Source organism: Haliotis rubra, unplaced genomic scaffold, assembly GCF_003918875.1.
Source record: "Haliotis rubra isolate DU_JTF1 unplaced genomic scaffold, ASM391887v1 Scf944, whole genome shotgun sequence".
NCBI classification, from domain to species: domain Eukaryota; kingdom Metazoa; phylum Mollusca; class Gastropoda; order Lepetellida; family Haliotidae; genus Haliotis; species Haliotis rubra.
Genome location: NW_025767684.1, coordinates 101,204 through 245,382, shown reverse-complemented (window position 1 = coordinate 245,382; position 144,179 = coordinate 101,204). Strand labels below are relative to the sequence as shown.

The following is a 144,179-nucleotide window of genomic DNA, read 5'->3' as shown; positions in this document are numbered from 1 at the left end:
GCGATGTTTGTAGACAGGGATGGCGTTAAATGGATGATGAGGATCAAGGTTCTGTGATCAAAGAAGACACTAACTCAAGCAGAATGCTTTCTGTTTCATACGCAGTGGGATCCTCATCAAGATAGAGGGGTCTTCAGTCTGAAGGTGGCGCTTCATGTGTAGAGCATCTTCAGAGGAGGAGTGGCCGCATAGCAGGATTAAATTAACTGTGGTAGTGACGATAACGCACACATGGTTAAAACACTTCCTAACAGTTGAAATTGACATCGCATTAGTTCCCAGGCCATTTGATTGAGATCTGGTCCATCCTACAGCTGACTGACCACGTGTTGTGGCCGTTGTGCATCCTACAGCAGCCTACAGAAGACTGACCACGTGTTGTGGCCATGGTCCAGCTTACAGCAGACTGACAACGTGTTGTACCCATGGTCCAGCTTACAGCAGACTGACAACGTGTTGGACCCATTGTCCAGCTTACAGCAGACTGAACACGTGTTGGACCCATTGTCCAGCTAACAGCAGACTGACAACGTGTTTGACCCATGGTCCAGCTTACAGCAGACTGACAACGTGTTGTACCCATGGTCCAGCTTACAGCAGACTGACAACGTGTTGTGGCAGTTGTCCAGTCTACAGGTTACTGGCCACGTGTTGTGGCCCTCGTTCAGCCTACAGCAGACTGACCACGTGTTGTGGCTGTTGTGCAGCCTACAGCAGCCTACAGAAGACTGACCACGTGTTGTGGCCATGGTCCAGCTTAGAGCAGACTGACAACGTGTTGGACCCATGGTCCAGCCTACAGGTTACTGACCACGTGTTGTGGCCGTGGTGCAGCTTACAGCAGACTGACCACGTGCTGTGGCCGTTGTGCAGCCTACAGCAGCCTTAAAGTGACTGACCACGTGTTGTGGCCGTGGACAATGTCAGTCGGTTTCAGTAATGCTGAACACTTAGGCTGTCTATAGTAATGTACCGTAAACAAAGTTAAAATACAGAATCGCCTCCATTTACCTAACCTTAGGTATCCATGTATCTTGGGTAAACATCTGTAGTAACCGTGCCGATAATGACCCCTTCAGTGACTATGCAACGTGCAACCTACAATACGATGCGTGCAACCTACAATATACAACTTGCAACCTACAATATACAACTTGCAACCTACAATATACAGCGTGCAACATACAATCTACAACGTGCAACATACAATATACAACATGCAATATACAATATACAACGTGCAACATACAAAATACAACATGCAATATACATGCATGCGCAATATACAGCGTGTAATATGCAATGAAAACAAGGACAGACAATGTACAACATGACGATATACTGCGTGCATCATACAATATACAGTGTACAACCTACAATATACAGCTTACAACCTACAATATACAGTGTACAACCTACAATACACAGTGTGCAGCCTACAATATACAGCATGCAACCTACAATATACAGCATGCAACCTACAATATACAGCATGCAACCTACAATATTCACAGTGTGCAACCAACAAAACCCACAGTGTGAACCTACAATATACACCATGCAATCTATAATATACACAGTGTGCAACCTACAATATACAGTATTCAACCTACAATATACAGCGTACAACCTATAATATACAACATACAACCTACGGTATGCAGTGTGCAACCTACAATATACAAGGTACAACCAACAATACACACTATGCAACCTACAATATACACAGTGTGCAACCTACAACATACAGCATGCAACCTACAATATCCACAGTGTGCAACCTACAATATATAACATGCAACCTACAATATCCACAGTGTGCAACCTACAATATATAACATGCAACCAACAATATCCACAGTGTGCAACCTACAATATACAGGATGCAGTCTACAATATCCACAGTGTGCAACCTACAATATCCACAGTGTGCGACCTACAATATACAGCATGCAACCTACAATATCCACAGTGTGCAACCTACAATATACAGCATGCAACCTACAATATCCACAGTGTGCAACCTACAATATCCACAGTGTGCAAACTACAATATACAGCATGCAACCTTTAATATAGATCGTGCAACCTACAATATACAACATGCAACCTACAACATGCATGCAACCTCCAAAATCCACAGTGTGCAACCTACAATACACACTATGCAACCTACAATATCCACAGTGTGCAACTTACAACATACAGCATGGAACCTACAATATCCACAATGTGCAACCTACAATATATAACATGCAACCTACAATATCCACAGTGTGCAACCTACAATATACATTATGCAACCTACAATATACAACATGCAACCTACAATATACAGCATGCAACCTACAATATACAGCATGCAACCTACAATATTCAGCATGGAACATACAATTTACATAGTGTGCAACCAACAAAACCCACAGTGTGAACCTACAATATACACCATGCAATCTATAATATACACAGTGTGCAACCTACAATATACAGTATTCAACCTACAATATACAACGCGTACAACCAACAATATACAACATACAACCTACGGTATGCAGTATGAAACCTACAATATACAAGGTACAACCTACAATACACACTATGCAACCTACAATATACAGTATGCAACCTGCAATATCCACAGTGTGCAACCTACAATATATAACATGCAACCTACAATATCCACAGTGTGCAACCTACAATATATAACATGCAACCAACAATATCCACAGTGTGCAACCTACAATATACAGTATGCAACCTACAATATCCACAGTGTGCAACCTACAATATCCACAGTGTGCGACCTACAATATACAGCATGCAACCTACAAATATCCACGGTGTGCGGCCTACAATATACAGCATGCAACCTACAATATCCACAGTGTGCAACCTACAACTTACAGCATGCAACCTACAATATCCACAGTGTGCAAACTACAATATACAGCATGCAACCTTTAATATAGATCGTGCAACCTACAATATACAACATGCAACCTACAACATGCATACGGCCTACAATATCCACAGATGTTGCAACCTACAATACACACTATGCATACCTACAATATCCACGGTGTGCAACTTACAACATACAGCATGGAACCTACAATATCCACAATGTGCAACCTACAATATATAACATGCAACCTACAATATCCACGGTGTGCAACCTACAATATACATTATGCAACCTACAATATACAACATGCAACCTACAATATACAGCATGCAACCTACAATATACGGCATACGGCCTACAATATACGGCATGGAACATACAATTTACATGGTGTGCAACCAACAAAACCCACGGTGTGAACCTACAATATACACCATGCAATCTATAATATATCCACGGTGTGCGGCCTACAATAACATACAGTATTCAACCTACAATATACAGCGTACAACCAACGAATATACAACATACAACCTCCACGGTATGCGGTGTGGTAACCTACAATATACAAGGTTACAATACAATATATAACATGCAACCTACAATATCCACAGTGTGCAACCTACAACATACAGTATGCAACCTGCAATATCCACAGTGTGCAACCTACAATATATAACATGCAACCTACAATATCCACAGTGTGCAACCTACAATATATAACATGCAACCTACAATATCCACAGTGTGCAACCTACAATATAAAACATGCAACCTACAATATCCACTGCATGCAACCTACAATATACAGCATGCAACCTACAATATACAGCATGCAACCTACAATATACAGCATGCAACCTACAATATACAGCATGCAAGCTACAATTTACACAGTGTCCAACCAACAAACCCCACAGTGTGAACCTACAATATACACCATGCAATCTATAATATACACAGTGTGCAACCTACAATATACAGCATTCAACCTACAATATACAGCGTACAACCAACAATATACAACATACAACCTACGGTTATGCGGTTTGCAACCTACAATGTACAAGGTTGCAATACAATACACACTATGCAACCTACAATTAATATGCAGTGTGCAACCTACAACATACAGCGTGCAACCAGCAATATCCACGGTGTGCGACCTACAATATATAACATGCGGCCTACAATATCCACGGTGTGCGGCCTACAATACATAACATGCAACCTACAATATCCACGATTATGCAGCCCTACAATATATAACATGTAACTGATAATATCCACAGTGTACGGACCTACCATACGGTGCATGCAACCTACAATATCCACAGTGTGCAACCTACCATATACAGCATGCAACCTACAATATCCACAGTGTGCAGCCTACAATATATAACATGCAACGTATAATATCCACAGTGTGCAACCTACAATATACAGCATGCAACCTACAATATCCACAGTGTGCAACTTACAATATACAGCATGCAACCTACAATATACACAGTGTGCAACCTACAACATACAGCATGCAACCAGCAATATCCAAAGTGTGCAACCTATAATATATAACATGCAACCTACAATATCCACAGTGTGCAACCTACAATATATAACATGTAACCTACAATATCCACAGTGTGCAACCTACAATATACAGTATGCAACCTACAATATCCACAGTGTGCAACCTACCATATACAGCATGCAACCTACAATATCCACAGTGTGCAGCCTACAATATATAACATGCAAACCTACAATATCCACTGTGTGCAACCTATAATATATAACATGCAACCTATAATATCCACACTGTGCAACCTACAACATACAGCATGCAACCTACAATACCCACAGTGTGCAACCTACAATATACACTATGCAACCTACAATATCCATTGTGTGCAAATTACAACATACAGCATGCAACATACAATATCCACAGTGTGCAACCTACCATATACAGCATGCAACCTACAATATCCACAGTGTGCAACCTACAATATATAACATGAAACCTACAATATCCACAGTGTGCAACCTACAATATACAGTATGAAATCTACAATATCCACAGTGTGCAACCTACAATATACATCATGCCACCTGGCAATATCCACGGTGGTGTGCAACCTACAATATACAGCATGCAACCTACAATATCCACGGTTGTGCAGTACCTACATGCAACGTACAACGTACACGTCCACAGTATGCAACCTGCAATATACAGTATGCAACCTACAATATCCACTGTGTGAAGCGCTAACTTATGACAGCATGCAACCTACAATTTCACGATTGTGTGCAACCTGGCTGCCGGCATGCAACCTACAATATCCACAGTGTGCAACCTACAATATACAGTATGTAACCTTTAATATGGATCGTGTAACCTACAAATATACAGCATGCAACCCACAACATGCATGCAGCCTACAATATCCACGGTGTTACGTACCTACAATATACGGCATGCAACCTGATATATACGGTATTTCGACCTACAACATGCTGTGCGTGATGACCACAATGTCCTGATGTTACGTACCACCACAGTATACAGCATACTGAAGGCTTAATGTCCATAGGTGTGCAGACTGAGTACGGTGTGCATGCAACTCCATGCATATACAGTATGCGACCTGCAAGATCACGCGATTGATGCGACCACCGGCGACGTGACCTCGATGACATACCGCAGTGCACCTACAATGCGTCCACAGTGTGCGGCCTACAATATGCTGATACAATACAACGTACAGCGTGCAGCCCTACGATATCACGATGTATGACCTACAGTATACTGATTGCAACCTACAATGTCCACAGTGTGCAACCTACAATATGCATGAATGAGCCTATAATATATGCAGCGTGCAACCACAATATACACAACATATTCGGCCACATCAGTATACGGTGCGACAACCTACATGATGGGTTTTCAACCTGATATACATGCAACCCATAATATACAGTGACCTGACATGCATACATGTGTCCCTACAATGTCCACAGTATGCAACCTGATATACAATGCAACATACCAATATAACGTGTGTTGACCTACGATATCAACATGCAACCTACATATACAGTCTGAACAGTACAACATACGGTATGCACCCATGATATGCAACTGTGCAACCTACAATATACAGCATGCAACCTACAATGTACAGTTTGACTACAATATACAGTGTTGACCTACATGATCCGCGTGCGACATGATACCTACAATGTCCATGGTGTTGACCCTGCAATGAACACGAGTCACACATGCAACTAGATATCCTACAATGTGAAACCTACAATATACAGCATGCAACCTTGACAATATACAGCATGCAACCTACAACATACAGCATGCAACCTACAATGTCCACAGTGTGCAACCTACAATATACAGCATGCAACCTACAATATACACAGTGTGCAGCCTACGATATACAACATGCAACCTACAATATACACAACATGCAACCTACAATATACGTAGTATTCAACCTACAATATACAGCATGCAACCTACAATATACTATATTCAACCTCCAATATACAGCGTACAACCTACAATATGCAGTTTTCAACCTGCAATATACAGTATGCAACCTACAATATACAGCATGCAACCTACAACATACAGTGTGCAACCTACAATGTCCACAGTGTGCAGCCTACAATATACAACATGCAACATACAATATATACAGTGTGCAGCCTACGATATACAACATGCAACCTACAATATACAGTATGCAACCTACAATATACAGTGTATGCAACCTACAATATACAGCATGCAACCTACAAATATACTATATATGAAATCTACAGCGTATCCACAGTGCACAGCCTACAATATATAACATGCAATGTACAAGTGTCCACGGTGTGCAACCTGCAATATACAGTATGCAACCTACAATATCCGGTGTGCAACCCACTACAATATACGGCCTACGGCAGCCTACAATTTCCACGGTGTGCGGCCAGTTTCCACAATATACAGCATGCAACCTACAATATCCACAGTTACACGTGCAACCTACAATATACAGTGTGTGACCTTTTAATATGGATCGATGTGACCTACAATATACAGCGTACGGCCACCTACAACATGCATGGAATATCCATGATAATTTTGGCTACAATATCCACGGTGTGCAACCCACAATATATAGCATGCGTACGACCTGCAGTATACGGCATGCAACCTACAACATACAATGCGTACGGCCTACAATGTCCACGGTTGTAAGAGACCTACAATGTACGGCATGCGACCTACAATGTCAACAGTGTGCGGCCACCTACAATATACAGCATGCAGCCTACAATATCCACGGTGTTGCAGCCTACGAAATACAACATGCGGCCTACAATATGCATTATGCAACCTACAAGAGACGGTGTGCGACCTACAACATACAGAATGCAACCTACAACATACGGCATGCAACCTACAATGTCCACGGTGTGCGGCCTACAATATACAGCATGCACCTACAATATACGGGATTACGGCCACCACAGTATACGGCGTGCAACCTACAATATACAGAATGCGACCTTCAATATACAGTGTGCAACCTACAATATACAGTGTGCAACCTACAATGTACAACATGCAACCTACAACATACTGCATGTAACCTACAATGTCCACAGCATGCAACCTACAATATACAAAGTATGAAATCTACAATATCCACGATATGCAACCTACAATATATAACATGCAACGTACAATGTCCACAGTGTGCAACCTGCAATACACAGTATGCAACCTACAATATCCACAGCATGCAACCTACAATATACAGTATGCAACCTACAATATCCACTGTAAGAAACCTACAATATACAGCATGCAACCTACAATTTCCACGGTGTTCAACCTACAATATACAGCATGCAACCTACAATATCCACAGTGTGCAACCTACAATATACAGTATGTAACCTTTAATATAGATCGTGTAACCTACAATATACAGCATGCAACCTACAACATGCATGGAGCCTACAATATCCACAGTGTGCAACCTACAATATACAGCATGCAACCTACAATATACAGCATGCAACCTACAACATACAGCATGCAACCTACAATGTCCACAGTGTGCAACCTACAATATACAGCATGCAACCTACAATGTCAACAGTGTGCAACCTACAATATACAGCATGCAACCTACAATATCCACAGTGTGCAGCCTACGAAATACAACATGCAACCTACAATATGCAGTATGCAACCTACAAGATACAGTGTGCAACCTACAATATACAGAATGCAACCTACAACATACAGCATGCAACCTACAATGTCCACAGTGTGCAACCTACAATATACAGCATACAACCTACAATATACACAGTGTGCAACCTACGATATGCAACATGCAACCTACAATATATACAACATGCAACCTACAATATCCACAGTGTGCAACCTACAATATACATAGTATTCAACCTACAATATACAGCATGCAACCTACAATATACTATATTCAACCTCCAATATACAGCGTACAACCTACAATATGCAGTTTTCAACCTACAATATACATTATGCAACCTACAATATACACCATGCAACCTACAACATACAGTGTGCAACCTACAATGTCCACAGTGTGGAGCCTACGATATACAACATGCAACCTACAATATACGGCATGCAACCTACAATATACAGTATGCAACCTACAATATACAGTGTGCAACCTACAATATACAGCATGCAACCTACAATATACAGCATGCAACCTACAACATACAGTGTGCAACCTACAATATACACAGTGTGGAGCCTACGATATACAACATGCAACCTACAATATACGGCATGCAACCTACAATATACAGTATGCAACCTACAATATACAGTGTGCAACCTACAATATACAGCATGCAACCTACAATATACAGCATGCAACCTACAATATACAGAATGCGACCTTCAATATACAGTGTGCAACCTACAATATACAGTGTGCAACCTACAATGTACAACATGCAACCTACAACATACTGCATGTAACCTACAATGTCCACAGTGTGCAACCTACAAAATGCAGCATGCAACCTACAATATCCACAGTGTGCAGCCTACGATATACAACATGCAACCTACAATATACAGTGTGCAACCTACAATATACAGTATGCAACCTACAATATACGGCATGCAATCTACAATATACAGTGTGCAATCTACAATATGCAACATACAACCTACAATATACAGCTTACAACCTACAATATACACAGTGTGCAGCCTACGATATACAACATGCAACCTACAATAAACACAGTGTGCAACCTACAATATACATAGTATTCAACCTACAATATACAGCATGCAACCTACAATATACTCTATTCAACCTCCAATATACAGCGTACAACCTACAATATGCAGTATTCAACCTACAATATACAGTATTCAACCTACAATATACAGCTTACAACCTACAATATGAAGTATTCAACCTACAATATACAGTACTCAACCTACAATATACAGTATTCAATCTACAATATACAGTATTCAATCTACAATATACAGCGTACAACCTACAATATACAGTATTCAACCTACAATATACAGCGTATACCCTACAATGTACAGTATTCAACCTACAATATACAGTATTCAACCTACAATATAAAGCGTATACCCTACAATGTACAGTTTTCAACCTACAATATACAGTATTCAACCTACAATATACAGCGTATACCCTACAATGTACAGTATTCAACCTACAATGTACAGTATTCAACCTACAACATACAACCTACTGTATGCAGTGTGGAACCTACAATATACAAGGTACAACCTACAATATACAGTGTGCAACCTACAATATACAGCGTACAAACTACAACATACAGCATGCAACCTACAATATACAGAGTGTGCAACCTACACTATGCAGCGTGCAACCTACAATATACAGAGTGTGCAACCTACAATATACAGCTTACAACCTACAGTATACAGCGTAAAACCTACAATATACAGAGTGTGCAACCTACAATATCCAGCTTACAACCTACTATATACAGCTTACAACATATACAGCGTAAAACCTCCAATATACAGCTTACAATATATACGAATTTTGAGAATGACTCTTTCTCTCTCTCTCTCTCTCTCTCTCTCTCTCTCTCTCTCTCTCTCTCTCTCTCTCTCTCTCTCTCTCTCTCTCACACACACACACGAAAACACATACACATATATATATGTATGTACTTCAGAATTAGATTGAGCTGCAAAACAACTGTTCAAGTAGACAGATTGTCTGGGGCTGTTCTTTGTCTGGAAATGACTCATTGTCTTAGGCTGTACATAAGGCACTGTAAACATTGTTTTCAGTCTTCCCCAGCACATGGAAATCTACGGTGTTCACGCGAAGTATCTCCCGTACAATCAGCGTAATCCTAGACGGCATGTCTCAACTTCCCAAGACCTTGACCGGAACACTTGAGAGCAGGTATTGAAAACTCGCGCATCCGACTACACTTCGGTACTGGTACCGACCCGGTACTCGAACTCCAGATGTGTGGCAGCGTGCCTGACGTTAGCGAAACATGTGCACATCGAGAAAGCAGTACTAATGTTTCTCATTTAGGAGTCATAGGTAGGCTCTAGGTCACAAGATGACACCTGATCCGGAACTAAGGTGTTCTAACATCTGGTAGTGATGTTCCTCGCTGTACCCGCTAACATTGTTGCCTATCCTGCAATGTAAACGAACACATGGCTTCACACATGAATTTCAAAAGCAGACGCAATATCATATACCTATACAGCCATATATCAAGGTGTTACCTGTATGTATACCACACAAGGCCATATATCAAGGTGTTACCTGTATGCATACCACACATGGCCGTATATCAAGGTGTTGCCTGTATGTATACCACACATGACCGTATATCAGGGTCTTAACTTTATCTATACCACACGGCTATATATCAAGGTGTTACATGTATGTATACCACACACGTCCATATATCAAGGTGTTACATGTATGTATACCACACACGTCCATATATCAAGGTGTTACATGTATGTATAGCACACATGCCCATATCAGGGTGTTACATATATGTATACCACACATGGTCATATATCAGGGTGTTACATGCATGTATACCACACATGGATATATATCAAGGTGTTACCTGTATGTATAGCACACATGAACATATATCAGGGTGTTACATGTATGTATACCACACATGGCCATACATCAAGGTGTTCCCTGTATGTATACCACACACGTCCATATATCAGGATGTTACCTGTATGTATACCATACATGACCATATATCTAGGTGTTACCTGTATGTATACCACATACGGCCATATATTAGTGTGTTACCTGTATGCATACCACACATGACCATATATCAGGCTGTTACCTGTATGCATACCACACATGGCCATATATCAAGGTGTTACATGTATGTATACCTCACATTACCATATATCAAGGTGTTACATGTATTTATACCATACACGGCTATATCTCAGGGTGCTACCTGTATGTATGCCACACATGGCCTATATCAGGGTCTTACCAGTATGTATACCACACATGACAATATATTGCAAAGTATTACCAAATATGTATACCACAAACGACCATATATCTGGGTGTTACCAGTATGTATACCACACACGATCATATATCAAAGTGTTACCTGTATGTATACCACATATGGCCATATATCAAGATGTTACCTGTAAGTATACAGCACATGACCATAAATCACGGTGTCACATATATGCATACCATACACGGCCATATATCAGGATGTTTCCTGTATGTATATCTCACATAACCATATATCAGGGTGTTACCTGTATGTATACAACACATGAACATATATTAGTGTGTTACCTGTGTGTATACCACACTTCATATATCAGGGTGTTACCTGTATGTATATCACACACGGCCATATATCAAGGTTTTACATGTATGTATATCATACACGGCAATATATCAGTCTGTTACCCTTATGTATACCACACTGTCATATATCAGAGTGTTACCTGTATGTATACCACATACGGCAATATATCAAGGTGTTACCTGTATGTATACCACAAATGACCAAATATAGAGGTGTTACCTGTATGTACACCACACATGACCATATATCAAGGTGTTACCTGTATGTATACCACACATGACCAAATATCAATGTGTAACCTGTATGCATACCACACATGCCCGTATATCAGGGTGTTACCTGTATGTATACCATACACGGCAATATATAAGGCTGTTACCTGTATGTATACCTCACATGACCATATATCAGGTTAGGGTATGTTACCTGTATGTATACCACATGTATACCACACACGACCATATATCAGGTTGTTACCTGTATGTATACCACACACGGCCATATATAAGGCTGTTACCTGTATGATGTATACCACACACGGGTGTGTTACCTGTATGTATACCACACATGACCATATATCAGGGTGTTACCTGTATGTATACCACACACGGACCATATATCAGGGTGTTACCTGTATGTATACCACACATGGCCATATATCAGTGTGTTACCTGTATGTATACCACACATGACCATATATCAGGGTGTTACCTGTATGTATACCACACATGACCATATATCAGGGTGTTACCTGTATGTATACCACACATGACCATATATCAGGGTGTTACCTGTATGTATACCACACACGGCCATATATCAAGGTGTTACCTGTATGTATACCACACATGACCATATATCAAGGTGTTACCTGTATGTATACCACACATGACCATATATCAGGTTGTTACCTGTATGTATACCACACATGACCATATATCAGGGTGTTACCTGTATGTATACCACACACGGCCATATATATCAGGGTGTTACCTGTATGTATACCACACATGACCATATATCAAGGTGTTACCTGTATGTATACCACACATGACCATATATCAGGGTGTTACCTGTATGTATACCACACATGGCCATACCACACATATATCAAGGTGGCCATATATCATATATCAGGTGTTACCTGAATGTATACACACACATATATCAAAGTGATACCTGTATATACCAAAACATCACCATACATAGTAGGGTGTGTACCTGTATGTATACCACACGGCCATATATCAGGGTGTTACCTGTATGTATATCACACACGACCATATATCAAGGTGTTACCTGTATGTATACCACACATGACCATATATCAGTGTGTTACCTGTATGTATACCATACACGGCAATATATCAAGGTGTTACCCGTATGCATACCACATACAACCATTCATTCATTCATTCATGAACATATATCATGGTGGTATCTGTATGTGTACCATACACGGCCATGTATCAGGATGTAACCTGTATGTATACCACACACGGCCATATATCAAGGTGTTACCTTTATGTATACCACACATGACCATATATCAGGATGTTACCTTTATGTATACCACACATGACCATACATCAAAGTGTTACCTGTATGTATACCATAAACGGCAATATATCAGGGTGTTACCTGGATGTATACCACACATGACCATATATCAAGGTGTTACCTGTATGTATACAACACATGACCATATATCAGGGTGTCACCTGGATGTATACAACACACGGCCATATATCAGGATGTTACCTGTATGTATACCACACACGACCATATATCAGGGTGTTCCCTGTATGTATACCACACATGACCATATATCAAGGTGTTACCTGTATGTATATCACACACGGCCATATATCAAAGTGTTACCTGTATGTATACCACAAACGGCCATATATCAGGGTGTTACCTTTATGTATACCACACATGGCCACATATCAGGTGTTACCTGTATGTATACCACACATGGCCATATATCAGGTGTTACCTGTATGTATACCACACACGGCCATATATCAGGGTGTTACCTGGATGTATACCACACACGGCCATATATCAGGGTGTTACCTGTATGTATACCACACATGGCCATATATCAGGTGTTACCTGTATGTATACCACACACGGCAATATATCAAGGTGTTACCTGGATGTATACCACACATGACCATATATCAGGGTGTTACCTGTATGTATACCACACACGGCCATATATCAGGGTGTTACCTGTATGTATACCACACATGACCATATATCAAGGTGTTACCTGTATGTATACCACACGCGGACATATATCAGGGTGTTACCTGTATGTATACCACACACGGCCATATATCAGGGTGTTACCTGTATGTATACCACACACGGCCATATATCAGGGTGTTACCTGTATGTATACCACACACGGTCATATATCAGGGTGTTACCTGTATGTATACCACACATGACCATATATCAGGGTGTTACCTGTATGTATACCACACGGCCATATATCAAAGTGTTACCTGTATGTATACCACACATGACCATATATCAAGGTGTTACCTGTATGTATACCACACACGGCCATATATCAGGGTGTTACCTGTATGTATACCACACACGGCCATATATCAAGGTGTTACCTGTATGTATACCACACAGCCATATATCAGGATGTTACCTGTATGTATACCACACACGACAATATATCAGGGTGTTACCTGTATGTATACCACACACGACCATATATCAGGGTGTTACCTGTATGTATACCACACACGCCATATATCAGGGTGTTACCTGTATGTATACCACACATGACCATATATCAGGGTGTTACCTGTATGTATACCACACATGACCATATATCATGGTGTTACCTGTATGTATACCACACACGGCCATATATCAGGGTGTTACCTGTATGTATACCACACACGACCATATATCATGGTGTTACCTGTATGTATACCATACACGGCCATATATCAGGGTGTTACCTGTATGTATACCACACACGGCCATATATCAGGGTGTTACCTGTATGTATACCACACACAAGGCCATATATCAGGGTGTTACCTGTATGTATACCACACATGACCATATATCAGGGTGTTACCTGTATGTATACCACACACGGCCATATATCAGGGTGTTACCTGTATGTATACCACACACGGACCATATATCAGGGTGTTACCTGTATGTATACCACACACGACCATATATCAGGGTGTTACCTGTATGTATACCATACACGGCCATATATCAGGGTGTTACCTGTATGTATACCACACATGACCATATATCAGGGTGTTACCTGTATGTATACCACACATGACCATATATCAGGGTGTTACCTGTATGTATACCATACACGGCCATATATCAGGATGTAACCTGTATGTATACCATGTATACCATACACGGCCATATATCATGGTGTTACCTGTATGTATACCACACACGGCCATATATCAGGGTGTTACCTGTATGTATACCACACACGGCCATATATCAGGGTGTTACCTGTATGTATACCACACATGACCATATATCAGGGTGTTACCTGTATGTATACCACACATGACCATATATCAGGGTGTTACCTGTATGTATACCACACATGACCATATCAAGGTGTTACCTGTATGTATATCCACACACGGCCATATATCAAGGTGTTACCTGTATGTATACCACATATGACCATATATCAGGGTGTTACCTGTATGTATACAGGGTGTTACACATGACCATATATCAAGGTGTTACCTGTATGTATACCACACACGGCCATACATCAGGGTGTTACCTTTATGTATACCACACATGGCCATATATCAGGGTGTTACCTGTATGTATACCACACATGACCATATATCAGGGTGTTACCTGTATGTATACCACACACGGCTATATATCAAGGTGTTACCAGTGTGTACCTGTATGTATGTATACCACACACGGCCATATATCAAGGGTGTTAGGATGTTACCTGTATGTATACCACACATGACAATATATCAGGGTGTTACCTGTATGTATACCACACATGACCATATATCAGGATGTTACCTGTATGTATACCACACACGGCTATATATCAAGGTGTTACCTGTATGTATACCACACATGACCATATATCAGGGTGTTACCTGTATGTATACCACACACGGCCATATATCATGGTGTTACCTGTATGTATACCATACACGGCCATATATCAGGATGTAACCTGTATGTATACCACACGGCCATATGTCATGTTTTAAGAAGAATGTATACCATACACGGCCATATATCAGGATGTTACCGGTATGTATACCACACATGACCATATATCAGGGTGTTACAAGGATGTATACCACACATGACGATATGTCAGGGTGTTACCTGTATGTATACCATACATGACCTTATATCAGGCTGTTACCTGTATATATACCACACACGGCCATATATCAGGGTGATACCTTTATGTATACCACACATGATCATACATCAGGGTGTTAGCTGTATGTATACCTCACATGACCATATATCAAGGTGTTACCTGTATGTATATCATAAACGGCAATATATCAGGTTGTTACCTGGATGTATACCACACATGCCCATATATCAGGGTGTTACCTGGATGTATACCACAAACGGCCATATATCAGGTTATTACCTGTATGTATACCATACACGGCCAGACATCAGGGTGGTACCTGTATGTATACCACACACGGCCAGACATCAAGGTGTTACCATTATGTATACCACAGACTGCCATATATCAGGATGTTTCCTGTACGAACACCACACACGGCCATATATCACGATGTTATCTGTATGTATACCACGCTGGGCCATATATTAGGATGTTACCTGTAAGTATACCACACATGACCATATATCAGGGTGTTACCTGTATGGATACCACACATGACCATGTATCAAGGTGTCACCTGTATGTATATCCCACACGGCCATATATCAAGGTTTTACATGTATGTATACCACATATGACCATATATCAGGGTGTTACCTGTATGTATATCACACATGTCCATATATCAAGGTGTTGCCTGTATGTATACCGCACATCACTGTATATCAGGGTCTTAACTTTATCTATACCACACGGCTATATATCAAGGTGTTACATGTATGTATACCACACATGACCATATACCAGGGTCTTATCTTTATCTATACCACACGGCTATATATCAAGGTATTACCTGTATGTATATCACACACGGCCATATATCAAAGTTTTACCTGTATGTATACCACACATGACCATATATCAAGGTGTTGCCTGTATGTATACCACACTTGACCGTATATCAGGGTCTTAACTTTATCTATACCACACGGCTATATATCAAGGTGTTACATGTATGTATACCACACATGATCATATATCAGGTTGTTACCTGTATGTAGACCACAAACGGCCATACATCATGGTGTTAGCTGTATGTATACCATACACGACCATATAACACGTTGTTATCTGTATGTATACCACATACGGCCATATGTTAGGACGTTACCTGTAAGTATACCACACATGACCATATATCAGAGTGTTCCCTGTAAGTATACCACACATGACCATATATCAAGGAGTGACCTGTATGTATATCCCACTTGGCCATATATCAAAGTGGTACCAGTATGTATACCTCAAACGGCCATATATCAGGGTGTTACCTTTATGTATACCACACATGGCTACATATCAGGTGTTAGCTGTATGTATTCCACACAAGGCCACATACCAAGGTGTTAACTGCATGTATACCACACATGGCTATATATCAGGGTGTTTGCTGTATGTATACCACACAAGGCCATATATCAGGGTGTTACCTGAATATATACCACACATGACCATATATCCAAGTGTTTCCTGTATGTATACCATAAACGGCAATATATCAGGGTGTTACCTGGATGTATACCACACATGACCATATATCAAGGTGTTAGCTGTATGTATTCCACACTGTCATATATGAGGATGTTACCTGTATGTATTCCACACATGACAATATGACAGGGTGTTACCTGGATGTATACCACACACGGACATATATCAGGGTGTTACCTGGATGTATACCACACATGACTATATATCAGGGTGTTACCTGTATGTATACCACACATGACCATATATCAAGGTGCTACCTGTATGTATACCATAAACGGCAATATATCAGGGTCTTACCTGGATGTATACCACACATGGCTATATATCAGGGTGTTACCTGTATGTATACCACACATGACCATATATCAAGGTGTTACCTGTATGTATACCATACACGGCCATATATCAGGGTGTTATCTATATGTGTAGCACAAACGGCCATATATCAGGATGTTACCTGTATGTATACCACACATGACCATATATCAGGGTGTTACCTGTATGTATAACATACACGGCCATTTATCAGGATGTAACCTGTATGTATACCACACACGGCCATATGTCATGTTGTAAGCTGTATGTATACCATGCACGGCCATATATCAAGGTGTTATCTATATGTATAGCACACACAAGGTCATATATCAGGATCTTACTGGTATGTATACCATACACGGCCATATATCAAGGTTTTAGCTGTATGTATACCACATTGTCATATATGAGGATGTTACCTGTATGTATTCCACACCTGACAATATGACAGGGTGTTACCTGGATGTATACCACACACGGACATATATCAGGGTGTTACCTTGATGTATACCACACATGACTATACATCAGGGTGTTACCTGGATGTATAGCACACATGACCATATATCAAGGTGTTACCTGTATGTATACCATAAACGGCAATATATCAGGGTCTTAGCTGGATGTATACCACACATGGCTATATATCAAGGTGTTACCTGTATGTATACCACACTGCCATATATGAGGATGTTACCTGTATGTGTTCCACACATGACAATATGTCAGGGTGTTACCTGGATGTATACCACACACGGACATATATCAGGGTGTTACATGGATGTATACCACACATGACTATATATCAGGGTGTTACCTGTATGTATACCACACGTGACCATATATCAAGGTGTCACCTGTATGTATACCATACACGACCATATATCAGTATGTAAAATGTATGTATACCACACACGGCCATATGTCATGTTGTAAGCTGTATGTATACCATACACGGCCATATATCAGGGTGTTATCTATATGTGTAGCACACACGGCCATATATCAGGATGTTACCTGTATGTATAGCATACACGGCCAGACATCAGGGTGTTACCTGTATGTATAACGCACACGGCCATATGTCAAGGTGTTACCTCTATGTATACCACACATGACCTTATATCAGGGTGTTACCTGGATGTATACCACACACGGCCATATATCAGGTTGTTACCTGTATGTATACCATACACGGCCAGACATCAGGGTGTTACCTGTATGTATACCACACACGGCAATATATCAAGGTGTTACCATTATGTATACCACAGACAGCCATATATCAGGATGTTTCCTGTATGGACATCACACACGGCCATATATCACGATGTTATCTGTATGTATACCACACTCGGCCATATATTAGGATGTTACCTGTAAGTATACCACACATGACCATATATCAGGGTGTTACCTGTATGGATACCACACATGACCATATATCAAGCTGTCACCTGTATGTATATCCCACACGGCCATATATCAAGGTTTTACATGTATGTATCCCACACATGGCCATATATCAGGGTGTTACCTGCATGTATACCACACACGGACAGACATCAGGGTGTTACCTGTATGTATATCACACACGGCCATATATCAAAGTTTTACCTTTATGTATACCACACATGACCATATATCAGGGTGTTACCTGTATGTATATCACACATGTCCATATATCAAGGTGTTGCCTGTATGTATACCACACATGACCAAAAACCAGGGTCTTATCTTTATCTATACCACACGGCTATATATCAAGGTGTTACATGTATGTATACCACACATGACCATATATGAGGGTGTTACAAGTATGTATACCACACATGACCATATATCAAGGTGTTACCCGTATGTATACCATGCACAGCAATATATCAGGGTGTTACCTGTATGTATATCACACACGGCTATATCTCCAAGTTTTACGTGTATGTATACCACACATGACCATATATCAGGGTGTTACTTGTATTTATACCACACACGGCCATGTGTCAGGGTGTTACCCGTATGTACTCCACAAACGGCCATATATCATGGTGTTAGCTGTATGTATACCATGTACGGCAATATATCAGGGTATTACCTGTATGTATACCACACATGACCATATATCAGGGTGTTACCTGTATGTATACCACATACGGCCATATGTTAGGACGTTACCTGTAAGTATACCACACATGACCATATATCAGAGTGTTCCCTGTAAGTATACCACACATGACCATATATCAAGGAGTGACCTGTATGTATATCCCACTTGGCCATATATCAAAGTGGTACCAGTATGTATACCTCAAACGGCCATATATCAGGGTGTTACCTTTATGTATACCACACATGGCTACATATCAGGTGTTAGCTGTATGTATTCCACACAAGGCCACATACCAAGGTGTTAACTGCATGTATACCACACATGGCTATATATCAGAGTGTTTGCTGTATGTATATCACACAAGGCCATATATCAGGGTGTTACCTGAATATCTACCACACATGACCATATATCCAAGTGTTTCCTGTATGTATACCATAAACGGCAATATATCAGGGTGTTACCTGGATGTATACCACACATGGTTATATATCAAGGTGTTAGCTGTATGTATTCCACACTGTCATATATGAGGATGTTACCTGTATGTATTCCACACATGACAATATGACAGGGTGTTACCTGGATGTATACCACACACGGACATATATCAGGGTGTTACCTGGATGTATACCACACATGACTATATATCAGGGTGTTACCTGTATGTATACCACACATGACCATATATCAAGGTGCTACCTGTATGTATACCATAAACGGCAATATATCAGGGTGTTACCTGGATGTATACCACACATGGTTATATATCAAGGTGTTAGCTGTATGTATTCCACACTGTCATATATGAGGATGTTACCTGTATGTATTCCACACATGACAATATGTCAGGGTGTTACCTGGATGTATACCACACACGGACATATATCAGGGTGTTACATGGATGTATACCACACATGACTATATATCAGGGTGTTACCTGTATGTATACCACACATGACCATATATCAGGGTGTTACTTGTATGTATACCACACACGGCCATGTATCAGGGTGTTACCTGTATGTACTCCACAAACGGCCATATATCATGGTGTTAGCTGTATGTATACCATGTACGGCAATATATCAGGGTATTACCTGTATGTATACCACACACGGCCATATATCAAAGTTTTACCTGTATGTATACCACACATGACCATATATCAGGGTGTTACCTGTATGTATATCACACATGTCCATATATCAAGGTGTTGCCTGTATGTATACCACACATGACCGTATATCAGGGTCTTAACTTTATCTATACCACACGGCTATATATCAAGGTGTTACATGTATGGATACCACACATGATCATATATCAGGTTGTTATCTGTATGTATACCACACACGGCCATGTATCAGGGTGTTACCTGTATGTACACCACAAACGGCCATACATCATGGTGTTAGCTGTATGTATACCATACACGACCATATAACACGTTGTTATCTGTATGTATACCACATACGGCCATATGTTAGGACGTTACCTGTAAGTATACCACACATGACCATATATCAGAGTGTTCCCTGTAAGTATACCACACATGACCATATATCAAGGAGTGACCTGTATGTATATCCCACTTGGCCATATATCAAAGTGGTACCAGTATGTATACCTCAAACGGCCATATATCAGGGTGTTACCTTTATGTATACCACACATGGCTACATATCAGGTGTTAGCTGTATGTATTCCACACAAGGCCACATACCAAGGTGTTAACTGCATGTATACCACACATGGCTATATATCAGAGTGTTTGGCTGTATGTGTATACCACACAAGGCCATATATCAGGGTGTTACCTGAATATCTACCACACATGACCATATATCCAAGTGTTTCCTGTATGTATACCATAAACGGCAATATATCAGGGTGTTACCTGGATGTATACCACACATGGTTATATATCAAGGTGTAAGCTGTATGTATTCCACACTGTCATATATGAGGATGTTACCTGTATGTATTCCACACATGACAATATGTCAGGGTGTTACCTGGATGTATACCACACACGGACATATATCAGGGTGTTACATGGATGTATACCACACATGACTATATATCAGGGTGTTACCTGTATGTATACCACACATGACCATATATCAAGGTGTCACCTGTATGTATACCATACACGACCATATATCAGGATGTAAAATGTATGTATACCACACACGGCCATATGTCATGTTGTAAGCTGTATGTATACCATACACGGCCATATATCAGGGTGTTATCTATATGTGTAGCACACACGGCCATATATCAGGATGTTACCTGTATGTATACCATACACGGCCAGACATCAGGGTGTTACCTGTATGTATAACGCACACGGCCATATGTCAAGGTGTTACCTCTATGTATACCACACATGACCTTATATCAGGGTGTTACCTGGATGTATACCACACACGGCCATATATCAGGTTGTTACCTGTATGTATACCATACACGGCCAGACATCAGGGTGTTACCTGTATGTATACCACACACGGCAATATATCAAGGTGTTACCATTATGTATACCACAGACAGCCATATATCAGGATGTTTCCTGTATGGACATCACACACGGCCATATATCACGATGTTATCTGTATGTATACCACACTCGGCCATATATTAGGATGTTACCTGTAAGTATACCACACATGACCATATATCAGGGTGTTACCTGGATGTATACCACACATGACTATACATCAGGGTGTTACCTGGATGTATAGCACACATGACCATATATCAAGGTGTTACCTGTATGTATACCATAAACGGCAATATATCAGGGTCTTAGCTGGATGTATACCACACATGGCTATATATCAAGGTGTTAGCTGTATGTATACCACACTGCCATATATTAGGATGTTACCTGTATGTATTCCACACATGACAATATGTCAGGGTGTTACCTGGATGTATACCACACATTACTATATATCAGGGTGTTACCTGTATGTATACCACACATGACCATATATCAGGGTGTTACTTGTATGTATACCACACACGGCCATGTATCAGGGTGTTACCTGTATGTACTCCACAAACGGCCATATATCATGGTGTTAGCTGTATGTATACCATGTACGGCAATATATCAGGGTATTACCTGTATGTATATCACACACGGCCATATATCAAAGTTTTACCTGTATGTATACCACACATGACCATATATCAGGGTGTTACCTGTATGTATATCACACATGTCCATATATCAAGGTGTTGCCTGTATGTATACCACACATGACCGTATATCAGGGTCTTAACTTTATCTATACCACACGGCTATATATCAAGGTGTTACATGTATGGATACCACACATGATCATATATGAGGGTGTTATCTGTATGTATACCACACACGGCCATGTATCAGTGTGTTACCTGTATGTACACCACAAACGGCCATACATCATGGTGTTAGCTGTATGTATACCATACACGACCATATAACACGTTGTTATCTGTATGTATACCACATACGGCCATATGTTAGGACGTTACCTGTAAGTATACCACACATGACCATATATCAGAGTGTTCCCTGTAAGTATACCACACATGACCATATATCAAGGAGTGACCTGTATGTATATCCCATTTGGCCATATATCAAAGTGGTACCAGTATGTATACCTCAAACGGCCATATATCAGGGTGTTACCTTTATGTATACCACACATGGCTACATATCAGGTGTTAGCTGTATGTATTCCACACAAGGCCACATACCAAGGTGTTAACTGCATGTATACCACACATGGCTATATATCAGAGTGTTTGCTGTATGTATACCACACAAGGCCATATATCAGGGTGTTACCTGAATATCTACCACACATGACCATATATCCAAGTGTTTCCTGTATGTATACCATAAACGGCAATATATCAGGGTGTTACCTGGATGTATACCACACATGGTTATATATCAAGGTGTAAGCTGTATGTATTCCACACTGTCATATATGAGGATGTTACCTGTATGTATTCCACACATGACAATATGTCAGGGTCTTACCTGGATGTATACCACACACGGACATATATCAGGGTGTTACCTGGATGTATACCACACATGACTATATATCAGGGTGTTACCTGTATGTATACCACACATGACCATATATCAAGGTGTCACCTGTATGTATACCATACACGACCATATATCAGGATGTAAAATGTATGTATACCACACACGGCCATATGTCATGTTGTAAGCTGTATGTATACCATACACGGCCATATATCAGGGTGTTATCTATATGTGTAGCACACACGGCCATATATAAGGATGTTACCGGTATGTATACCACACATGACGATATATCAGGGTGTTACCTGTATGTATAACATACACGGCCATATATCAGGATGTAACCTGTATGTATACCACACACGGCCATATGTCATGTTGTAAGCTGTATGTATACCATGCACGGCCATATATCAAGGTGTTATCTATATGTATAGCACACACAAGGTCATATATCAGGATGTTACCGGTATGTATACCATACACGGCCATATATCAAGGTGTTAGCTGTATGTATACCACATTGTCATATATGAGGATGTTACCTGTATGTATTCCACACCTGACAATATGACAGGGTGTTACCTGGATGTATACCACACACGGACATATATCAGGGTGTTACCTGGATGTATACCACACATGACTATACATCAGGGTGTTACCTGGATGTATAGCACACATGACCATATATCAAGGTGTTACCTGTATGTATACCATAAACGGCAATATATCAGGGTCTTAGCTGGATGTATACCACACATGACTATATATCAGGGTGTTACCTGTATGTATACCACACATGACCATATATCAAGGTGTCACCTGTATGTATACCATACACGACCATATATCAGGATGTAAAATGTATGTATACCACACACGGCCATATGTCATGTTGTAAGCTGTATGTATACCATACACGGCCATATATCAGGGTGTTATCTATATGTGTAGCACACACGGCCATATATCAGGATGTTACCTGGATGTATACCACACACGGCCATATATCAGGTTGTTACCTGTATGTATACCATACACGGCCAGACATCAGGGTGTTACCTGTATGTATACCACACACGGCAATATATCAAGGTGTTACCATTATGTATACCACAGACAGCCATATATCAGGATGTTTCATGTATGGACATCACACACGGCCATATATCACGATGTTATCTGTATGTATACCACACTCGGCCATATATTAGGATGCTACCTGTAAGTATACCACACATGACCATATATCAGGGTCTTACCTGGATGTATACCACACATGACTATACATCAGGGTGTTACCTGGATGTATAGCACACATGACCATATATCAAGGTGTTACCTGTATGTATACCATAAACGGCAATATATCAGGGTCTTAGCTGGATGTATACCACACATGGCTATATATCAAGGTGTTAGCTGTATGTATACCACACTGCCATATATGAGGATGTTACCTGTATGTATTCCACACATGACAATATGTCAGGGTGTTACCTGGATGTATACCACACACGGACATATATCAGGGTGTTACATGGATGTATACCACACATGACTATATATCAGGGTGTTACCTGTATGTATACCACACATGACCATATATCAAGGTGTCACCTGTATGTATACCATACACGACCATATATCAGGATGTAAAATGTATGTATACCACACACGGCCATATGTCATGTTGTAAGCTGTATGTATACCATACACGGCCATATATCAGGGTGTTATCTATATGTGTAGCACACACGGCCATATATCAGGATGTTACCTGTATGTATACCATACACGGCCAGACATCAGGGTGTTACCTGTATTTATCATCCAAAACTGTGTTCCACAGGAGATATCGCTTGTTTGAGATCAAACGATATCTCCTAGGAGATATCGTTTTGACAGTAGATTTTGTACAATGCCCTGACAATGCTATGACGTCATGTACTTGATGACGTCACAATGCTATGACATCGCTGCACTGCAAGTCTAATGGCAGTACCATGTTCAGAGATGTACATTTTTCATTGAAAATTAATGAAGAGTGATTTTGGATGATAAATAGAATCTCACCCTCGTGTCTTCTGATATCAAATATATCAACACTCGTTGATAAAAGTAAAAATATCCTCGGCAAGCCTCGGATATTTGTAACTTTATCAACTCGTGTTGATATAACTGATATCAGAAGACACTTGGGTGAGATTCTCTATGTATAACGCACACGGCCATATGTCAAGGTGTTACCTCTATGTATACCACACATGACCTTATATCAGGGTGTTACCTGGATGTATACCACACACGGCCATATATCAGGTTGTTACCTGTATGTATACCATACACGGCCAGACATCAGGGTGTTACCTGTATGTATACCACACACGGCAATATATCAAGGTGTTACCATTATGTATACCACAGACAGCCATATATCAGGATGTTTCCTGTATGGACATCACACACGGCCATATATCACGATGTTATCTGTATGTATACCACACTCGGCCATATATTAGGATGTTACCTGTAAGTATACCACACATGACCATATATCAGGGTGTTACCTGGATGTATACCACACATGACTATACATCAGGGTGTTACCTGGATGTATAGCACACATGACCATATATCAAGGTGTTACCTGTATGTATACCATAAACGGCAATATATCAGGGTCTTAGCTGGATGTATACCACACATGGCTATATATCAAGGTGTTAGCTGTATGTATACCACACTGCCATATATGAGGATGTTACCTGTATGTATTCCACACATGACAATATGTCAGGGTGTTACCTGGATGTATACCACACACGGACATATATCAGGGTGTTACATGGATGTATACCACACATGACTATATATCAGGGTGTTACCTGTATGTATACCACACATGACCATATATCAAGGTGTCACCTGTATGTATACCATACACGACCATATATCAGGATGTAAAATGTATGTATACCACACACGGCCATATGTCATGTTGTAAGCTGTATGTATACCATACACGGCCATATATCAGGGTGTTATCTATATGTGTAGCACACACGGCCATATATCAGTATGTTACCTGTATGTATACCATACACGGCCATACATCAGGGTGTTACCTGTATGTATAACGCACACGGCCATATGTCAAGGTGTTACCTCTATGTATACCACACATGACCTTATATCAGGGTGTTACCTGGATGTATACCACACACGGCCATATATCAGGTTGTTACCTGTATGTATACCATACACGGCCAGACATCAGGGTGGTACCTGTATGTATACCACACACGGCAATATATCAAGGTGTTGCCATTATGTATACCACAGACAGCCATATATCAGGATGTTTCCTGTATGGACATCACACACGGCCATATATCACGATGTTATCTGTATGTATACCACACTCGGCCATATATTAGCATGTTACCTGTAAGTATACCACACATGACCATATATCAGGGTGTTACCTGTATGGATACCACACATGACCATATATCAAGCTGTCACCTGTATGTATATCCCACACGGCCATATATCAAGGTTTTACATGTATGTATCCCACACATGGCCATATATCAGGGTGTTACCTGCATGTATACCACACACAGACAGACATCAGGGTGTTACCTGTATGTATATCACACACGGCCATATATCAAAGTTTTACCTTTATGTATACCACACATGACCATATATCAGGGTGTTACCTGTATGTATATCACACATGTCCATATATCAAGGTGTTGCCTGTATGTATACCACACATGACCATATATCAGGGTCTTATCTTTATCTATACCACACGGCTATATATCAAGGTGTTACATGTATGTATACCACACATGACCATATATGAGGGTGTTACAAGTATGTATACCACACATGACCATATATCAAGGTGTTACCTGTATGTATACCATGCACAGCAATATATCAGGGTGTTACCTGTATGTATATCACACACGGCTATATATCCAAGTTTTACGTGTATGTATACCACACATGACCATATATCAGGGTGTTACTTGTATGTATACCACACACGGCCATGTATAAGGGTGTTACCTGTATGTACTCCACAAACGGCCATATATCATGGTGTTAGCTGTATGTATACCATACACGGCCATATAACACGTTGTTATCTGTATGTATACCACACACGGCCATATATTAGGATGTTACCTGTAAGTATACCACACATGACCATATATCAAGGTGTGTCCTGTATGTATATCCCACTTGGCCATATAGCAAAGTGGTACCAGTATGTGTACCACAAACGGCCATATATCAGGGTGTTACCTTTATGTATACCACACATGGCCACATATCAAGTGTTAGCTGTATGTATTCCACACAAGGCCATATATCAAGGTGTTAACTGCATGTATACCACACATGGCTATATATCAGGGTGTTAGCTGTATGTATACCACACATGACCATATATCAAGGTGTTACCTGTATGTATATCATAAACGGCAATATATCAGGTTGTTACCTAGATGTATACCACACATGACCATATATCAGGGTCTTACCTGGATGTATACCACAAACGGCCATATATCAGGTTATTACCTGTATGTATACCATACACGGCCGGAGATCAGGGTGTTACCTGTATGTATAACGCACACGGCCATATGTCAAGGTGTTACCTCTATGTATACCACACATGACCTTATATCAGGGTGTTACCTGGATGTATACCACACACGGCCATATATCAGGTTGTTACCTGTATGTATACCATACACGGCCAGACATCAGGGTGGTACCTGTATGTATACCACACACGGCAATATATCAAGGTGTTACCATTATGTATACCACAGACAGCCATATATCAGGATGTTTCCTGTATGGACATCACACACGGCCATATATCACGATGTTATCTGTATGTATACCACACTCGGCCATATATTAGGATGTTACCTGTAAGTATACCACACATGACCATATATCAGGGTGTTACCTGTATGGATACCACACATGACCATATATCAAGCTGTCACCTGTATGTATATCCCACACGGCCATATATCAAGGTTTTACATGTATGTATCCCACACACTGCCCATATATCAGGGTGTTACCTGCATGTATACCACACACGGCCAGACATCAGGGTGTTACCTGTATGTATATCACACACGGCCATATATCAAAGTTTTGCCTTTATGTATACCACATACATGACCATATATCAGGGTGTTACCTGTATGTATATCACACATGTCCATATATCAAGGTGTTGCCTGTATGTATACCACACATGACCATATATCAGGGTGTTACCATTATGTATACCACAGACAGCCATATATCAGGATGTTTCCTGTATGGACATCACACACGGCCATATATCACGATGTTATCTGTATGTATACCACACTCGGCCATATATTAGGATGTTACCTGTAAGTATACCACACATGACCATATATCAGGGTGTTACCTGTATGGATACCACACATGACCAAATATCAAGCTGTCACCTGTATGTATATCCCACACGGACATATATCAAGGTTTTACATGTATGTATCCCACACATGGCCATATATCAGGGTGTTACCTGCATGTATACCACACACAGACAGACATCAGGGTGTTACCTGTATGTATATCACACACGGCCATATATCAAAGTTTTACCTTTATGTATACCACACATGACCATATATCAGGGTGTTACCTGTATGTATATCACACATGTCCATATATCAAGGTGTTGCCTGTATGTATACCACACATGACCATATATCAGGGTCTTATCTTTATCTATACCACACAGCTATATATCAAGGTGTTACATGTATGTATACCACACATGACCATATATGAGGGTGTTACAAGTATCTATACCACACATGACCATATATCAAGGTGTTACCTGTATGTATACCATGCACAGCAATATATCAGGGTGTTACCTGTATGTATATCACACACGGCTATATATCCAAGTTTTACGTGTATGTATACCACACATGACCATATCTCAGGGTGTTACTTGTATGTATACCACACACGGCCATGTATAAGGGTGTTACCTGTATGTACTCCACAAACGGCCATATATCATGGTGTTAGCTGTATGTATACCATACACGGCCATATAACACGTTGTTATCTGTATGTATACCACACACGGCCATATATTAAGATGTTACCTGTAAGTATACCACACATGACCATATATCAAGGTGTGTCCTGTATGTATATCCCACTTGGCCATATATCAAAGTGGTACCAGTATGTATACCACAAACGGCCATATATCAGGGTGTTACCTTTATGTATACCACACATGGCCACATATCAAGTGTTAGCTGTATGTATTCCACACAAGGCCATATATCAAGGTGTTAACTGCATGTATACCACACATGACCATATATCAAGGTGTTACCTGTATGTATATCATAAACGGCAATATATCAGGTTGTTACCTAGATGTATACCACACATGACCATATATCAGGGTCTTACCTGGATGTATACCACAAACGGCCATATATCAGGTTATTACCTGTATGTATACCATACACGGCCGGAGATCAGGGTGTTACCTGTATGTATAACGCACACGGCCATATGTCAAGGTGTTACCTCTATGTATACCACACATGACCTTATATCAGGGTGTTACCTGGATGTATACCACACACGGCCATATATCAGGTTGTTACCTGTATGTATACCATACACGGCCAGACATCAGGGTGGTACCTGTATGTATACCACACACGGCAATATATCAAGGTGTTACCATTATGTATACCACAGACAGCCATATATCAGGATGTTTCCTGTATGGACATCACACACGGCCATATATCACGATGTTATCTGTATGTATACCACACTCGGCCATATATTAGGATGTTACCTGTAAGTATACCACACATGACCATATATCAGGGTGTTACCTGTATGGATACCACACATGACCATATATCAAGCTGTCACCTGTATGTATATCCCACACGGCCATATATCAAGGTTTTACATGTATGTATCCCACACACTGCCATATATCAGGGTGTTACCTGCATGTATACCACACACGGCCAGACATCAGGGTGTTACCTGTATGTATATCACACACGGCCATATATCAAAGTTTTGCCTTTATGTATACCACACATGACCATATATCAGGGTGTTACCTGTATGTATATCACACATGTCCATATATCAAGGTGTTGCCTGTATGTATACCACACATGACCATATATCAGGGTCTTATCTTTATCTATACCACACGGCTATATATCAAGGTGTTACATGTATGTATATCACACATGACCATATATGAGGGTGTTACAAGTATGTATACCACACATGACCATATATCAAGGTGTTACCTGTATGTATACCATGCACGGCAATATATCAGGGTGTTACCTGTATGTATATCACACACGGCTATATATCCAAGTTTTACGTGTATGTATACCACACATGACCATATATCAGGGTGTTACTTATATGTATACCACAGACGGCCATGTATGAGGGTGTTACCTGTATGTACACCACACACGGCCATATGTCATGTTGTAAGCTGTATGTATACCATACAGGGCCATATATCAAGGTGTTATCTATATGTATAGCACACGCGGCCATATATCAGGATGTTACCTGTATGTATACCACACATGACCATATATCAGGGGGTTACCAGGATGTATACCACACATGACGATATGTCAGGGTGTTACCTGTATGTATACCATACATGACCCTATATCAGGCTGCTACCTGTATATATATCACACACGGCAATATATCAGGGTGATACCTTTATGTATACCACACATGACCATACATCAGGGTGCTACCTGTATGTATACCACACATGACCATATATCAAGGTGTTACCTGTATGTATATCATAAACGGCAATATATCAGGGTGTTACCTGGATGTATACCACACATGACGATATATCAAGGTGTTACTTGTATGTATACCACACATGACCATATATCAGGGTGTTACCTGGATGTATACCACACATGACGATATATCAAGGTGTTACTTGTATGTATACCACACATGACCATATATCAGGGTGTTACCTGGATGTATACCACACATGACCATATATCAAGGTGTCACCTGTATGTATATCCCACAAGGCCATATATCAAGGTGTTACCTGTATGTATCCCACACACGGCTATATATCAGGGTGTCACATTTATGTATACTACACATGACCACATATCAGGTGTTAGCTGTATGTATTCCACCCAAGGCCATATATCAAGGTGTTACCTTCATGTATACCACACATGCCCATATATCAAGGTGTTAGCTGTATGTATTCCACCCAAGGCCATATATCATGGTGTTACATGTATGTATACCACACAAGACCAGATATCAAGGTGTTACCTTTATGCACACAACATATGACCATATATCAGGATGTTACCTGGATGTATACGCCTCACGGCCATATATCAGTGTGTTACCTGGGTGTATACCTCACATGACCATATATCATTGTTTGACCTGTATGTATACGAAACACGGCAATATATCAGGGTGTTACCTGTATGTATACAACATGACCATATATCAAGGTTTTACCTGTATGTATACACCACACGGCCATGTTTCAGGGTGTTACAAGTATGTATAACACACACGGCCATATATCATGGTGTTACCTGGATGTATACCACAGATGGCCATATATCAGGGTGTTACCAGTATGTATACCACACACGGCAATATATCAAGGTGTTGTCTGTAAGTATACCACACATTGCCATAAATCACGGTGTCACATATATGTATACCATACACGGCCATATATCATGGTGTTACCTGTATGTATACGTCACATGACCATATATCAGGTTTATATCTGTATGTATACCACACATGACCATATATGAAGGTTTTACATGTATGTATACCATACACGGCAATATATAAGGCTGTTACCTGTATGTATACCACACGCGGCCATATATCAAGGTGTTACCTGTATATATACCACACATGACCATATATCAAGTTGTTACCTGTATGTATACAACACATGACCAAATATCAATGTGTTATCTGTATGCATACCAGTCAAGGCCACATATCAGGGTGTTACCTGTATGTATATCATACATGGAAATATAACAGGGTGTACCTTTATGTATGCCACACATGACCATATATCAAGGAGTTACCTGTATGTATACCACACATGGCCAGACATCTGGGGGCTACGTGTATGTATACCACACATGACCATATATCGGTGTGTTACCTGTATGTGTACCACACATGACCATATCTCAAGGTGTTACCTTTATGTATACCACATATGACCATGTATCAAGGTGTCACCTTTATGTATACCACACATGACTATACATCAAGGTGTGACATGTATGTATACAACACATGGCCATATATCTGAGTGTTACCTGGATGTATACCACACATGACCATATATCAAGGTGTTACCTGTTTGTATACCACACATGGCCATATATCAGGGTGTTACCTTTATGTATACCACACACAGCCAGACATCAGGGGGTTATCTTTATGTATACCACACATGACCATATATCAAGGTGTAACCTGTATGAATACCACACATGACAATTATATCAGGGTGTTACTTGTATGTATAGCACACATTACCATATATCAGGGTGTTACCTGTATGTATACCACACATGACCATATGTCAGGGTGTTACCTGTATGTATTCCACACATGACCATATATCAAGGTGTTACCTGTATGTATATCATACACGTCAATATATCATGGAGTTACTTGTATGTATACCTCACATTACCATATGTCAGGGTGTTACCTGTATGTATACCATAAACGGCAATATATCAAGGTGTTACCTGGATGTATACCACACATGACTATATATCATGGTGTTAGCTGTATGTATACCACACATGACGATATATCAGGGTGTTACCTTTATGTATATCATAAACAGCAATAAATTAGGGTGTTACCTGGATGTATACCACATTTGACCATATATCAAAGTGTTACCTGTTTGTATACCACACATGACCATATATCAGGGTGTTACCTGTATGTATACCATACACGGCCAGACATCAGGGTGATACCTGTATGTATACCGCACTCGGCCATATGTCAAGGTGTTACCTGTATGTATACCACATATGACCATGTATCAAGGTGTTACCTTTATGTATACCACACATGACTATACATCAAGGTGTGACATGTATGTATACAACACATGGCCATATATCTGAGTGTTACCTGGATGTATACCACACATGACCATATATCAAGGTGTTACCTGTTTGTATACCACACATGGCCATATATCAGGGTGTTACCTTTATGTGTACCACACACAGCCAGACATCAGGGGGTTATCTTTATGTATACCACACATGACCATATATCAAGGTGTAACCTGTATGAATACCACACATGACAATATATCAGGGTGTTACTTGTATGTATAGCACACATTACCATATATCAGGGTGTTACCTGGATGTATACCACATACGGCCATATATCAGGTTGTTACCTGTATGTATACCATACACGGCCAGACATCAGGGTGTTAGCTGTATGTATACCACACACGGCAATATATCAAGGTGTTACCTTTATGTATACCACACACAGCCATATATCAGGATGTTACCTGTATGAACACCACACACGGCCATATGTCATGGTGTTAGATGTATGTATAGCATACACGGCCATATATCACGATGTAATCTGTATGTATACCACACATGGCCATATATCAGGGTGTTACCTTTATGTATACCACACACAGCCAGACATCAGGCGGTTATCTATATGTATACTACACATGACCATATATCAAGGTGTTACCTGTATGGATACCACACACGGCAATATATCAGGGTGTTACTTGTATGTATACCTCACATTACCATATATCAGGGTGTTACCTGTATGTATACCACACATGACAATATGTCAGGGTGTTATCTTTATGTATTCCACACATGACCATATATGAAGGTGTTACCTGTATGTATACGATACACGGCATTATATCAGGGTGTTACCTGTATGTATACCTCACATTACCGTATGTCATGGTGTTACCTGTATGTATACCACACACGGCAAAATATCTGGAAGTTACCTGTATGTATACCACACATGACCATATATCAGGGTATTACCTGTATGTATACCACAGAAGACCATATATCAAGGTGTTACCTGCATGTATACCATACACATCAATATATCAAGGTGTTACCTGTATGTATACCAAACATGACCATATGTCAGGGTGTTACCTGTATGTATACGATATACGGCCATATATCAACGTGTTACCTGTATGTATACCACACACTGCCATATATGAGGATGTTACCTGTATGTATACGATATATGGCCGTATATCAAGGTGTTACCTGTATGTATACCAAACACGGCCATATATCACGGTGTTATCTGTATGTATATCACACACTGCCATATATGAGGATGTTACCTTTATGTATACCACACACGGCCAGACATCAGGGTGTTACCTGTATGTATACTACACATGACCATATATCAGGGTGTTACCTGTATGGATACCACACACGGCCATATATTAGGGTTTTACTTGTGTGTATAACTCACATTACCATATATCAGGGTGTTACCTGTATGTATACCACACATGACCATATATCAGGGTGTTACCTGTATGTATACAACACATGACCAGATATCAATGTGTTATCTGTATGCATACCAGTCAATGCCACATATCAAGGAGTGACATGTATGTATACAACACATGGCCATATATCTGAGTTTTACCTGGATGTATACCACACATGACCATATATCAAGGTGTTACCTGTGTGTATACCACACATGGCCATATATCAGGGTGTTACCTTTATGTATACCACACACAGCCAGACATCAGGGGGTTATCTTTATGTATACCACACATCTTTATGTATACCACACATGACCATATATCAAGGTGTAACCTGTATGAATACCACACATGACAATATATCAGGGTGTTACTTGTATGTATAGCACACATTACCATATATCAGGGTGTTACCTGTCTGTATACCACACATGACCATATGTCAGGGTGTTACCTGTATGTATTCCACACATGACCATATATCTAGGTGTTACCTGTATGTATATTATACACGTCAATATATCAAGGTGTTACCTGGATGTATACCACACATGACTATATATCATGGTGTTAGCTGTATGTATCCCACACATGACGAATGTAACTGTGTAATGTCAATAACGAATGTATCTGCTTTTCAATCTAGTGCTATGACATTCTCTGTCCTAAAATTACAACGTAATGAATGTATGTCTTTGAAACGAAACCACTTTGTACTTACAATGTATATTAATGCAGACTTGTTCTCGTCACTATATGGCTGGAATAATGCCGATGTGACGTAAAGCCCAACTCAACTCAACTCAACTCAACCACACATGACGATATATCAGGGTGTTACCTGTATGTATATCATAAACAGCAATAAATCAGGGTCTTACCTGGATGTATACCACACATGACCATATATCAAGGTGTTACCTGTTTGTATACCACACATGACCATATATCAGGGTGTTACCTGTATGTATTCCACACACGGCCAGACATCAGGGTGATACCTGTATGTATACCGCACACGGCCATATGTCAAGGTGTTACCTCTATGTATACCACATATGACCATATATCAGGGTGTTACCTAGATGTATACCACATACGGCCATATATCAGGGTGTTACCTGTATGTATACCATACACGGCCAGACATCAGGGTGTTAGCTGTATGTATACCACACACGGCAATATATCAAGGTGTTACCTTTATGTATACCACACACAGCCATATATCAGGATGTTACCTGTATGAACACCACACACGGCCATATGTCATGGTGTTAGATGTATGTATAGCATACACGGCCATATATCACGATGTTCTCTGTATGTATACCACACATGGCCATATATCAGGGTGTTACCTTTATGTATACCACACACAGCCAGACATCAGGCGGTTATCTATATGTATACCACACATGACCATATATCAAGGTGTTACCTGTATGGATACCACACACGGCAATATATCAGGGTGTTATCTTTATGTATTCCACACATGACCATATATCAAGGTGTTACCTGTATGTATACCATACACGGCATTATATCAGGGTGTTACTTTTATGTATACCTCACATTACCGTATGTCAGGGTGTTACCTGTATGTGTACCACAGAAGACCATATATCAAGGTGTTACCTGCATGTATACCATACACAGCAATATATCAGGGTGTTACCTGTATGTATACCATACACGGCCAGACATCAGGGTGTTAGCTGTATGTATACCACACACGGCAATATATCAAGGTGTTACCTTTATGTATACCACACACAGCCATATATCAGGATGTTACCTGTATGAACACCACACACGGCCATATGTCATGGTGTTAGATGTATGTATAGCATACACGGCCATATATCACGATGTTATCTGTATGTATACCACACATGGCCATATATCAGGGTGTTACCTTTATGTATACCACACACAGCCAGACATCAGGCGGTTATCTATATGTATACCACACATGACCATATATCAAGGTGTTACCTGTATGGATACCACACACGGCAATATATCAGGGTGTTATCATTATGTATTCCACACATGACCATATATCAAGGTGTTACCTGTATGTATACCACACACGGCAATATATCTGGAAGTTACCTGTATGTATACCACACATGACCATATATCAGGGTGTTACCTGTATGTGTACCACAGAAGACCATATATCAAGGTGTTACCTGCATGTATACCATACACAGCAATATATCAGGGTGTTACCTGTATGTATACCACACATGACCATATGTCAGGGTGTTACCTGTATGTATACGATATACGGCCATATATCAAGGTGTTACCTGTATGTATACCACACACTGCCATATATGAGGATGTTACCTGTATGTATACGATATATGGCCATATATCAAGGTGTTACCTGTATGTATACCAAACACGGCCGATATATCACGGTGTTATCTGTATGTATACCACACACTGCCATATATGAGGATGTTACCTGTATGTATACGATATATGGCCATATATCAAGGTGTTACCTGTATGTATACCAAACATGGCCATATCTCACGGTGTTACTTGTATGTATAACTCACATTACCATATATCAGGGTGTTACCTGTATGTATACCACACATGACCATATATCAGGGTGTTACCTGTATGTATACAACACACGACCAGATATCAATGTGTTATCTGTATGCATACCAGTCAATGCCACATATCAGGGTGTTACCTGTATGTATACCATACACGGCCATATATCAGGGTGTTTCTTGTGTGTATACCTCACATTACCATATATCAGGGTGTTACCTGTATGTATACCACACATGACCATATGTCAGGGTGTTACCTGTATGTATTCCACACATGACCATATATCAAGGTGTTACCTGTATGTAAACCAGACACGGCAATATATCACGGTGTTACTTGTATGTATACCTCACATTACCATATGGCAGGGTGTTACCTGTATGTATATCACACATGGCAATATATCTGGAAGTTACCTGTATGTATACCATACACGGCAATTTACCAGGGTGTTACCTGTATGTATACCACACATGACCATATATCAGGGTGTTACCTGTATGTATACGATATACGGCCATATATCAAGGTGTTACCTGTATGTATACCACATATGGCCATATATCAAGGTGTTACCTGTATGTATACCAAACGCGGCCATATATCACGGTGTTATCTGTATGTATACCACACACTGCCATATGTGAGGATGTTACCTTTATGAATACCACACACGGTCAGTCATCAGGGTGTTACCTCTATGTATACCACACATGACCATATATCAAGGTGTTACCTATATGGATACCACACACGGCCATATATCAGGGTGTTACTTGTATGTATTCCACACATGACCATATATCAAGGTGTTACCTGTATGTATACCATACATGGCAATATATCAGGGTGTTACCTGTATGTATACAACACATGACCATATGTCAGGGTGTTACCTGTATGTATACCACACACGGCCATATATCAAGGTGTTACCTGTATGTATACCACACATGACCATATATCAGTGTGTTACATGTATGTATACCACATATGACCATATATCATTGTGTTATCACTATGTATACCACACATGACAATATATCAAGGTGTTATCTTTATGTATACCACATATGACCATATATCAAGGTGTTACCTGTATGTATACCACATAGGGCCATATATCAGGGTGTTACCTGTATGTATACCACACATGACTATATATCAAGGTGTTACATGTATGTATACAACACCTGGCCATATATCTGGGTGTTACCTGTATGTATACCACACATGGCCATATATCAGGGTGTTACATGTATGTATACCCCAGATGGCTATATATCGAGGTGTAACCTGTATGTATACCATACACGGCCATATATCAGGGTGTTACCTTTATGTATAGCACCCACGGCCATATAACAGGGTGTTACCTGTATGTATGCCCCACAAGGCCTCTATGCACACCCACTATCCACAACAACTTGATGCACAAATCCTACTCTACCCCCTTCCCACGAGCCCGATACAGCCACCCGACACACCCACCCTGCACTACCATAGATCCTTCGCACCCACACGAAACACTCATACAGCACTACCATCCTTCACACTCACCCGACATACTCACCCTGCGCTACCATCCTTCACACCCAACCGACACAGCCAACCTGCACTGTCATCCTTCACACCCACCTGACACACCCACCCTGCACTACTATCCTTCACACCTACCCGACAGAGCCAACCTGCACTACCATCCTTCACACCCACCTGACAAAGCCACCCTGCACTACCATCATTCACACCCACCTGGCATCCTCAGCCTGCTCTAACATCACATCCTGCCCTACTTTCACACCCACCCGACACATCCATCCTGCACAACCATCCTTCGCACTCACCCGACACACAAACCCTGCTCTACCATCCATCACATCCACCTTGCACAACCAACGTTCACACCGATTCCAAAACACCCACCCTGCTCTACCAGTCTTCACACCCACCCGACACACCTACCATACTCTACCATTCTTCACCCTCACCCGATACACCTACCATACTCTACCATTCTTCACCCTCACCCGATACACATGCCTGCACTACCATCCTTCACACCCGCTCTGCACTACCATCCTTCACACCCACCTGACACACCCACCCTGCACTACCATCCTTCACACCGAACTGACACACCCACCCTACTCTGCCATCCTTCACACCCACACGATACACCCACCCGTCACACCCACCTTGCTCTACCACCCTTCACACCATCATGCAAACCCATAGTGTTCATCGACCCTTCACACCCACCCGACACAGCCACCCTGCACAATGTGTTGTCCTGTGAGCCAAAGGAAGCACATATTCAGCATGTTTTCTGTGAATGTATCAGTGTCTCCCAGGAGTCCTGTGAGCCAAAGGAAGCACACATTCAGCATGTTTTCTGTGAATGTATCAGTGTCTCCCAGGAGTCCTGTGAGCCAAAGGAAGCACACATTCAGCATGTTTTCTGTGAATGTATCAGTGTCTCCCAGGAGTCCTGTGAGCCAAAGGAAGCACACATTCAGCATGTTTTCTGTGAATGTATCAGTGTCTCCCAGGAGTCCTGTGAGCCAAAGGAAGCACACATTCCGGTTGTTTTCTGTGAATGTATCAGTGTCTCCCAAGAGTCCTGTGAGCCAAAGGAAGCACACATTCAGCATGTTTTCTGTGAATGTATCAGTGTCTCCCAGGAGTCCTGTGAGCCAAAGGAAGCACACATTCCGGTTGTTTTCTGTGAATGTATCAGTGTCTCCCAGGAGTCCTGTGAGCCAAATGAAGCACACATTCAACATGTTTTCTGTGAATGTATCAGTGTCTCCCAGGAGTCCTGTGAGCCAAAGGAAGCACACATTCAGCATGTTTTCTGTGAATGTATCAGTGTCTCCCAGGAGTCCTGTGAGCCAAAGGAAGCACACATTCAGCATGTTTTCTGTGAATGTATCAGTGTCTCCCAGGAGTCCTGTGAGCCAAAGGAAGCACACATTCAGCATGTTTTCTGTGAATGTATCAGTGTCTCCCAGGAGTCCTGTGAGCCAAAGGAAGCACACATTCAGCATGTTTTCTGTGAATGTATCAGTGTCTCCCAGGAGTCCTGTGAGCCAAAGGAAGCACACATTCCGGTTGTTTTCTGTGAATGTATCAGTGTCTCCCAAGAGTCCTGTGAGCCAAAGGAAGCACACATTCAGCATGTTTTCTGTGAATGTATCAGTGTCTCCCAGGAGTCCTGTGAGCCAAAGGAAGCACACATTCCGGTTGTTTTCTGTGAATGTATCAGTGTCTCCCAGGAGTCCTGTGAGCCAAAGGAAGCACACATTCAACATGTTTTCTGTGAATGTATCAGTGTCTCCCAGGAGTCTTGTGAGCCAAAGGAAGCACACATTCAACATGTTTTCTAGTCTGTGTTCATCTCCTCAACAGACAAAAATCACCACGCAATAAAACCAGCTGTTTTATTATAAAAAATATGTACAGTTATGTATATATCTAAATAAGATTATTACATGGATATGTGTAAACAATCTGAAATTCAATTCATTCAAAATAACGTACACGGAAACACGGAAAACAAATCAACGTAATTTAAACATGTTTGATGTCGTAAAAGGAGACAAAGGTACGTGATATAACTGCTCTGAAACTGACTCAGGTGTAATTGACAACGTAATTTAAACAAGTTTTGTGTGGCTAAAGGAGACACAGATACGTTATATAACTGCTCTGAAACTGACTCAGGTATTTTGTGCTATGACTGTAAGAAAAACGGGGCACGTGTTTTGCATCCAAATATTTGCATACTTAAAGAACCCCTGGCATTTTGCATAAATTATCATATCCGATATTTTTGTTTTGGAAGTACGAATAATATACAGTAAAAAACATATTGTATGCATCACTGTCAAATCTAAGGCATATATAGGTAGATATTAAACGTTCACAATATATCTCAAAAATAACATGTATATGATGTATCTGTAAAAATACATATTTCACACTGAAGGTCCCCGTGGATGCGTTCCCGAAACGATCCAATTGGTGTGCTGTGAATGAAACTCCTCTCCACTGACCATACAAATGGGCCTTTCGACTATCACCCTTTGCAATACACCAACAATAGACGCACATTCTATATTGCATCTAACACCCTCTGCAATACACCAACAATAGACGCACATTCTATATTGCATCTAACACCCTCTGCAATACACCAACAATAGACGCACATTCTATATTGCATCTAACACCCTCTGCATTGAATACACCAATAATAGATGCGCATTCTGTATTGCATCTAACACCCTCTGCAATACACCAACAATAGACGCACATTCTATATTGCATCTAACACCCTCTGCATTGAATACACCAATAATAGATGCGCATTCTATATTGCATCTAACACCCTCTGCAATACACCAACAATAGACGCACATTCTATATTGCATCTAACACCCTCTGCAATACACCACCAATAGACGCGCATTCTATATTGCACCTAACACCTCTGCATTGAATACACCAATAGTAGATGCGCAGTCTATATTGCATCTAACACCCTCTGCAATACACCAACAATAGACGCACATTCTATATTGCATCTAACACCCTCTGCAATACACCAACAATAGACGCACATTCTATATTGCATCTAACACCCTCTGCAATACACCAACAATAGACGCACATTCTATATTGCATCTAACACCCTCTGCATTGAATACACCAATAGTAGATGCGCATTCTATATTGCATCTAACACCCTCTGCAATACACCAACAATAGACGCACATTCTATATTGCATCTAACACCCATTGCAATACACCAACAATAGACGCACATTCTATATTGCATCTAACACCCTCTGCAATACACCAACAATAGACGCACATTCTATATTGCATCTAACACCCTCTGCAATACACCAACAATAGACGCACATTCTATATTGCATCTAACACCCTCTGCAATACACCAACAATAGACGCACATTCTATATTGCATCTAACACCCTCTGCAATACACCAACAATAGACGCACTTTCTATATTGCATCTAACACCCTCTGCAATACACCAACAATAGACACGCATTCTATATTGCATGTAACACCTCTGCATTGAATACACCAATAGTAGATTCGCATTCTATATTGCATCTAACACCTCTGCATTGAATACACCAATAGTAGATGCGCATTCTATATTGCATCTAACACCTCTGCATTGAATACACCAATAGTAGATGCGCATTCTATATTGCATCTAACACCCTCTGCATTGAATACACCAATAGTAGATGCGCATTCTATATTGCATCTAACACCCTCTGCATTGAATACACCAATAGTAGATGCGCATTCTATATTGCATCTAACACCCTCTGCATTGAATACACCAATAGTAGATGCGCATTCTATATTGCATCTAACACCCTCTGCATTGAATACACCAATAGTAGATGCGCATTCTATATTGCATCTAACACCCTCTGCATTGAATACACCAATAGTAGATGCGCAGTCTATATTGCATCTAACACCCTCTGCATTGAATACACCAATAGTAGATGCGCATTTGCATTGAATACACCAATAGTAGATTCGCATTGTATATTGCATCTAACACCCTCTGCATTGAATACACCAATAGTAGATGCGCATTCTATATTGCATCTAACACCTCTGCATTGAATACACCAATAGTAGATGCGCATTCTATATTGCATGTAACACCTCTGCATTGAATACACCAATAGTAGATGCGCATTCTATATTGCATCTAACACCTCTGCATTGAATACACCAATAGTAGATGCACACTGACTATTGCATTGGATGGAATACACCTGTGAAGTGAATGCGTCTTCAATAGGTGTGCATTCAGTCTTTGCATCAAGTTCTCTCCGCACCTCACTTAACAGCCATTCCACCATGTTTTGTTAAAATTACATCGGTTAACAGCCATGACAACATGTTTTGTTACATCGGCTAACAGCCATGACAACATGCTTTGTTACATCGGTTAACAGCTATGACAACATGTTTTGCTACATCGGTTAACAGCCATGACAACATGTTTTGTTACATCGGTTAACAGCCATGATAACATGTTTTGTTACATCAATTAACAGCCATGACATCTTGTTTTGTTACATCGGTTAACAGGCATGACAACATGTTTTATTACATTGGTTAACAGCCATGACAACATGTCTTGTTACATCGGTTAACAGCCATGACAACATGTTTTGTTACATCGGTTAACAGCCATGATATCATGTTTTGTTACATCGGTTAACAGCCATGACAACATGTTTTATTACATTGGTTAACAGCCATGACAACATGTTTTGTTACATCGGTTAACAGCCAAGACATCATGTTTTGTATTATCAGTTAACAGCCATGACAACATATTTTGTTACATCAATTAACAGCCATGACAACATGTTTTGTTACATCGGTTAACAGCCATGATATCATGTTTTGCTACATCGGTTAACAGCTATGACAACATGTTTTGTTACATCAATTAACAGCCATGACATCATGTTTTGCTACATCGGTTAACAGCCATGACAACATGTTTTATTACATTGGTTAACAGCCATGACAACATGTTTTGTTACATCGGTTAACAGCCATGACATCATGTTTTGTATTATCAGTTAACAGCCATGACAACATATTTTGTTACATCAATTAACAGCCATGACAACATGTTTTGTTACATCGGTTAACAGCCATGATAACATGTTTTGCTACATCGGTTAACAGCTATGACAACATGTTTTGTTACATCAATTAACAGCCATGACATCATGTTTTGCTACATCGGTTAACAGCCATGACAACATGTTTTGCTACATCGGTTAACAGCTATGACAACATGTTTTGTTACATCAATTAACAGCCATGACATCATGTTTTGTTACATCGGTTAACAGCCATGACAACATGTTTTGTTACATCGGTTAACAGCCATGACAACATGTTTTGTTACATCGGTTAACAGCCATGATATCATGTTTTGTTACATCGGTTAACAGCCATGACAACATGTTTTGTTACATCGGTTAACAGCCATGATATCATGTTTTGTTACATCGGTTAACAGCCATGACAACATGTTTTGTTACATCGGTTAACAGCCATGACAACATGTTTTGTTACATCGGTTAACAGCCATGACAACATGTTTTGTTACATCGGTTAACAGCCATGACAACATGTTTTGTTACATCGGTTAACAGCCATGATATCATGTTTTGTCACACCATAAGCATAAAACACCTACACACACAAAATATAAAGCATCTCATAAATACCTGCACATAAATCTTATGGAATCAGGAACATATCGACCTTGTATGAATATGACGATGTATTTATCATCATGGAAGACAAAAATATAGTAAATATTTCAACAGTGATGACAGTATGGCCATATGTTGCTAGATATACATCCCCCGCAGCTGGCCTCTGTGTGCTGTACACACTGCAGTAGAAGAGACAGGCATCATGCAGGACATGTCGCTTCATGGACAGGCCTCTGTCAGGTCCTGGCTGGAGAGCTGCATCACCACATTGGTTGAATGATTAGTTTAATTTGGGGTTTGACTGACAAAATGCGTTTTGCAGGTGCAGCGCGTAAACACATGAGCAGTGGCGGACGTGAGGGTATGTACAGCAGCCGGCGCGTCCTGCTTGCAGGGATAACGCCATGTTGAACCCAAACCAGCATGGTGCTCTCGTGTGGAGATGTGGAACACACTGGCGCGACTAGCTCCACCTCAGAGGTAAGGGAAACTAAACCTAACTATAAATTGCGTACATCAGTCCACCAACGTCCGCCAGCAAACATACAGAAATCACCATCAACAAAACTATAAGACTTCAATATACTAACATTCTCATGTATAACTGATATTTCTTCCAAAACTGAAACAGTTTGCAATAATTAAATAGAATGCCTTTCCTGGTTGCCATGGTCACGACCTGTCCTGTCAGGGCCGGAAGCTATGGCAGCTTGGTGTAACGATTCCGGAGGTAAACTGTGGCGTGTCGGACTACAGACAGAGGGATCCAGCTTGCACATTGTTCATGTTTGTTGTCCTGTTACTGCAATGAACGTATATTTGGCAAAGGCATTCCAGGAATTATCTGCTTAACAGTTTCCGAGATACCGCCGCCACTGAACTGTTGACAGGTGTACAACGTTAGCATGACGTCATCGAGCGCCTCACAGATGCTTCAATGACCATTAGCAGTACCAAGAGAAACCCGGCTCGGATCAGGGAAGATAAATATACCGTGAAGCCGGCGTCCTGTCAGTAAGTGAAATCACTCCCAGGCTGACTGTAGTGGTGCGTTAAACCAAGCAGCTGGTTTTCTCTGTCTGTACTCCTCCACAGGCTGGGTCAGGTTCCAGAACATTCTTCCCACGACTGACCAGTGGCTCTGTGCACTCCGGACATTGTCCATGGTACTGTTAGACGCATTAGGAGCAAGAAGGCATGTCCACATCATCAACTATCGTCTACATAGACCTGATAACCTGATACTCGTACCTCTAACTTCTTGCACGCCATATAAACATTGTTCCTTCTTTGCATGGAACCTACCAACGCAAGTCTCACAATCTGTAGAGTGTGGAATATATTTTCATTAAATATCAACTAAACCCAAACTATTGCTCATAAATAGAATACACATTCAACCGTTCATCTCAGTATAAAGCCTCTCTATTCCCAGAGACATTTGTGGAAGTTGGGTCCTGTACCTACATGACCTTCTGTCCCACAGAACCCGCGCTTCTACAGGTTACGTTACCGCTGTGGAGTCTGTGGGACAGAAGCGTGAGCCTCGTAGGCAGCTGATTGTACCCTCCTGGAAATGTCACACGAAATCTTGCTCTGCATGGACGTGACGACTCCCCTGACACCATCAGATTGGTTACTCAAAGGTGCAGATTAATTAAGACCAACGACGACACAAGCCAATCATAATGCATACAGATTGTCACATGACTGTGCCTTTTTGGCGGTCCTCCGGAACAGCTTGTTAAGGATGCTCCGGGCAAAACTGTGATGCTTCTTCTTCTCTTTCTTTTTGTTGTCCTTGACGACGGGAGTCAGCACCGTGCTGATGTTCAACTTGAGACGGATTTGACTGAGACTTCCCACTAACAGCTCGTCCACGTGATGGTTCAGTGCTGCTGAAGTCTCCGCATATTTGCAGTCGAAACTCTCTGCACACAGTCGGGCTTCTGGAAAGAATCACCAGAACTTACAGATAGGAAAATAGTTCGCATACCCACGACATAATATCTTTTTGTTATTTACGATTCATCTACCCTTCGTAAAACGTCATGTACCCGTCGTCACCGGCATCTCCGCCATGCCACCTTCATCTACCCGTCGTAACCGTCATCTACTCCTTGTCACGTCATCTACTCCCCGTCACCGTCATCTACCATTCGTCACCAGCCTCTACCCGTCGTCGCCGTCATCTACCCTTCGCCACCTTCATCTACCGCTTCTCACTGTCATCTATTTCTTGTCACGTCATCGACCCCTCGTCACCTTCATCTACTCCTTGTCACGTCCTATAGGTGGGTGGTATCGCCACACGTTAGGTTAGAGCCCTGCAAGTGGGTGGTATCGCTACACGAAAAGTTAGAGCCCTGTAGGTGGGTGGCATCGCCACATGTTAGGTTAAAGCCCTGTAGGTGGGTGGTATTGCCACATGTTAGGTTAGAGCCCTGGAAGTGGGTGGTATCGCTACACGCTAAGTTAGAGCCCTGTAGGTGGGTGGTATTACCACATGTTAGGTTAGAGCCCTGTAGGTGGGTGGTATTGCCACATGTTAGGTTAGAGCCCTGCAAGTGGGTGGTATCGCAACACGCTAAGTTAGAGCCCTGTAGGTGGGTGGCATTACCACATGTTAGGTTAGAGACCTGTAAGTGGGTGGTATCGCTACACGAAAAGTTAGAGCTCTGTAGGTGGGTGGTATTTACACATGTTAGGTAAGAGCCCTGTAGGTGGGTGGTATTGCCACATGTTAGGTTAGAGCCCTGCAAGTGGGTGGTATCGCTACACGCTAAGATAGAGCCCTGTAGGTGGGTGGTATTACCACATGTTAGGTAAGAGTACTGTAGGTGGGTGGTATTGCCACATGTTAGGTTATAGCCCTGCAAGTGGGTGGTATCGCTACACGCTAAGTTAGAGCCCTGTGGGTGGGTGGTATTGCCACATGTTAGGTAAGAGCCCTGTAGGTGGGTGGTATTGCCACATGTTAGGTCCGAGCCCTGTAGGTGGGTGGTATTGCCACATGGTAGGTTCGAGCCCTGTAGGTGGGTGGTATTGCCACATGTTAGGTTATAGCCCTGTAGGTGGGTGGTATTGCCACCTGTTAGGTTAGAGCCCTGCAAGTGGGTGGTATCGCTACACGCTAAGTCAGAGCCCTGTAGGTGGTTGGCATTAACAACATGTTAGGTTAGAGCCCTGTAGGTGGGTGGTATTGCCACATGTTAGGTTAGAGCCCTGTAGGTGGGTGGTATCGCCACATGTTAGGTTAGAGCCCTGTTTGATGCAATGCTGTTGTTCAAACACTATAAACTCAGCAGAAGTCTGTATATCAAAAGCGTGTCACAAAGTTTCAGTCCATCACGTGTGTGTCACATAGCATCAGTCCACCACCTGTGAGTGACATAGTGTCAGTCCATCACGTGTGTGTCTCATAGTGTCAGTCCATCACGTGTGTCTCACATAGTGTCAGTCCATCACGTGTGTGTCATATAGCATCAGTCCATAACGTGTGAGTCACATAGCATCAGTCCATCACGTGTGTGTCACATGGTGTCAGGCCACCACGTGTGTGTCACATAGTGTCAGTCCACCACGTGTGTGTCACATAGCGTCAGTCAATCACGTGTGTGTCACATAGCATCAGTCCACCACGTGTGTCTCACATAGTGTCAGTCCATCAGGTGTGTCACATAGCATCAGTCCACCACGTGTGTGTCACATAGTGCCAGTCCATCACGTGTGCCTCATACTGTCGGCCCACCACGTGTGTGTCACATAGTGTCAGTCCACCACGTGTGTGTCACATAGCATCAGTCCACCACGTGTGTCTCACATAGTGTCAGTCCATCACGTGTGTCACATAGCATCAGTCCATCACGTGTGTGTCATAGTGTCAGTCCATCACGTGTGTGTCACATAGCATCAGTCCACCACGTGTGAGTCACATAGTGTCAGTCCATCACGTGTGTTTCTCAAGGTGTCAGGCCATCACGTGTGTGTCATAGTGTCGGTCCATCACGTGTGTGTCATAGTGTCAGTCCATCACGTGTGTTTCTCAAGGTGTCAGGCCATCACGTGTGTGTCATAGTGTCAGGCCATCACGTGTGTTTCATAGTGTCAGTCCTTCTTGTGTGTGTCACACGGTGTCATAATATTGCTCTTGCTCTTCACAGGCAACTGTTGCACACGTCTGGTGTTTATGAGTAAGATAGGTTATCTATTTGTCTTTGATTGTACTGCTAGTCTTCTCAATATATTGTGACGTAGAACGTAGTTTTAGTTCACTCACCGTCCGCCGATACTTTCCTTTTCCGTACGAGATCTATTTTGTTTGCAACCAGGATTATTGCGCGGTCTGTCCCGAAGTCCACCCTCAAGTATCTGACAATAGAGTTGGCTACACAAAAGGAGGCGTGGTCTGTGATGGAGAACACAACGATGTATGCATCTACTTGAAGTTGTTCGGATGATATCTGGAACACAAACATGGCGGTGTTATTTAATGTAAATTTGTTTTGTATTTCTATTCAGTTGTTTTTTTAGGAGGCAGTACAGGCGTGGTGTCTGGTGCACTGGCTTGACTGACACAGCTTGGACGTTTCTGAAGATTCGTAAGACTACATGAGAGGTAGGCACGTACCCGTCTCACCACACATTCTACAAAAACAATTCCATGTACCATAGGTGTCCAATCAAGGGTAGTTGTGGAGATGGACCTACAGATAGATAGAGAATACTACACGAGGTCTCATTACATACTCATTATACGAAACGAGTGTCCTTCCTATGGTATCCTAACCCATAGGAAGGTCACGAGTTTCGTATTAAACAATCGGTCCGGTTAAATATGTGTTCTTTATATACTGCTCTCTGACTAGTGTGTTCGTTTTATACATGACTCATTGACTAGTGTGTTTGTTATATACATGGCCTATTGATTAGTGTGTTCGTTATGTACAGGGCTCACTGACTAGTGTGTTCGTTATGTACATGGCTCACTGACTAGTGTGTTCGTTATGTACATGACTCACTGACTAGTGTGTTTGTTATGTACATGGCTCACTGACCAGTGTATTCGTTATGTACATGACTGACTGACTAGTGTGTTTGTTATATACATGGCTCACTGACTAGTGTATTCGTTATGTACATGGCTCACTGACTAGTGTGTTCGTTATATACATGGCTGACTGACTAGTGTGTTCGTTATGTACATGGCTCACTGATGAGTGTGTTCGTTATGTACATGGCTCACTGAGTAGTGTATTTGTTATGTACATGGCTGACTGACTAGTGTGTTCGTTATGTACATGGCTCACTGACTAGTGTGTTCGTTATGTACATGGCTCACTGACTAGTGTGTTCGTTATGTACATGACTCACTGACTAGTGTGTTCGTTATGTACATGACTCACTGACTAATGTGTTCGTTATGTACATGACTCACTGACTAGTGTGTTCGTTATGTACATGGCTGACTGACTAGTGTGTTCGTTATGTACATGGCTCACTGACTAGTGTGTTCGTTATATACATGACTCACTGACTAGTGTGTTTGTTATATACATGGCCTATTGATTAGTGTGTTCGTTATGTACATGACTCACTGACTAGTGTGTTCGTTATGTACATGACTCATTGACTAGTGTGTTCGTTATGTACATGGCTCACTGACTAGTGTGTTCGTTATGTACATGACTCACTGACTAGTGTGTTCGTTATGTACATGGCTCACTGACTAGTGTGTTCGTTATGTACATGGCTCACTGACTAGTGTGTTCGTTATGTACATGGCTCACTGACTAGTGTGTTCGTTATGTACATGGCTCACTGACTAGTGTGTTTGTTATATACATGGCTCACTGACTAGTGTATTCGTTATGTACATGGCTCACTGACTAGTGTGTTGGTTATGTACATGGCTCACTAACTAGTGTGTTTGTTATATACATGGCTCACTGACTAGTGTGTTCGTTATGTACATGGCTCACTGACTAGTGTGTTCGTTATGTACATGACTCATTGACTAGTGTGTTCGTTATGTACATGGTTCACTGACTAGTGTATTCGTTATGTACATGACTGACTGACTAGTGTGTTTGTTATATACATGGCTCACTGACTAGTGTATTCGTTATGTACATGGCTCACTGACTAGTGTGTTCGTTATGTACATGGCTCACTGACTAGTGTGTTCGTTATGTACATGACTCACTGACTAGTGTGTTCGTTATGTACATGACTCACTGACTAGTGTGTTCGTTATGTACATGACTCACTGACTAGTGTGTTCGTTATGTACATGGCTCACTGACTAGTGTGTTCGTTATGTACATGGCTCACTGACTAGTGTGTTCGTTATGTACATGGCTCACTGACTAGTGTGTTCGTTATGTACATGGCTCACTGACCAGTGTGTTCGTTATGTACATGGCTCACTGACTAGTGTGTTCGTTATGTACATGGTTCACTGACTAGTGTATTCGTTATGTACATGACTCACTGACTAGTGTGTTCGTTATGTACATGGCTCACTGACTAGTGTGTTCGTTATGTACATGGCTCACTGACTAGTGTGTTCGTTATGTACATGGCTCACTGACTAGTGTGTTCGTTATGTACATGACTCACTGACTAGTGTGTTCGTTATGTACATGACTCACTGACTAGTGTGTTCGTTATGTACATGACTCATTGACTAGTGTGTTCGTTATATACATGGCTCACTGTCTAGTGTGTTCGTTATGTACATGGCTCACTGACTAGTGTGTTCGTTATGTACATGGCTCACTGACTAGTGTGTTCGTTATATACATGGCTCACTGACTAGTGTTTTCGTTATATACTTGACTCACTGACTAGTGTGTTTGTTATATACATGACTCACTGACTACTGTGTCCCAGATACAAACCTGCGCTGGGTTGTGTTACCACACATGTACCTGGTACTTCGAGGCACCTTGAATGGCGGTATAACCACACCTGTACCAGGTACTGCGAGATACCGTGAATGGCGGTATAACCACACCTGTACCAGGTACTTCGACGTACCTTCAAAGGCGGTACAACCATACCTGTACCAGGTACACCGAGGTACCTTGAATGATGGTACAACCACACCTGTACCAGGTACTCCGAGGTACCTTGAATGGCGGTACAACCACACCTATACCAGGCACTCCGAGGTGGTACAACCACACCTGTACCAGGTACTCCGAGTTACCTTGAATGGCGGTACAACCACACCTGTACCAAGTACTTCGAGGTACCTTGAATGGCGGTACAACCATACCTATACCAGGCACTCCGAGGTGGTACAACCACACCTGTACCAAGTACTCCGAGGTACCTTGAATAGCGGTTCATCTACATCTGTACCGGGTACTTCGAGGTACGTTGCATGGTGGTACAAACACACCTATACCAACCACCAGCTTGTACAATCAATCTGTTTATGATCTCGTGCCTGCCGTGAAATGCTTTCGTATCTATTTTTATCATCACTTGTTATGAAAGCTGGCTATTCAATACATCTCAATGAACGAAGTTCATACCCTGGATGAAAGTCAACAACAACTGGACTAGGGATTGTTTCGATGGAAATTTGCTCTGATGTATGTACACAGGCCAACGCCACATCCGTCTTTCCATGAATATGGACATTCAATTATCCAGTGCGTGATGCAGAGGCTCCCTGCTTGCCGAGTAGTGTACAGCGTCCAGCGTCTAGCATTGAATTGTATAGCTGTGTACAGCAGCATAATGTATAGCAGTGAAGTGCATAGCTGTGTATTGTATCGCTGAGTATTGTACAGCATTTTATTGTATAGTTGTGTATTGTATAGCAGTGTATTGTATAACTACATAATGTATATTTCGTTACATACGAAACAACAGAAGCAGGTTGGTCAAACACTGCCCTGGTTACATACGAAACAACAGCAGCAGGTTGGTCAAACACTGCCTTGGTTACATACGAAACAACAGCAGCAGGTTGGTCAAACACTGCCTTGGTTACATACGAAACAACAGCAGCAGGTTGGTCAAACACTGCCTTGGTTACATACGAAACAACAGCAGCAGGTTGGTCAAACACTGCCTTGGTTACATACGAAACAACAGCAGCAGGTTGGTCAAACAGCGTGGAACATTTGAGAATCCTGAGGACAAACCGCTGCCCGTTCTGAAACTGATCCCAGTAGAGCACGGAAACATCCGGCCTTTCATTGCTCTATAACGTGACTGTATATCTCGATATTTTGCTGATAACTATGCCTGGCTTGGACTGTCATCCTTGTACAGTTGCATGCTGTTTATGTCCACGGTATATTCTAAGATATGTTTTAGATGGTATTTCCTCAGTAGTGAAGTGGTGTAGTCTCTGTGGAATAGTCATTATTGATAACATTCTTCTCAATAATATTGATTTTCCGTGAGATGATTTTTCTACACCACCAACGATCAAAACATACTCAAAGGGGCTCTTGTATTGATAACAATCCTTGGTAATTCTGTGATAATTCTTTGACGAGATAAGGGCGAGAATGCTTCACGGTATCAGTGACATAAATGTCAAATCTGACAGGAATAATATGTATGCCGGTCTGTGACGCAGGCACACTTCTCCGGAACGCTGTATGACATCACAACTGATGTTTATTACATGTTTCTATGACAACAAACATTGTCCATGACGTCAAGAATCTTGACGAATTGGCCTTCACTTTCATGAGAACTAATGCCATAGATCACGCTCGTAGAACAGCTGATCAGACAGTGCTGCAGAAGGTGGGGTGTTATAATAGTGTGTAACTAATGTCACAGATCACGTCTGTAGATCAGACAGTGCTGCAGAAGGTGGGGTGTTGTAATAGTGTGTAACTAATGTCACAGATCACGTCTGTAGATCAGACAGTGCTGCAGAAGGTGGGGTGTTGTAATAGTGTGTAACTAATGTCACAGATCACGTCTGTAGATCAGACAGTGCTGCAGAAGGTGGGGTGTTGTAATAGTGTGTAACTAATGTCACAGATCACGTCTGTAGATCAGACAGTGCTGCAGAAGGTGGGGTGTTGTAATAGTGTGTAACTAATGTCACAGATCACGTCTGTAGATCAGACAGTGCTGCAGAAGGTGGGGTGTTGTAATAGTGTGTAACTAATGTCACAGATCACGTCTGTAGATCAGACAGTGCTGCTGCAGAAGGTGGGGTGGGGTGTTGTAATAGTGTGTAACTAATGTCACAGATCACGTCTGTAGATCAGACAGTGCTGCAGAAGGTGGGGTGTTGTAATAGTGTGTAACTAATGTCACAGATCACGTCTGTAGATCAGACAGTGCTGCAGAAGGTGGGGTGTTGTAATAGTGTGTAACTAATGTCACAGATCACGTCTGTAGATCAGACAGTGCTGCAGAAGGTGGGGTGTTGTAATAGTGTGTGTAACTAATGTCACAGATCACGTCTGTAGATCAGACAGTGCTGCAGAAGGTGGGGTGTTGTAATAGTGTGTAACTAATGTCACAGATCACGTCTGTGAGATCAGACAGTGCTGCAGAAGGTGGGGTGTTGTAATAGTGTGTAACTAATGTCACAGATCACGTCTGTAGATCAGACAGTGCTGCAGAAGGTGGGGTGTTGTAATAGTGTGTAACTAATGTCACAGATCACGTCTGTAGATCAGACAGTGCTGCAGCAGGTGGGGTGTTGTAATAGTGTGTAACTAATGTCACAGATCACGTCTGTAGATCAGACAGTGCTGCAGAAGGTGGGGTGTTGTAATAGTGTGTAACTAATGTCACAGATCACGTCTGTAGATCAGACAGTGCTGCATCACTGGGTGCTCACCTATATATACGCTTAAAAAGACATTCCAGTGTAATATTTCCTTCAGACACTTAAAGTAAGTTTAGCCTTGCGTATGGTTTCAAAACAAAACATGTTTATTTCTATGGGTTTTCCTTATTATGAATCCAGTCACCTACATTAACTAATTAATCGTGCATAGTGCAGTTACAGTAGACGCTTGTAGTACCAGCAGACAGGTGGGGTGTAGTAACAGCAGATAGGTTGGGTGTTGTAACAGCAGACAGGTGTGGTGTAGAAACAGTGGACAGGTGTGGTGTAGAAACAGTAGACAGGTGTGGTGTAGTAACAGTAGACAGGTGTGGCGTAGTAACAGTAGACAGGTGTGGTGTAGTAACAGTAGACAGGTGTGGTGTGGAACAGTAGACAGATGGGGCGGAGTAACAGTAGACAGGAGGGGCGTAGTAACAGTAGACAGGTGTGGTGTGGAACAGTAGACAGGTGTGGTGTGGAAACAGTAGACAGGTGGGGCGTAGTAACAGTAGACAGGTGTGGTGTGGAAACAGTAGACAGGTGGGGCGTAGTAACAGTAGACAGGTGTGGTGTGGAACAGTAGACAGGTGTGGTGTGGAAACAGTAGACAGGTGGGGCGTAGTAACAGTAGACAGGTGGGGCGTAGTAACAGTAGACAGGTGTGGTGTGGAAACAGTAGACAGGTGGGGCGTAGTAACAGTAGACAGGTGGGGCGTCGTAACAGTAATGGTGGTGTAGAAACAGTAGACATGCGGGCAGACATAGCAGGGGCGTAGTACAACAGTAGACAGGTGTGGACGTAGTAACAGTAGACAGGTGGGGTGTTGGAACAGTGTAAGACAGGTGGGACGTGTGAATGTAGACAGGTGGGACGTCATGTAACAGTAGACAGGTGGGACGTGGTAACAGTAGACAGGTGGGACCGTGGTAACAGTAGACAGGTGGGGTGTAGTAACTGTAGACAGGTGGGACGTAGTAACTGTAGACAGGTGGGACGTCGTAACTGTAGACAGGTGGGGCGTAGTAACTGTAGACAGGTGGGGTGTAGTAACTGTAGACAGGTGGGACGTAGTAACTGTAGACAGGTGGGACGTAGTAACTGTAGACAGGTGGGACGTCGTAACTGTAGACAGGTGGGGGTATAGTAACTGTAGACAGGTGGGGTGTAGTAACTGTAGACAGGTGGGGTGTAGTAACTGTAGACAGGTGGGGTGCGTAACTGTAGACAGGTGGGGACGTAGTAACTGTAGACAGGTGGGACGTAGTAACTGTAGACAGGTGGGGTGTGTAGTAACTGTAGACAGGTGGGATGTAGTAACTGTAGACAGGTGGGACGTAGTAACTGTAGACAGGTGGGACGTAACTGTGGACAGGTGGGGCGTAGTAAACTGTAGACAGGTGGGACGTAGTAACTGTAGACAGGTGGGACGTCAGTAACTGTAGACAGGTGGGGTGTAGTAACTGTAGACAGGTGGGGTATAGTAACTGTAGACAGGTGGGGCGTAGTAACTGTAGACAGGTGGGGTGTAGTAACAGTAGACAGGTGGGACGTCGTAACTGTAGACAGGTGGGACGTAGTAACTGTAGACAGGTGGGACGTAGTAACTGTAGACAGGTGGGGTGTAGTAACTGTAGACAGGTGGGACCTAGTAACTGTAGACAGGTGGGACGTCGTAACTGTAGACAGGTGGGACGTAGTAACTGTAGACAGGTGGGACGTAGTGGGGTGTAGTAACTGTAGACAGGTTGGGTGTAGTAACTGTAGACAGGTGGGGTGTAGTAACTGTAGACAGGTGGGACGTCGTAACTGTAGACAGGTGGGGTGTAGTAACTGTAGACAGGTGGGACGTAGTAACTGTAGACAGGTGGGGTGTAGTATCTGTAGACAGGTGGGACGTAGTGGGGTGTAGTAACTGTAGACAGGTTGGGTGTAGTAACTGTAGACAGGTGCGGTGTAGTAACTGTAGACAGGTGGGACGTCGTAACTGTAGACAGGTGGGGTGTAGTAACTGTAGACAGGTGGGACGTAGTAACTGTAGACAGGTGGGGTGTAGTAACTGTAGACAGGTGGGACGTCCTAACTGTAGACAGGTGGGGTGTAGTAACTGTAGACAGGTGGGGTGTAGTAACAGTAGACAGGTGGGGTGTAGTAACTGTAGACAGGTGGGGTGTAGTAACTGTAGACAGGTGGGGTGTAGTAACTGTAGACAGGTGGGGTGTAGTAACTGTAGACAGGTGGGACGTAGTAACTGTATACAGGTGGGGTGTAGTAACTGCAGACAGGTGGGGTGTAGTATCTGTAGACAGGTGGGACGTAGTAACTGTAGACAGGTGGGGCGTAGTAACTGTAGACAGGTGGGACGTAGTAACTGTAGACAGGTGGGGTGTAGTAACTGTAGTAAGGTGGGATGTAGTAACTGTAGACAGGTGGGACGTCGTAACTGTAGACAGGTGGGGTGTAGTAACTGTAGTAAGGTGGGACGTAGTAACTGTAGACAGGTGGGACGTAGTAACTGTAGACAGGTGGGATGTAGTAACTGTAGTAAAGGTGGGACGTAGTAACTGTAGACAGGTGGGACCTCGTAACTGTATGAGCAGGTGGGGTGTAGTAACTGTAGTAAGGTGGGATGTAGTAACTGTGGAGACAGGTGGGACATTAGTAACTGTAGACAGGTGGGATGTAGTAACTGTAGACAGGTGGGGTATAGTAACTGTAGACAGGTGGGGTGTAGTAACTGTAGACAGGTGGATGTAGTAACTGTAGACAGGTGGGACGTAGTAACTGTAGACAGGTGGGGTGTAGTAACTGGTAGTAAGGTGGGATGTAGTAACTGTAGAACAGGTGGGACGTGGTAACTGTAGACAGGTGGGAAGTGTAGTAACTGTAGTAAAAGGTGGGATGTAGTAACTGTAGACAGGTGGGACGTAGTAACTGTAGACAGGTGGGATGTAGTAACTGTAGACAGGTGGGACGTCGTAACTGTAGACAGGTGGGGTGTAGTAACTGTAGTAAGGTGGGATGTAGTAACTGTAGACAGGTGGGACGTAGTAACTGTAGACAGGTGGGGTATAGTAACTGTAGACAGGTGGGGTATAGTAACTGTAGACAAGTGGGGTGTAGTAACTGTAGACAGGTGGGACGTCGTAACTGTAGACAGGTGGGTGGATGTAGTAACTGTAGAACAGGTGGGACGTAGTAACTGTAGACAGGTGGTGCATAGTAACTGCGATGGGGGTGTAGTAGACGCGTAGACAGGTGGGACGTAGTAACAGTAGGCAACTGGTGGGACATAGTAACAGTAGAAACAGATACGAGCAACTGTAGACAGACAGTGCAGTAACAGGTGGGGTGTAGTAACTGTGACAGGTGGGACGTAACTATAACTGTAGACAGGTGGGGTGTAGTAACTGCAGACAGGTGGGACGCCGTAGTATCTGTAGACAGATGGGACCGAACAGTAGTAACCGTAGACAGGTGGGGCGGCCGTAGTAACTGTAGACAGGTGGGATGTTAGTAACTGTAGACAGGTGGGGTGTAGTAGCTGTAGTAAGGTGGGATGTAGTAACTGTAGACAGGTGGGACGTCATGGCTGTAGACAGGTGGGGGTGTAAATAACTGTAGTAGGTGGGACATAGTAACTGTAGACAGGTGGGACATAGTAACTGTAGACAGGTGGGATGTAGTAACTGTAGTAGCGTGGGACAGTAACTGTAGACAGGTGGGACGTCGTAACTGTAGACAGGTGGGAGTGTAGTAACTGTAGTAAGGTGGGATGTAGTAACTGTAGACAGGTGGGACAGTAGTAACTGTAGACAGGTGGGATGTAGTACTGTAGACAGGTGGGGTATAGTAACTTCTGTAGACAGGTGGGGTGTAGTAACTGTAGACAGGTGGATGTGTGAGAGTAACTGTAGACAGGTGGGACGTTAGTAACTGCTAGACAGGTGGGGTGTGTAGTAACTGTAGTAAGGTGGGATGTAGTAACTGTAGAGACAGGTGGGACGCAGTAACTGTAGAGCAGGTGGGGTGTAGTAACTGTAGTAGGTGGGATGCTAGTAACTGCAGACAGGTGGGACAGCTAATAACTGTAGACAGGTGGGATGTAGTAACTGTATGAGCAGGTGGGACGTCGTAACTGTAGCAAGGCAGGTGGGGTGTAATAACTGTAGTAGGTGGGATGTAGTAACTGTAGACAGGTGGGACATGTAGTAACTGTAGACAGGTGGGGTATAGTAACTGTAGACAGGTGGGGTATAGTAACTGTAGACAAGTGGGGTGTAGTAACTGTAGACAGGTGGGACGTCGTAACTGTAGACAGGTGGGACGTAGTAACTGTAGACAGGTGGGGTGTAGTAAGTGTAGACAGGTGGGACGTAGTAACTGTAGACAGATGGGGTGTAGTAACTGTAGACAGGTGGGATGTAGTAACTGTAGACAGGTGGGACGTAGTAACTATAGACAGGTGGGGTGTAGTAAGTGTAGACAGGTGGGGTGTAGTAACTGTAGAAAGGTGGGACGTCATAACTGTAGACAGGTGGGACAGTAGTAACTGTAGAGCAGATGGGGTGTAGTAACTGAAGACAGGTGGGACGTCGTAACTTTGTAGACAGGTGGGGTGTAGCTAACTGTAGACAGGTGGGACATGTGTAACTGTGAACAGGTGTAGGTATCATAGAGCAGGTGGGACGTAGTGGGGTGTAGTAACTGTAGACAGGTTAGGTGTAGTAACTGTAGACAGGTGCAGGAGTTGTAGTAACTGTAGACAGGTGGGACGTCATGTGTACTGCAGACAGAGTGGGGTGTAACTGTAGACAGGTGGGACATGAAAGCCAACTGTAGACAGGTGGGGTGTAGTAACTGTGAGCAGGTGGGACGTCTAACTGAAAACAGGTGGGGTGTGTAGTAACTGTAGACAGCAGGTGGGTTGTAGTAACAGTAGGAGCAGGTGGGGAATTGTAGCAAACTGTAGGCAGGGGAGTGTAGTAACTGTAGGCAGGTGGGGGTGTAGTAACTTTGTAGACAGGTGGGGTGTAGTAACTGTAGACAGGTGGGACGTAGTAACTATATACAGGTGGGGTGTAGTAACTGCAGACAGGTGGGGTGTAGTATCTGTAGACAGGTGGGACATGGCCAACTTTGTAGAGCAAGGTGGGGGCGTATTAGTAACTGTAGACAGGTGGGATCTAGTAACTGTAGACAGGTGGGGTGTAGTAGCTTCTGTAGTAAAAAGTGGGATGTAGTAACTGTAGACAGGTGGGACGTCATGTAACTGTAGACAAGGTGGGGTGTAGTAACTGCTGTAGTAAAAGGTGGGACAGTAAGTAACTGTAGACAGGTGGGACGTCATAACTGTAGACAGGTGGGACGTGTATGCTGTAGATAGGTGGGATGTAGTAACTGTAGACAGGTGGGACCTGTGGTAACTGTAGACAGGTGGGACAGCTAGTAACTGTAGACAGGTGTGGTGGAAAGTAACTGTAGACAGGTGGGGGTATAGTAACTGTAGACAGGTGGGGTGTAGTAACTGTAGACAGGTGGGGTGTAGTAACTGTAGACATGTGGGGAATGTCGTAACCAGCAGACAGGTGGGACATAGTAACTGTAGACAGGTGGGACACGTAGTAACTGTAGACAGGTGGGGTGACAGTAGACAGGGTGTGTAGTAACTGTAAGACAGGTGGGTGCATAGTAACTGTAGACAGGTGGGGTGTAGTAACGCTTTGTAGACAGGTGGGACGTAGTAACTGTAGACAGGTGGGGTGTAATAACTGTAGACAGGTGGGACAATAGTATCTGTAGAACGAGGTGAAGTGTGGTATCTGTAGACAGGTGGGACAGTGGGTGTAGTAACTGTAGACAGGTTGGGTGTAGTAACTGTAGACAGGTGCAGTGCTTAAGTAACACTATGAGCAGGTGGGACGTCGTAACTTCCTTGGAGCAGGTGGGAGTGTAATAACTGTAGCAGGTGGGACGTAGTAACTGAGCAGGTGGGAATTGTAACTGTAGACAGGTGGGACGTCCTAACTGTAGGCACAGGTGGGGGTGTAGTAACTGTAGACAGGTGGGGTGTGTAGTAACAGTGATGAGCAAGGTGGGGTGTAAGTAACTGTAGACAGGTAAGGAGTGTAGTAACACTGTAGACAGGTGGGGTGTAGTAACTGTAGACAGGTGGGGGTGTAGTAACTGCAGACAGGTGGGGTGGTATTATCTGTAGACAGGTGGACGTAGTAACTGTAGACAGGTGGGGAGGCATGGTAACTGTAGACAAGGTAGGATGTAACTATGAACAGGTGGGGTATTAACTGTAGTAAGGTGGGATGTAGTAACTGTAGACAGAATTGAGACGTCCTTGTATAGACAGGTGGAATTGTATGTATGTAGTAAGGTGGGACACTTGTAACTGTGAGACAGGTGGGACATGTAACTGTAGACAAGAGTGGGATGTAGTAACTGTAGTAAGGTGGGACATGGCAACTATGTATAGACAGAGTGGGACGTCGTAACTAGCAAAAGACAGGTGGGAGTGTAATGTACTAGCAATGAGAGTGGGATGTAAGCAACTACAACAGACAGGTGGGACATGTAACTATGTAGACAAGGTGCAGGATGTAGTAACTATAGACAGGTAGGAGTATAAGTAACTATGGGCAGGTAGGGTGCTTAGTAACTAGACAGGTGGATGATGCTTAGTAGCTTATGAGCAAGGTGGGACATGTTAACTATGAACAGAGTGGGTAATGCTTTAATGGAATTAGGATGTAATAACTACTTAAAGGATGGAACATGGCTGCTGGGCCGGGCGGCGGTTGCGGCAGGAAGAGTGAAGCGGGTCTGGCGTGCAGGCGGGGCGCCGTAACGGGAAAAGCGGGGAACAGCATGACCGACTTTACCGGAAACAAATTAAAGTGTAATAACAATGGAACAAGGTGAGGGGCAACTGTTACGAGCCGGAAGAGCGGCAACGTTGACCGGGCAGGGGTGTATCGCTGCTGCCGGGCGGGGAACGCCGTAACTGGAAGACAGGGTTAATGCCAGGAGCCGGACCGCCATCGACGGGCGGGATGCGTATCACGAACCGACCGGAACATGGCACCATTCCGGGCGGGCGCTGTATACGCCGTTGGTATGGCGGATCAGCCTTTCCATAAAATTCCGAGACGGTGCGTTCTGGCGTAAAGACGGGTTGAACAACTACGAACTGGGAAGAGCCGGATAACTTTACGGAGCTGGTGAAATTCATCAACTGCAGCTGGGCGGACATGAACGCTTTTATTGCCGGGCTGGAACGGACGTCACTATGCAGGTGATGGAACAATATTTCAGACTGGAGCCGGGATGAACCGGAACGCTTGATGGGGCATGGGGAACAGCTATGGTGGTAACGCAAACGGGACGCGAAAACCGAACTGGTCAGGTATAATGAAACGACTGGGAACGGGAACGAAGACAGCTTTCGCGAAATGGGACATGGCGCGAACGAACCGGTTCAGCGAAACTACTTTATGGAAACTCATGAATGGGGAATTGCCAATAACTGAAAGAACTGGAAGCGGTTTGTCATAGCTGCGGAGTGGTATGGCTTCGCTTTTACGAGTACGGTGGAACCGGGAACGGAACATAATGCTCCATTTGGGAGCCGGAACATGACGGAATATGCTGCAGGCAGTTGATGTAACGACATGAAAACGCTACTGTTGCGAATAGCGGGATGGCGCTCGTTTCGCTTCGCCGGGCAAGAATAACTACTGAAGCGAGCGGGACATAATAACATGACGATCGCGCTAACTTTACCCGGGCTGAGGCGGGACATCAAACTTTGAACTGGTAAGGTGCGAAAATAACTACATTAGAGTAAAGTGTATAATGAACAATGGAGCAAGAGTGAAATTAACTTAACCAACTATAGACAGAGTAGAGTGTAAATAACTATAGAGCAGAGTAGAAATTAATAATAACTATGAACAGGTAGAGGTGTATTAACTATGAACAAGAATTAGGACATGAAAACAACTGTATACAGAGTGGGATATAATAACTACAAACAAGTAGAAATTATATCTGAAACAAGTAGAACCTTAATAACTATAAACAAATAGAAACGCCATAACTTCACCGAACAAATGCGAATCTAATAACTATAACAAATGCAAAATTACCATACTTTAAATAAAATTAGAATGCCAACTTTAACCAAACAAGTAGAGACATCATAACTATGGAAACAGAGTAGAGATATATAACTATAATAAAATTGGGAACCTTAGTAACTATGAGCAAGGTAGGACATCATAACTAGACAAGAGTAAGTGCTTAATAACTATAGTAAAATTAGGATATAATAACACTACTTAGACAAGAGTGGACATAATAACTATGAACAAATTAGGACATATGTATGAACAGAGTGTAGGTAAATAACTATGAACAAATTAGGGTACATAGTAACTGTAGACAGGTAAGGGTGTAGTAACTGTAGACAGGTGGGACATGTAGTAACAGTACTTGGAGCAGGTGGGACATCGTGTATGTAGACAGGTGGGACACATCCTAACTGTAGACAGGTGGGACATGAGTGGGGTGTGAAACTTTGTAGACTTAAGGTTAGGTGTAGTAACTGTAGACAGGTGGGGTGTAGTAACTGTAGACAGGTGGGACGTCATAACTGTAGACAGGTGGGGTGTAGCTAACTGTAGACAGGTGGGACGTAAGTAACTGTAGACAGGTGGGGTGTGAGTATCTGAATACAGGTGGGACGTAATTAAGGTGTAGTAACTGTAGACAGGTTGGGTGTAGTAACTGTAGACAGGTGCGGTGTAGTAACTGTAGACAGGTGGGACGTCGTAACTGTAGACAGGTGGGGTGTAGTAACTGTAGACAGGTGGGACGTAGTAACTGTGAGCTTAAGGTGGGATGTGTAGTAACTGTAGACAGGTGGGACGTCGTCTAACAGGCAGACAGAGTGGGGGTGTAGTAACTGTAGACCAGGTGGGGTGTAGTAACAGTAAGACAGGTGGGGTGTAGTAAACTGTGAGCAGGTGGGGGTGTAGTAACTGTAAGACAGGTGGGATTAGTAGTAACTGTAGACAAGGTGGGGTGTAATAACTGCGAGACAAGGTGGGGTGTAGTATCACATGCAGACAGGTGGGACGTAAAATGAACTGTAGACAGGTGGGGCAATGTAGTAACTGTAGACAGGTGGGATGTGATAGTAACTGGCCAGACAGGTGGGGAGTGTATGTAACTGCAGTTCAGGTGGATGGGATGTAACTGTAGACAGGTGGGACGTCGTAACTGTAGACAGGTGGGGTGTAGTAACTGTAGTAAGGTGGGACACTTGTAGTAACTGTAGGCAGGTGGGACATGTAGTAACTGTAGACAGGTGGGATGTAGTAACTGTAGTGGTAAAGGTGGGACGTAGTAACTGTAGACAGGTGGGACGTCGTAACTGTAGGAGTAAGGTGTAATAACATAGTAAGGTGGGATGTAGTAACTGTAGACAGGTGGGACATGGCTATGAGCACAAGACAGGTGGGATGTAGTAGTAACTGTAGACAGGTGGGGTATAAAGTAACTGTAGACAGCAGGTGGGGTGTAGTAACTGTAGACAGGTGGATGTGGCCAACTGTGGAGCAAGGTGGGACATGTAGTAACTGTAGACAGGTGGGGGTGTAATGTAACTGTAGTAAAAGGTGGGAATGTAGTAACTGTAGAAGAAAGGTGGGACGTGAAAAGTAACTGTAGACAGGTGGGGTGTAGTAACTATGTAGTAGGTGGGATGTAGTAACTGTAGACTAGGTGGGACGTAGTAACTGTAGACAGGTGGGGTGTAGTAACTTTGTAGACAGGTGGGGTGTAGTAACAGTAGACAGGTGGGGGTGTAATGTAACTGTAGACAGGTGGGGTGTAGTAACTGTAGTAGGTGGGATGCTAGTAAATGGCTTTGTGACAGGTGGGACATTAAAATGGCTTCCCTGTAGAACAGGTGGGATGTAATAACTGTAGACAGGTGGGGTATATGGTAACTGTAGAGCAGGTGGGGTGTATCGTAACTGTAGACAGGTGGATGTAAGTAACTGTAGACAGGTGGGACCATCATGGTAGTAGAGGTGTAATAGCAGGTGGGGGTGTAGTAACTGGGACGTAGTAAGGTGGGATGTAGTAACTGTAGTAGACAGGTGGGACGTAAGTAACTGTGAACAGGTGGGGTGTGGCAACTGTAGTAAGGTGGGATGTAACTTTGTAGGCACTGTAGACGTCAGGTGGGACGTAAGTGAAACTGTAGACAGGTGGAATGTAGTAACTGTAGACAGGTGGGACGTCAATAACTGTAGAAGCAGGTGGGAATGTGGTATGTGGTAGTAGGTGGGATGTAGTAACTGTAGACAGGTGGGACGTAGTAACTGTAGACAGGTGGGGAGTATATTAACTGTAGACAGGTGGGGTATAGTAACTGTAGACAGATGGGGTGTAGTAACTGTAGACAGGTGGGATGTAGTAACTGTAGACAAGGTGGGACATGTGTGCTATAGACAGGTGGGGTGTGAAGTGAGTAGTGTAGAGCAGGTGGGGTGTAGTAACTGTAGAAAGGTGGGACGTCGTGGCTGTAGACAGGTGGGACATGTAACTGTAGACAGATGCAGATGGGGTGTGCTTCAGAAGACAGGTGGGACGTCGTAACTGTAGACAGGTGGGGTGTGGTAACTGTAGACAGGTGGGACGTAGTAACTGTAGACAGGTGGGGTGCTTAGTATCTGTAGACAGGTGGGACGTAGTGGGGTGTAGTAACTGTAGACAGGTTGGGTGTAGTAACTTCTGTAGGCAAGGTGCAGTGTAGTAACTGTATGGCAGGCAGGTGGGACGTCGTAACTGCTTAGACAGGTGGGGTGTAGTAACTGTAGACAGGTGGGACGTAGTAACTGTAGACAGGTGGGGTGTAGTAACTGTAGAGCAGGTGGGACGTCCTAACTGTGAGCAGGTGGGAGTGTAGTAACTGTAGACAGGTGGGGTGTAGTAACAGTAGGCAAGTGGGGGTGTAGTAACTGTAGAGACAGGTGGGGTGTAGTAACTGTAGACAGGTGGGGTGTAGTAACTGTAGACAGGTGGGGTGTAGTAACTGTGAGAGACAGGTGGGACATGTAGCTAACTGTGCATACAGGTGGGAATTATAGTAACTACTGCAGACAGGTGGGAGTGTAGTATCTGTAGACAGGTGGGACATGTAGTAACTGTAGACAGGTGGGAGGCACATGTAACTGTAGAGCAGGTGGGATGTAGTAACTGTAGACAGGTGGGGTGTAGTAACTGTAGTAGGGTGGGATGTAGTAGGACTGTAGACAGGTGGGACATCATGGCACTGTAGAAGACAGGTGGGGTGTAATAACTGTAGCAGGTGGGACGTCGTAACTGTAGACAGGTGGGACGTGCTTGCTTAACTGTAGTAAACAGGTGGGATGTAGTAACTGTAGACAGGTGGGACATAGTAACTGAGCAGGTAAACTGTAGACAGGTGGGATGTAGTAACTGTAGACAGGTGGGAGTGTAGTAACTGTAGACAGGTGGGGGTAATAGTAACTGTAGACAGGTGGGATGTAGTAACTGTAGACAGGTGGGACGTAGTAACTGTAGACAGGTGGGATGTAGTAACTGTAGACAGGTGGGGTATAGTAACTGTAGACAGGTGGGGTGTAGTAACTGTAGACAGGTGGATGTAGTAACTGTAGACAGGTGGGACGTAGTAACTGTAGACAGATGGGGTATGTGAGCAGGTAGGAGTGTAGACAGGTGGGACGTAGCTAACTGTAGACAGATGGGGTGTAACTTAACTGTAGGCAGGTGGGATATGTAGTAACTTAGTAGAGCAGGTGGGACAGTGCTAACTATAGACAGGTGGGGTGTAGTAGTAAATTGTGTAGACAAGGTGGGGTGTAATGCTAACTGTAGAAAGGTGGGACGTCGGAACTGTAGGCAGGTTAGGACATAGTAACTGTAGACAGATGGGGTGTAAGCCAACTGAAGACAGGTGGGACGTCATGGCTGTAGACAGGTGGGGTGTAGTAACTGTAGACAGGTGGGACATGTGGCAACTGTAGACAGGTAAGTTGTAGTATCTGTAGAGCAGGTGGGACACGTAGTGGGGTGTAGTAACTGTAGACAGGTTGGGTGTAGTAACTGTAGGCAGGTGCAGTGTAGTAACTATAGACAGGTGGGACGTCATGGCACTGTAGACAGGTGGGGTGTAACTATAACTGAGCAAGGTGGGACATGTAGTAACTGTAGACAGGTGGGGTGTAGTAACTGTAGACAGGTGGGACGTCCTAACTGTGAGACAGGTGGGATGTAGTAACTGTAGACAGGTGGGGTGTAATAACTGTAGACAGGTGGGGTGTAGTAACTGTGTAGCAGGTGGGGTAAGTCGTAACTGCTGTAGACAGGTGGGGTGTAGTAACTGTAGACAAAAGGTGGGGTGTAGTAACTGTTAGACAGGTGGGGTGTAGTTGTAGTAACTGTATACAGGTGGGGTGTAGTAACTGCAGACAGGTGGGGTGTGGTACTGCTTAGACAGGTGGGAACTATGTAGTAACTGTAGACAGGTGGGGCGTGTAACTGTAGACAGGTGGGATGTAGTAACTTTGTGAACAGGAGACAGGTGGGACGTAGTAACTGTAGTAAGGTGGGATGTAGTAACTGTAGACAGGTGGGACGTCATAGCTTACTGTAGACAGGTGGGGAATGTATGTAAAGGAACTGTAGTAAGGTGGGACGTAATAACTGTAGGAGACAGGTGGGACGTCGTAACTGGAGACAGGTGGGGGTGTAATAACTGTAGTAAGAGTAGGATGTAGTAACTGTAGACAGGTGGGACTTAATGAAACTGTAGACAGGTGGGATGTAAAAGGCTAACTGTATGAGCTTAGGTGGGATTATAGTAACTGTGCTAAGAGTATAACAGGTGGGGTTGTAGTAACTGTAGACAGGTGGATGCTTAGTAACTGTAGACAGGTGGGACGTAGTAACTGTAGAGCAGATGGGGTGTAGTAACTGTAGTAAAAAGGTGGGATGTAGTAACTGGCTTTAGACAGGTGGGACGTAGTAACTGTAGACAGGTGGGGTGTATAGCTAACTGTAGTAAGGTGGGATGTAGTAACTGTAGACAGGTGGGACATAGTAACTGTAGTAAGGTGGGATGTCTTAGTAACTGTAGACAGGTGGGACGTCATGTGGCTCAAGCTAGAACAGGTGGGGTGTAAAATAACTGTAGTAAGGTGGGATGTAGTAACTGTAGACAGGTGGGACATAGTAACTGTAGAGCAGGTGGGGTATAGTAACTGTAGACAGGTGGGGTATAAGTAACTGTAGACAAGTGGGGTGTAGTAACTGTAGACAGGTGGGACGTCATAACTGTAGACAGGTGGGACATGTAACTGTAGACAGAGTGGGAATATGTAATGAAGATGTAGAGCAAGGTGGGACGTAGTAACTGTAGACAGATGGGGTGCTTAGTAACTGTAGGCAGAGTGGGATGTAACTGTAGACAGGTGGGACATGTAGTAACTATAGACAGGTGGGGTGTGTAGTAAGGTGATGTGAGCAAGGTGGGGTGTAGTAACTGTAGAAAGGTGGGACGTGTAACACTAGCAGACAGGTGGGACATGTATGTGCTTCTGTAGGCAGATGGGGTGTATGTAACTTGTGAGACAGGTGGGACGTCGTAACTGTAGACAGGTGGGGTGTAGTAACCGTAGACAGGTGGGACGTCGTAATGGCGCTGAACAGGTGGGGTGTAATAACTGTAGACAGGTGGGACCTGGTAGTAACTGTTGACAGGTAGGGACGTCATAACTGTAGAGCAGGTGGGATGTAGTAACTGTAGACAGGTGGGACGTAGTAACTGTAGACAGGTGGGACGTCGTAACTGTAGACAGGTGGGGTGTAGTAACTGTAGTAAGGTGGGATGTAGTAACTGTAGACAGGTGGGACGTAGTAACTGTAGACAGGTGGGATGTAGTAACTGTAGACAGGTGGGACGTATAGTAACTGTAGACAGGTGGGATGTAGTAACTGTAGACAGGTGGATGTAGTAACTGTAGACAGGTGGGGTTGTAGTAACTGTAGACAGGTGGGGTGTAGTAACTGTAGACAGGTGGGATGTAGTAACTGTGTAGACAGGTGGGACGTAGTAACTGTAGACAGGTGGGGTGTAGTAACTATGAGTAAGGTGGGATGTGTAACTGTAGACAGGTGGGGTGTAGTAACTGTAGACAGGTGGGACATATAGTAACTGTAGACAGGTGGGACGTCGTAACTGTAGACAGGTGGGGTGTAGAACACTGTAGTAGGTGGGATGTAGTAACTGACAGGTGGGACGTGGTAACTGGGAGCAGGTGGGGTGTATTCAGTAACTGTAGACAGGTGGGATGCTAGTAACTGTAGACAGGTGGGGTGTAGTAACTGTAGACAGGTGGGACGTCGTAACTGTAGACAGGTGGGACGTAGTAACTGTAGACAGGTGGAGTGTAAGGTGTAGACAGGTGGGACATGTAACTGTAGACAGATGAGGTATGTAGTAACTGTAGACAGGTGGGATGTAGTAGTAACTGTAGACAGGTGGGACGTAGTAACACTATAGACAGGTGGGGTGTAGTAAGTGTAGACAGGTGGGGTGTAGTAGCCACTGTAGAAAGGTGGGACGTCGTGGGGTGCTGACAGGTGGGACGTGAGTAACTGTAGACAGGCAGGGGTGTAGTAACTGAAGACAGGTGGGACGTCGTAACTGTAGACAGGTGGGGTGTAGTAACTGTAGACAGGTGGGACATGGTAACTGTAGACAGGTGGGAGTGTAGTATCTGTGAGCAGGTTGGGACGTAGTGGGGTGTAGTAACTGTGGACAGATGGGGTGTACAACAGTTGGGTGTAGTAACTGTAGACAGGTGCGGTGTAGTAACTGTAGACAGGTGGGACACAGCAACTGTAGACAGGTGGGAGTGTAGTAACTGTAGACAGGTGGGACGTAATAACTGTAGACAGGTGGGACATGTGTAACTGTAGACAGGTGGGGAGTGTAGTAACTGTAGGTGGGGTAATAACTGTGGGACACGTAGTAACTGTAGAGCAGGTGGGGAAGTGTAGTAACTGTAGACAGGTGGGGTGTAGTAACTGTAGACAGGTGGGGTGTAGTAACTGCTGTAGACAGGTGGGGTGTAGTAACTGTAGACAGGTGGGAGTAACTGTAGACAGGTGGGGTGTAGTAACTGTAGACAGGTGGGACAGGTAACTGTATACAGGTGGGGGTGTAACAACTGCAGACAGGTGGGGTGTAGTATCTGTAGACAGGTGGGACGTAGTAACTGTAGACAGGTGGGGCGTAGTAACTGTAGACAGGTGGGATGTAGTAACTGTAGACAGGTGGGGTGTAGTAACTGTAGTAAGGTGGGATGTAGTAACTGTAGACAGGTGGGACGTCGTAACTGTAGACAGGTGGGGTGTAGTAACTGTAGTAAGGTGGGACGTAGTAACTGTAGACAGGTGGGACGTAGTAACTGTAGACAGGTGGGATGTAGTAACTGTAGACAGGTAGTAAAAGGTGGGACGTAGTAACTGTAGACAGGTGGGACGTCGTAACTGTAGACAGGTGGGGTGTAGTAACTGTAGTAAGGTGGGATGTAGTAACTGTAGACAGGTGGGACGTAGTAACTGTAGACAGGTGGGATGTAGTAACTGTAGACAGGTGGGGTATAGTAACTGTAGACAGGTGGGGTGTAGTAACTGTAGACAGGTGGATGTAGTAACTGTAGACAGGTGGGACGTAGTAACTGTAGACAGGTGGGGTGTAGTAACTGTAGTAAGGTGGGATGTAGTAACTGTAGACAGGTGGGACGTAGTAACTGTAGACAGGTGGGGTGTAGTAACTGTAGTAAGGTGGGATGTAGTAACTGTAGACAGGTGGGACGTAGTAACTGTAGACAGGTGGGATGTAGTAACTGTAGACAGGTGGGACGTCGTAACTGTAGACAGGTGGGGTGTAGTAACTGTAGTAAGGTGGGATGTAGTAACTGTAGACAGGTGGGACGTAGTAACTGTAGACAGGTGGGGTGTAGTAACTGTAGACAGGTGGGGTATAGTAACTGTAGACAGGTGGGGTGTAGTAACTGTAGACAGGTGGGACGTCGTAACTGTAGACAGGTGGGACGTAGTAACTGTAGACAGGTGGGGTGTAGTAAGTGTAGACAGGTGGGACGTAGTAACTGTAGACAGATGGGGTGTAGTAACTGTAGACAGGTGGGATGTAGTAACTGTAGACAGGTGGGACGTAGTAACTATAGACAGGTGGGGTGTAGTAAGTGTAGACAGGTGGGGTGTAGTAACTGTAGAAAGGTGGGACGTCGTAACTGTAGACAGGTGGGACGTAGTAACTGTAGACAGATGGGGTGTAGTAACTGAAGACAGGTGGGACGTCGTAACTGTAGACAGGTGGGGTGTAGTAACTGTAGAAAGGTGGGACGTAGTAACTGTAGACAGGTGGGACGTAGTAACTGTAGACAGGTGGGGTGTAGTAAGTGTAGACAGGTGGGACGTAGTAACTGTGGACAGATGGGGTGTAGTAACTGTAGACAGGTGGGATGCAGTAACTGTAGACAGGTGGGACGTAGTAACTGTAGACAGGTGGGGTGTAGTAACTGTAGACAGGTGGGGTGTAGTAACTGTAGACAGGTGGGACGTAGTAACTGTAGAAAGGTGGGACGTCGTAACTGTAGACAGGTGGGGTGTAGTAACTGTAGAAAGGTGGGACGTAGTAACTGTAGACAGGTGGGGTGTAGTAACTGTAGACAGGTGGGACGTAGTAACTGTAGACAGGTGGGACGTAGTAACTGTAGACAGATGGGGTGTAGTAACTGAAGACAGGTGGGACGTCAGTAACTGTAGACAGGTGGGGTGTAGTAACTGTAGACAGGTGGGACGTCGTAACTGTAGACAGGTGGGGTGTAGTAACTGTAGACAGGTGGGGTGTAGTAACTGTAGACAGGTGGGGTGTAGTAACTGTAGACAGGTGGGGTGTAGTAACTGTAGACAGGTGGGACGTAGTAACTGTAGACAGGTGGGGTGTAGTAACTGTAGACAGGTGGGACGTCGTAACTGTAGACAGGTGGGGTGTAGTAACTGTAGACAGGTGGGACGTAGTAACTGTAGACAGGTGGGACGTAGTAACCGTAGACAGGTGGGGTGTAGTAACTGTAGACAGGTGGGACGTAGTAACTGTAAACAGGTGGGGTGTAGTAACTGTAGACAGGGGGTGGTGGTGTAGTAACAACAGAGAGTGTGTGGGGTGGGGTGGGGGGGTATTGGTGGGGTAGTTACAGTATTTATTTAGTAGACTGATGGTTGTGGAGATACCACTCACATGCGCCTCAAGAATATAAACCTCGAGGCATGTGGAGTAGGATCATGGTAATAAGTCCATCGGCTCACTCAACAAATTGTTTAAATATGAATGCTTTACTACCTGTTCTTTGATGTTGCCGTTACAATAAGCTTGCTCCAGGACGCGGTATATGTAACAGATGCACACTCCCAGAACACCACTGGCGCCAGGCTTCCACATATATACACAGTATGGTCTGATGATGGAGGGCATTAGGGGCCCATACGTTTATCTATGAAAACAGGCGACCTCGGATTATTGTTGGCCAGGATTTACTCCTCGCGTTTAGCTAGATGATAGTAAACAGACTTAGCTACAAGCTTGTTTGATTACAGACTACCCAAAACGGACAGGCTTACCTACAAGTTTGTTTGATTACACTCTACCCTAAACTGACAGGCTCAGCTACAAGTTTATTTGATAACACTCTACCCTAAACTAACAGACTTAGCTACAAGTCTGTTTGATAACACTCTACCCTAAACTAACAGACTTAGCTACAAGTCTGTTTGATAACACTCTACCCTAAACTGACAGACTTAGCTACACGTTTGTTTGTTTACGCTCTACTCAGAACTTTTTCGTTTTGTTTGTTTGAGATATAGCATCGCCTCTTTGTTGGTTCATTGATAAGGTAGCTATGCAACTGGGGCTGATCCAGTGCTGGGACCGAAGACATCAACCTCTTATCAAGCACATGCCAACTGTTGTGGTTTTTTGGTGGACAGGACCAGAGATGTTCCTAACCTTGAGATAGCGGGACGTGGGGCTGGCATCTTGAATGGATGTGTGTGGGTGGGTATGAGCTTGGCTGTGTGATGGTAAAAGAGATATGGTTGAGGTGGTGATTTGTGGTTTTGGTGTAAATGGTGTTTGTGATTTTGGTGCTGGTGATGTTAGTTTTGGTGTTGATGATGGTGTTGGTGATGTCAGTGTTGATGTTGGCGGCGGTGTTGGTGATGTTGGTGTTGATGAGGATGGTACTATTGATGTTGACGTTGGTGTTAATGTTGATGATGTTGCTAGTGATGATGATGCTGGTGACGAAAAGTTGATGTTGGTACAGATGTGGATGTTGCTGGTAATGTTGGGATGGATGTTGATGTTGGTGCTGGTGATGATGCTGGTGAGAATGGTGATGTGTTTATGCTGATGATATTGTTGGTGAAGGTGGTGCTTGTGATGATAGTGCAGCTATGTTGGTATCGGTGTTTGTGAGGATGATGGTGGGATGACGTGGAGGTTTTCATGTTGATGATGGTGTTGGTGAAGATGGTGCTTGTGTTGATGTTGATGATGGTGTTGGTGAAGATGGTGCTTGTGATGATGTTGATGATGGTGTTGGTGAAGATGGTGCTTGTGATGATGTTGATGATGGTGTTGGTGAAGATGGTGCTTGTGTTGATGTTGATGATGTTGGTGTTAGGTGAAGATGGTGCTTGTGTTGATGTTGATGATGGTGTTGGTGAAGATGGTGCTTGTGATGATGTTGATGATGGTGTTGGTGAAGATGGTGCTTGTGATGATGTTGATGATGGTGTTGGTGAAGATGGTGCTTGTGATGATGTTGATGATGGTGTTGGTGAAGATGGTGCTTGTGTTGATGTTGATGATGGTGTTGGTGAAGATGGTGCTTGTGATGATGTTGATGATGGTGTTGGTGAAGATGGTGCTTGTGTTGATGTTGATGATGGTGTTAGTGAAGATGGTGCTTGTGATGATGTTGATGATGGTGTTGGTGAAGATGGTGCTTGTGATGATGTTGATGATGGTGTTGGTGAAGATGGTGCTTGTGATGATGTTGATGATGGTGTTGGTGAAGATGGTGCTTGTGTTGCTGATGGTGTTGGTGAAGATGGTGCTTGTGTTGCTGGTGGTGCTGGTGAAGATGGTGCTTGTATTGCTGATGCTGTTGGTGTGATCAGTGTGGTACTTACTGTACGCTCCACAGGGTCAAAGAACTCTAGCGTTGACTCAACTCCGTCCAACTGCACCGTCACAGTCATTGTGTTACCCGCCTCTGAAACACGGAGACAATAATCAACACTGTTTCCTTCCACTAATACACCACACAATGCTACATCGCCCACTGACTCATCACACATAGCTAGATCACATATAGCTACACCACACAGTGCTACATCGCCCACTGACACATCACACATAGATACATCACACATAGCTACACCACACAGTGCTACATCGCCCACTGACACATCACACATAGATACATCACATATAGCTACATCACACAGCGCTACATCGCCCATTGACACATCACACATAGCTACATCGTCCATTGACACATCACACATAGCTACATCAGACATAGCTACATCACACAGCGCTACATCAGACATAGCTACATCACACATAGCTACATCGCCCATTGACACATCACACATAGCTACATCAGACACAGCTACATCACACAGCGCTACATCGTCCATCGACACATCACACAGTGCTACATCACACATAGCTACATCACGCATAGCTACATCACACATCGCTACATCGCCCATTGACACATCACACATAGCTACATCACATATAGCTACATCTCATATAGCTAGATCACACATAGCTACATCAGACATAGCTACATCGTCAATTGACACATCACACATAGCTACATCCTCCATTGCCACATCACACATAGCTACATCCTCCATTGACATATCACACATAGCTACATCCTCCATTGACATATCACACATAGCTACATCCTCCATTGACATATCACACATAGCTACATCCTCCATTGACATATCACACATAGCTACATCCTCCATTGACACATCACACATAGCTACATCAGACATAGCTACATCACACAGCGCTACATCGCCCATTGACACATCACACATAGCTACATCACATATAGCTACATCTCATATAGCTAGATCACACATAGCTACATCACACATAGCTACATCGTCCATTGACACATCACACATAGCTACATCCTCCATTGACACATCACACATAGCTACATCTCATATAGCTACATCACACAGCGCTACACCCTCCATTGATGCATCACACATAGCAACATCGTGCCATGTTTAATAATATACTCTTAAGAATTAGGGGGTATTTCATTTTCGGTTGTTTTTTCGGTTGTTTTGGAACCAAGTCATTGTGTTTGTGAATATGGTAACATTCGAACTTTCCAGTGAAGCTTCTGAGTGTGTTGGGGTTCATGGTGATACAAGTTGGCATGCTGGGAGTTGAAACCAGACACGAGCATTGTGGCACCAGCTCTTCAGGTTTCACAGTCAGTAATTAGCATTTTAGAGACGTCGATCTGGTCGACCAAGGGCGACAGCAGATACACAAGACATTGTCACCAGAACGACTGCGTTGCAAAAACTTTGTTGCCGCTCAAATTGGAGATGCGCTTCGAAAAGTGACAGTGGAGACAAGATTCGGCTACACAGATGGAACCTGTATGAACGACGTATGATCCCACGATTGACGGATCGTCGCACTGCCGCTATGAGTCGTTGGTGTTAGGAGCGCCGGGATGCGCTGGTTCAACCGTCGACGTTGTGGACATAGTGACTGTGGTAACAGAGGGGTCTACACAGCATAAGCGTCAACAACACATAAAAGGAGGCGTCTCGTTAATGATGTGGGGTGGGATCACTGTGATTGGGGTAACAGAGGGGTCTACACAGCATAAGCGTCAACAACACATAAAAGGGGGCGTCTCATTAATGATGTGGGGTGGGATCACTGTGACTGGGTAACAGAGGGGTCTACACAGCATAAGCGTCAACAACACATAAAAGGGGGCGTCTCATTAATGATGTGGGGTGGGTTCACTGTGACTGGGTAACAGAGGGGTCTACACAGCATAAGCGTCAACAACACATAAAAGGGGGCGTCTCATTAATGATGTGGGGTGGGTTCACTGTGACTGGGTAACAGAGGGGTCTACACAGCATAAGCGTCAACAACACATAAAAGGGGGCGTCTCATTAATGATGTGGGGTGGGATCACTGTGACTGTGGTAACAGAGGGGTCTACACAGCATAAGCGTCAACAACACATAAAAGGGGGCGTCTCATTAATGATGTGGGGTGGGATCACTGTGATTGGGTAACAGAGGGGTCTACACAGCATAAGCGTCAACAACACATAAAAGGGGGCGTCTCATTAATGATGTGGGGTGGGTTCACTGTGACTTGCAGGACACCTTTACATGTTATTCACGGGCGTCTCACTGGGCTGAACCTCCGTGACAGCATCTTGGTGGTAGCTGTTGAGTGGTTCAGGATGACTCTTACTGAGTATCCCCAACAGAAGTACATGACCACCTTTACATGGTCAGCCCTCAGTCCACACGTGCCATCCATCGTACATATCTGGGATATCCTTGGATATCGTCTCATAGGGACTATAGGTCTCTTTGGACATACAGATTATTAACCGAGTGTGTTTCCGTATCCTTAATATCATATCATATAATGTTATTCTTAAAATTACCCTAAGAAAAAAGCAACTCGTTCGTGAATTTAATTGAAGAGAATCGAACATTCGCGTAAGAATACTTAGCGGTACAACAAGGTGAAGGTCGTTCATGACGGCGGCATATGTTTGTGACTAGTCGCGAATACAGTGCAAACATAACTCATCCTTAAAATAAAATCTTTCTGTCCTATAAAGAACAACAAAATTTGAACGAAGTACTCCGTTTCATGTTTTACAAAGAGATTTCCTGCAGTAACGACTCCAGAACCTCTGTCATCAATTCTTACAGAATCACCAATTTTGAGCAGCCATGTTTGTTTATAAACAATATAAACTCGCGACGACGTCATCAATGAAATCTTAACGTTGTAGAATTCGCATGGCGTGTATGGAGTTTTGTGAAAGTAGTTCGTGGATTGACGTAATTTGCATTGTTGTCAGATTTGGATACCAAGTTTATCTCATTGCTTTATTGCACCGATAACACCCTCCATTACATGATACTTATTGTCAGTAGGGGTCACAACATATGTGATCCAGAGTACTTATTGTCAGAAGGGCTCACAACATACGTGATCCAGACTACTTATTGTCAGAAAGGTTCACAACATACGTGATTCAGACTACGAATTGTCAGAAGGGTTCCCAACAAACGTGATCCAGACTACTTATTGTCAGAAGTGCTCACAACAAACGTGATTCAGACTACTTATTGTCAGAAGGGTTCACAACATACGTGATTCAGACTACTTATTGTCAGAAGGGTCCACAACATACGTGATTCAGACTACTTATTGTTAGAAGGGTCTACAACAAACGTGATTAAGACTACTTATTGTCAGAAGGGTTCACAACATACGTGATCCAGACTACTTATTGTCAGAAGGGTCCACAACATATGTGATCCAGACTACTTATTGACAGAAGGGTTCACAACATACGTGATTCAGACTACTTATTGTTAGAAGGGTCTACAACAAACGTGATTCAGACTACTTATTGTCAGAAGGGTTCACAACATACGTGATTCAGACTACTTATTGTCAGAAGGGTTCACAACATACGTGATTCAGACTACTTATTGTCAGAAGGGTTCACAACATACGTGATTCAGACTACTTATTGTCAGAAGGGGTCTCAACATGCGTGATCCGGACTACCTATTGTCAGAAGGGGTCTCGACATACGTGATCCAGACTACCTATTGTCAGAAGGGGTCTCAACATACGTGATCCGGACTACTTATTGTCAGAAGGGTCCACAACATATGTCATCCAGACTACTTATTGACAGAAGGGTTCACAACATCCGTGATTCAGACTACTTATTGTCAGAAGGGTTCACAACAAACGTGATTCAGACTACTTATTGTCAGAAGGGTTCACAACATACGTGATCCAAACTACTTATTGTCAGAAGGGTTCACAACATACGTGATTCAGACTGCTTATTGTCAGAAGTGCTCACAACATACGTGATCCAAACTACTTATTGTCAGAAGGGTTCACAACATACGTGATCCAGACTACTTATTGTCAGAAGGGTTCACAACATACGTGATTCAGACAACTTATTGTCAGAAGTGCTCACAACATACGTGATACAGACTACTTATTGTCAGAAGGGTTCACAACATACGTGATCCAGACTACTTATTGTCAGAAGGGTTCACAACATACGTGATCCAGACTACGTATTGTCAGAAGGGTTCACAACATACGTGATTCAGACTACTTATTGTCAGAAGGGTTCACAACATACGTGATTCAGACTACTTATTGTCAGAAGGGTCCACAACATACGTGATTCAGACTACTTATTGTTAGAAGGGTCTACAACATACGTGATCCGGACTACCTATTGTCAGACTTACCGGAAGCTGCGATGGCTGAGTGGGTTAGACGGCTAACTTTGTGTGCTGGAGATTAGGGGCCTTACACTTAGAGTGTTTGTTCGAATCCCGGATGGGACTCAACCGAAAAAGAACTAGAATATGTTCGTTACTGATAAAGTGTAATCCAAAACATAACATGTGATGTATCGAACTACTTGTTTCCTTCAAGTAAGACCTGATTGAACACCTACTTTTAATAAAATGTAATGATACACTGAACAGAGGCTATAAAGGGAAGTAATAAGTGAATATGTAGTCAGTCACACATCACCGCTGAATGGTTTCCCAATACGCGTGCTATTCTGCTGTTACACAACTGTTGTGGACCGAGTCATGTGACCTTCGTCACACAAGACGTAGGGAGAAGTGGGTGTAGCGGCGGATGTGCGGGAACAGTCTTGTAACTTTTGCGAACCTTCCCTGTGAAGAGGAGACACCCGACACGAATACCTGCCTGCCTGCCTCCTCAGTCAGACGGCATCGTTGGAATAAACATCTCTCGTGGAAAAGGTGATCGTTTACACTTGTGGAGGTCCCCAGTGCTTATGGCAGGGAGGCTGAGGCTGTGCGCGGGGGATACGGGATCGAAACAAAACAAGCTGACCGAGAATAAAGCAAATGTCAGGAAAGAGAATAACCTTTGACCTTGACGTGTCAGCGAGCCCTTCAGGAGATACATACTGAGAAGTTCACTGAACGATACAGCCGGGCGTCAGCCATGACACCTCACGAGATCCACGTCGGCCGGCGGTTGTCGGTAAAACAACAGCAGAAATACAAAACAATGAAATGTGCTACTCAGGAGTTATGGGTGTTTGTTTCCATGTAGCGTTAATACTTGGATGTTGTTCCTTGTAACGTTAATACTTGAATGTTGTTCCATGTAGCGTTAATACTTGGATGTTGTTTCCATGTAGCGTTAATACTTGAATGTTGTTCCATGTAACGTTAATACTTGGATGTTGTTCCATGTAGCGTTAATACTTGGATGTTGTTCCATGTAGCGTTAATACTTGGATGTTGTTTTCATGTAGCGTTAATACCTGAATGTTGTTCCATGTAGCGTTAATACTTGAATGTTGTTCCATGTAGCGTTAATACTTGAATGTTGTTCCTTGTAGCGTTAATACTTGAATGTTGTTCGATGTAGCGTTAATACTTGAATGTTGTTCCATGTAGCGTTAATACTTGGATGTTGTTCCATGTAGCGTTAATACTTGGATGTTGTTCCATGTAGCGTTAATACTTGTTTCCAATACTTGAATGTTGTTCCATGTAGCGTTAATACTTTGAATGTTGTTCCATGTAGCGTTAATACTTGCCATGTTTAATACTTGAATGTTGTTCCATGTAGCGTTAATACTTGGATGTTGTTCCTTGTAGCGTTAATACTTGAATGTTGTTCCATGTAGCGTTAATAATGTTGTTCCATGATTAATACTTGTGTTGTTTTAATGTAGCGTTAATACTTGAATGTTGTTCCATGTAGCGTTAATACTTGGATGTTGTTCCATGTAGCGTTAATACTTGGATGTTGTTCCATGTAGCGTTAATACTTGGATGTTGTTCCTTGTAGTGTTAATACTTGGATGTTGTTCCATGTAGCGTTAATACTTGGATGTTGTTCCATGTAGCGTTAATACTTGAATGTTGTTCCTTGTAGCGTGAATACTTGGATGTTGTTCCATGTAGCGTTAATACTTGGATGTTGTTCCATGTAGCGTTAATACTTGGATGTTGTTCCATGTAGCGTTAATACTTGAATGTTGTTCCATGTAGCGTTAATACTTGAATGTTGTTCCTTGTGGCGTTAATACTTGAATGTTGTTCCATATAGCATTTGTCTGTCGTTACACATACAGCGTGTCCACGCGTTCAGACAAATGACTCGGCTGCCAGTGCTTTCCAACTATCGCCACGCCCCATTACAATACTATGGAACCGTAAAAGACAGGGGGCAACACCTGAACTTCCCCGATACAGTCGACCACTTGTCATAATAACAAGTCCATACGCTTTGGTTACTTACGTGAAAGACACACCAGGGACACCTTTACAGCTGCAACAATACCAAAATTGTATAGGATAAGACCAACAATTGACACCTCTACAGCGACAACAATACCAAGACTGTATAGGATAAGACCCACAATTGACACCTCAACAGCGACAACAATACCAAGATTGTAAAGGATAAGACCCACAATTGAAACCTCTGCAGCGACAACAATACCAAGACTGTATAGGATAAGACCCACAATTGACACCTCAACAGCGACAACAATACCAAGATTGTATAGGATAAGACCCACAGTTGACACCTCTACAGCGACAGCAATACCAAGATTGTATAGGATAAGACCCCAATTGACACCTCTACAGCGACAACAATACCAAGATTGTATAGGATAAGACCCACCAGGGACACCTCTACAGTGACAACAATATCAAGATTGTATACAGTAAGACCTACCAGAGACACCTCTACAGTGACAACAGTATCAAGATTGTATAGGATAAGACCCACCAGGGACACCTCTACAGCGACAACAATACCAAGATTGTATAGGATAAGACACACCAGGAGCCCCTTTACAGCGACAACAATACCAAGATTGTATAGGATAAGACCCACCAGGGACACCTCTACAGCGACAATACCAAGATTGTATAGGATAAGACCACAATTGACACCTCTACAGCGTCAACAATACCAAGATTCTATAGGATAAGACCCACAATTGACACCTCTACAGCGACAACAATACCAATATTGTATAGGATAAGACCCACCAGAGACACCTCTACAGTGACAAAATTACCAAGATTCTATAGGATAAGACCCACAATTGAAACCTCTACAGCGACAATACCAAGACTATATAGGATAAGATCCACAATTGACACCTCTACAGCGACAACAATACCAATATTGTATAGGATAAGACCCACAATTGACACCTCTACAACGACAACAATACCAAGATTGTATAGGATAAGACCCACCAGGGACACCTCTACAGCGACAACAATATCAAGATTGTATAGGATAAGACCCACCAGGGACACCTCTACAGCGACAACAATATCAAGATTGTATACGGTAAGACCCACCAGGGACACCACTACAACGACAACAATACCAAGATTTTATAGGATAAGACCCACCAGGGACACCTCTACAACGACAACAATACCAAGATTGTATAGGATAAGACCCACCAGGGACACCTCTACAGCGACAATACCAAGATTGTATAGGATAAGACCACAATTGACACCTCTACAGCGTCAACAATACCAAGATTCTATAGGATAAGACCCACAATTGACACCTCTACAGCGACAACAATACCAATATTGTATAGGATAAGACCCACCAGAGACACCTCTACAGTGACAAAATTACCAAGATTCTATAGGATAAGACCCACAATTGAAACCTCTACAGCGACAATACCAAGACTATATAGGATAAGATCCACAATTGACACCTCTACAGCGACAACAATACCAATATTGTATAGGATAAGACCCACAATTGACACCTCTACAACGACAACAATACCAAGATTGTATAGGATAAGACCCACAAGGACACCTCTACAAGCGACAACAATACCAAGATTGTATAGGATAAGACCCACCAGGGACACCTCTACAGCGACAACAATATCAAGATTGTATACGGTAAGACCCACCAGGGACACCACTACAACGACAACAATACCAAGATTTTATAGGATAAGACCCACCAGGGACACCTCTACAACGACAACAATACCAAGATTGTATAGGATAAGACCCACCAGGGACACCTCTACAGCGACAATACCAAGATTGTATAGGATAAGACCACAATTGACACCTCTACAGCGTCAACAATACCAAGATTCTATAGGATAAGACCCACAATTGACACCTCTACAGCGACAACAATACCAATATTGTATAGGATAAGACCCACCAGAGACACCTCTACAGTGACAAAATTACCAAGATTCTATAGGATAAGACCCACAATTGAAACCTCTACAGCGACAATACCAAGACTATATAGGATAAGATCCACAATTGACACCTCTACAGCGACAACAATACCAATATTGTATAGGATAAGACCCACAATTGACACCTCTACAGCACCTCTACAACACAACAATACCAAGATTGTATAGGATAAGACCCACAGGGACACCTTGACACCTCTACAGCGACAACAATACCAAGATTGTATAGGATAAGACCCACCAGGGACACCTCTACAACGACAACAATATCAAGATTGTATAGGGATAAGACCCACCAGGGACACCTCACCAACACACCTCTACAACGACAACAATACCAAGATTGTATAGGATAAGACCAACCAGGGACACCTCTACAACGACAACAATACCAAGATTGTATAGGATAAGACCCACCAGGGACACCTCTACAACAACAATATCAAGATTGTATAGGATAAGACCCACCACGGACACCTCTACAACGACAACAATATCAAGATTGTATACGGTAAGACCCACCAGGGACACCACTACAACGACAACGATACCAAGATTTTATAGGATAAGACCCACCAGGGACACCTCTACAACGACAACAATACCAAGATTGTATAGGATAAGACCCACCAGGGACACCTCTACAGCGACAACAATACCAAGATTGTATAGGATAAGACCCACCAGGGACACCTCTACAACGACAACAATACCAAGATTGTATAGGATAAGACCCACCAGGGACACCTCTACAGTGACAACAATACCAAGATTGTATAGGATAAGACCCACCAGGGACACCTCTACAGCGACAACAATACAATATCAAGATTGTATAGGATAAGACCCACCAGAGACACCTCTACAGCGACAACAATACCAAGATTCTATAGGATAAGACCCACCAGGACACCTCTACTACGACAACAATACCAAGATTGTATAGGATAAGACCCACCATTGACACCTCTACAGCGACAACAATACCAAGATTGTATAGGATAAGACCCACCAGGGACACCTCTACAGCGACAACAATATCAAGATTGTATAGGATAAGACCCACCAGGACACCTCTACAACGACAACAATATCAAGATTGTATAGGATAAGACCCACCAGGGACACCTCTACAGCGACAACAATATCAAGATTGTATAGGATAAGACCCACCAGGGACACCTCTACAACGACAACAATACCAAGATTGTATAGGATAAGACCCACCAGGGACACCTCTACAACGACAACAATACCAAGATTGTATAGGATAAGACCCACCAGGGACACCTCTACAACGACAACAATACCAAGATTGTATAGGATAAGACCCACCAGGGACACCTCTACAGCGACAACAATACCAAGATTGTATAGGGTAAGACCCACCAGGGACACCTCTACAACGACAACAATACAACAATACCAAGATTTTATAGGATAAGACCCACCAGGGACACCTCTACAGCGACAACAATACCAAGATTGTATAGGATAAGACCCACAATTGACACCTCTACAGCGACAACAATACCAAGATTGTATAGGATAAGACCCACAATTGACACCTCTACAGCGACAACAATACCAAGATTGTATAGGATAAGACCCACCAGGGACACCTCTACAGCGACAACAATACCAAGATTGTATAGGATAAGACCCACCAGGGACACCTCTACAGCGACAACAATATCAAGATTGTATAGGATAAGACCCACCAGGGACACCTCTACAGCGACAACAATATCAAGATTGTATAGGATAAGACCCACCAGGGACACCACTACAACGACAACAATACCAAGATTGTATAGGATAAGACCCACCAGGGACACCTCTACAACGACAACAATACCAAGATTGTATAGGATAAGACCCACCAGGGACACCTCTACAGCGACAATAATATCAAGATTGTATAGGATAAGACCACAATTGACACCTCTACAGCGTCAACAATACCAAGATTGTATAGGATAAGACCCACAATTGACACCTCTACAGCGACAACAATACCAATATTGTATAGGATAAGACCCACCAGAGACACCTCTACAGTGACAAAATTACCAAGATTCTATAGGATAAGACCCACAATTGAAACCTCTACAGCGACAATACCAAGACTATATATGATAAGATCCACAATTGACACCTCTACAGCGACAACAATACCAATATTGTATAGGATAAGACCCACAATTGACACCTCTACAGCGACAACAATACCAAGATTGTATAGGATAAGACCCACAATTGACACCTCTACAACGACAACAATACCAAGATTGTATAGGATAAGACCCACCAGGGACACCTCTACAACGACAACAATATCAAGATTGTATAGGATAAGACCCACCAGGGACACCTCTACAACGACAACAATACCAAGATTGTATAGGATAAGACCCACCAGGGACACCTCTACAACAACAATACCAAGATTGTATAGGATAAGACCCACCAGGGACACCTCTACAAGACGACAACAATATCAAGATTGTATACGGTAAGACCCACCAGGGACACCTCTACAACGACAACAATATCAAGATTGTATACGGTAAGACCCACCAGGGACACCACTACAACGACAACAATATCAAGATTGTATAGGATAAGACCCACCAGGGACACCTCTACAACGACAACAATACCAAGATTGTATAGGATAAGACCCACCAGGGACACCTCTACAACGACAACAATACCAAGATTGTATAGGATAAGACCCACCAGACACCACCGACAACAATATCAAGGGACACCTACAACGACAACAATATCAAGATTGTATAGGATAAGACCCACCAGGGACACCTCTACAACGACAACAATATCAAGATTGTATAGGATAAGACCCACCAGGGACACCTCTACAACGACAACAATATCAAGATTGTATAGGATAAGACCCACCAGGGACACCTCTACAACGACAACAATACCAAGATTGTATAGGATAAGACCCACCAGGGACACCTCTACAACGACAACAATATCAAGATTGTATACGGTAAGACCCACCAGGGACACCTCTACAGCGACAACAATATCAAGATTGTATACGGTAAGACCCACCAGGGACACCTCTACAACGACAACAATACCAAGATTGTATAGGATAAGACCCACCAGGGACACCTCTACAACGACAACAATATCAAGATTGTATAGGATAAGACCCACCAGGGACACCTCTACAACGACAACAATATCAAGATTGTATAATGATAAGACCCACCAGGACACCTCTACAGCGACACCCCAGGGACACCTCTACAGCGACAACAATATCAAGATTGTATACGGTAAGACCCACCAGGGACACCTCTACAGCGACAACAATATCAAGATTGTATACGGTAAGACCCACCAGGGACACCTCTACAACGACAACAATACCAAGATTGTATATCAAGATTGTAAGACCCACCAGGGACACCTCTACAGCGACAACAATATCAAGATTGTATAGGGTAAGACCCACCAGGGACACCTACAACGACCAGATTGTATAGGATACACCACCTCTACAACGACAACAATACCAAGATTGTATAGGATAAGACCCACCAGGGACACCTCTACAACGACAACAATATCAAGATTGTATAGGATAAGACCCACCAGGACACCTCTACAACGACAACAATATCAAGATTGTATAGGATAAGACCCACCAGGGACACCTCTACAGCGACAACAATATCAAGATTGTATACGGTAAGACCCACCAGGGACACCTCTACAACGACAACAATATCAAGATTGTATACGGTAAGACCCACCAGGGACACCTCTACAGCGACAACAATATCAAGATTGTATACGGTAAGACCCACCAGGGACACCTCTACAGCGACAACAATACCAAGATTGTATAGGATAAGACCCACCAGGGACACCTCTACAACGACAACAATACCAAGATTGTATAGGATAAGACCCACCAGGGACACCTCTACAACGACAACAATATCAAGATTGTATACGGTAAGACCCACCAGGGACACCTCTACAACGACAACAATACCAAGATTGTATAGGATAAGACCAACCAGGGACACCTCTACAACGACAACAATACCAAGATTGTATAGGATAAGACCCACCAGGGACACCTCTACAGCGACAACAATACCAAGATTGTATAGGATAAGACCCACCAGGGACACCTCTACAACGACAACAATACCAAGATTGTATAGGATAAGAACCAGGGACACCTCTACAGTGACAACAATATCAAGATTGTATACAGTAAGACCCACCAGGGACACCTCTACAACGACAACAATACCAAGATTGTATAGGATAAGACCCACCAGGGACACCCCTACAGCGACAACAATACCAAGATTGTATAGGATAAGACCCACCAGGGACACCTCTACAACGACAACAATACCAAGATTGTACATGATGACAGACCAGACAGTGAGAAACCGTCCACACGTCGCGGATATTCGCCAAAGACAACCAGGGTGCCGTTGTACAAAGCAATCTTATCGCTAAGGTGACCGTAGCTCCAATACCTTAACATTGACTTGAGGTAGTCTTAGCGCTAAGGTGACCGTAGCTCCAATACCTTAACATTGACTTAAGGTAGTCTTAGCGCTAAGGTGACCGTAGCTCCAATACCCTAACATTGACTTAAGGTAGTCTTAGCGCTAAGGTGACCGTAGCTCCAATACCCTAACATTGACTTAAGGTAGTCTTATCGCTAAGGTTCTTTTGTACAACGGCACCCAGTTCTAGACGTCATTTTGCCTGATCAGCCTTCGTTGGCTGCGACGTCTATGGTGTCAAGGACACAGAGTATGGCCACAGCAGCGATGGCGACGTCATGGGGAACGTTATGCTCGAAATAATAATAAAGAGGCACAAGGTTACACAGATGAAATTCTTCTCCATTATGCAACTAGAAAACGTCAACACGGCCAGGTACTGCCATGTAAAGTCTCCAGATCGAAGCCTCATCCAACATGTATGGGCTGATCTCACGACGCGATCACGTCACCAACAGCCAAAGGACCTCCAACATTTGGCACAGGCACCTGGGGAAGAGTGGGTGAACATTCCCAACCAGGCGATATTCGTCATCTGATTGGTTTGACGGAGCGACGATGCCAGGCAGCCCTGGACTATCATGGGGTTTCAGGTTTCAGCTTTAATACATTGTATATTTTGATTGACAGTGACGGGCAGTGATGTGCTATGTTCAGGCTTGTGTAATATTTATAGTTCTGAAGCGTACTGCAACCTTATGGGCTTCTCCACTATCTCCTGACTCAGGGAGCTGTAGAATCTGGTGGCGTCTTGATCTCTGGTACACACGAGCAGCTAACTCTTGCCTCTCACATTACAGCCCAAGTTATACGATTATTCTTACCCTGGATACTCTGTCCTTGCATAATCACTGCTGTTGTAGAATTCTACCTTTGAATTTCCCGGCGAACTACTGCATTAGTGTCAACGTCGGAACCAACGCGTTGCAAATAACTTTCAGCTTCCGTTCTCATTAACGTTATATAACTACAGCTTTCTCCCATCGCCACACCTGATAACTCCCCATGCCAGACAAGACATTGACATCTGGCTCAGGTTAAGTATTTATATAATATGTACATGTACTTACATAGATTTGTATGCATCAAATATGTTATAAATAATGTAAAGTATTGTAAGTCCTTTATAGTATCGCCTTTATTGTATCAGACTGAGTAGAAAGTGTTTAGATGCATGTATATATGTGTCAGAGCAGGGTTTCATTGGTAATGTTTATTGTACGATTGGATCTGTGTTCCATAGTGTAAAGTGTCGCCATGATTCATCACAGTAAACACATTTAGGCCAGGTGGTGTATACTGTTTGTATATGAATGCTATAACCCCTCACAGTGTGGGTCACACACACAGCCCAGCGTCACCCAGAAGGTATACCTCCTACCTATCACTTAATTCTATATGTAACATGCATTATCTGTGCGTAATATAATGTGAGGTTTAGATGTCACACCTGGCAACATTTACGTTGATCATGTATCTACGGTATGTCATACTGTAAGTAAACTGTGTAACTCTGTATATATGTGAGTGATACTAAGTATAGAGTCTAGTATAATCACGCTCCACAGTTCTATATTATCACACGCTACAGTTTTCTATATTATTACACTCTACAGTTCTATATTCTCACACTCTACAGTTCTATATTATCACGCTCCACAGTTCAATATTATCACGCTCCACAGTTCAATATTATCACACTCTACAGTTCTATATTCTCACACTACAGTTCTATATTATCACGCTCTACAGTTCTGTATTATCACACTACAGTTCTATATTATCACACTCTACAGTTCTGTATTATTGCACTCTACAGTCCTATATTATTACACTCTACAGTTCTATATTATCACACTCTACAGTTCCATACTGTCACGCTCTACAGTTCTATATTATCACACTCTACAGTTCTAAATTATCACACTCTACAGTTTTCAAGGACCACACCCTACAGTTTTCAAGGACCACCTCTTGCAAATCATGTTAATACATCCTAGATTTCTATATGATCACACCATACAGAAGTGTAATATCACACCCTGCAGTTTTATATTCAAGACCACATCCTACAGGTGTGTGTGACCATTCCTAACCTTCAAAGTTGTAGATATGGCCACGCCCTACACATGTATATGGCTACATTCTTAAGTTATAGATGCCAATGTTTGAACGTTGCGTATGGCCACGCCCTACACAGGTATATGGCTACACTCTTAAGTTATATATGCCAATGCTTTAACGTTGCATAAGGACACGCCCTACACATGTATATGGCTACACTCTTAAGTTATATATGCCAATGCTTTAACGTTGCATATGACCACGCCCTACACATGTATATGGCTACACTCTTAAGTTATATATGCCAATACTATAACGTTGCATATGGCCACGCCCTACACATAGGTATATACTCTACAGTTTCAACTGACCACGCCCTACAGTTGTATGCATTGTCCCACGCAAATCTTGAGATGTTACTAATGTGTACACATTGCGTTAAACAAATATAATGTTTGCGACACTACTTTTTCGTACAAACTATTTAAGCTCATAATATCTAGTTTAGCAGCTTCAGGTGAAAACCATGTCTATTGTTTACACAGAATCCAAGACGTGCTGTCTGTGGAATGAGGCGAGCACACAAACATATTTGGTGGTAAATCAGTCGATGGATGGATTCTAAACTAACAACTAGTCTCTGAAATGAACATATTTTACTGAAAAAAAGTTCATAGTCAAAACAAAAACAATATAATGGAAAGGAGCCCTGAGACTTTCTTCCCTGAAGCTGTGGAAATCTAGACTTGACACATGTTCTAGACTTGCGTGGGCTTTCTTGCATATATTTGCTTCAGGGTCTATACGAGAGACTAGATGGATTCCTATATCCAATACAACATAGTGACAGATTTACTAATCACCGTGTATAATTATCCTGCTCAGCTGTACCATATTTAGCCGTTTTACAACATCTATAGTTTTGAAATATTTAGCCGACATTCAGGAGCCAACTACGCTATGTATTAAGGACTCGTTGTAGGTGTACCGTACAGTGTCGTGGGTGTTCCGGTTCACGGGGTCGGACGACCAGTGCACTGGTGCTCTTCATATGTAGGTGCCAGATCAGGCGAACCATACGGGGGCTCTCAGTTTCTCGCTCGTTTTGAATATGTTTATACGAATTTGTTCGTGTTACGGATTTCTTAAAACATAATGACAAAGTAGCGTCATATCAGTTTTTAACAATGACTGTGAGATATAGACAGGTATTGGAATCCTAGCGTCATATCAGTTTTTAACAATGACAGGTAGATATAGACAGGTATTGGAATCCTAGCGTCATATCAGTTTTTAACAATGACAGGTAGATATAGACAGGTATTGGAATCCTAGCGTCATATCAGTTTTTAACAATGACAGGTAGATATAGACAGGTATTGGAATCCTAGCGTCATATCAGTTTTTAACAATGACAGGTAGATATAGACAGGTATTGGAATCCTAGCGTCATATCAGTTTTTAACAATGACAGGTAGATATAGACAGGTATTGGAATCCCAGAGTCATATCAGTTTTTAACAATGACAGGTAGATATAGACAGGTATTGGAATCCTAGCGTCATATCAGTTTTTAACAATGACAGGTAGATATAGACAGGTATTGGAATCCCAGAGTCATATCAGTTTTTAACAATGACAGGTAGATATAGACAGGTATTGGAATCCCAGAGTCATATCAGTTTTTAACAATGACAGGTAGATATAGACAGGTATTGGAATCCTAGCGTCATATCAGTTTTTAACAATGACAGGTAGATATAGACAGGTATTGGAATCCCAGAGTCATATCAGTTTTTAACAATGACAGGTAGATATAGACAGGTATTGGAATCCCAGAGTCATATCAGTTTTTAACAATGACAGGTAGATATAGACAGGTATTGGAATCCCAGAGTCATATCAGTTTTTAACAATGACTGTTAGATATAGACAGGTATTGGAACCCAGCTATCAAGCAGACAACAGGTGGCCCAGTACAGTACAGGTCATTCTCGTTCGTGACACTTCGGGGAAAGGTCAGCACATCCCTCCACCCCGTTAGTCTTTTTGATTTTCATTATCCATAGCAACACGTAGTCCGTGGACTTGGGGCAAGGTTCCTACAGACACACATTCAGAAATCATCTGCATGCCCGGCCTTGCTTGGCGGTAGTTCAGAGTTTTGAAATTGGAGGAATTCTTGATGGTGTTCAGAGAGTGGAATTTGGAGGGATTTTTCATGATGTTAAGGAATAAGAGGAAGTTACAGGAATTGTCGATGGTGTTGAGGTAGTCGGGGAGTACATACAGCTGAGAGCACCTGTTTAGTGAGGGGTGTACATACAGCTGAGAGCACCTGTTTAGTGAGGGGTGTACACACAGCTTAGAGCACCTGTTTAGTGAGGGGTGTACACACAGCTGAGAGTACCTGTTCAGTGAGGGGTGTACACACAGCTTAGAGCACCTGTTCAGTGAGGGGTGTATATGCATCTGAGAGTACCTGTTTAGTGAGGGGTGTACACACAGCTGAGAGTACCTGTTTAGTGAGGGGTGTACATGCAGCTGAGAGTACCTGTTTAGTGAGGGGTGTACACACAGCTTAGAGCACCTGTTTAGTGAGGGGTGTATATGCAGCTGAGAGCACCTGTTTAGTGAGGGGTGTACATACAGCTGAGAGTACCTGTTCAGTGAGGGGTGTATATGCAGCCGAGAGTACCTGTTCAGTGAGGGGTGTATATGCAGCTGAGAGTACCTGTTCAGTGAGGGGTGTATATGCAGCTAAAAGCGCCTGTTTAGTGAGGGATGTACACACAGCCTAGAGCACCTGTTCAGTGAGGGGTGTACACACAGCTGAGAGCACCTGTTTAGTGAGGGGTGTATATACAGCTGAGAGCACCTGTTCAGTGAGGGGTGTACACACAGCTGAGAGCACCTGTTCAGTGAGGGGTGTATATACAGCTGAGAGTACCTGTTTAGTGAGGGGTGTATATGCAGCTGAAAGCACCTGTTTAGTGAGGGGTGTATATACAGCTGAGAGCATATGTTTAGTGAGGGGTGTTCACACAGCTGAGAGTACCTGTTCAGTGAGGGGTGTATATGCAGCTGAGAGTACCTGTTTAGTGAGGGGTGTATATACAGCTGAGAGTACCTGTTTAGTGAGGGGTGTATATGCAGCTGAGAGTACCTGTTTAGTGAGGGGTGTATATGCAGCTGAGAGCACCTGTTTAGTGAGGGGTGTATATACAGCTGAGAGCATATGTTTAGTGAGGGGTGTTCACACAGCTGAGAGTACCTGTTCAGTGAGGGGTGTATATGCAGCTGAGAGTACCTGTTTAGTGAGGGGTGTATATACAGCTGAGAGTACCTGTTTAGTGAGGGGTGTATATGCATCTGAGAGTACCTGTTTAGTGAGGGGTGTACATACAGCTGAGAGTACCTGTTTAGTGAGGGGTGTATATGCAGCTGAGAGCACCTGTTTAGTAAGGGGTGTATATACAGCTGAGAGCATATGTTTAGTGAGGGGTGTTCACACAGCTGAGAGTACCTGTTCAGTGACGGGTGTATATGCAGCTGAGAGTACCTGTTTAGTGAGGGGTGTATATACAGCTGAGAGTACCTGTTTAGTGAGGGGTGTATATGCATCTGAGAGTACCTGTTTAGTGAGGGGTGTACATACAGCTGAGAGTACCTGTTTAGTGAGGGGTGTATATGCAGCTGAGAGCACCTGTTTAGTAAGGGGTGTATATACAGCTGAGAGCATATGTTTAGTGAGGGGTGTTCACACAGCTGAGAGTACCTGTTCAGTGAGGGTGTAGGGGTATATGCAGCTGAGAGTACCTGTTTAGTGAGGGGTGTATATACAGCTGAGAGTACCTGTTTAGTGAGGGGTGTATATGCATCTGAGAGTACCTGTTTAGTGAGGGGTGTACATACAGCTGAGAGTACCTGTTTAGTGAGGGGTGTATATACAGCTGAGAGTACCTGTTTAGTGAGGGGTGTATATGCATCTGAGAGTACCTGTTTAGTGAGGGGTGTACAAACAGCTGAGAGTACCTGTTTAGTGAGGGGTGTACATACAGCTGAGAGTACCTGTTTAGTGAGGGGTGTATATACAGTTGAGAGTACCTGTTTAGTGAGGGGTGTATATACAGGTGAGAGCACCTGCTTAGTGAGGTGTACACACAGCTGAGAGTACCTGTTTAGTGAGGGGTGTATATGCATCTGAGAGCACCTGTTTAGTAAGGGGTGTATATACAGGTGAGAGCACCTGTTTAGTGAGGGGTGCATATGCAGCTGAGAGCATATGTTTAGTGAGGGGTGTACACACAGATTAGAGCATATGTTCAGTGAGGGGTGTATATACAGCTGAGAGCACCTGTTCAGTGAGGGGTGTACACACAGCTGAGAGTACCTGTTTAGTGAGGGGTGTATATACAGCTGAGAGCACCTGTTTAGTGAGGGGAGTATATGCATCTGAGAGTACCTGTTTAGTGAGGGGTGTATATGCATCTGAGACCACCTGTTTAGTGGGGGTGTATATGCAGCTGAAAGCACCTGTTTAGTGAGGGGTCTACACACAGCTGAGAGCACCTGTTTAGTGAGGGGTGTATATGCATCTGAGAGCACCTGTTTAGTGAGGGGTGTATATGCAGCTGAGAGTACCTGTTTAGTGAGGGGTCTACACACAGCTGAGAGCACCTGTTTAGTGAGGGGTCTACACACAGCTGAGAGTACCTGTTTAGTGAGGGGTCTACACACAGCTGAGAGTACCTGTTTAGTGAGGGGTGTATATGCATCTGAGAGTACCTGTTTAGTGAGGGGTATACATACAGCTGAGAGTACCTGTTTAGTGAGGGGTCTACACACAGCTGAGAGTACCTGTTTAGTGAGGGGTGTATATGCATCTGAGAGTACCTGTTTAGTGAGGGGTATACATACAGCTGAGAGCATATGTTTGTGTACACACAGCTGAGGGGTGCACCTGTTCATTGATACACAGAACATATTCACTGATATCTATACCTGAACGTTACTGCTGCTCAGCATGAAGCTCGCTCATACAATGCTGAATATGTTGGTAAAGCATCACGTCCGATGTATAGTGCAACCCGATCCCAATCAATCGCTAATATTGCACAAATATCGATTTGTGTTTAGTTTAAACATATTTTATTCAACTTATTAAACCTCTCTCCAAGATATTTACAATAACTAATTACATCACAAGCAATTATTAGAAACGGAGACAGAGTAAGACTGAAATATAACAGAGGGAAATGTTATAATACAAAAGGTGTATAGAGAGAAGACTACTGGAATAGTTTGGATTTGTATATATATTGATGTAATTTTTTTATGTAATTTCATTTTTATGATTTATCAGATCTGCAATGCCGTTTAAAAAACAGATAATGTAATAACAGAATTACTACCACATACATCTTGAATAGCTTTAAGCATGATCTTTCTATGTTGATTGTATAAAGAACATTCTAAGAAACAGTGATGAGCATTTTTCTCATGGGTTTCCACATGCGCAGGATGGATCAGTGATTAGCCCTGCGCTGTACAGATCGTAACTTAATCTACTAGCTTCATGACGTAGTTGAGTATGTAATATGTTAAATGTTCTAATACCGTGAGAAAGGTACAGTGGAGCTGAGTTATATGATGTTATTATGCTCGATTTAACTTTGATAGTGAAGTGCAATTTCTTACATCTATAGATAAATTGTTCCATAATCTTATAGTCGATGGGAAGAACGACTCATAAGAATTTTTTATTCTTGTTCTTGGCAAGCAGATATTGCCTGAATTTCTTAGATTATATTGACTTCTGGAGCCGACGCACTGAGGAATTATTTCTTTTAGGTAGATTGTACTTTTGTTGTTTTGAATATTATAGAACAAAGCCAATTTTCTCATTCTCCTACGCTCTGATAGTGCTTCCAAGCCTGTTTCAAAATATAGTGAATTAAAAGAAGAATATTTGGGAAGTCTTGTAATAATTATTGCAGCTTCCATCTGGAGCCTTTCCAATTTTAAACTTAATTCTTTTCCGCAGCCATCCCAGACTTCGCATGCGTACTCAAAGTGAGGTCTTATAAAAACTGTGTAAATCTTTAGAAGTGTATTTCTATTAAGAATATATTTAAGTTTTCTCATTGAGTAAATCATTTAGAGGTTTTGGAAACAATATTAGATACATGGGAGGACCATTTGCCGTTCGGTGAAAGTATTATCCCCAAATGTTTATGATCTTCTACCGTTTTAACAATCTTATCGTCAAATAATAAGTTAATCGAGCAAATATCATCTTTAAGAGCGAAAAGAACTGATTCTGTCTTATTTTGGTTGTATGATATAAACCACTTGTTTGCCCAGTCGCTTAACCTTCTGAGATTTACGTTTAATAAGGTTTCTATTCTGCTAAGATTTCCAAAAGCCTTGCCTAATGATGTGTCATCTGCAAATAGTCGCGTTATGCAATCTAAGTCATCACCAATATCATTTACATAAACAATGAATAAAAACGGACCCAACACTAATCCCTGTGGGACGCCAGTTTGGAGTAACCTTGGTTTAGACAGGGCTCCATTGACCTAGACCTTTTGATAGCAATTACATATGTAATTACATAACCACTCTAACACTCTACCTTTAATACCATACATTTCCAATTTATGTATAAGCCCTCCGTGCCAAACACGATCAAAAGCCTTCGAAACATCACAGAGCTTGGCATATTCGATAATATATTTCAATTAATTGATGGACAGGTGAACTCCCAGCTTGAAAACCAGCTTGGTATTTGTACAATAACTTGTTCTCGTTGAAATAGTTAGATATATGCTTAAATACAACTTTCTCAAACAGTTTATCGACACCACTTATAAGAGATATCGGTCTGTGGTTTGATGCTTTAGTTTTGTCACCTTTCTTGAATACAGGCATTACATGTGCTGATTTTCAATCTGATGGATACACACCTTTTCGTAATGACAATTCAAAAAGCAAACATAATGGCGCACTTATTGAATGAACAGATTCTTTTAAAAGCTTATGACTTATTCTGTCGGGACCCGCAGCTTTATTCAGTGGCAAACAGTTAATTATATCTGTAATTTCCTGTTTAGTCACTGTTATAAATTCTAAAGTGGATTTTGTACGTCTATCAAATACGTGTCTAGTAAACACATTTTTGGGGTGACATTTATGTCTAACGAAATATAAGTTCCTCTATGATCACTAACTTTCTTATCAAATTCAACAACACCGCTGGATATGTCCTCACTTACTATCACCAGGGAGGCTATATAAGGTTGTAGAGTATCCCTGCTATCACAGGGTCTATTAGCGTAGCACTGGTTCTAGTCACTCTGGTAGGTTCCTGAATAACATTGTATAGATTTTTCCTTTCCATAAGGTCCACACTATTTAATTGTTTACTTGACAACAAATTTTCGTTTATATCTTCAACGATCGTTATCTTACTGGATGCTTATAGGGCTGTTTCTACACTTTGATCTAAACGTTTCCAGAATGTATAGTTATACTCAGGTCTGCATACAACACATAATATTAAAGGTTTTTGTGGAAGAAATAGCTTGATCCAAATCGTTTCGTCATGAATATTTTCTAAATCTACCATACTTTTAAAGGCAAGTTGTTTACTTACATATATCATGACCCCTGCCCCAAAAGCATTTCTATCTTTTCTGACCGGTTCGTGAAAATTATCCCAGTGCTGTTTACAGTCTCATCCAGGTATGTTTCGGTAAAACAGACAATGTGATAGTCAGAGAGAACTTCACTCAAATAATTTAACTTGTTGCGCACACTTCGTGTATTTAAGTGAAATATATCAAGTGCTTGTTCAGAGTCATGATTCAGTGGGCCTGGATTGGACTCCACGTCCCCTGCAAGCAGTAGCACCAATAGGAGGACCACAGCTATGTTGGCATTATGTAACTGACATTGTAGAAAGCAAAGAAATGTATACACACAGCACGTATTGCTTCAGTTTTGAACAAGCTGAATGACTTTCCAAATTCGTTACAAATGAACCATGAAAAAGACATTGCATAACACATTAACAGGAGTGGATTTCTTAAGTGATTACAAGAGCTACATGAAATAATACAATTGAAACTTCCTGTCGCCACACGGTATTGTATTAGAACATTACCCATATGGCAAATTTGTAGTAAAAGTATCCATGTGACACACATGATAGGAAGATTGGATATAAACAGAGTAATTACATTTATCTTTACGCGATTCATCACTTCTATATTTTAAACGGCAATCTGACTTCAGGTAAGAGGTAGGGTATAGCAGAAGTGTTTTGTGGACAGGATATAACATTGGAGGTAATATGGATAAACCAATAACAAGGAGCAAGAAGACAAAAGAAGTGAGTATATATACAAGAGGAATATAAACAGATAACGACAACATCATTGGGATTAAAACATCTCCCGTTGTTTGGACAATATATACTTTGTTATGAATTGAGATATACTCATGATAGTATCAGTATAAACAGCTTATCTGGGAAACTGAATATTACAAACGTTTGTACTTATCCAGGCCAGTTTCACATGTGATCATTTTGTGTATCGGTTTGCTGTGTATTCGTCCAGAACATGGAAGTCAGAGTGGGAAGAAGATGTTCTAAACTGATGACATCATATCGTATGTCAACGTTGGTCGTCGTGGAGCAGAGACCACACGCGGTCAGCAGATGGTCATGATGCAACCATCACGTGGGTCGTCGTGGAGCAGAGACCACACGCGGTCAGCAGATGGTCAGTATGCAACCATCACGTGGGTCGTCGTGGAGCAGAGACCACACGCGGTCAACAGATGGTCATGATGCAACCATCACGTGGGTCGACGTGGAGCAGAGACCACACGCGGTCAACAGATGGTCATGATACAACCATCACGTTGGTCGTCGTGGAGCAGAGACCACACGCGGTCAACAGATGGTCATGATGCAACCATCACGTTGGTCGTCGTGGAGCAGAGACCACACGCGGTCAACAGATGGTCATGATGCAACCATCACGTGGGTCGTCGTGGAGCAGAGACCACACGCGGTCAACAGATGGTCAGTATGCAACCATCACGTGGGTCGTCGTGGAGCAGAGACCACACGCGGTCAACAGATGGTCATGATGCAACCATCACGTGGGTCGTCGTGGAGCAGAGACCACACGCGGTCAACAGATGGTCATGATGCAACCATCACGTGGGTCGACGTGGAGCAGAGACCACACGCGGTCAACAGATGGTCAGTATGCAACCATCACGTGGGTCGACGTGGAGCAGAGACCACACGCGGTCAACAGATGGTCATGATGCAACCATCACGTGGGTCGACTCTTCCAGGCCAACCTGATATCGGGTTTTGGACAATCGCTTTGTTGCCTAGCAGCAGGGCAGGTATTCTGGAGTACAGAGAAGGACAGCGATTACTGAACTCCCACAGTTTGTTACAGTAACCATTATCCTCCAACTCTGTGTTACAGTAACCATTATGCTCCAACCCTGTGTTACAGTAACCATGGTCCTCCCACCGTTTGTTACAGTAACCATTGTCCCAACACCCTTTGTTACAGGAACCATTGTCCCCCACCGTGTGTTACAGTAACCATTGTCCCCCACCGTGTGTTACAGTAACCATTGTCACACAATCCTGTGTTACAGTTACCATTGTTCTCCCACCCTGTGTTACAGTAGCCATTGTCACACTATCCTGTGTTAAAGTAACCATTGTACTCCCACCGTTTGTTGGAGTACCCATTGTCCCCCAACCGTGTGTTACAGTAGCCATTGTCACACCACCCTGTGTTACAGTCACCATTGTTTTCCCTCCCTGTCTTTCAGTAGCCATAGTCCTCCCACTCTGTGTTACAGTAACCATTGTCCTCCCACCCTGTGTTACAGTAACCATTATGCTCCCACCCTGTGTTACAGTAACCATTGTCCTCCCACCGTTTGTTACAGTAACCACTGTCCTCCCACCGTTTGTTACAGTAACCATTATCCTCAGACCGTGTGTTACGGTTACTATTGTCACACCACGGTGCGTTGAAGTAACCATTGTTAGCACCGTCTCGGCGCAGACTGGATAAGTCGACGAAGTCGTTCTGCTGAATTCTTCCCCGCTCTTCCTGCAATGCGATGGCCAGCTGTGGAGGCGTCTGAGGCGTGGTTTGACGTTGCCGTGTACGTCGATCGAATTCATCCAATAGGTGTTCTACCGGGTTTAGATCTGGTGATCGGGAAAGCCATAGTAAGACATTGACGTTAGAATTGGCAAGGTAGCGGACCGTGACGTGTGCTGCATGTGATATAGTGTCATGCTGGAACAGCTCCCTCGATTGGTCCATGATCGGAAGCATGTGACGTGCAAGAACTTTGTTGATGTACTGATTTGCTGTCAAATTCCTCCAAATCACCACTAAATCAGATGTTTGTTTTCTGTATATAGTACCCCACACCATGACACTGTCTCCACCCAATCTGTCAACCTGTTGAATAGAATTAGGGGCAAAACGTTCATTTCTCCGACGGTAAACATCCTCTCTTCCATCTCGCCAGTGAAGAAGAAATCGGGATGCGTTGTTCAGTCTCCACGGCTGTGGCAAGACGATGACGCAAGTGAGCAACCTGGATGTAGCGGTCCTGGGTTTGCGTGGTAACTCTTGGACGGCCGATTCTCAGGCGATCTTGGGCGGACTTGGTCTGCAGGAAACGTTCCCAAAGGCGAGATATGGTGTGCTGTTGAACTTTGAAAGATCGGGCAACTGCACACTACGATTCCTCAGCTTCAAGGCGGCCCATGGCGAGGTTTCGATTGGCGGCACTCAGTCGTGGCATGATGATTTCATCTTTTTCAGGCAAAAACGAATGACAAAATTAGACAACGTTTGCCTTTTTATAGATACCGCATGCTTTCCCGCTTACATGCACGTGCAGTTTGCATTGCGTGCTTTCTTGGGGACGTTTTGGCGAATATATTTCAAACGCTTCTAAAACAATGTAAAAAGTTAAAATTGCCTCGTTTGAGGCTGTTTACAATCACACAAAGATGGCGTTTTGGAAACGAAATAGTATATTTATATTGTTTTGCCGCAGCTAAATGCGTCCAATATTCTCAAAATCACCTTTGTCTTTCTTTGTTTGAAGAGTGTGCTTAGCTGATGCTGTAACAGCAATGGAGGGTACCGTGTACTCTGGTTAACGTCATGATTTTGTCAACTACATTACAACGGAATTGTTTCCAGGGTCGAAGTCTGTGGGCGCACCAGAACCACTTTCAGTCGCCCGTTAGGTTTGTATGTTTCACTGATACAAAGAGACCACCACTCCCCAGTGCCCCTGTCGTCGACGGGGCTTTAACTCACAAGCCTTCCTTTCACCAGGTACAATTTACTGTAATGAGCAGGTATCAGCGGACTATAAACAGCACCAGTGTTACACTACCCACGCGGTAATGGAGAGACCATCCAACACACGCACTGCGCGGGACACGTGGCCTGCAGCTGAGAAACAAAACTTGAAATGATTTCTGATTATTCTATTTCTGAATATCCGTTATCTCTGACGTTTTTATTCTGCTGAAAGAGGCTCGATTAAACGTGTTGGTACTGCGAGGACAGGATTTCTGGTCCTTAAATGTACTGGTGAAGGTGAACTTCAGTTATGTGGGCTATCTGTGAAAGATTTATCGACCCCTAAAAATTATTCCCATGAAGCTGAAATTAAACTACATGGTACACTGTGCAAACGGAATAAGAACTGTAATGCACCTGTATGTATTACAACTCTACTTGGAGGGTAGGGGACGGGGAGGTGGGGGGTGAGAGCTTGTTGTTCAACAGGTACTCAACAAAGATTTGGGCGGAGATTCAAGGAAACGGAAGATGGAATTCGCCAAAATATTTAACTAAGTTTTAACTCAGGCTAACTGGTGATTTAGCAGTCAATGAATACGTAATGACTAAGGATTCAACATGAATGTAGAAGGGACTGATGTGTCTGGCTGGCAATAGCCAAGGAGCTGGAAACTATGACATTGTGCATTTTACAGAGCCACGTAGCGGGATGCTACCAACGGTCTCCACGCCTTGACTCAAAATGCACAAAGACAGAAACGAATAACTGCATTACCCGGGGGTACTGACTGCGTGCGGGGTGTCTGCTCTGTCCTCAGTGACATTGTCAACACATTTACAGATATTGTCAACACATTTACAGATATTGTCAACACATTTACAGATACTGTCAACACATTTACAGATATTGTCGTAAGGCCACTGCACAGGAAAAGATAGAAAGGAGAAAAGCCCGGTGCTCTTACAAGCGTCCACACGCACACACGTATATTTAGACATTGCAAAGCAAAGTATATAATTAATTATTATTCTACAGTTTTTATCAGTTGGAATAGATTGTTTAAATAGTTGGAAATTCCGAAGCTATGGAAACCTGCTGATCAACTCACAGGCTCAGTTTGCAAAGTTTTAAACAGCCGTGAGTCGGTCTATAGTTGGACCGAGTGTTGATCACAGAACCAACAAAGACTGTATGCAACCTGTATCAACACAGACTGTATGTAACCTGTATCAACACAGACTGTATGTAATCTGAATGTAACACAGACTGTATGTAACCTGTATGTAACACAGACTGTATGTAACCTGTATCAACACAGACTGTATGCAACCGGTATGTAACACAGACTGTATGCAACCTGTATGTAACACAGACTGTATGCAACCTGTATGTAACACAGACTGTATGCAACCTGTATGTAACACAGACTGTATGCAACCTGTATGTAACACAGACTGTATGCAACCTGTATGTAACACAGACTGTATGTAACCTGTATGTAACACAGACTGTATGTAATATGTATCAACGAAGACTGTATGTAACCTGTATCAACATAGACGGTATGTAATATGTATGCAACACAGACTGTATGTAACCTGTATGTAACTCAGACTGTATGTAATATGTATCAACACAGACTGTATGTAATCTGAATGTAACACAGACTGTATGTAACCTGTATGTAACACAGACTGTATGTAACCTGTATGTAACAAAGACTGTATGTAATCTGTATCAACACAGACCGTATGTAATCTGTACCAACATAGACGGTATGTAACCTGTATGTAACACAGACTGTGAATAATCTGTATCAACACAGACTGTATGTAATCTGTATTAACTCAGACTGTATGTAACCTGTATGTAACAGACTGTATGTAACCTGTATCAACACAGACTGTAAGTAACCTGTATCTAACACAGACTGTATATAATCTGTATCAACGAAGACTGTAAGTAACCTGTATCAACATAGACTGTATGTAATCTGTATGTAACACAGACTGTATGTAACCTGTATGTAACACAGACTGTATGTAATCTGTATCAACACAGACTGTATGTAATCTGAATGTAACACAGACTGTATGTAATCTGTATCAACACAGACTTTGTATGTAACACAGACTGTATGTAACCTGTATGTAACACAGACTGTATGTAATCTGTATCAACACAGACTGTATGTAGTCTGTACCAACATAGACGGTATGTAACCTGTATGTAACACAGACTGTGAGTAATCTGTATCAACACACACTGTATGTAATCTGTATCAACACAGACTGTATGTAACCTGTATGATACACAGACTGTATGTAATCAGTATCAACACAGACTGTATGTAAACTGTATGTAACCTGTATCAACACAGACTGTATGCAACCTGTATCAACACAGACTGTATGTAACCTGTATGTAACACAGACTGTATGTAACCTGTATGTAACACAGACTGTATGTAACCTGTATCAACACAGACTGTATGTAACCTGTATCTAACACAGACTGTATGTAACCTGTATCAACACAGACTGTATGCAACCTGTATCAACACAGACTGTATGTAACCTGTATGTAACCTGTATCAACACAGACTGTAGACTGTATGTAACCTGTATCAACACAGACTGTATGTAACCTGTATCAACACAGACTGTATGTAACCTGTATCAACACAGACTGTATGCAACCTGTATCAACACAGACTGTATGTAACCTGTATCAACACAGACTGTATGTAACCTGTATCAACACAGACTGTATGTAACCTGTATCAACACAGACTGTATGTAACCTGTATCAACACAGACTGTATGTAACCTGTAAGTAACCTGTATCAACACAGACTGTATGTGTATTCACTGTAGTAACCTGTATCAACACAGACTGTATGTAACCTGTATCAACACAGACTGTATGTAACCTGTATCAACACAGACTGTATGTATGTATCAACACAGACTGTATGTAACCTGTATCAACACAGACTGTATGTAACCTGTATCAACACAGACTGTATGTAACCTGTATGTAACACAGACTGTATGTAACCTGTATCAACACAGACTGTATGTAACCTGTATCAACACAGACTGTATGTAACCTGTATCAACACAGACTGTATGTAACCTGTATCAACACAGACTGTATGTAACACTGTATGTAACACAGACTGTATGTAACCTGTATCAACACAGACTGTATGCAACCTGTATCAACACAGTACCTGTATCAACACAGACTGTATGTAACCTGTATCAACACAGACTGTATGTAACCTGTATCAACACAGACTGTATGCAACCTGTATCAACGAAGACTGTATGTAACCTGTATCAACACAGACTGTATGTAACCTGTATCAACACAGACTGTAAGTAACCTGTATCAACACAGACTGTATGTAACCTGTATCAACACAGACTGTATGTAACCTGTATGTAACCTGTATCAACACAGACTGTAAAGTGTATCAACCTGTATCAACACTGTAGACTGTATGTGTAACCTGTATCAACACAGACTGTATGTATCACCTGTATCCTGTATCAACACAGACTGTATGTAACCTGTATCAACACAGACTGTATGTAACCTGTATCAACACAGACTGTATGTAACCTGTATCAACACAGACTGTATGTAACCTGTATCAACACAGACTGTAAGTAACCTGTATCAACACAGACTGTAAGTAACCTGTATCAACACAGACTGTATGTAACCTGTATCAACACAGACTGTATGTAACCTGTATCAACACAGACTGTATGTAACCTGTATCAACACAGACTGTATGTAACCTGTATCAACACAGACTGTATGTAACCCTGTATCAACACAGACTGTATGCAACCTGTATCAACACAGACTGTAACCTGTAACCTGTATGTAACCTGTATCAACACAGACTGTAAAGACAGACTGTATGTAACCTGTATCAACACAGACTGTATGTAACCTGTATCAACACAGACTGTATGTAACCTGTATCAACACAGACTGTATGTAACCTGTATCAACACAGACTGTATGTAACCTGTATCAACACAGACTGTATGTAACCTGTATCAACACAGACTGTATGTAACCTGTATCAACACAGACTGTATGTAACCTGTATCAACACAGACTGTATGTAACCTGTATCAACACAGACTGTATGTAAGTAACCTGTATCAACAGACCTGTATCAAACACAACACAGACTGTATGTAACCTGTATCAACACAGACTGTATGTAACCTGTATCAACAACACAGACTGTATGTAACCTGTATGTATCAACACAGACTGTATGTAAACACTATCATCACAGACTGTATGTAACCTGTATAAACACAGACTGTTTGTATCCTGTATCAACAGAGACTGTATGTAACCTGTATCAACACAGACTGTATGCAACCTGTATCAATACGGACTGTATGTAACGTGTATGTAACACAGACTGTATGTAATGTGTATTAACACAGACTGTATGTAATCTGAATCAACATAGACTGTATGGAAACTGTATCTAACACTGACTGTATGTAATCTCTATCAACACAGACTGTCTGTAACCTGTATCAACATAGACTGTATGTAACCTGTTTGTTACACAGACTGCATATAACCTGTATCAACACAGACTGTATGCAACCTGTATCAACACAGACTGTATGTAACCTGTATGTAACACAGACTGTATGTAACCTGTATCAACACAGACTGTATGTAACCTGTATCAACACAGACTGTATGTAACCTGTATCAACACAGACTGTATGCAACCTGTATCAACACAGACTGTATGTATCCTGTATGTAACACAGACTGTATGTAAACACTATGATCACAGACTGTATGTAACCTGTATCAACACAGACTGTATGCAACCTGTATCAACACAGTCTGTAAGTAACCTGTATCAACACAGTCGGTATGCAACCTGTATCAACACAGACAGTATGTAACCTGTATGTAACACAGACTGTATGTAAACACTATCATCACAGACTGTATGTAACCTGTATCAACACAGACTGTATGTAACCTGTATCAACACAGACTGTACGTAACCTGTATGTAACACAGACTGTATGGAACTGTATCATCACAGACTGTATACAACCTGTATCAACACAGACTGTATGTGTATATGCCTTTGAAATAGTGTCACACACTGCGATCGTATGTCGTATGTCGTGCAATCCCGTGTAGGGTTGATTTGTTTGTAAGAGTTTACGAGGATTGTGGCGGTTGTTTGGATTGTGAGGGTTTAAGAGGATTGCGGGGGGTTGTTTGGGTTGTGAGGGTTTACGAGGATTGTGGCGGTTGTTTGGGTTGTGAGGGTTTACGAGGGTTGTGGTGGTTACGGAGACTAAACGAAGACGAAATATCAGCTACTTACCCTGCCCCTCAAATCCTGTGAACTCTGACGTCATAAACTGTCTGCAAAGAGTAGATTTCCCAACACCTGTTCCACCAAGGGTGATAACTTTATAATATCCGCCAGGGTTACCACCTTGTGTTTCCTGTCCCCTGCCCCCACTGGGAGCCCTGCTCCTGTTCCCGTCTCCAACGGCCCCCGTGGACATCAAACTGTGGGTGCTCTTCTTCTTGAAGGAGTCCCCCCGGTTGATCACCCCTTTAGAAGTAGTTTTAAACGATCGAACTCGTGTTAACTTGTTCCCTTTCCCGGGACTCTGGTCCCCCGCCTCCCGGTCCGGCACCTCCAGAAGGGTCGGCTTGACCAGGGGCATGCTGTTCCTCCGGACCGGCGCTGGCTGGACCTCCAGGTCTTTACTGGGTGGTCTTTGTTTGGTTCGGAACGAACAGGATCTTGAATGTGGAGCGGATCCTGCTCCCAGGTGACTGCCTCTGTGGCCAGGGGCTGGGGTGGAGTCCCTGGAGTGAAGGCTGGCGGAGCTATTGCCACTAGACGCCATGCTGGGCCTGCGAGTCTTTTGAGAATTATACTCCTCCTCCATGGCGTCCTGTGTCATATCGGGCGTTAAATACTCCCTCTCTTCAATGTTTATCTCGGGGACAATCCTATCCAGCGTTGCGATCAACTGGTTTCCCCCTCAGTATCAATGTATAACACGAAGGTTTGGTTAACACAAAAAAGTGAAACGTGAAAACAGGAAAAATCACAGGATGAACAGACTCGCGGGACAGTTGGCTTTCCTTGCTTCTGATAATGTATTATATGACGTATTCAAATTCAAATTTCACAAGTAGGATTATAGTTGATCACAGGATACATATACACAGGTATACAAAGGCCCAACACACAGCAGCTAATCGCAACACACGCCCGCTCTGTTGATGGTTAGGGGTATCACGCAGGTACTCCGCAGTTCCGGCACTACCACTACCAACTATACACAGCGCCAGTGGAAGCCGCTGCGAACACATCAATATCCGCCGTACAACAAGAATCCCAGACCGTCTGTTCACTTCCACTGAGGCTGTTCTATATACATCCAGGCTGTGGTCACGTGGCCCTGTTAGTCATGGTGCTGAGATAAAGGTGCCAGGGTGATTTACAGGCTACCTGCAGGGAGAGCGGTATAACGCTTCCCGTCACTACTGGCAACCGCGTGTTGCCTCCCGCCAGCGGGATGTCCGGGACGCTCACAAATCAGTGTTATCAATGCTTTGTTTTCTTGTACCAGGATACCCGAGAGGTTGTTTTCTTACAACAAATACTAGGTTTCTATGTTTCATCACACCATGTGAGTGAACGAGTGAGTGAGTGAGTGAGTAGTACGCTCCACAAGCATGGCAGCAATGTCAAGTAAGATGTATGTACGTAGACAAAGCGTGGGTAAAATGTCATGTAAATATTGGTCGGATCAAAGTTTGAAAGAGTGCATGGATATGTGTTATCTGGTATCTGGTTAAATATGGTAAGTATAATTTAGAATAGTGGATCCATCTAGTTTGGTGGATCCATCTTTGAAATAATAGGTGGTCTCCCATTTGGATGGATCTCTTCGTGGATGGATCTATGGTTTATGGCTAAACGAGGGATTATGGCTGAGATCATTAATTTGACAACTCAATTTTAATTGCACTATTTCAAAGAAACTTGAATGTACCTACCTAATATTTTGTGATATACCCCTTAGACACAAGAACTTGACGTATCCTCTTTGGAATGCTTAAATACAACTTTCTTATGTATGTAAGCGGCAAAGACGTCCACACCTCATGAATTGCAGCTGCAAGGTCCTCTTTTGAATGTATGCGATAGGTGCGACACTGCCATTCTCTCTTAAGCCTATGCCACACATTTTCAATTATATTCAAGTCCGGACTCTGGGCTGGCCATGACATGCCTTTTAAATTATTTTCTGTCTTGTAAACTTGAACAGTTCTAGCCCGATGGACTGGGGCATTATCATCTTGAAATATGTATTGGTCATCAGGAAAATGACGAGCAATAACTGGCCAAATATTGTTATCTATAATTTCAACATATTTCTCAGCATTTATGTTACCTTCTACAACGGCTACAGTTCCCACACCATGGTATGTAATGCAACCCCAAATCATCAAAGATAGGGTAGGGGTTTGGGGAACACCCAAACACTGGGGGGGCCCACTGTTCACCAACTTTTCTCCAAATGAATACTTTTTCCTTTCCATCAATCACTAAACACTTTACACTCATCACTAAATATGACTTTGTTCCAATATGTGTCCACAGATCGATGTAATTTTCCCCTGCACCATGCTAATCTATTTTTAATGTTCACTTTCCTGATTCTGATTTTCTTTCGAATTACACGTCTATGAAATCCTTCAGAATACAATTTTCTTTGAACAGTTCTGTATGACACATGCTTGTTGTTGTCCTCATTAAATATGTTGGTAATATCCTTCAAAGATCGCCGACGAGAATTTTTTTAAATACGAAAAATTTTGCGCGAGTCCCTCTGAGTCAAAATTTTCTTCCTTCCCGTTCTTGGCTTGTTTTCCACAGAACCACGCGATTTATACCAATGAATCACATGATAGACAGTTGATGACGATAAATCAAGTAATTCTGCAATATTTGCAGGTTTTTTCCCGTGATCAATTTTACTATTGATTCTTTTACGCCAATGACCAATTCTTTTCGTTTTGGAGGCATCTTGTTTACCGCTGTGAATGTAAACAAGCAGACGACATTCTAACCGGAAGTTACGGTCACGTGACGCGCACGTGATCCACTATCTAAAAATATACATCGGTAAAGGTAACACAGCGCGGTACAACAATGCGCCGAAATAACGAATCGTTTTCTTTAAACTTTCCGCGGTCATTTCTGCCTTCATTTATGGCACAAAGCTGCAGTTGATGGATCTACTTTTAACACCGTGAATGGAACTTGAGTTAAAATAGTGAACATAATCGATGCTTGAAATAATGGATGGTTCTGTAGAAGATGAAAAATTATTTCTTTTGTTTTTTACTATTCACGTGAACACAACAAGCTTGCTTTTGACATTTTGTTTTAAGGGATCAAAATATAGTTTGGTATAACGGTCCTATGATGGTCTCTGTCTATCAAGGAGTACGTTGTAGTGCGAACCTTAACGGACGTTCTCACCGGGTAACATGGAGAGTGTCTGTGGGGTTTGTTGCTCTTGAGTTGGGTTCCTGTGAGTAGTGTGGCGAAGGTTTGATGATCATTCAATGGTTTGTTTAGCAACGTGTATAACGTCAAGGATATATAGGTATGTAGATAAAAGTCACATGTTTCTATTTGGAAGGGAGTTGAACAGTTTACAGGTGCACTGTGTTTACATTGTATTTCTAGTTATCTGTAACTTGACGTGAAGTTTGGTCTAGTTACGTCTGATGTGCACTGGTCTTAGTGACATGTTGAATAACTGTGCTGACTGTTGTATGTTATGCCTTATTTATGTTATGCCTTATTTCTTTCATTTATTTTATTATGTATGAACATATAACACAGTTTTCTATTTCTACAGTATCAATGTGCTGTCATTATCTATAGCTAAGGAACGTACCCACACCTGAATGCAACCTACTATCTGAATACATTGGCCATCAAGTCATAGCTAAATGGAAACTTTAAAGATACCCACTGCTCAGTGTATCTTACTATCTGGATACATTGGCAATCAAGTCATAGCTGAATGGAAACTTTAAAGATACCCACAGCTCAGTGTAACTTACCATCTGGATACATTGGCAATCAAGTCATAGCTGAATGGAAACATTAAAGATACCCACACATGAATGTAACTTACTATCTGGATACATTGGCCATCAAGTGCTGGATGGAAACTTTAAAGATACCCACAGCTCAGTGTAAATTACTATCTGGATACATTGGCCATCAAGTCATAGCTAAATGGAAACTTTAAAGACACCCACAGCTCAGTGTAACTTACCATTTGAATACATTGGCCATCAAGTCATAGCTGAATGGAAACTTTAAAGATACCCACAGCACAATGTTACTTACTATCTGGATACATTGGCCATCAAGTCATAGCTGAATGGAAACTTTAAAGATACCCACAGCTCAGTGTAAGTTACTATCTGGATACATTGGCAATCAAGTCATAGCTGAATGGAAACTTTAAAGATACCAACAGCTCAGTGTATCTTACTATCTGGATACATTGGCAATCAAGTCATAGCTGAATGGAAACTTTAAAGATACCCACAGCTCAGTGTAACTTACTATCTGGATACATTGGCCATCAAGTCATAGCTAAATGGAAACTTTAAAGATACCCACAGCTCAGTGTAGCTTACTATCTGGATACATTGGCCATCAAGTCATAGCTAAATGGAAACTTTAAAGATACCCACAGCACAGTGTATCTTACTACTATCTGGATACATTGGCCATCAAGTCATAGCTAAATGGAAACTTTAAAGATACCCACAGCTCAGTGTTGCTTACTATCTGAATACATTGGCCATCAAGTCATAGCTGAATGGAAACTTTAAAGATACCCACAGCTCAATGTAACTTACTATCTGGATACATTGGCCATCAAGTCATAGCTGAATGGAAACTTTAAAGATACCCACAGCTCAGTGTAAATTACTATCTGGATACATTGGCCATCAAGTCATAGCTGAATGGAAACTTTAAAGATACCCATAGCTCAATGTAACTTACTATCTGGATACATTGGCCATCAAGTCATAGCTGAATGGAAACTTTAAAGATACCCACAGCTCAATGTAACGTACTATCTGGATACATTGGCAATCAAGTCATAGCTAAATGGAAACTTTAAAGATACCCATAGCTCAATGTAACTTACTATCTGGATACATTGGCAATCAAGTCATAGCTGAATGGAAACTTTAAAGATACCCACAGCACAGTGTAACTTACTATCTGGATACATTGGCCATCAAGTCATAGCTGAATGGAAACTTTAAAGATACCCATAGCTCAATGTAATTTACTATCTGGATACATTGGCAATCAAGTCATAGCTGAATGGAAACTTTAAAGATACCCACAGCACAGTGTAACTTACTATCTGGATACATTGGCAATCAAGTCATAGCTGAATGGAAACTTTAAAGATACCCACAGCTCAGTGTAACTTACTATCTGGATACATTGGCCATCAAGTCATAGCTAAATGGAAACTTTAAAGATACCCACAGCTCAGTGTATCTTACTACTATCTGGATACATTGGCCATCAAGTCATAGCTGAATGGAAACTTTAAAGATACCCACAGCACAGTGTAACTTACTATCTGGATACATTGGCCATCAAGTCATAGCTGAATGGAAACTTTAAAGATACCCACAGCTCAGTGTAACTTACTATCTGGATACATTGGCCATCAAGTCATAGCTAAATGGAAACTTTAAAGATACCCACAGCTCAGTGTATCTTACTACTATCTGGATACATTGGCCATCAAGTCATAGCTGAATGGAAACTTTAAAGATACCCACAGCACAGTGTAACTTACTATCTGGATACATTGGCCATCAAGTCATAGCTGAATGGAAACTTTAAAGATACCCACAGCTGAAAGTAACTTACCATCTCGATAAATTGGCCATCAAGTAATAGCTGAATGGAAACTTTAAAGATACCCACAGCTCAATGTAATTTACTATCTGGATACATTGGCCATCAAGTCATAGCTGAATGGAAACTTTAAAGACACCCACAGCTCAGTGTAACTTACCATTTGAATACATTGGCCATCAAGTCATAGCTGAATGGAAACTTTAAAGATACCCACAGCACAATGTTACTTACTATCTAGATACATTGGCCATCAAGTCATAGCTGAATGGAAACTTTAAAGATACCCACAGCTCAGTGTAAGTTACTATCTGGATACATTGGCCATGAAGTCATAGCTGAATGGAAACTTTAAAGATACCCACAGCTCAGTGTATCTTACTATCTGGATACATTGGCAATCAAGTCATAGCTGAATGGAAACTTTAAAGATACCCACAGCTCAGTGTAACTTACTATCTGGATACATTGGCCATCAAGTCATAGCTGAATGGAAACTTTAAAGATACCCACAGCTCAGTGTAGCTTACTATCTGGATACATTGGCCATCAAGTCATAGCTAAATGGAAACTTTAAAGATACCCACAGCACAGTGTATCTTACTACTATCTGGATACATTGGCCATCAAGTCATAGCTAAATGGAAACTTTAAAGATACCCACAGCTCAGTGTTGCTTACTATCTGAATACATTGGCCATCAAGTCATAGCTGAATGGAAACTTTAAAGATACCCACAGCTCAATGTAACTTACTATCTGGATACATTGGCCATCAAGTCATAGCTGAATGGAAACTTTAAAGATACCCACAGCTCAGTGTAACTTACTATCTGGATACATTGGCCATCAAGTCATAGCTGAATGGAAACTTTAAAGATACCCATAGCTCAATGTAACTTACTATCTGGATACATTGGCCATCAAGTCATAGCTGAATGGAAACTTTAAAGATACCCACAGCTCAATGTAACGTACTATCTGGATACATTGGCAATCAAGTCATAGCTAAATGGAAACTTTAAAGATACCCACAGCACAGTGTAACTTACTATCTGGATACATTGGCCATCAAGTCATAGCTGAATGGAAACTTTAAAGATACCCATAGCTCAATGTAATTTACTATCTGGATACATTGGCAATCAAGTCATAGCTGAATGGAAACTTTAAAGATACCCACAGCACAGTGTAACTTACTATCTGGATACATTGTCAATCAAGTCATAGCTGAATGGAAACTTTAAAGATACCCACAGCTCAGTGTAACTTACTATCTGGATACATTGGCCATCAAGTCATAGCTAAATGGAAACTTTAAAGATGTCCACAGCTCAGTGTATCTTACTACTATCTAGATACATTGGCCATCAAGTCATAGCTGAATGGAAACATTAAAGATACCCACAGCACAGTGTAACTTACTATCTGGATACATTGGCCATCAAGTCATAGCTGAATGGAAACTTTAAAGATACCCACAGCTGAAAGTAACTTACCATCTCGATAAATTGGCCATCAAGTAATAGCTGAATGGAAACATTAAAGATACCCACAGCTCAATGTAATTTACTATCTGGATACATTGGCCATCAAGTCATAGCTGAATGGAAACTTTAAAGATACCCACAGCTCAGTGTAACTTACTATCTGGATACATTGGCCATCAAGTCATAGCTGAATGGAAACTTTAAAGATACCCACAGCACAGTGTAAATTACTATCTAGATACATTGGCCATCAAGTCATAGCTAAATGGAAACTTTAAAGATACCCACAGCTCAGTGTAACTTACTATCTGGATACATTGGCCATCAAGTCATAGCTAAATGGAAACTTTAAAGATACCCACAGCTCAGTGTAACTTACTATCTGGATACATTGGCCATCAAGTCATAGCTGAATGGAAACTTTAAAGATACCCACAGCTCAGTGTAACTTACTATCTGGATACATTGGCAATCAAGTCATAGCTGAATGGAAACTTTAAAGATACCCACAGCTCAGTGTAACTTACTATCTGGATACATTGGCAATCAAGTCATAGCTGAATGGAAACTTTAAAGATACCCACAGCTCAGTGTATCTTACTACTATCTGGATACATTGGCCATCAAGTCATAGCTGAATGGAAACTTTAAAGATACCCACAGCTCAATGTAACTTACTATCTGGATACATTGGCCATCAAGTCATAGCTGAATGGAAACTTTAAAGATACCCACAGCTCAATGTAACTTACTATATGGATACATTGGCCATCAAGTCATAACTGATTGGAAACTTTAAAGATACCCACAGCTCAATGTAACTTACTATCTGGATACATTGGCCATCAAGTCATAGCTGAATGGAAACTTTAAAGATACCCATAGCTCAATGTAACTTACTATCTGGAAACATTGGCCATCAAGTCATAGCTAAATGGAAACTTTAAAGATACCCACAGCTCAGTGTATCTTACTACTATCTGGATACATTGGCCATCAAGTCATAGCTGAATGGAAACTTTAAAGATACCCACAGCTCAATGTAACTTACTATCTGGATACATTGGCCATCAAGTCATAGCTGAATGGAAACTTTAAAGATACCCACGGCTCAATGTAACTTACTATCTGGATACATTGGCCATCAAGTCATAGCTAAATGGAAACTTTAAAAGATACCCACAGCTCAGTGTATCTTACTACTATCTGGATACATTGGCCATCAAGTCATAGCTAAATGGAAACTTTAAAGATACCCACAGCTCAGTGTATCTTACTACTATCTGGATACATTGGCCATCAAGTCATAGCTGAATGGAAACTTTAAAGATACCCACAGCTCAATGTAACTTACTATCTGGATACATTGGCCATCAAGTCATAGCTGAATGGAAACTTTAAAGATACACACGGCTCAATGTAACTTACTATCTGGATACATTGGCCATCAAGTCATAGCTAAATGGAAACTTTAAAGATACCCACAGCACAGCTCAGTGTATCTTACTACTATCTGGATACATTGGCCATCAAGTCATAGCTGAATGGAAACTTTAAAGATACCCACAGCTCAGTGTAACTTACTATCTGGATACATTGGCCATCAAGTCATAGCTGAATGGAAACTTTAAAGATACCCATAGCTCAATGTAATTTACTATCTGGATACATTGGCCATCAAGTCAAAGCTGAATGGAAGCTTTAAAGACACCCACAGCTCAGTGTAACTTACTATCTGGATACATTGACCATCAAGTCATAGCTAGATGGAAGCTTTAAAGATACCCACAGCTCAGTGTATCTTACTACTATCTGGATACATTGGCCATCAAGTCATAGCTGAATGGAAACTTTAAAGATACCCACAGCTCAGTGTAACTTACTATATGGATACGTTGGCCATCAAGTCATAGCTGAATGGAAACTTTAAAGATACCCACAGCTCAATGTAACTTACTATCTGGATACATTGGCCATCAAGTCAAAGCTGAATGGAAGCTTTAAAGACACCCACAGCTCAGTGTAACTTACTATCTGGATACATTGACCATCAAGTCATAGCTAGATGGAAGCTTTAAAGATACCCACAGCTCAGTGTATCTTACTACTATCTGGATACATTGGCCATCAAGTCATAGCTGAATGGAAACTTTAAAGATACCCACAGCTCAGTGTAACTTACTATATGGATACGTTGGCCATCAAGTCATAGCTGAATGGAAACTTTAAAGATACCCACAGCTCAGTGTAACTTACTATCTGGATACATTGGCCATCAAGTCATAGCTGAATGGAAACTTTAAAGATACCCACAGCTCAGTGTAACTTACTATCTGGATACATTGGCAATCAAGTCATAGCTGAATGGAAACTTTAAAGATACCCACAGCTCAGTGTAACTTACTATCTGGATACATTGGCAATCAAGTCATAGCTGAATGGAAACTTTAAAGATACCCACAGCTCAGTGTATCTTACTACTATCTGGATACATTGGCCATCAAGTCATAGCTGAATGGAAACTTTAAAGATACCCACAGCTCAATGTAACTTACTATCTGGATACATTGGCCATCAAGTCATAGCTGAATGGAAACTTTAAAGATACCCACAGCTCAATGTAACTTACTATATGGATACATTGGCCATCAAGTCATAACTGATTGGAAACTTTAAAGATACCCACAGCTGAATGTAACTTACTATCTGGATACATTGGCCATCAAGTCATAGCTGAATGGAAACTTTAAAGATACCCATAGCTCAATGTAACTTACTATCTGGAAACATTGGCCATCAAGTCATAGCTAAATGGAAACTTTAAAGATACCCACAGCTCAGTGTATCTTACTACTATCTGGATACATTGGCCATCAAGTCATTGCTAAATGGAAACTTTAAAGATACCCACAGCTGAATCTAACTTACTATCTGGATACATTGGCCATCAAGTCATAGCTGAATGGAAACTTTAAAGATACCCACGGCTCAATGTAACTTACTATCTGGATACATTGGCCATCAAGTCATAGCTAAATGGAAACTTTAAAGATACCCACAGCTCAGTGTATCTTACTACTATCTGGATACATTGGCCATCAAGTCATAGCTAAATGGAAACTTTAAAGATACCCACAGCTCAGTGTATCTTACTACTATCTGGATACATTGGCCATCAAGTCATAGCTGAATGGAAACTTTAAAGATACCCACAGCTCAATGTAACTTACTATCTGGATACATTGGCCATCAAGTCATAGCTGAATGGAAACTTTAAAGATACACACGGCTCAATGTAACTTACTATCTGGATACATTGGCCATCAAGTCATAGCTAAATGGAAACTTTAAAGATACCCACAGCTCAGTGTATCTTACTACTATCTGGATACATTGGCCATCAAGTCATAGCTGAATGGAAACTTTAAAGATACCCACAGCTCAGTGTAACTTACTATCTGGATACATTGGCCATCAAGTCATAGCTGAATGGAAACTTTAAAGATACCCATAGCTCAATGTAATTTACTATCTGGATACATTGGCCATCAAGTCAAAGCTGAATGGAAGCTTTAAAGACACCCACAGCTCAGTGTAACTTACTATCTGGATACATTGACCATCAAGTCATAGCTAGATGGAAGCTTTAAAGATACCCACAGCTCAGTGTATCTTACTACTATCTGGATACATTGGCCATCAAGTCATAGCTGAATGGAAACTTTAAAGATACCCACAGCTCAGTGTAACTTACTATATGGATACGTTGGCCATCAAGTCATAGCTGAATGGAAACTTTAAAGATACCCACAGCTCAATGTAACTTACTATCTGGATACATTGGCCATCAAGTCATAGCTTAATGGAAACTTTAAAGATACCCACAGCTCAGTGTAACTTACTATCTGGATACATTGGCCATCAAGTCATAGCTAAATGAAAACATTCAAGATACCCACAGCTCAGTGTATCTTACTACTATCTGGATACATTGGCCATCAAGTCATAGCTGAATGGAAACTTTAAAGATACCTACAGCTGAATCTAACTTACTATCTGGATACATTGGCCATCAAGTCATAGCTGAATGGAAACTTTAAAGATACCCACAGCTGAAAGTAACTTACTATCTGGATACATTGGCCATCAAGTCATAGCTGAATGGAAACTTTAAAGATACCCACAGCTCAATGTAACTTACTATCTGGATACATTGGCCATCAAGTCATAGCTGAATGGAAACTTTAAAGATACCCACAGCTCAGTGTACCTTACTATCTGGATACATTGGCCATCAAGTCATAGCTGAATGGAAACTTTAAACGGAAAAAGAACGAAACTGTAGTTTCTCCGCAGAAACATTCTCAAACTTCCCAAATATCGTAGTGCTGGTGCCTCTGGTCGTTTGACGTTAACGAATGCAATCTATCGATAGCGCGCTGAGAGTCCTTAATGTCATTTGTTTGTTGATGTTTTCAGGCCAATCGGCTGACAACCAACACCCATATAAATACAAGACATGCCAGCATTCGTCTGACAACCAACACCCACATAAATACAAGACATGCCAGCATTCGGCTGACAACCAACACTCACATAAATACAAGACATGCCAGCATTCGGCTGACAACCAACACCCATATAAATACAAGACATGGCAGCATTCGGCTGACAACCAACACCCACATAAATACAAGACATGCCAGCATTCGGCTGACGACCAACACCCACATAAATACAAGACATGCCAGCATTCGGCTGACAACCAACACCCATATAAATACAAGACATGCCAGCATTCGACTGACAACGAACACCCATATAAATACAAGACATGCCAGCATTCGACTGACAACCAACACCCATATAAATACAAGACATGCCAGCATTCGACTGACAACCAACACCCATATAAATACAAGACATGCCAGCATTCGACTGACAACCAACACCAATATAAATACAAGACATGCCAGCATTCGGCTGACAACCAACACCCATATAAATACAAGACATGCCAGCATTCGGCTGACAACGAACACCCACATAAATACAAGACATGCCAGCATTCGACTGACAACCAACACCCATATAAATACAAGACATGCCAGCATTCGGCTGACAACCAACACCCATATAAATACAAGACATGCCAGCATTCGGCTGACAACCAACACCCATATAAATACAAGACATGGCAGCATTCGGCTGACAACCAACACCCATATAAATACAAGACATGCCAGCATTCGACTAACAACCAACACCCATATAAATACAAGACATGCCAGCATTCGGCTGACAACCAACACCCATATAAATACAAGACATGCCAGCATTCGACTAACAACCAACACCCATATAAATACAAGACATGCCAGCATTCGACTAACAACCAACACCCATATAAATACAAGACATGCCAGCATTCGGCTGACAACCAACACCTATATAAATACAAGACATGCCAGCATTCGGCTGACAACCAACACCCATATAAATACAAGACATGGCAGCATTCGGCTGACAACGAACACCCACATAAATACAAGACATGGCAGCTTTTGGCTGACAACCAACACCCATATAAATACAAGAGATGCCAGCATTCGTCTTACAACCAACACCCATATAAATACAAGACATGCCATCATTCGACTGACAACCAACACCCATATAAATACAAGACATGCCAGCATTCGACTGACAACGAACACCCATATAAATACAAGACATGCCAGCATTCGACTGACAACCAACACCCACATAAATAGAAGACATGGCAGCATTTGGCTGACAACCAACACCCATATAAATACAAGACATGCCAGCATTCGTCTGACAACCAACACCCATATAAATACAAGACATGCCAGCATTCGACTGACAACGAACACCCATATAAATACAAGACATGGCAGCATTCGACTGACAACCAACACCCACATAAATACAAGACATGCCAGCATTCGACTGACAACCAACACCAATATAAATACAAGACATGCCAGCATTCGGCTGACAACCAACACCCATATAAATACAAGACATGCCAGCATTCGGCTGACAACCAACACCCACATAAATACAAGACATGCCAGCATTCGGCGGACAACCAACACCCATATAAATACAAGACATGCCAGCATTCGACTGACAACCAACACCCATATAAATACAAGACATGGCAGCATTCGACTGACAACCAACACCCATATAAATACAAGACATGCCAGCATTCGGCTGACAACCAACACCCATATAAATACAAGACATGCCAGCATTCGTCTGACAACCAACACCCATATAAATACAAGACATGGCAGCATTCGACTGACAACGAACACCCATATAAATACAAGACATGCCAGCATTCGACTGACAACCAACACCAATATAAATACAAGACATGCCAGCATTCGGCTGACAACCAACACCCATATAAATACAAGACATGCCAGCATTCGGCTGACAACGAACACCCATATAAATACAAGACATGCCAGCATTCGACTGACAACCAACACCAATATAAATACAAGACATGCCAGCATTCGGCTGACAACACAACACCAGCATATAAATACAAGACATGCCAGCATTCGGCTGACAACCAACACCCATATAAATACAAGACATGCCAGCATTCGGCTGACAACCAACACCCATATAAATACAAGACATGGCAGCATTCGGCTGACAACCAACACCCACATAAATACAAGACATGCCAGCATTCGGCTGACAACCAACACCCATATAAATACAAGACATGCCAGCATTCGGCTGACAACCAACACCCACATAAATACAAGACATGGCAGCATTCGGCTGACAACCAACACCCATATAAATACAAGACATGGCAGCATTCGGCTGACAACCAACACCCATATAAATACAAGACATGCCAGCATTCGACTGACAACCAACACCCATATAAATACAAGACATGGCAGCATTCGACTGACAACCAACACCCATATAAATACAAGACATGCCAGCATTCGGCTGACAACCAACACCCATATAAATACAAGACATGCCAGCATTCGGCTGACAGCCAACACCCACATAAATACAAGGCATGCCAGCATTCGGCTGACAACCAACACCCATATAAATACAAGACATGCCAGCATTCGGCTGACAACCAACACCCACATAAATACAAGACATGCCAGCATTCGGCTGACAACCAACACCCATATAAATACAAGACATGGCAGCATTCGGCTGACAACCAACACCCATATAAATACAAGACATGCCAGCATTCGGCTGACAACCAACACCCATATAAATACAAGACATGCCAGCATTCGACTGACAACCAACACCCATATAAATACAAGACATGCCAGCATTCGGCTGACAACCAACACCCATATAAATACAAGACATGGCAGCATTCGACTGACAACCAACACCCATATAAATACAAGACATGCCAGCATTCGGCTGACAACCAACACCCATATAAATACAAGACATGCCAGCATTCGACTGACAACCAACACCCATATAAATACAAGACATGGCAGCATTCGACTGACAACCAACACCCATATAAATACAAGACATGCCAGCATTCGGCTGACAACCAACACCCACATAAATACAAGACATGCCAGCATTCGGCTGACAACCAACACCCATATAAATACAAGACATGCCAGCATTCGGCTGACAACCAACACCCATATAAATACAAGACATGCCAGCATTCGACTGACAACCAACACCCATATAAATACAAGACATGCCAGCATTCGACTGACAACCAACACCCATATAAATACAAGACATGCCAGCATTCGGCTGACAACCAACACCCATATAAATACAAGACATGCCAGCATTCGGCTGACAACCAACACCCATATAAATACAAGACATGCCAGCATTCGGCTGACAACCAACACCCACATAAATACAAGACATGCCAGCATTCGGCTGACAACCAACACCCATATAAATACAAGACATGCCAGCATTCGGCTGACAACCAACACCCATATAAATACAAGACATGGCAGCATTCGACTGACAACCAACACCCATATAAATACAAGACATGCCAGCATTCGGCTGACAACCAACACCCATATAAATACAAGACATGCCAGCATTCGACTGACAACCAACACCCATATAAATACAAGACATGCCAGCATTCGGCTGACAACCAACACCCATATAAATACAAGACATGCCAGCATTCGGCTGACAACCAACACCCATATAAATACAAGACATGCCAGCATTCGGCTGACAACCAACACCCATATAAATACAAGACATGCCAGCATTCGGCTGACAACCAACACCCACATAAATACAAGACATGCCAGCATTCGGCTGACAACCAACACCCACATAAATACAAGACATGCCAGCATTCGGCTGACAACCAACACCCACATAAATACAAGACATGCCAGCATTCGGCTGACAACCAACACCCACATAAATACAAGACATGCCAGCATTCGGCTGACAACCAACACCCATATAAATACAAGACATGGCAGCATTCGGCTGACAACCAACACCCATATAAATACAAGACATGGCAGCATTCGACTGACAACCAACACCCACATAAATACAAGACATGCCAGCATTCGGCTGACAACCAACACCCATATAAATACAAGACATGCCAGCATTCGACTGACAACCAACACCCATATAAATACAAGACATGGCAGCATTCGACTGACAACCAACACCCATATAAATACAAGACATGCCAGCATTCGGCTGACAACCAACACCCATATAAATACAAGACATGGCAGCATTCGGCTGACAACCAACACCCATATAAATACAAGACATGCCAGCATTCGGCTGACAACCAACACCCATATAAATACAAGACATGCCAGCATTCGACTGACAACCAACACCCATATAAATACAAGACATGCCAGCATTCGGCTGACAACCAACACCCATATAAATACAAGACATGCCAGCATTCGGCTGACAACCAACACCCATATAAATACAAGACATGCCAGCATTCGGCTGACAACCAACACCCATATAAATACAAGACATGCCAGCATTCGGCTGACAACCAACACCCATATAAATACAAGACATGCCAGCATTCGGCTGACAACCAACACCCATATAAATACAAGACATGCCAGCATTCGGCTGACAACCAACACCCATATAAATACAAGACATGCCAGCATTCGGCTGACAACCAACACCCACATAAATACAAGACATGGCAGCATTCGGCTGACAACCAACACCCATATAAATACAAGACATGCCAGCATTCGGCTGACAACCAACACCCATATAAATACAAGACATGCCAGCATTCGACTGACAACCAACACCCATATAAATACAAGAATACAAGACATGCCAGCATTCGGCTTCGACAACCAACACCCATATAAATACAAGACATGCCAGCATTCGGCTGACAACCAACACCCACATAAATACAAGACATGCCAGCATTCGGCTGACAACCAACACCCACATAAATACAAGACATGCCAGCATTCGGCTGACAACCAACACCCACATAAATACAAGACATGCCAGCATTCGGCTGACAACCAACACCCATATAAATACAAGACATGGCAGCATTCGACTGACAACCAACACCCATATAAATACAAGACATGCCAGCATTCGGCTGACAACCAACACCCATATAAATACAAGACATGCCAGCATTCGACTAACAACCAACACCCATATAAATACAAGACATGCCAGCATTCGGCTGACAACCAACACCCATATAAATACAAGACATGGCAGCATTCGACTGACAACCAACACCCATATAAATACAAGACATGCCAGCATTCGACTGACAAACCAACACCCATATAAATACAAGACATGGCAGCATTCGGCTGACAACCAACACCCATATAAATACAAGACATGGCAGCATTCGACTAACAACCAACACCCATATAAATACAAGACATGGCAGCATTCGGCTGACAACCAACACCCATATAAATACAAGACATGGCAGCATTCGACTGACAACCAACACCCACATAAATACAAGACATGGCAGCATTCGGCTGACAACCAACACCCATATAAATACAAGACATGGCAGCATTCGGCTGACAACCAACACCCACATAAATACAAGACATGCCAGCATTCGGCTGACAACCAACACCCATATAAATACAAGACATGCCAGCATTCGGCTGACAACCAACACCCATATAAATACAAGACATGGCGGCATTTCGACTGACAACCAACACCCATATAAATACAAGACATGCCAGCATTCGACTGACAACCAACACCCATATAAATACAAGACATGCCAGCATTCGACTGACAACCAACACCCATATAAATACAAGACATGGCAGCATTCGGCTGACAACCAACACCCATATAAATACAAGACATGGCAGCATTCGGCTGACAACCAACACCCACATAAATACAAGACATGCCAGCATTCGGCTGACAACCAACACCATATAAATACAAGACATGCCAGCATTCGGCTGACAACCAACACCCATATAAATACAAGACATGCCAGCATTCGGCTGACAACCAACACCCATATAAATACAAGACATGCCAGCATTCGGCTGACAACCAACACCCATATAAATACAAGACATGCCAGCATTCGGCTGACAACCAACACCCATATAAATACAAGACATGCCAGCATTCGTCTGACAACCAACACCCACATAAATACAAGACATGCCAGCATTCTGTATAGCAATAACTTGTCATCTTTGAGATGTTGTCAGATGAGGAGGTTCCATATTTGCTTATCAACCACGAAATATATTGTTTTTCCAAGTTATCGAGATGTAAAACAGTTTATTCAAGATTTGCTTATTATCGGGTAGGCGTATTACACGTGATGCTGGCTTTTGATCGTAACCCGGCATGTCTAAAATACGTGTATGGTGCCACGGAACAGTCAAACTACTCATACAAACAAACATAGTATATGAATATACGTGTCCATGTTGGGGATTAACATCATAAGTATTCCGATATTCCGGTTCCATTTGTATGTTTGAATACAATGGATTTGACCTGAATTTGTTTCCTATTACCTTGAAATAGTGCTTTATACGTAATGTGTATGTCTGAGGTTATGTGACACGCTGCTTGTAGACCTTCTATAATTACCAGTGTGCTGTTGGCTGCATCAATCAGTCTCAGCTCCGCCTGTCACAATTACTGAGGACACAACCAACTGCAGATCGGGACTTCTTTGAGTGGCATATAGAAGTTGGTGAGATAAACAACAGGCATTCATATACAACTTGTTTATTATTAATGTAAACGACTTCTCGGTGTAGATGCAAGCACCGTTATCAAGGGATGTACAATACTGCCGTAACGATCTTGAAATGATAGATGGATAGAGGGTTGAAATGGCAAATAGATCTATGATTGAAAAGGGAGATAGATCTATGTTTGAAATAGTAGGTGGATCTAGCGTTAAGGAGGAATACTACTGCAACAACTGACTGGGTTAAAGGGACAATTATCAGAAACATGTACTCCAATTCTTACTGTATAAGTGTTATATATATTTTTATCGCGAAAACAGTTTCTGATATCTCAGCTTCGGCCATTATGCATATTCCGCTAGCAAGTTCAGGAACTCACGGGACCTTTGACACTCGTGACGTCATATGTGACGTCCATAATGCGTAAGACCTAGCGTTACAGTAATATAAACCGTTCATTTCTGTATTTTAATCATTAGTAAGATGGGGTATTGTGGTGCCTGGGGTTCCACGGGGTCATCAAACATGCACCACGGACCAGGTAAAAAGTTTTGAAGGCAGTTTTCGATTGACAACCCACCCCATCGAGTCCTCTCTACCACGCCTTGTCCCCGTCCAATACACAGACACGTCGTATATACGACAACCCACCCCAAAGAGTCCTCTCTACCACGCCTTGTCCCCCGTCCAATACACAGACACGTCGTATGTACGACAACCCACTCCACAGAGTCCTCTCTACCACGCCGTGTCCCCAGTTCTTTACACAAACACGTCGTATGTACGAAAACCCACCCCGTAGATTCATCTCTACCACGCCTTGTCCCCAGTTCTATACACAAACACGTCGTATGTACGACAACCCACCCCACAGAGTCCTCTCTACCACGCCTTGTGCCCAGTTCAACACACAAACACACGCGCACAGACGGAGTATCACTGGCCGTATCGTTGGTGCGCACGTTAGGCAGAATAACACACTGATCACGGTTATCAATATCAGGTATTTGTGTTGATTTACTGCAACGAGTCGGTGACTTTTCAGAGCAGAGCCGACACACACTGCGAAACCAAGATACCATCTCTGTAATTGGCATCATGTTCACTAACTAGAAAGATATAGCGGTGTTCCTCTAGCGAGCTACTGCCTGCATGTAGGTGCAGTTAACTGTGGCTCCGTACAGCAGGCATTACGCATTACACATATCCTTGGTGTAGAATATTTGAATTTGTTCTAGGTACTCGTTTTGAGTTAAGGATCTGTCCATTTATATCTTGAAGTTTATGGGAGATGTATATATAGAATGTGGAAGAAAGAAATATGCTCCCAACCCTCTCTTTGTCTCTCTTTGTCCTTATGGACCCGTGAAGATCCCGGTTAGAATTGATCTTCAGTAACCCAAGCTTGTAGTAAGAGGCTACTAACGAGATCGGATGGTCAGGCTCGCTGACTTGGTTGACACATGTCATCGTATCCCAATTGCTTAGCTCGATGCTCTTGATGATGATCACTGGATTATCCGGTTCAGACTAGATTATTTACAGACCGCCGCCATATGGCTGGAATATTCCTCAGTGGAGCGTAAATCTAAACCCAATCACTCACTATTGTCCTTATGTCCTTATTGTCCTTATGTCCGTCTTGCTCTCATTCCTCTGTCTGAAGTACTGGTCACTGTGTGATCTTAGAATGACCTCTGCCTCCAGTACATAAAAACAGTGGAGGGATGCAGGTAGTCCTGCTGCTAGGCCCCCTGCTGTCTGCCCAGCACAACTACTTCATGTCTATTTCTGTCCCCACAGATGCACCATGGGATAGCCAGGAATAACCTGGCTGACATTCAGCCGCTACAAGTAGCGCTCGGTTTGGTGGACGACTTGAAGAGATTCTGTTAACGATGATATCATCTATTATTTCAAGATTCTAATCACCGACTTTATAACGTCTCTGGGAAAAACACGGACAAGGACTGTAATTTCATCTCCCGGACGCCTTGCATCTGCATAGGAAGACGGCGTAGCTGAGTACCACGTACACCGAGTGGTAGCGCCATGCCTCGCATTAACTTCTGTTTCCCTCGCTCCTGAATGTCCTTCATGGATTCACTCTGGTGCATGATAGTGACTGTGTCTAGACAACCACTTGAAAACTTGCAATAAACGTAACGCTTGTTTCCACCGAGATAGTAGAACTTGTCCACATCCCCGCATTTAGTAGACACATTACATCGAGAACAGCAATTAAGTTCCGTTCCCTCTCAAAATCTGATTTCTCAATTTTGATTTATGAGAATGTGTGAGGAGGGCCCCAGGCTCGATGTATTCCAGTTTAAACAACTTTGTTAACACGGACGCCGTGCTCCAGACCAGGTGTCTATCCAAGACCAGGTGTCGTGTCTAGTGTTTGGTTGAACACACTATCCTGGATCGGGTGTCGTGTCAGTGATTGGTTAAACATCCTAACCTGGAACAGGTGTCATCTCTAGTGATTGGTTAAGCCCCCTAACCTGGACCAGTTATCTTGTCTCGTGATTGGTTGAAGACCCTAACCTGGACCAGTTATCTTGTCTCGTAATTGGTTGAACACCCTAACCTGGACCAGTTATCTTGTCTCGTGATTGGTTGAACACCCTAACCTGGACCAGTTATCTTATCTCGTGATTGGTTGAACACCCTAACCTGGACCAGTTATCTTGTCTCGTGATTGGTTGAACACCCTAACCTGGACCAGTTATCTTGTCTCGTGATTGGTTGAACACCCTAACCTGGACCAGTTATCTTGTCTCAGTGATTGGTTGAAGACCCTAACCTGGACCAGTTATCTTGTCTCGTGATTGGTTGAAGACCCTAACCTGGACCAGTAATCTTGTCTCGTGATTGGTTGAACACCCTAACCTGGACCAGTTATCTTGTCTCGTAATTGGTTGAACACCCTAACCTGGACCAGTTATCTTGTCTCGTGATTGGTTGAACACCCTAACCTGGACCAGTTATCTTGTCTCGTAATTGGTTGAACACCCTAACCTGGATCAAGTGTCGCGACTAGTGACTCGTTGAACAGCCTAGTCTGGAAAAGGTGTCATGCCTAGTCCTTGCTTAAAAACATTACCCTAGACCAGGTGTCGTGCCTAGTCCTTGCTTAAAAACATTAACCTAGACCAGGTGTCGTGTCTAGTCCTTGCTTAAAAACATTAACCTAGACCAGGTGTCGTGTCTAGTCCTTGCTTAAAAACATTAACCTGGACCAGGTGTCGTGTCTAGTCCTTGCTTAAAAACATTAATCTAGACCAGGTGTCGTGCCTAGTCCTTGCTTAAAAACATTAACCTAGACCAGGTGTCGTGTCTAGTCCTTGCTTAAAAACATTACCCTAGACCAGGTGTCGTGCCTAGTCCTTGCTTAAAAACATTAACCTAGACCAGGTGTCGTGCCTAGTCCTTGCTTAAAAACATTACCCTAGACCAGGTGTCGTGCCTAGTCCTTGCTTAAAAACTTTACCCTAGACCAGGTGTCGTGCCTAGTCCTTGCTTAAAAACATTAACCTAGACCAGGTGTCGTGTCTAGTCCTTGCTTAAAAACATTACCCTAGACCAGGTGTCGTGCCTAGTCCTTGCTTAAAAACATTAACCTAGACCAGGTGTCGTGCCTAGTCCTTGCTTAAAAACATTAACCTAGACCAGGTGTCGTGTCTAGTCCTTGCTTGAAAACATTAACCTAGACCAGGTGTCGTGTCTAGTCCTTGCTTAAAAACATTAACTAGACCAGGTGTCGTGTCTAGTCCTTGCTTAAAAACATTAACCTAGACCAGGTGTCGTGCCTAGTCCTTGCTTAAAAACATTAACCTAGACCAGGTGTCGTGCCTAGTCCTTGCTTAAAAACATTAACCTAGACCAGGTGTCGTGTCTAGTCCTTGCTTAAAAACATTAACCTAGACCAGGTGTCGTGTCTAGTCCTTGCTTAAAAACATTAACCTAGACCAGGTGTCGTGTCTAGTCCTTGCTTAAAAACATTACCCTAGACCAGGTGTCGTGCCTAGTCCTTGCTTAAAAACATTACCCTAGACCAGGTGTCGTGCCTAGTCCTTGCTTAAAAACATTAACCTAGACCAGGTGTCGTGTCTAGTCCTTGCTTGAAAACATTAACCTAGACCAGGTGTCGTGTCTAGTCCTTGCTTGAAAACATTAACCTAGACCAGGTGTCGTGCCTAGTCCTTGCTTAAAACATTAACCTAGACCAGGTGTCGTGCCTAGTCCTTGCTTAAAACATTAACCTAGACCAGGTGTCGTGTCTAGTCCTTGCTTAAAACATTAACCTAGACCAGGTGTCGTGTCTAGTCCTTGCTTAAAACATTAACCTAGACCAGGTGTCGTGTCTAGTCCTTGCTTAAAAACATTAACCTAGACCAGGTGTCGTGTCTAGTCCTTGCTTAAAACATTAACCTAGACCAGGTGTCGTGCTAGTCCTTGCTTAAAAACATTAACCTAGACCAGGTGTCATGCCTAGTCCTTGCTTAAAAACATTACACCTAGACCAGGTGTCGTGTCTAGTCCTTGCTTAGAAACATTAACCTAGACCAGGTGTCGTGTCTAGTAATGCTTAGAAACATTAACCTAGACCAGGTGTCGTGTCTAGTCTTTCGTTGAACACCCTATTCTGGACCTCAGGGCCCGTATTCTCGAAACGTTCGTAGCCCTAAGAATTCTTAACTATGATAGTAGCCAATGTGCGAAGGAAGGGCTAAAGAAGTTTTTAGGGCTACGAACGTTTCGAGCATAGCTAGCCTGATGTCATGTCTAGTCTTTGTTAAAAAAACATTAACCTGGACCAGGTGTCGTGTCTAGTGATTGGTTGAACACCCTAACCTGGACCAGTTATCTTGTCTCGTGATTGGTTGAACACCCTAACCTGGACCAGTTATCTTGTCTCGTGATTGGTTGAACACCCTAACCTGGACCAGTTATCTTGTCTCGTGATTGGTTGAAGACCCTAACCTGGACCAGTTATCTTGTCTCGTGATTGGTTGAAGACCCTAACCTGGACCAGTAATCTTGTCTCGTGATTGGTTGAACACCTAACCTGGACCAGTTATCTTGTCTCGGCAATTGGTTGAACACCAACCTTTGGCCCAGTTATCTCTCGTGATTGGTTGGAACACCCTAACCTGGACCAGTTATCTTGTCTCGTGGTGGTTGAACACCCTAACCTGGATCAAATGTCGCGACTAGTGACTCGTTGAACAACCTAGTCTGGAAAAGGTGTCATGCCTAGTCCTTGCTTAAAAAGCATTACCCTAGACCAGGTGTCGTGCCTAGTCCTTGCTTAAAAACATTAACCTAGACCAGGTGTCGTGTCTAGTCCTTGCTTAAAAAGCATTAACCTAGACCAGGTGTCGTGTCTAGTCCTTGCTTAAAACATTAACCTGGACCAGGTGTCGTGTCTAGTCCTTGCTTAAAACATTAATCCTAGACCAGGTGTCGTGCCTAGTCCTTGCTTAAAAACATTAACCTAGACCGGGTGTCGTGTCTAGTCCTTGCTTAAAAACATTACCCTAGACCAGGTGTCGTGCCTAGTCCTTGCTTAAAACATTAACCTAGACCAGGTGTCGTGCCTAGTCCTTGCTTAAAACATTACCCTAGACCAGGTGTCGTGCCTAGTCCTTGCTTAAAAAACTTTACCCTAGACCAGGTGTCGTGCCTAGTCCTTGCTTAAAACATTAACCTAGACCAGGTGTCGTGTCTAGTCCTTGCTTAAAAACATTACCCTAGACCAGGTGTCGTGCCTAGTCCTTGCTTAAAAGCATTAACCTAGACCAGGTGTCGTGCCTAGTCCTTGCTTAAAACATTAACCTAGACCAGGTGTCGTGTCTAGTCCTTGGCGAAAACATTAACCTAGACCAGGTGTCGTGTCTAGTCCTTGCTTAAAACATTAACTAGACCAGGTGTCGTGTCTAGTCCTTGCTTAAAACATTAACCTAGACCAGGTGTCGTGCCTAGTCCTTGCTTAAAAACATTAACCTAGACCGGGTGTCGTGCCTAGTCCTTGCTTAAAACATTAACCTAGACCAGGTGTCGTGTCTAGTCCTTGCTTAAAAACATTAACCCTAGACCAGGTGTCGTGTCTAGTCCTTGCTTAAAAACATTAACCTAGACCAGGTGTCGTGTCTAGTCCTTGCTTAAAACATTACCCTAGACCAGGTGTCGTGCCTAGTCCTTGCTTAAAAACATTACCCTAGACCAGGTGTCGTGCCTAGTCCTTGCTTAAAAACATTAACCTAGACCAGGTGTCGTGTCTAGTCCTTGCTTGAAAACATTAACCTAGACCAGGTGTCGTGTCTAGTCCTTGCTTGAAAACATTAACCTAGACCAGGTGTCGTGCCTAGTCCTTGCTTAAAAACATTAACCTAGACCAGGTGTCGTGCCTAGTCCTTGCTTAAAAACATTAACCTAGACCAGGTGTCGTGTCTAGTCCTTGCTTAAAAACATTAACCTAGACCAGGTGTCGTGTCTAGTCCTTGCTTAAAAACATTAACCTAGACCAGGTGTCGTGTCTAGTCCTTGCTTAAAAACATTAACCTAGACCAGGTGTCGTGTCTAGTCCTTGCTTAAAAACATTAACCTAGACCAGGTGTCGTGCCTAGTCCTTGCTTAAAAACATTAACCTAGACCAGGTGTCATGCCTAGTCCTTGCTTAAAAACATTACCCTAGACCAGGTGTCGTGTCTAGTCCTTGCTTAGAAACATTAACCTAGACCAGGTGTCGTGTCTAGTAATGCTTAGAAACATTAACCTAGACCAGGTGTCGTGTCTAGTCTTTCGTTGAACACCCTATTCTGGACCTCAGGGCCCGTATTCTCGAAACGTTCGTAGCCCTAAGAATTCTTAACTATGATAGTAGCCAATGTGCGAAGGAAGGGCTAAAGAAGTTTTTAGGGCTACGAACGTTTCGAGCATAGCTAGCCTGATGTCATGTCTAGTCTTTGTTAAAAAAACATTAACCTGGACCAGGTGTCGTGTCTAGTGATTGGTTGAACACCCTAACCTGAACCAGGTGTCGTGACTAGTGATTGGTTGAACACCCTAACCTGAACCAGGTATCGTGACTAGTCACTGGTTGAACACCCTGGCCTTGACCAAGTGTCGTATCTAGTGATTGGTTGAACCCTAACATGTATTAGACAAAGGTCTAGACATGTATTATACTGTGTATTGTAGACAAAGGTCTAGACATGTAGTATACAGTGTATTGTAGACAAAGGTCTAGACATGTATTATACAGTGTATTTTAGACAGGGACAGTGGATACGACCTTCGGCAACACGAACGTAGACCGCTAATGTGAGCAATGAGCCCAGCTGTCAGCCAGTAGTGCTGGGGCACATGGAGGCGGTTATACGCACTGCTGGTTGACCAAAGTCAGAGTTACCATCCTACCCCATCAGCCTTCTAGATTCTGGACGATGAGAGAGACACAGAGGGGGAGAGAATGAGAAACAGAGAGAGGGAGAGGGATCGGGTCAGTGCAGAATGTTTATGTTTAGAAACTGTAGCCAACAGAATGCTACTGGGTGCCTGTATACCTCTGTCCACGCTGACCAGTCAGTACGTACGGTAATGAGACAAAAGCTTTCATCGCGGATTCTAAAAGTCTGACCAGGTTCTCTTGAGACTTCCATTACTCGTACAAACTAGCATCACTTGAACAGTTATAGTCGCTGGTTAAAAGGCGCTTCAGTCACTTCAATCAACACGCAGTTTCTTGCTTTCTTCAGCACTCCTTCTCACCTTCTAAACTCAGGGAACGTCTGGGAAGCGGACTTGTCTTCCATTGGCTGTGTTATCTGAAACTAGAGACCATGTGTGTTAAAGATGACTATTGTAGCCAGGTACCGCAGACCCGGCCCGTGAAAACATAAAACCCAGCGGACGTTCCTGTAGTTTAAACATCAAGCTATATACACAAAGTGAAAAGTAACGCAACACCTACGATTTGTAACCCCATATTGCCATGTGTGTTCATATTAACTTTAGATATGCAATGAGCATGACTGACGGCCGAGCTCCTGTCTGTGCACAGCGAATGTAAAACTAGTGCTCAAAAGAAACTATACACCACAAAAAACGGTGAAACAAGTCAACGAATCTCCAGAACGTCGCAAAAAATCCAAAATGATTTTTTCTGATGTATTATAGGACATTTATATAGCGCACATATCCACGCAACTAGTGCATGCTCAAGGGGCTGGTATTTTTTCCCTCGATCATTGGATGTCAATCTCAATGGCACATCTAATTATCAATCTCAACTCCTTGTGGAGTATACAACTCTTGCAGCCACTAGGCGCACCGAGTTATTGCGGCTTGCTCATCCTAACGAGGTACCCATTCACAGCTGGGTGGACTGTGACACACATAGTCACAGTACTTTGTCCAAGTTCACTGCACGTTGCTGTACCCGCAACTAGGTGTTTGCACGTATTCATGTGGCCACCATCTGGTCATATACCAACGGATTCGTGGGTTCTTTTAAGTGCACAGGGTTGTGTACTGTACACAACGGGTTGTGACAACACTGAAACAGTCTGTACACAATGTTGACTCCAAGGTTTTTACACCCGGTCACAGGTGGGCTCGATCCCGACACCTCAACCTCGTTGGATCACTAGCCTGGCGCTTTAGCCAGCTTGCCCACCCCATTCTCGTAACACGAAATGCACGTGCATACTGACGTTATGAAACAGCCTACGCGTGAGCAACACAGTAGTACAAAGAACACAAAAATATGCTACGTTTGAGGTAAATTGAAAGAGAGAGAGCTGTCGGAATGGCCAGACAAGGAGCTATCCTCACCGTCACTGCCTGAACTTTCGGCTGCACCCGAGCACCTGTCATCAGACTGATGCAACGACAAAGACAAACAGACAGACAGGAATAGGAGTGGTCGACCACGTGTGACAATACCCGGTGATGATCACCGCATCCTGACAATTCATCTGAGAAATCGTTTTGTAACCACGACGTCAACAGCAGTGTACCGGGTATGGTTACATGGTATTTCGAGCACGTCGACCCTACCGCGGAGTGGATCTGACGCTCCAAAACTGACGTCGTCGATTGACATGGGCCAGACGAATTGAATACATACTACAGTGGACTTTATAATCCTCTCAAGTCACCAGTGTAAACAACTCAGGGCTCACTTTGGAAAACATCAACATCTCAAGTGACACTTCGCCGGCTCTGTCCATCGCTTGTGACACTTCATGTGCACATCTCTTGTGACAGTTCACGTGCACATCGCTTGTGACAGTTCACCAGCACATCGCTTGTGACAGTTCACATGCACATCGCTTGTGACAGTTCGCGTGCGCATCGCTTGTGACAGTTCGCGTGCGCATCGCTTGTGACAGTTCGCGTGCGCATCGCATCGCTTGTGACAGTTCGCGTGCGCATCGCTTGTGACAGTTCGCGTGCGCATCGCTTGTGACAGTTCACGTGCGCATCGCTTGTGACAGTTCACATGCACATCGCTTGTGACAGTTCACGTGATCATCGCTTGTGACAGTTCACGTGCGCATCGCTTGTGACAGTTCACATGCACATCGCTTGTGACAGTTCGCGTGCGCATCGCTTGTGACAGTTCGCGTGCGCATCGCATCGCTTGTGACAGTTCGCGTGCGCATCGCTTGTGACAGTTCACGTGCGCATCGCTTGTGACAGTTCACTTGCACATCGCTTGTGACAGTTCAGGTGCACATCGCTTGTGACAGTTATAGTACACATATCGCTTGTGACAGTTCGCGTGCGCATCGCTTGTGACAGTTCGCGTGCGCATCGCATCGCTTGTGACAGTTCGCGTGCGCATCGCTTGTGACAGTTCACATGCACATCGCTTGTGACAGTTCACTTGCACATCGCTTGTGACAGTTCATGTGCACATCGCTTGTGACAGTTCATGTGCACATCGCTTGTGACAGTTCACGTGCACATCGCTTGTGACAGTTCACGTGCACATCGATTGTGACAGTTCACATGCACATCGCTTGTGACAGTTATAGTACACATATCGCTTGTGACAGTTCGCGTGCGCATCGCTTGTGACAGTTCGCGTGCGCATCGCATCGCTTGTGACAGTTCGCGTGCGCATCGCTTGTGACAGTTCACATGCACATCGCTTGTGACAGTTCACTTGCACATCGCTTGTGACAGTTCATGTGCACATCGCTTGTGACAGTTCGCGTGCGCATCGCTTGTGACAGTTCACATGCACATCGCTTGTGACAGTTCACTTGCACATCGCTTGTGACAGTTCACGTGCGCATCGCTTGTGACAGTTCATGTGCACATCGCTTGTGACAGTTCACGTGTGCATCGCTTGTGACAGTTCACGTGCGCATCGGTTGTGACAGTTCACGTTCGCATCGCTTGTGACAGTTCACGTGCGCATCGCTTGTGACAGTTATAGTACACATATCGCTTGTGACAGTTCAGGTGCACATCGCTTGTGACAGTTCGCGTGCGCATCGCTTGTGACAGTTCACGTGCGCATCGGTTGTGACAGTTCGCGTGCGCATCGGTTGTGACAGTTCACGTTCGCATCGCTTGTGACAGTTATAGTACACATATCGCTTGTGACAGTTCAGGTGCACATCGCTTGTGACAGTTCACGTGTGCATCGCTTGTGACAGTTCACGTGCGCATCGGTTGTGACAGTTCACGTTCGCATCGCTTGTGACAGTTCAGGTGCACATCGCTTGTGACAGTTCGCGTGCGCATCGCTTGTGACAGTTCACGTGCGCATCGGTTGTGACAGTTCGCGTGCGCATCGGTTGTGACAGTTCACGTTCGCATCGCTTGTGACAGTTATAGTACACATATCGCTTGTGACAGTTCAGGTGCACATCGCTTGTGACAGTTCACGTGTGCATCGCTTGTGACAGTTCACGTGCGCATCGGTTGTGACAGTTCACGTTCGCATCGCTTGTGACAGTTCAGGTGCACATCGCTTGTGACAGTTCACGTGCGCATCGCTTGTGACAGTTCAGGTGCACATCGCTTGTGACAGTTCGCGTGCGCATCGCTTGTGACAGTTCACGTGCGCATCGCTTGTGACAGTTCACGTGCGCATCGCTTGTGACAGTTCACATGCACATCGCTTGTGACAGTTCACGTGCACATCGCTTGTGACAGTTCACGTGCACATCACTTGTGACATTTCAAATGCACATCGCTTGTGACAGTTCGCGTGCGCATCGCATCGCTTGTGACAGTTCGCGTGCGCATCGCATCGCTTGTGACAGTTCGCGTGCGCATCGCTTGTGACAGTTCACGTGCGCATCGCTTGTGACAGTTCACTTGCACATCGCTTGTGACAGTTCAGGTGCACATCGCTTCTGACAGTTCACGTGCGCATCGGTTGTGACAGTTCATGTGCACATCGCTTGTGACAGTTCGCGTGCGCATCGCATCGCTTGTGACAGTTCGCGTGCGCATCGCATCGCTTGTGACAGTTCGCGTGCGCATCGCTTGTGACAGTTCACGTGCGCATCGGTTGTGACAGTTCACGTGCGCATCGCTTGTGACAGTTCACGTGTGCATCGCTTCTGACAGTTCACGTGCGCATCGGTTGTGACATTTCAAATGCACATCGCTTGTGACAGTTCGCGTGCGCATCGCATCGCTTGTGACAGTTCGCGTGCGCATCGCATCGCTTGTGACAGTTTGCGTGCGCATCGCTTGTGACAGTTCACGTGCGCATCGGTTGTGACAGTTCATGTGCACATCGCTTGTGACAGTTCACGTGTGCATCGCTTCTGACAGTTCACGTGCGCATCGCTTGTGACAGTTCATGTGCACATCGCTTGTGACAGTTCAGGTGCACATCGCTTGTGACAGTTCACGTGTGCATCGCTTCTGACAGTTCACGTGCGCATCGGTTGTGACAGTTCACGTTCGCATCGCTTGTGACAGTTATAGTACATATATCGCTTGTGACAGTTCACGTGCACATCGCTTCTGACAGTTCACGTGCATCGCTTCGCGATGACAGTTCACGTTCGCATCGCTTGTGACAGTTATAGTACATATATCGCTTCGCTGACAGTTCACGTGTGCATCGCTTCTGACAGTTCACGTGCGCATCGCTTGTGACAGTTCACGTTCGCATCGCTTGTGACAGTTATAGTACATATATCGCTTGTGACAGTTCACGTGTGCATCGCTTCTGACAGTTCACGTGCGCATCGCTTGTGACAGTTCACGTTCGCATCGCTTGTGACAGTTATAGTACATATATCGCTTGTGACAGTTCACGTGTGCATCGCTTCTGACAGTTCACGTGCGCATCGCTTGTGACAGTTCACGTTCGCATCGCTTGTGACAGATCACCAGCACATCGCTTGTGACAGTTCACGTGCACATCGCTTGTGACAGTTCATGTGCACATCGCTTGTGACAGTTCAGGTGCACATCGCTTGTGACAGTTCACGTGCGCATCGCTTGTGACAGTTCACATGCACATCGCTTGTGACAGTTCACGTGCGCATCGCTTGTGACAGTTCACGTGCACATCACTTGTGACATTTCAAATGCACATCGCTTGTGACAGTTCGCGTGCGCATCGCTTGTGACAGTTCGCGTGCGCATCGCTTGTGACAGTTCACGTGCGCATCGCTTGTGACAGTTCACGTGTACATCGCTTGTGACAGTTATAGTACACATATCGCTTGTAACAGTTCACGTGCACATCGCTTGTGACAGTTCACGTGCGCATCGCTTGTGACAGTTCACGTGCGCATCGCTTTGACAGTTCACGTGCGCATCGCTTGTGACAGATCACCAGCACATCGCTTGTGACAGGTCACGTGCACATCGCTTGTGACAGTTCACGTGCGCATCGCTTGTGACAGTTCACGTGCACATCGCTTGTGACAGTTCAGGTGCACATCGCTTGTGACAGTTCACGTGCGCATCGCTTGTGACAGTTCACGTGCACATCGCTTGTGACAGTTCAGGTGCACATCGCTTGTGACAGTTCACGTGCATATCGCTTGTGACGGTTCACTTGCACATCGCTTGTGACAGTTCACGTGCGCATCGCTTGTGAGACAGTTCGCTTGACAGCCATCGTCACAGTCAGTATTGAAAAGCCAGTTACTGGTTCCATCAAACCTGTTTTCGGTTGATAAATTCGCATACAGTTTGTTTGGCTGGTTTATCGCTAAGTACCTCACACACAAATACTTGTAACACAAAGCTGTGGTGTAAGGATGACTCATCTGGGTGTTCAGCCTGGGACAGAAATAACTTTAAAATGTAGTAGTGTCAGCCATCTGGCGGACAGAGTACAGATGGTGCACGGTTCGAAATCTCAACCATTATTATAACGGGTCGATGCAGGAGGAGCTGTAAAGGGCGCTGGAGGCACAGAGTAGAGATGGTGCAAGGTTCTAAATCTCAACCATTATTATAACAGGGCGATGCAGGAGGAGCTGTAAAGGGCGCTGGAGGCACAGAGAGCAGCACACAACAGGTGTATATGCTACTTACTTCTCCTCTTGAACTAAAATTACAGTTAACTCACATAACACCGTCACGTACAACAGAGTAGATAACTTTAAAGGTCACATAAACCCTAGGGGGTACAAATACATAAATCACTAACTGGCATCGTTATAAATGAAACCCCGTCATTAAAACTACTCATTTCGACCTTTAATTGACTTAAATCGACCTTTTTGACAACAGTGCACAATTCTCACCCGCGAGCGAAATTTCAACCAATCAGAGCGGCGCGTCTCTGTGACGTCAGATGAGGAATAGCTTTGAGGGCCGATGCAGAATTCATCTACATTTTAGGGGGTAAATTATCTTGTTTACAGGCTTGTATAAACCTGAAATCGTGACAATTGTTGTGGAAAATGAAAGCTATATGTTCTCACAATCTACTGTCATTTAATTTTGTCTCCTGCTTTGCCTTGTTTCCGAGTTACAACTTGTTTTCATAGACGATTCTGTCAAAATCGATTGGTGTCGTTAGGCCCTATTTGTATAATGACTGATCTAAATTGATCCCATTTCTGTGTGTTTTTACCTCGATATTTAATCATGTCATGTAAAAATCTGTTTGTATTCTCAAAACAGTGTCAGCCCATAAGTTTTCACATGCAATACAGCAATTAATACTCCCTTGTTGTAACCCGTGTTAGGTGGCATAAACCTACACATGTTATTTGTCATCATTCACTTGATGGTCAGTTAAAGGTCACATGCAACCAAAAAATCAAACATAATTAAAACACAATTATCACTTCTTCATGACATATAATATGCATTGCTGATTATGAAAAAACAAATAAACAAAATTATAAGCGTATAATCGCAAATCAAAAGTGCAATATTTTGTACTTGGGTTTACCTCCCTCGAAACGAAGCAGCCGGGATACCGAACCCAGTCAGTGCACTCAAGTGTAACGGCTGGTTCATTAGCAGATGCCGCCATCACGGCTCATTGTGTGTGTATATATAGAGATGTTGGGTTTTGTAAATACATGCTCATTTTTTGTGTATAACATTTTGCAATCAACAGACATCATAACATGTCATGTGTTCAAGTATCACACCTGCCTGTCTCTGTAATTACATAATGTGACAGAGACCGAACTGGGGCCATAAATCAATGCATTTTGTTTATGGTGTATAGCCTGATTGGTGTTAAGTTCAAATTGCATGTGGTCAGTGATCGCAGTTGTGTATTGAATATTGTTATTAGCAGACAGGCAGGCAGACCCACAGGTGTCAATAAAACAAGACATTGAGTTTTGTCTGTGACAGCGACATATCTATATCACAGTTAGAAATTGTGTCAACGCTAAATAATGACATTGCTTTTAAGTATCGAACTGAGAAAGTGACTCGGTAAGAAGAACGTGTGGTGAAATAGACAAATGAAATTATATAAACAGTTTATTTACTGTCATAACATATAAAAAGCTCGCGCCTGTGAGATATCAACAAAACATTATGAAAATAGCTCACACCAAAGCCTTCACCGAGTATTCACCAGACAGCCCGCTTCCAAGTTGCGCCAACCTATTTCACTGCGCTCGTGCTATGAGCGCAGCCCAGCTGTTGAAAATTAGTGAAACGTTTGAACTCCGATTTCGCGCGGTTTTTTTCATCGCGTTATTTTTCAACTTTATAAGTTGAATTTGCATTTTTGACGCTTTGTTTCGGTAAGTCCATACCGAAAGGTATCAGAATCTGCAAAGTTGTGTTTTACGTTGCATGTGACCTTTAATGAATTTATAACAGGTATAATTAGTGGTAACACACTTAGATTACCCGACAAAGGTTCCCATTTGGCATTTCTTGTGTCTGGAGTAAATATTCAACATTATAAACATCGATCAAAGGATTAACCGATAACACGCTGATTGATTAATTACTTTTATCTTACACAGCGGAATTGTCAAAAGGTAGTGTTTATGTATGTAGATTTACTAATCTATACTGAATACACTCTGTCGTGTCGGTGTCTGCGTCAAAACAACGTGCTTCGTTCAAAGGATTAACCGGCAATACATTGATTGATTGCCCATTATTGGCTAACTAAATTACTGTTTTTAAAGAAAGGCGGACATTATGCAATTAGTTGCCATGTGTGCTATCTTGGGTGACCAATGAGACTATACACCAATACCTGAAAAGATTGATCACTTTTTCGTATATTAAACTTTTAAAAGACACATCATTTGGAACAGTTTTGTGGATATTGATGGATACATTCCTCGAACAAGGTAATGGCCTGATATTGTTCCTGTAACTTTAATCTGTTTTAATTTTAATATTTGCATTTTGTTTTTATTCATTTGTCGTAGCATTCAACAGAATCATTGTTTTCGCCGTGAAGTGTAATGAGACAGACAACATACACTAGGGTGTGTGTGCGGATTATGATTCACATTGGCAAACTATAAAATGTCTAGCTATTACAGTTCTGTTATAAATTCACTATAAGTATCAGCAGATCGTCTGCTTTTTATTTAGTTTCAAAATGCATACAAGTATGATAACAAACTAATTAGGATTATAAGACCAAATATAAAGACACACATTGACTAGTATCTACATACTGGTGAGTGGACATTAACCATGTGAATGTAGCAAGAAATTTATCGCGCAGTATTGTGCCTTCGACCCCCACCTCGCTACCGTGGAAGAAATCGTTATGTTATAAGTTGTGTCATGCAAAATCCGTTTGGTTATGATTCCAATACATATTTAACTACGAGTAGAAAGTAGTTTTGATTTTCTAACTTGATGAAAACAAACTATAATCTCATTAATGCTAACAGACTTTACGATTTTCAAAAAATGGCGGCGCCCTGTCGGGAACATCCGCCAGTCTGAGGATAAATGCTATTTAGGTTTTTTTTCACCGAGTTACAAAATCAAAACTACTTTCTACTGGTAGTAAAATATTTATTTTATTGATGGCCAATAGGATTTTGCATGACGCGTATAACATAACAATTTCTCTCCTGGCAGCGAGGTGGGTGTCAATATAATACTACTTACAATATAATTGTTACTTCGACCACAACCTCACTTCCGAGGAAGAAATCGTTATGTTACAAGTTGTGTCATGGAAAATCTTTATGGTCATCAATCATATACATATTTTACTACTAGTAAGTAGTTTTGATTCTTTAACTTCCGTGAAGCGATCTGAACACAAGTAAGATATCGTTTCAGGCTTCCACAACGCTCGCTTCGCACTCACAAACATAACCCATTTAGCACGAACTGCGGGGTCCTGTGGAAATCTGTGCATGGTGACACCATAGCCCGACCCCTAGGAGCAATTGACGACAAAGCAACGATTTGGCATGTCGTCGTTGATGTCGAGAAATCATCAAAATGATGAGTATGCTACACACTTTCTATACAACTAACTGAAAATCGTTCCTCATATGACGTCACTGCAGTGCTCTGGCGACATAGTTACGTAACCTGTCTGTGGTTTCGTTGGCGGGCGAGAGAGAAGCAGGCGACTTTTTGGCCACTTTTAATCGCTCGGTATTAGTTAACCACAAGTTTTTAAAGAATAAATTTGGTGTTCCGCATAAGACTAACCACAAATCTTTCATATGTAATGGTTAAAAGAGTAACAAAAAACAAAGTTTAGTGGTTCTTTAAATGTCAATGTCGATATCTAACACAAAATCCAAGTACAAATTTGAACTTTGTACATATGACACATGAAATTACGAAATACAGCTCGCTTACAGCAATGCGCCCAACTCACACAACAGTTTCAGTATCAATTCAATTCATTGTATTTCGGTTTTATAGGCCGTTGGCCCATGTGCAATAAGAAAACAGTTTACAATATAAAGAGTAGCAAATTATACAGAGAAAAAAGCGGTTAACTCATTACAGAAGATGTAACAGAATTTCTAACAGCAAGGGCTTCTTCAATATAGTTCGGGCCGTTAAAAAGTGTATGGTACAATTGCTGCTAATGAAATGAACATATTTAGTCAGTATGCTATCCTGTCCACAAGATGGAAAATACGTATCTCTAATAAAGGTATATGCTGTACATTCAAACATGAAGTGAATTTCATCTTCATTCGAACCGCGGTTCCACATTTTACATATCTTATCAAAATTAACATATCTAACATTACATGTCAATGGAAGTGCAGGTAATCTAAGTGAACGTATATTTCTTCTAATTGCTGTGATTAATGGAAGTAACATAATATTCAACATTTAACAATGATTTAGCTTCTTTAAAATAACTTAGATAGAGGGATTCACACATTTTACCAAGAATGCATTGTTTATCACAACCAAGAAGTCTTTTCTTAAAAAGGGAAGTTAAATGTGAAATATCGCCAACATCCTGACTGTACCATGCAAACCCGAAACCATAGGAACGTGAAAGATATTTAACCGATGTCGCCCAAGTCACTCTGCCAGCTGATTTTTGATAACGTTCCTCGGACATCATTAACAACTTCCACCAATAGCTAATGCACCTTACCTTATAATCCACATAAATATCTGATGTACCAGAATATCATTACTAGAGACATGTTTTCCAACACCAAGAACATATTCGAAAAAATTAGTGTGAAATATTTCACTTGATCTCCTTTCCTCAAATTACCAACTTTCCGAGCCATATAGTAACACTTGTTTAACTTTACGATCACGTAATTTGAACATTAATCTTACAGGTATATTCGGATGTTCGGTAAAAAATACCTTCAGAGAAAAAAGTGCCTTACTGGCTTTACCAACTAGAGTATGTGAACACTTTGTCCAGGACAACCGGGTAGAAAATAACATACCAAGGTAATTATAGCATGTTCATGTTTTAACTCGAATGCCATGGTAAAACCATTTTTCATAAGAACGAAGAAATCCACCATTGCCAAATACCAAAACCTCTGTCTTATCTATATTAACCTCCTGACCCCAAGAGTTAAAATACTTATGTACACTATTTATTTTTCCCTGCAAGCCTATCACAGTACCATCAAATGAATTAAGATCACCGTCGTACAACAACAGAAGTAAATCAACATAATCTGACCCAACAAAGATACCCCTTTGACGGCTGAGACCTTAATTCAGCATCATACCCTGACATTCTGTTAGAAACATCGCAAAAAGAAGAGGACTTAAAATGCAACCCTGACGTACGCCACTTAATGATTCAAAGTATCCACCAATTGACGAATGTGAATGTCGAACAGAAACCAATAGTTTAGAATACAGATCCTTTAACACTG

General features: G+C 42.6%; 1 protein-coding gene and 1 long non-coding RNA gene across 2 annotated transcripts; both read right to left on the bottom strand.

Moving 5' to 3' along the window:
• Positions 1-42,029: 42,029 nt before the first annotated feature.
• LOC124264805 lies at positions 42,030-44,180 on the bottom strand. The gene is made up of 2 exons (XR_006895253.1): positions 43,087-44,180; positions 42,030-42,986 (listed from the first exon to the last, which is right to left on the bottom strand). It is a non-coding gene; the product is annotated as an uncharacterized LOC124264805 (long non-coding RNA).
• A 1,321-nt stretch (positions 44,181-45,501) lies between these two features.
• On the bottom strand, positions 45,502-108,002 carry LOC124264806 (GTP-binding protein RAD-like). Its single transcript, XM_046699596.1, has 4 exons — positions 106,972-108,002; positions 75,089-75,171; positions 50,188-50,371; positions 45,502-47,857 (listed from the first exon to the last, which is right to left on the bottom strand). The coding sequence occupies exons 1-4, from the start codon at positions 107,564-107,566 to the stop codon at positions 47,592-47,594; spliced, it is 1,128 nt and encodes a 375-aa protein (XP_046555552.1). The 5' UTR covers positions 107,567-108,002; the 3' UTR covers positions 45,502-47,591.
• Positions 108,003-144,179: the final 36,177 nt, after the last annotated feature.

What these genes read in the sequence shown, in the direction of transcription:
- LOC124264806 (XM_046699596.1), bottom strand. Translation starts at nt 107,566, where the DNA reads ATGACACAGGACGCCATGGAGGAGGAGTATAATTCTCAAAAGACTCGC. An exon ending in CACAGGATTTGAGGGGCAGG is followed by an intron (nt 75,172 to 106,971) that starts GTAAGTAGCTGA and finishes TCCGTGTTTCAG; the next exon opens with AGGCGGGTAACACAATGACT. An exon ending in TTGACCCTGTGGAGCGTACA is followed by an intron (nt 50,372 to 75,088) that starts GTAAGTACCACA and finishes TTTGTGTTCCAG; the next exon opens with ATATCATCCGAACAACTTCA.